Genomic DNA, 144,179 nt, shown 5'->3' with positions numbered 1-144,179 from the left:
CACAATTTGTGGTGGTTGAATCTTCGTTCAAATATATTTTAAGTTATTGAGAAGGCAGTTTATTTAAGGTAAGATGTCAAGTTCCTGGAAGCAATATTTATTCACTCAATTCCTCAAATAAAGACTAGTTGTACCATGTACGAGGTTCAGGGATATATAGTAAGGAAAACGAATCCTACCACATGGATTTTATAGTTTACCCGGGGAGCAGCCAACAAAAAAACTTATAAATAAGGTTATTACTGATCAACAAATTGAGATATGCTGAACATGAACACAGTGATAAAATAGCAAGCAACTGGTAGATGCCTCTGTCTCTTTAGTTGTATGATTAAGGGACAAAAAGAATAAAACTGGCCTAGACATTCAAAGAGTTAGAAGCAAATAATTTTAACCAGGTTTCTCTTGCTGCTTAACACATCATTAGTACAAATTTAGTATCTTAATAAAACACCCATATATTAGCTCAAAGTTCTGTTGGTTGGAGGTCTGACGTGCTCAACTGCTTTCTCTGCTTAGGTGTCACAAGTTCCGTGTCAAGGGGTTGGCTGGCTGGACTTTTATCTGGAGCCAGGAAGAATCAGCTTTCAAGTTCATTCAGGTCGTTGGCAGAAATATAGGTCCTTATGGCTGTAGGTCTGAGGTCTCCTATTCTTTGCTGGAAAAGGCTTCAGCTACTCTCAGCTTCCAGTGGTCACCTGCATTCCCTCCGATGTGGCCCCACCATCTCAACTTATCAACTGTGCATTGAATCCTACTAATGTTTCAGATGTCTTTGACTTCTTTCATGCTTTCCCATGACAGAGAAAGCTCTCTGCATTTACAAGCTCATGTGAGGAGATATATCTGGATAGTCTCTGTTTTGTAAGGTCAACTGTACCATATCTCATAATGTGTTCCTGCGAGTGTTATCATCATATTCGTAGGTTCTGAGGATTTGGAGGCTTGAAATATTTGGGGTACTTTTATAATCATACATTGAACAAAAATTCTAGACACTAATGGCCACACCTAAAAACTGAGTTTGGTTTGCTTTTATGTTTTATTAAATCTGTCTTTTGCGATTCTGGAGAAAGGGAGTCACTGTATGTTTATGAAGCCATGCTATCAAAGGGAAACAGTGACTCCTAGGAATTTGTGGTGTAGGCTGACTTTTTCTAGTTATAGAAAAAGAAATTTAAGGCTCCTGGGTAGCTGAGCAGTTGAATCTTCTTTGTACATGACATAAAAGGAGCCAACTTCAACTCACTATACTGTGGATATGTCTGTTTGCCCATTTTCTGAGCCTTAGGAACAGAATTATATCTGCCTCATAGAACATGGGTTAACATATGTGTGTATGCCTCACGTTATGCCTGACACAGTTTGTATTCCAGATTAAAAGTCCTTTCTTTTTTCCTTCTATGAACCCAAGGTTGCCTTAACTTTAGCAAAATAGAAAGAAACCACTGTTCCTAGTCCCTCTTTATAAGGCATTGTGTAAGATTTAATGGTTTTACTATTAAATTTTATTTGAAGGTTCCCTGGCTGGTGTAGCTCAGTGGATGGAGCGCTGTCCTGTGAACCAAAGGCTCATGGTTCAGTTCCCGGCCAGGGCACATGCCTAGGCTGTGGGCCAGTTCCCAGTGGGGGTCGTTCGAGAGGCAACCACACATTGATGTTTCTCTCCTCTTCCTCTTTCTCTGAAGAATAAATAAACAAAATCCTTAAAAAAAAATAAAGTTTATTTGAAGGTACATCTTGACAATTCCAGGTTGTAGTTCATTTTGCTATGATGTTTTTTCCATTTAAAGCATTCCAGGTTGAAGTTTATAATCTATCACATGGCCATTTGAATACCTCCAGTCAAAAATTCTGCAGAGAAAACTCATTATGAAACAAGTTCTTTCAATGTTGGGTGGGAACTAAAGTGACAATTCATATGGAATAAAATAGAAAATGGTAAAATGCAATTTGTACATTGTTTTTCCTAAGCTTAATGCCATATTGGGACTAAAATGGTTAAAATGCAGCCACAAACCAGGAAACGTGTTTAACCATTTTGCACATGAAGTGTGATTGTATGCAGTTACTCATCTGAATTCACACTGGAAGCTACTCTGTCCACAAGCACAGACACAATGTGAGTTTAGGTCCAATCACAGCAGTTCAGCAGGGAATCTTAACAGCTGGCCAGAGCAACCGCAACCTCAGAACAGGACTTCTGTCCTCAGTGTCTTCCTCAACACACCACAAAGATGAAGACAGTTCCAGAACGTTGCTGTTATGAGACATCAACCATATTTATCATGAAACAGACTGCATGAACTGAAGGCAAACTTTAACATAAAGCATGAAACATGAAAACATCTTATTTATGTGTATTTATCTTCATCAAATATTTTTATTTAATCCTAAAGCTCTCTCACTTTCTCTCAGTAGGAACAGCCCATGTAATAGTCTATAGAAATGGGAAATTGCCTGGTGAGGGAATGAAGACAGGAAAAATAAAATTTTGGAATTTATAAACTTGTAATTGTATATTTTATTTTTTGTTTTTAATGTATTTTATTGATTATGCTATTACAATTGTCCTGGTTTTTTCTCCCCTTTATTCCTCTCTGCCGTGTACTTGCCTTCCCACCAGCATCCCCACCCCTTACTTCATGTCCATGGGTGGTACATATAAGTTCTTTGGTTCCTCCATTTTCCGTACAATTCTTAACTCCCCCAGTCTATTTCGTACCTACCAATTATGCTTCTTATTCCCTGTACCTTTTCCCCCATTCTCCCCCCTCCCTCTCCTCACTGATAACCCCCTCCATGTGATCTCTATTTCTGTGATTCTGTTTCTGTTCTAGTTGTTTGCTTAGTTTGTTTTTGTTTTTGTTTTAGGTTCAGTTGTTGGTAGTTGTGAGTTTGTTGTCATTTTGCTGTTCATATTCTAAAGCAAAATTGCAAATATTCTCAGCTTTCCTGAACTATGATCACCTTAAGTAATCCTGGATTCTGATGAAGTGGGAAGAAATGGAGCAAGTTCTGTCCCTTGGCCCATAACATGTACAAGGAAATGCTGTGACTAAGGAAAATAGTATGGACTTTCCTAAAAAAAAGTGGAACTGCCTATGACACAGCAATTTCGCTTCTGGGGATTTATCTGAAGAAATCCAAAACACTAATTCAAAAGAATATATGCACCCCTATGTTCATTGCAAGGTTATTTACAATAGCCAAGATATGGAAGTAGCCCAAGTGCCCATCAACAGAGTGGATAAAAAACCTGTGGTATATCTATACAATGGAATATAACTCAGCCCAAGAAAAGAATGAAATCTTACCATTTGTGACAACATGGATGAACCTGGAGGATATTATGCTCAGTGAAATAAGTCAGTCAGAAACGGACAAGTAACATGTGATTTCACTTATATGAAAACCTGAAGAACAAAATAAGTGAACAAACAGAATTGAAGCAAACTCAGAGACACAGAGAGCAGACCAGTGGTTGCCAGAAGGAAGGAGTTGGTAGTTGGAGAACTGGAGAAAGAGGTGAAGAGATTAGGAAGGACAAATGGGTAGTTACGGAATAGTCACAGGGGTGTAAAATAAGGAACAGGGAATATAGTAAATAATATTGTGATAATTTGTGTGGTGCCAGGTGGGTACTGGAAATATCGAGGGTAACACTATGTAAAGTATATGATTGTCTAACCACTAGGCTGTGCACCTGAAACTGATTCAAAATAATCTTAAAAGTAAACTGTAATTTAATTTTTTAATTAAAAAATTTAAATGCTATGGTAAGTCTATTATTAAAAAGGCTTGGTTCCAAATAGTGCAGAGTTTTAAAAGTCACAATAGAGGGAAAGTGTCCTCAAAAAGGACAAGGATACTCTTAACACACAAGTGAGCAGCAATCCCAGAGATGTTACTCTCTAACATTGGTCATGAGACCCTGATACCCAGCAGCAAATTATCTCGGGTAAGAATGAAACAAGCAGCCAGAGAACGTTGGAGAGCTAAGAAACTGAGACAAGCAAAACCCTGACATCACCAAGGCAAAGTTAATTCTCCAGCTGTATTTGAATTTAGGCCTTGGACAAGGAGACACGGAAACTTTTCGAAATGTGTAAATGTGTTTATTCACAATCCTGGAGAAGTTGCCATTCCTTCAAAATCTTTTTTATGAACAAAATGCCAAAAATTTTACAATAGTAGCTGATGCCACACCAAAAACATGTATCTGATAAATTTCTACAAGTTAAAATATAACTAAATTCTTTAAATTGCCTATCACTTGCTACTTGATATGTCACCTTCCAACCCCTCTCACACCCATCCCCTCCCACCTCCCCCCCACACACCTTCCTAGTCTTATCTTTCACTATTTTCCCTCTCACACAATCTCCTCTCGCCTGGTGAGTTCTCACCCTACTGATTTGTCCTGCTTTGTTTTTCCCCACAGTATTGCATGATCCACACTCTGATATAGTACATATTTAATTCTGCATTTGTTGACTGTTCATCCAACTAAAACAATAATACCATGAGAACTGAGGTTTTTATCGTGGTCTGCAGTACCTAGAAGAATACCTTGCAAACAGTAGAACTTTAATAATTATTTAGTGCATGACCTAATCTTAAAAATGGTGACAGCCTGCCCTGGCTGGCATAGCTCAGTGGATTGAGCACGAGCCTGCAAACCAAAAGATCGCGGTTCAATTCCCAGTCAGGGCATATGCCTGGGTTGCAGGCCATTTCCCAGCAGGGGGCGCATGAGAGGAAGACATACATTGATATTTCTCTCCCTCTCTCCTTCTCTTCCCCTGTAAAGATAAATAAATAAAATCCTTTAAAAATTTTGATTTAAAAAATGGTAACAGCCTAATCATTCTAAATTGATCCTTCTCTCTCACTTTATGAAATAAACAGCTCCAGAAAGTGTTCTAGAAAGAAAGCTAGACTATTCGGACCTCAACTATCTGTAGAATCAAGGTCATAGTTCCCTCAGCAAGGAAACCACCCAGAGCACATCCCTGCCTTAGGCAGCCCCGCTGCCCCTGGGGTGTCTTTCCAGGACAGTTGCTTAGCCACAGACGTATTCTAATAGATTTCTACCATGCTTGTATTACCTTTGGGCTATTGTTCTTAATGACATCATTTTTAAAAGCTTTGATAAAAATTATATACATAAATTATTGTACATAATTTTAATTTATAAATTTCTGGTTGTAAACAATCCTCTGTGGAAACATAATGGAAAGTTCAAGGGCGTGGGTATATGACCAAGAAATAAAATGGAATGAAATGGATTCGTCTTTCTATCACTATTAAACTATTATTTATTTGTTTCAGTCCTCTGCTGCAACCATTCAATATATCAATCTTGCCGACTATGGATGATTTATAGGTGCCACATAATATGTACCTTAAAATTGATTATTGTGAAGAGGGCTCAGTACACAGGATTTTATGTGCAAATTCAAAAGTGTTTAGTGTTTCATTTAGCTCTTTAAGGTTACAGGAATGAGGAGACCCTGGGTTACATTATGAAAGAAGGTAGAGAATGTAGACAGCATGAACATCAAATCATAGCTTCACAATACTCTGGCTCCGAAATCCTGAAATATATAATAGATCAATAATTTAATATTATTTGAGATTTGGCTTAAATGACTAGACTTGCTCAGAGATTGTTTTTTTCTGTGAGAAAAACTATGATAGGGAGCACCCAGAGTTGGACAGTGCTTCATGCCACACCTGTTCAGAGATGCTTAGCTTCCCTTATTGCACATGATTGCATTTAGCTCAAACTCACATTATCATTTCAATAATCTGAAACCAAAGTAGCTGTACTGGACTGACTATATGATTAAGTATCTATAGAATGAAATATATTGCAATATCGTGTAAAAATTACTTCTTATGTTTTCTTTCTCAAAAGTAGCCGACAGGTATTTTATGATCTGCCTTGTAGGTTGAGAAAATTTTCAGTAACTTTGGATGAGTAAGTACAATGAATGTGACTATCAGTCACTCATGAATGAGGGGAATGAGGAAAGGCTCCATCATGAAGGAGCGAAATTGTCAAAACAGCATTGTCTGCTCTGGTCACTGTCAATTTTTCCTTTATTTCTATGTCTCTGGTTATGCTTTGCTCACTTGTTTGTTGAGGGGAAAGGGGAGGGGATAATGAGGGAGAGAAGGGGGAGGGCCAATTCAAGAAACGTGTCATAGACCCATGGATAAAGACAATGCAGGGGATTGAATGTGGAAGGTGAGGAGGTGGGTAGGGTAGGGGAGAGGAATGGGGGAAATGGGGACAACTATAATTGAGCAACAATAAAAAGTAAACAACAGCATTCTCTAAAAAGTTCTTACTTGATTTGCTTGCAGAGAGAACTATAAACATGTATTCATATTCAGCTGAGGGTCTCTTTGTTCTATCTTTTTATCTAGGATATTGTGGGGCTCTTGTTTACCTCATAACACTGACAAAAATATTTTTAAAAAGAGAAAAATTAATTTAGAATGATTGAGCCCACACTCTGCTATGACTCACTCATGCAATAAATATCTGTTGAGGGCCTTGTTTGCCCACCTGGGGCAAATGCTCTCAGTATTCATATATAATCATGGGAAATGACTTTCTGGCCTACAGCTGTGACTTTTCAAAGAGTTATGCCTCCCAAATATGGAGATGGAAAGGAGAATCTCCTTTTCTTAAAAAAAGTTTACCATGTTTTTTGCATTAAAAATGGGCATATTACCAGAAAGAGACTTAGGAGAATCCACCCTAAAACCAGGCACTCAGAGCAAATAGTCATCTCTCCAATTCCTCAGAAAAACACATCACTATTAATACAAAAGTGTGCATCTGTTTTTTTTCTTCTAGTCCAGTATTATACAGCAAAAGCTTACCAGTTCCGGGGTAAATGGATACATCTTTCACAGCATGTATGAAGATATTGGTATGAATCTTCTGATTTACAGGCAACAATTCAGCATAAGTTTTTGCTCATAGCAATTAAGAATGATGAAGTTTAGATCAGCCTTCGAACTAGCCTTAAGTAAGAGAAGGTGATTGCCATTACCCTTCCATGGTTGAGCTATTGAAAAAGGAAAGCTGACCACTCCTACTTCTACACTGAGTTACCTAAAATTGGCCAAGGTTGTCCATGCCTCAGCTACACTGAATTTGCAAGTCTAATCATAAATGCACTCACATGTAACATAGCCAATGAAATGAGCACTATGGAAGGTTTAAAAAGTCCTAGGGATGTAGGTTTATATTTGGTGAATGGGTAACAACTCTTCTAATATATCACAAAAACACCACCAAATATACTTAATAAGAAAATACAAAACATCACAAACAGATAGAAGAATAGCAAGAGAGAGTATAGCAATTATAAAAATAGTCATGAGAATATAAAGTATAGGGAATATACTCAGTAATATTGTACTAACTATGTATGGTGCCAGATGGATACTAGTCTTAATTGAGTTGATCGCTTTGTAAGTCATAAAAATAATAAAATTTAAAAAATAAATATTTAATTTAAAAAGACAGCATGGCAGAATCTTGGCATAATTGCAGGAACTGTGTGAGAGAGGTAGAATTAGAATGTGAAAAGTCTATGTACTCTTCAGCCTTTCTCTGGCTAACCTGTGTGAAAAACCACTTTTAAAAAACAGACTTCCTTCAGTGTAGAATTTGCTACAAATTCTTCACTTTCCCTACATATTCCTCATCACCAAAACACCTCTTTATTTGAACTTGAGTGAGTTTTGGCACTTTACAATCCAAATCCATAACTAAAGCATACTCTTGCTCTTTTTTTTTTTTACTGTCTTTAATAGCCCTCACCTAATGGTATAAAAATGTGAGTTTCATAACTCTGTGTTATGTGTACACAATTACACACAGCACTCACGGTGGCAAGGCTGCAGAAGCAGCTCTAACGCCCTGCCCTGACTCACCCTGGGCTTCCACAGTTCAGAGAGAAGATATCTGGCCAGTCCACCAAGGTGAACTTGCACGGGAGAATTGAACACATTACAAAGCCCTCTCACCCATCCTCTTCACTTGTCAGACAGCTTTTTATTCTTCATGACTCACCTCAGGTATCATATTTTTGGGGGTAGGCTGCTCTGACAGCCTCTCAGACACCCCACCCCACAAACACCTGAGTTATGGTAGCTGCTCTGTGTTTGCACCATAAAAATCACAATGGTAGTATCAAGATCAATAGCTAACAAATTTGAGTGCCTAACATGTGCCAAGCAGTGTGCTGTGCTTTACACATATTGCCTCACTCAGCCTTTATCCAAACTCCATGAAGTTAGATTATCTCACAGATGAGAAAACTCAGGTTTCAAGCACTGTCCTCAGCACTTTACATTTATTGCTCCATTTTATCATCATGGTGATAGTTTGGAGCTACTACGATCCCTACTTTGATGATGAGAAAATGAATGTTCATAGGACTTAATTGTCTAATTTCTTGCTTCATCTCCATTATATCTATTACACAATGCATTCAAATGGAAATGATCTGTTTATGTGTCCGTCTCTCTGGTGACACAATAAGTTCAAGGATAAGGGCTGTACCTTTATTTTGAATTCCAAATTACGTGCTCAATAAATATCCCCTTGTAAGTGTGGGCACTTCCTTGATATTAGCCCTAAGAGCTTTAAATTTTAAATGTGTTTAAGTAGCCAAATTAACACAACCATTCTTCCTCTTGTGTTTCTATTTTGTTACCACGTTGCTGTCTTCCCTGCAAATGATCCCCAGAGGATTCTCTTCTGGTGGATCCAGCCAAAGTCAGGGTTGACTGCTGTTGATGCCCCTGTAGGTCTTGGAGCAGAAACTGTTCTTCTGGAGCTCAATGCATCAGTCTTTGTTGCTCCTCTGAAACCATGGCCACTAATGCTGGTTGTCCCAACAATCCGTGCAGTTCTGCGCTGCTGCAGGTAAAGCTGTGATACTGGGAAAGTAGCAAAAGCTGGAGCTACTGATTATTCTAGGCCTGCCTCTGAGGGGCTAGAGGAAGCTCACTCCATGCAGTGCACCTCTGCAGGCTTCAACAGCCCTGGCCTTAAGCCCTCTCCTCCAATAACACAGAGAGAAAAGGAATTCCTAAAGCATGCCTTCAGTGTCCTCAGATTAGTACCTTGGCAGCATGGTGAAGAGCCGGACCATCATCTCTCTTCCAGGCAAATAAGTATGTGATGAACACTGACCCCAAAGAGGAATAAAAAAATTAATATAATTCCAAATTCTTCCATTTTATCACCACTCATCTTGTCACAGTCATATAGTAGTGGTGGAGGTGAAGGGAAAATGACCATACCTAAAAGCATATAATGAAAGTTAATGTGGAGAACGTGTTGACAGACTACTAACTACATGGTTGTCACGAAGCGAAGCCCTTTTCCTGTAAAGCACAATGTGGGTGATAAACCACCAGGGCACACTCCCATGCTGGGAGTGATTAAATTTTGTCACTGGTGCCAGGCAGCATTAATCCTACCGCTTCAGTGGCAGAAAACATGTCATCAAAATGTCGGCGTGTCACTGAATTTTTCTGAAGTACTTTTCTTTCCCATCTAGATTGGACATCTAAATCTTTTTTCTACATGATAAACAAAAATGAATGGATGAAAAATGGCTTTAAATCTCTTTCCGGTAACCATGGGCATTTTAATCTTATGAATGAAGCTAGGCCTCTCATGCACTCAGAGTCTATAGGGACTGACTTATAAATTAAGTGGTAATGCATTGATCTTTGCTCATCACCTTTTCAATAAATCTCTTCTGGTGAGTTATCTGCACACTAACCTCAGAAAGGCACCTTTTTCATGTCTGAAGTCTGGCTCTCTCCACAGTGTGGCAGTCAACACGCCCCTGGGTAATAATAGATTACTATGGACCTTTCTGTGTAATAGATTACTATGGACCCTGTTGTCCTTCCAACAAATAATCCTTAAACCCCTTCACACATGTGTCCGATTATTTCTAGGTCACCTGTAGATAGTTTCGACAACATGAAAAAACTAATATATTTTATATACATATTTAGTCAATGTATTTTTACATTATAATAGACTTTGGATTTAAAGAATTCACATCCCTTCAACAATTCCTATTTTTATCTTCTCAGCCAAGTCATTTTATTTCCAAAGTAAACTGTGTAGGAGTCTTTAAACACATTTAAAATTCAAGGCACTACTGCTTTATAATTATACAAATAAAAGATTGAAGAAGATGGATGCTCAAATTGAGGCTAGGAAATGTTAGGAGGGAAATTTTCCTTCTTCCTTTTATCGTCTGGGAAGGAGAAGAGGAACTTGGTGGTTTTTTCTTTGTTTCCTTCTTTTTAAAAAATTTGCATTAGGTTGCTCTGACGTGACATTTGACATGAACACAAAGAGCTAGCTGTTCATCTTGTCTTCCAGCAATTGAATGGAGGAGTGTAGGGACTGGTAAAGGTCTTGGTAAAGTCCTTTATAATAATGGTTTGTTTTTTGTTCCCAAATGTATACTTTTTGCCCAGTGTTCTTATCCTTTGCTGTAGGAACTTTATTTTGCACTCATGCAGATTTTGTTACATTTGTTTTACCTAATGAACTAATATTATTGCTTTTTTTAAAGGATTGAGAGAATAGTCGTAATATTATAGGTGGCTTAATGTCATTGTGTTACTTTTTCATTCAAAGATTCTAATGGAGTCTGTCTCATCACTGAGCCCAGTGTGGTTCATGTGACTCTGAATCAATAATTTTAGGAAGATAGATAAGGGGAGCATAAAGTTAATGTCAGCACAGAATATACTCAGCAACACCTCCAAGGAGAGGCAGCAGCTTGAAGAATTGCATCTGTTTTCTCTCCTTCTCTGCATTTCTCATCTGGCAGACACAGCAAACATGGCTTAGCAAATGAAAGAGTGATGAAAATATGTAAGAATGGGAATTCAAAGTTTAAAAAAAATCACAAAATTGAAAGTCGGTTGTAAATATTCTTGTTATAAACTGAGGCCATCTCAGGTTGACATAAAATTATAATGAAAGAAACCGAAGACCTTGGAATTTTCATTTTATTTTGATGGATGTGCATTTATTCAATCTCATAGATCATCTAAGTGAGAGAGCCTGAGATGTGATTTAGTGCATTTTCCAGGTTTGGGGAAAGAGATAAGGGAGTAGAGAGAGTCCCTTAGTTGTATATAGTATGTTAGAGATAGGTACTGGAGTCTGGGGCACAAAATTCTACTTAATGTAATATTAATTTGCTTTTTAATCTCATATATTTGTTACCCTTATGAAATCTACCAAAGAAAAGATGACCACAGTCTGAGACAAAAAAAAGGGATATTGGCCCCCAGTTCTTAGAGCTGAGATTCTTTAGGCCACAATTCCAGGGACAGAAAAAGACAAATGGACCATTTGTATCCGTTCATTCAGTCCACAGTGACTCATTGGGGCTCACTCTGTAAAGGAGACAGATTTAGGTACTAAAGACACATGCAGAATCAAAAGGAGACATGGTCTCTGCTCTTTTGTGCTGCTCTTCACCAACCTTTTCCTAAATGGAAACTCCAATGGCTTTCATCTAACCATCCTAGCCATACCACTCTTACCATTATTCCTCACCCTTAAACAGGGTGTCAAGTTTGGAATGAGAAGTAAAGAAAAAAAATCAAAGAACTTCTTCAACACCCACTAGAGCCCACTTCTAAATGATTAAGAGGAAAAAGAGCAAAGATAGGGTCATCGCAAGGAGCCAGGCATAGTATTGACAACAACAAATGCAGAGAGGTTATGCTCCTTTTCTAAATATCCTTTCTTACTTGAGGCAGACGGCTATAAACAAACAACAGAATCACAGTAGGCTAACTGGAACCCTAAATATAAGATGGGCACACAGTCAAAAAATGCCAACTATTTCAGACAAGTCATCAAGAAAGAATGGTATCTAGATTGAAAATCAATAACAAGAATAACAACTGAGGAAACATGTAGGTTAAGTGACCAGGCAAACGAAGACTTGAACATAAGTATAATTGTTAAAAATACTCAGAATTACAAGAGAGCACAGAATACCCACCACACAAGAAAAAATTATTTTAGGAAGTACAAATTAGAGATCTTGGCAATGAAAATGTATGATTACTGAAGTATTGTTGAAATAAACAGAAAAGTTGGAGTAAATAGTTGAATGTATGCATTTGAGAACAAATTGGTAAATTGAAAAGATAAGGCTAAGGAATTCTCCACAAATGTGAAATCAGAAAAAAGGTATGAGGGAAAATAAAATTTAAGGGACATTGAGGATAGCTTCAGAAGTTCCAAAAGACAAAACAGAGAATGATAGGCAAGGAAATACAGGGAAAAATATAGTGAAAGGAAGCTTCTCAAAGGTTAAAAAATGCAAGATATTTCCTATGGAAAGAGCCACTTAGTGTCATAAAAAAAACAGAAGAAAAAATATATATCTTAACCTAAAGAAAGTATGGAAAATTTCAAAATAACAAGATAATGAAAAATGATAAAAAGCTTTTATAGTCTGCATAATCAGACTAGAATCACTCTTTACAGCCTTAGTATTTGTGGCAAGAGAATATTGAATGGAGTAATATCTTTTATAATATGCACAGAAGTGATTTTGAAACTAGAATTCTTCTATACCTATTTACGCAATCATTCGAGTAATGAGTCTAAATAACATGTTTGGAACTGCCATCACTCAAACATCCCACAGAATATTATGTGCTAGGCTAGGACTGGAATCATCCACAGAAAACGCCTGATTTCTAATTCAAGTAAAACACCTGGACTGTGCTGCACAAATTCAGCAAAGGGACAGCTTCTGGCAAGGCTAGCAAAGGAAACATCTTAATGCCCAGAAAAAGCAGACATTCTTTCTGGCTGATGTGAATATTCTGTGAGTTTGGGGATTATTGTGTAATATGGCTTTCTCAGTGAGAAACTGTGTTTGATTTCTGGTAACAGATATCTCAAAATAGTACCTTAAACAAATTAGTCTGTGTGTGTGTGTGTGTGTGTGTGTGTGTGTGTCTTCTTGGATCTATCAATCATCTATCTACCTACCTACCTATCACATATCTGTAGAGAGAGATATTGCCCTCCCTTCTTTTCTCCCTCCTTTCTCCCTCCTTCCTCTCTTTCTTCTCTGTCCTCCTTTTTCTCCCTCTTCTCACCCTCTCCCAAAACATCTTCTCTTACACAAAATAAATCTGTGGATACTTGTAGCTTCCCAATGTGCTGTTCTTAGGTTGTAACTCCTGACCTGCCCTTCTGATGCTTCCATGATGCCTAAAAAAATGTCCAGGGCAGAAAGGAATACGACAGCTGAGTCAAACTCTAATAAAGAGAATGGATATTGGGTGTCCCAAAATAGTGTGGTGTTGGTGGTATAATGGTGAGCATAGCTACCTGCCTTCCAAAATAGTAGTAATGTTGTTTTGGGTGTTGGTGATTTTCAATGTTAAAAAAAGCAAGGAACCCACAGTTCTACACTTTTTCTGCCTGGAGCACATTTCAGTCCACAGGGACTGTCAAGACCACTGGATTTGGGAGAGGCCTATATTAAATGCGAAGGAAAAAATGGGGTGCTGCGTCCATCAACTTAAACTCATATTTGCATTCTCTTCCCTGCCTGTTCGCTGTGCCAGTGTGAAGCGAAGTGCAAACAGCCCCGAATGCTCCAAGTCTTTTCACTGAACCTGGAGCCTAAGCTCCATTTTCTAACTCAGCTCTTCCTCTCTAAAAGAATTTCCTAGTATGAACTTCAACTTAATAAAAAGAACAAGAGTAGTGGATACAAGAAGCATTAGTAGAAAACAAAAACCTAGTGAAAATCAAGTATGTCTAAATACATGCTCATTATTTAAAATCTATTGTGGGGGAAAAAAAACAAACACCTGGAACTAAAAACATAGACCTAAATGATATAGAACAAACTTATGGTAAGTGGTTGCTCCTGGAGATGAAAGTAGAGAAATGGAATTTAGGAGGGAAAAATTCAATGTTATATATAAGAAATTAAGCCAGGCAGTGAAAGACAAATACCATATGATCTCACCTTCAGCAGGAACCTAAACAACAAAACAAACAAGCAAGTAAAATATAACCACAGACACTGAAATAGAGAACAGGGGGACAGTGACCAGAGAGGAGAGGGGAGGGAATTCCAGGGGAAAAAGGGGAAGGATTTACAGGAACTAGTATAAATGACACATGTACAACAACTAAGGGGGGTAGAAATAGGAGGGAGGTGGGGAGCACTGGGGGGGTGGGCTGGGATGGGTGTAAAACTGTACAGAAAGTACAGAAAACTGTACTTGAACAACAATTAAATTTAAAAAATTAAAAAAGAAATTATCTCATATACACACAGATATAACTGTACAACTATAACCAAAATTAAAAAATCATTAACATAGGTATATTCTCATCTTATGAATATTGTCATAGTACTCTCTAGGTACACTGATTCTTTAGAATATTTTAACAACAAATAAAAAATGAAAAGCTTCATAGGTAATTTAAAATGCAAAGTAAACATTGCGATTCTATTTTGCTTTTTTCTATCATGTTGGCAAAAGATGTAAGCAGGGATTCAGAATTTAGGTCGTGTAGACTCAGAGGAAGCGAGCGTGTCTGGTGCATTTGATATAGCCTTTTTTGAAGTTAATACAAAAATATTTATTCAAAGACTTAGTAATGTACACATGTTTTAATCTAGAAAATCCACTTCTGGGAATTTATCCTAATCAAATAATGAGAAAGCATAGAAATGTTTATCAAAATGTTAATTCTATCCAGAAAAAAAAAACAACACCCAAGGAAATGCCCTAAATGCACAAAGAAAGGCAAAAAATTAACCACGGCTCGCTGACTCAGTGTAATACACTGTAATCTTTAACAGCAAAGTGGTAGAAGTTTTCATTCTCACTGAAACTCTTATCTGAAAAGGATGCAGAAAATATTAATGAAGATTATCCTCAGATGGTGGAATTTCAAATCATTAATTTATCATTCTAGGGTTTGGGATTTTTTTGTATTTCCTAAACTCTACCAATAATTCTGCACTGCTTTAGTTGTATGAAAAATAAATTTATTACCAAAAATTAACCTTTTAGAATTAAACTACATTTGGAATAATGCAGTCATTTCAATAAGTTTTACTTGTGCAAAAGTTCACAGCCAACAAAAGTTAATCTAAATGTAAATACTTCATTTGAATAATTCTCTTTTGAACAATTTTATGTTTATGGTGTTTAAATTCTATTTAAATAAATGACCATTTATTTAAACTTTGAGTAGTATATATTTTTTAGTCTGGCCTGATAAAAATAGACTTGATCCAGTGATACTATATTAACTTTTCTACATTGTCATTAAATGTACAATTTTTATCCCATTTGTAAATTGAAATATCATCTATCTAATATTCAAAGTCCTATCTACCCCATTATTAAATCACATAAGCCCAAATTAAATAATGCTTGCATATGTCAGTATTTTCTATTATATAACTGAGAAGTATTTGCCAGCAGGTACTAAATTCTACCTCTTAAGAATTCTAGAGAGCTCCATAAATGTGTGCAAATTTTCTGTATGTATATTTTAAATGCAAATTTCTGTGACCATTTTATGAACATCTGTAGAGTTCAAAAGAAGTGCATTTTCTAATTCATACAATCTATATGCAAAGTCACGGAAAATATCAGATGTGATATGCTATAGCTTGTTTCAGTAGAATATGACCATTTATATTTATAGAGCACAGCACCCCCTTTCCGAAGCACTTCTTAAACCCAAAGATAAAAGTTAGTTAGCCTGCCATTACAAAAGAACCATCTTCAGGATGAAATAGTGACTTTCCCTCAAACATAAAGCAATAAGCTGCTTCAAATTGCAAGAGAGAACTTATGTCTGATGCACTGCAAGAATTTTTAAAAGGCTGAAATGAGTATAAATTTCACTGAAGAACCAATGGCTGTGTTTCTGAATGAGTACCAGACTGGAAGGAAAATCTCACTATGTGGTTGCCCCAGCTCCAAAAGCAGGAATCCAAGTGGCCATGAGCAAGCCACTTACCTTTGTTAAGTCTCTCCCTCAAGAAGAAAAGAAAACATAAAATAAAGAAAGGAAACTAATCAGTTTCTAAAATCCAGTCCAATTCTGCATTCTATGATATAAGTAAACGCTTCTGGTACCTAAGCTGGCCTTAGCCACAGGCATCACATATTGACCCCAAGGGAACAAAATAAAGGAAATGGCAAAGATGGAGACAGAACAATGTTCTTTTCTTCTTTCAAACTAATGACATGACAGGAAGAAAATAATAGAGAAGAAAGACACTTTATTGTAAAGAAAAATGTATTGAGCACACATGTCCCAGGTTTTGTTTTTCTAGATACCTTTCATTCCATTTTAAAAGTATTTAATAGATAAATGTCTACCAAATACACATTTAATACATAAAGTACTTATTAAGTGTGTATTAGGCTGCTATAGGTCACAGTAGGTTTCTTCTGAAATAGGATCTGCTGCCATGCATAGTGTTAATAGGGGCAGCTGGACAGTGTGGGCACTAAATAAAGCTACTGAACTCACCTCGCTCCAGAGGCACACTCTTGTACACGGCCTGCTGTAACGCTGGGAAAGAAACTAAAGCTAGACAAGTTCATACAAAAAGTATATAAATGTGGTTGATAGTGTGGTGCAAATACCCTCAATCTTTCTTGTTTCACAGTCCTTAGTGTCTCACCAATTGCTTCCTGGAAACCTTAGGACAACAATGCACCTGCAATTCTATGTGGTAAGAAATGGGTTAAAACAACTTAACTCGTGTCTTAGCAACTTAATAGCTATTTAAAAATATTATACACAAATTGAAAGAAAATTGGCATACATTGAAAAAAATAATATTTTATTGAACTTTTATATAACCATGGTTACCTACTGACAGGAAGTGTGCATCTAATGGGCACTGCACAGTTTCTTAAATCCCAGAATCACATTGAACAGTCCCATCCTGGTTTCCTCTTGTATGTTGATTTTCTCACAGTGTTTGCTTTTAATTGCTGTATTCACAAAAACAAACAAAAAACCACAAACAGCAAGAACTTAAAAAAAACTTCACAAAGGTGTGATGCCATTGAAAGAAATAGAGCACAATATAGCATTGAAATTGGTAACTATTTCAATCTAGTAGTTCCTGTTTCCTGTGCTGTTTGACATGTGGCAAGGATTTTGTGTTGCCCTCTGTATTGCCTGCGAGATTTCCTGTGGGGCCTGGAGTGCCTTGGTACACGTATGGGGAACTGAGAGTTCAATGAAATTTTATTGCTAAACGTGTTTAGCATATAATCCTCCTTGCCTTTGGGGGTTATCAAATCCTTTCTTGTATCACATTGGTCTTTTCCTCTCTAAACTAAAATGATTTAGTATCCACACACTGTAAGACTTAAAAAATGAAAAATAGTTTCCCCTTTGCCCTCTTAGTTCATCTAGCTGGTTAAATAATTAAAATAACATGAGGAAATAACCAAATTTTGTTGTGCATGTTCATATGAGGGTTCCATAAGAATATGGACAGGAGGACAAATCAAATCTGACAGTTAAGGATGATATGCCATCTTGAGCTAAGATGAAAGGGAGGCTGTGATTTGGAAATTTGAAGGCCAGGAAGGCAATTTACATGGAAACAGAAAAATGTTTGATGGCCCATCATTAAATGATGGGACACAGAGAGCACTTTGACCAAAAGTACTTTGCTAGCATATTCCGTGTCCATAGATTGGAAGAATTAACATCATTAAAATGTCTATGATACCCAAAGCGATCTATAGATTCAATGCAATTCCTATTAAAACACCAATGGCATATTTCACTGATCTAGAACAAATATTTAAAAAATTTGTAGGGAACCAAAAAAGTCCCCAAATAGCCTCAGCAAACTTGAGAAAGAACAAAGTAGGAGGGATCACAATACCCATTATCAAACTATATTATAAGGCCACTGTAATTAAAACAGCCTGGTACTGGCATAAGAATAGACATATACATCCACAGAATGGAAGAGAAAGTCCAGAAATAAACCCAAGTCTCCACAATGAACTAATATTTGACAAAAGGGACAGAAGCATAAAATGAAGTAAAAATAGCCTCTTCGATAAATGGCATTGGGAGAACTGGACTGGCACATGTAAAAAAATGAAACTAGATGACCGACTTCCACCATATACCAGAATAAACTCAAAATAGATAAAATACTTAAATATGTCATGACACCATAAAAGTCCTATTTTGCCACCAAATTTTAGATATTCCATATAGCAATACTTTTGCTGATATATTTCCTAGGGTAAGAAAAATAAAAGAAAAAATAAACAAATGGGACTACATCAAATTAAAAAGCTTCTATATGGCTAAAGAAACCACCATCAAAGTGAAAAGAAAACTTGACCCATATGAGTAAACATATTTGCCTTGTCTTATACTTCAGACAAGGGTCTGATCTCCAAAATGCATAAAGAACTCACACAACTCCATTCCAGGAAGACAAACAATCCAATTTTAAAAAAATGGGCAAAGAACTTGAATAGATACTTCTCTAAAGAGGACATACAGATGGCCCATAGACATATGAAAAGATGCTCAACATCACTACCCATCAGAGATACAAATTAAAACCACAGTGAGATATCATCTCACACTGTCCAAAATGGCCATAATTAATAAATCAACAAGTGCTGGGGAGGATGCAGAGGAAAGGGAACACTAGTGTCATGTTGGTGGGAGTGCAGACTGGTGCAGCCACTGTGGAAAACAGTATGAAATTTCCTAAAAAAAAATAAAAATGGAACTGCCTTTTGACCCAGCAGCTCCACTGTTGCAATCATACCCTAAGATTCCCAAATCATGAATTCAAAAGAACTTACACACTCCTATGTTCTTAGCAGCCCTATTTACAATAGCCAAGTGCTAGAAACTGCCAAAGTCCCATCAGTAAATGGGTGGATCAAAAAACTGTGGTATAAAGGACACATGGACAACAATTAAGGGGGAGTGGAAATGGCAGGGAGGTGGAGAGCACTAGGGGGTGGGCTGGGATGGGAGTAAAAGACAGAAAACTGTACTTGCACAATAATTAAATAAAAATTTTTAAAAAACAGTGGTATATTTACATAATGCAATACTACATAGCAAGAAGAAAGAAGGGACTCCTACTTTTTGCAACAGCATGGAAGGAATTGGAGAATATTATGCTCAGTGAAATAAGCCAGGTCGTGAAAGACAAATACCATATCATCTCACTTATAACGGGAATCTAATGAAGAAGATAAACTAATGAACCAAATAGAACCACAGGCACAGAAACATGAAACAAACTGACAGTGACCGGGGGAAGGGGAGAATGGTGGAAAGAAGGGGAAGGGACTAATCAAAGAACATGTATGGATGAACCATGGACAATAGTGTGGGAACCGACCGTGGGATTGGGAGGTGGAATGGGTGGAGGAAGGTGGAGATGGTTTGAAATTAGAGAAACTATCAAAGAATACCAATTTTTAAAAAATGATTTAAAAAGATCAAATTGCTTCAATTCTTTTAAAAAGTGCTCTGTTATTTTACTCCCTGCCTATCAACACATTAGTTCATATTAAACTATAGTCATCTATGATGATAGCACCGTTTCTGGAGTTGGTCCTCTATCTAAATTCTTTTAGGTAGTTGGGCGTGGGGGGTCTAAGTTGCATCCTGAGTTCTGTGTTTCTTAAAAATAACCAGCTTACAACAATATCACCAAGAGGCATATTTTGAGGTGAGAATCTCACCTCCCCTTTAAAAACCACTGCTTAGAGTATCACAATTCTCAGATAAGAGTTGCAACAGATTTTCAAAGATCAGAAACTGAACAGGATCCACATCAGAAAAAAGGAAAAAGGAAGTAAATTGACTAGGTAGACAGGCCGACTAGGAAGTAGTAGGGAAGCAATAGCCCTTGGTAAGAGAGGGGACAATGGTCTTCTAGCCAGTAGCATTCTCTTCATCACCCAGAAATACACCCACACCTGCAAGCAGTTCATTATTCAGAGAGTAGTCTGGGGGCGACTACTTCGCAAGCCCCCCCCAGTGCCACGGACACGCGTGAATGAGTAAATATGGCCGAGACATGCTGGATCTGTTTGGGGATGGAGAAGTGGGCTGTGGCCAGTTTCTCTGGGGAGACAAAGGCCAGTAGCGGCCAGTTTCTCCAAGGAGAAAAAAGCCCTGAGCGCCCTCTTCCATAGCCTTTTATTGGGTTGTAATACACAGGAATACAGGGCAGCAACAATCAAACAGTAGATAACATTTCAAAGAGATCTGAGGGCTTCAGAGTCTGAGTCAGTGTCTGTCAGGAAGAGAGTTGCAGGAACTTTGGGAGACATACTCATTTCCTCTCGGACCCTTATCATATGAATGAAAGCACTCTTAGCAGAGCAGATTTCACAGGTTTATCAGGAAGTCTTTGTGATGCCAGATTTTCCCTCAGGACACACTCTAGCAAAGCAAGGAACTGCACCCCTCCCCATCTGGTGTTCAGGTTTAAGGGGATTCAAATCAGGAAGTGCTTCTCCCAGAGGACTTGGAGCTTTGGGCTTTGACAAAGCCTGGGGGTGGGGCGAGAGTCCATTGCTCTTTGTTGCAGCCCCCCAAGTCCTTCCATGAAGGCCTCCCAAGTGATCGAGTCTGGCTTAGGTTGTCCCCCACTGTGAGGGGTCTTACTTGTCATTGACTTCCGACCAAGCTCTGGGGGCAGGGAGAGGAACTGAGGCAGCGTTTGCTACCAGAGACAGGCTTTGTCTCCTGTGGCTGGTATTCCAAAGGTCGTCTCTCACCCTTAGCCACAAGGGGTAGAGATACAAGTCCTAAAACTAGGCAGAGCAGTCTACTACAGTGTAGATGGTGGGATCAAAAAATAAATAAAAGTAAAAAAGCTTTACCCCTTGCCTAAATTGGGACTGAATCTAATTACCAGAGATAGGTCTCTGAACCAAGAGAGCAATGAATACAACACCTTGCTTACATCCATTTCTTAATTTGATGGCTGGGGTGGAGGGTGCATAATTTGTTGTGGAGAACATAATGCTCATGTCACTTCTCTGGCATATGATTTCTCCAAGTAACTTGGTATCTAAAAGCTGAAATTAATCATTGCATTGTTACTTGTACAGTTAAGGGGAGAAAGGCAGGAAGTTGGGCTACTCATGAGAGATACATGCATTCTGGGCCATCAAACTTCTTGACTCACTGCAAATTTTATCTCCGTGAAAAGTTGGCAAATATTTGGTTGATGTACCACTTCTCCCCAAACTTGGCAGTGTCACTAATCAATCAATCAGGGCATGATTTCTCATTGAGCCTAGAAGGAGCTTTGCAATCAATCATTCCCAATACCCTATGCCAGACACTGCATCTCAACATGTAACTTAGAAATTATCTCTACTTTTCAGCACAGACCAACAATGATGGGATTGCTCCTATCCGTGAAATTCAGCTCCTTTACGTCAGTACAACTTTGGGTACTCCGGGGTTGTTTTCTTCGAATCCCTTTTTTGTTGCTGTTCTCATCCTCTTCTGTATGACAATCTTTCTTTATATGAATTAAAATCACAAGTTATGGTAAAAGCAAGTTGGCATGCTAGTGGTTTCTGAATACATAGGGGTGCTCCTACATATTTGGCATTGAATCAGTCAGTGTAACACTGATAAAATGACCTGACTGTTACATTCTGGAATGACAACATAGCGGCACCACTTTGCTGGCTGCATCTTAGTGACCAGAAGAGGTTTAAGTTTGTAGTTAACTCTGGGTCCAGGAACTGATTCTACCCTCCTCAATTCTGGAAACTCAATACTCAGAAAAATTAATTAACTGTGACAAATTGATGTGGAATTGTCAGACTCTGACTACCTTTGTTCATAATAAGAAATATAATAACCTTGTAGAATATTAGTCTGTCAGTCTGTCTTCTTTCCCATTGGAAAGCCTCCCTTAGGAATTTAAGGAAAGACTGTAAGATCACTCAGAAAGGATTTGGAAAAAGAGCAACTGATGTAGCAAACAAGCATTATCTAGTCCAAATCAACCAGATGCTATCTTTGGCTGTTCTCTTTTTTTCTTGCCAGGCAGTGCAATACTAGAAAACTTCTCAAGTTGCCATCTCACATCTTTTGGCTTCTTGGTAGGATCCTAATCTCTTCAAAAAGAAAGCTTCTGTAGACAGTAATCTCAAGCACATCTTGACTCCAGAGCCATTTGCCTACCACAAGCATTAGGACAATCAGAAAATGAAGATATTTTAAATAGACCTGAGATGATGTACCTTCTGCTCCTCAAAGCTGCTGCATTCCCATGAATTATTTGCAAATATTACTTGCATTAAATACAGCTGGAACTACGGTTTGTGTTCTGGTCCGTGTTTACATGACACATTTGGTCACACAACTTCAAGACACACTGTCCATTGTTATATGCACAAGACCCAATAGAAATGTTTTGTTTTATTAAAATTAAATTTAAAGCCCTGGCTGGTGTAGCTCAGTGGATTGAGCGAGGGCCTGCAAACCAGACAATCGCGGTTCGATTCCCAGTCAGGGCACATGCCAGGGTTGCAGGCAGGTTCCCTGCAGGCCATTTCCCAGCAGGGGATGCACCAAAGGCAACCATACATTGATGTTTCTCTCCCTCTCTCCTTCCCTTCCCCTCTAAAGATAAATAAATAAAATCTTTAAAAAAGATAAAAATAAATAAATTTAAGCTCAGTCTTTTCAACTTCAAACGTATGAAACTTTCACCATCAATGGAGTTAATTTTCTCCATTTTAAAGGTAATTACCCAAGGAATCACATATATAATTGTCTTACATATAAGCAAAAAAATATGTTCATTTTCTGAAATGTAATCACCATAGGTAGTCACAACATTTTAGTTTATATAAGGGATTCACAAACACTTCCTATAAAGGGTCACATTGTAAATACTGTAGGCTTTGAAGTCTGTACAATTTCTGTCTCAACAAGACAGAAAACTTTGTCATTGCAGCACAAAAGCAGCTGAAGATAATACAGAAATAAGTAGGCATAGTTGTTCCCGGAAAAGTTTATTTTCAAACAGGTGATTATCTGGATAAATAAATATATTACATTTTTTATTCATTCACCCATCAAAGGTCACTCATTTTTACTCCACATATTAGCCATTGTGAATAATGCTAAAAGGAGCATGAGAATGTAAATGTCACTTCAATATAATAATTTTGTTTCCTTTGGAGACATACCCAGATGTAGAATTGCTGGATCATATGGGAGTGTTTTTTTAATTTTTGAGGGACACCCGTGCTGTTTTCCATAATGGCTGTACTAACTTGAATTCCTACCAGGAGAGTACAAATGTTTCCTTTCTCCACATCTTTGCCAAAACTTTTATCTTTCATCCTTTGATAATAACCATCCTAACTAGCATGAAATGATATTGCATTGTGATTTTGATTTGTATTTCCCTGATCATTAACAATGTTGAGCATCTTTTTATTTAATTGTTGGATATTTGTATATTTTGTGTTGAGAAATGTCTATTTTCTATGCAAATGCTTTTATGTTTTTTATTCAAGCCATTTACTTTCTATATGGAGTTTAAGTTCTTTATAAATTTTATGTATTAACCTCTTACCAGGCACACAATTTGTAAATATTTTCTCCCATTTCATAAATTGTCTCTTTAATCTGTTGATTATTTGCTTTGCAGGAGCTTTTTGGTTTGATAAAATCCCATTTGCCCATTTTTGTGTTTGTTCTCTGTACTTTTGGGGACATATTTAAGAAATTATTGCCAAGATAAATGTCAAGGAGCTCTTCATCTATGTGTTATTGTAGGAGATTTATGCTTTGAGGTTTTACGTTACAGTCTTGAATCCATTTGAGTTGATTTTTGTGGAGTGAGATGAGGGTCCAACTTCATTCCTTTGCACATAGATAACCAGTTTTCCCAGAGACTGTCCTTTCCCCACTGCGTCCTTTCTCTACCAATCTGTCAAAGATCTGTTTAGCATAAAGGCATGGATTTATTTCCAGGATCTTTACTCTGTTGCATTGGTATATAAGTCTTTTTTTTTCTTTATATCATGCATCTTCAATTACTATGTCTTTGTCATATATTTTGAAATCAGGTAGTGTATGCTCCCAATTTTATTCTCTTTGCTAAAAATTACTTTGACTATTCGTGGTCTTTTTTTTTTTTTTAGTTCCGTGTGAATTTTAGTGTCTTTTTGTTTATGTGAAGAGTACCATTAGAATTTTTATAGAGATTGCATCGAATCTGTAGATCACTTTGGGTAATATAGATGTTTTAACAATATTAATAATTCCGAAACATGAACATAGGATACCTTTCCATTTATTTGTGCATTTTTCAATTTGAGATCATATGTTTCTTACAGCTATCTTCCCCAGGATATGAGCAGTTTTCTCTAATCCTACAATGTTCTCTAATCCTACAGTGTTCTGCAATCTTTTTCACATCATGCCATACATAGAAATCACCATATCCATGGCATACTGGGGTAAAGTCTGAAACCCCTTGTGACCAGCTACTTAAAACCCAGCCTAGTGTGTTGGGTGATCAATATGTCAGGCCACCAGTAAATCCATCATGACCCACCAGAGCTCCACAGCATACTGGTTAGAGAAGTCTGCTCCAAGGTTATGGGAGAGATTAGGAGAGAAATTATTACAACTAGTAGAATAAAATATGAATTATCTTATTATCAGATATGAAGCAAATACTTTTTCCAGGATTGTGATATGTCTTGTTTTACTTTGCACATTTTATCAGTTCCCATATGGAAATTTTATTTTAATGTTAGAAAACCTATTAATCTTTCTCTTTATAGGTTAACAGCTAAGAATCTTTCATTATTCATCTAAATATATTTTAGTACATTTGTTTTTATTATGTGTTTAGATATACATTAAATTTCAAACATATTTAGGAGTAATAGAAAAAATAGTATCTAAGTGTGATTGCCCCCTCAAAAAATACCACACCAACAGTCTTGTCACCATTCATTGAATAATTCATTTCAACCACTAATTTTAAATGTCATCTACTTTACACAGATGTGAACATGCTTTCTGTGTTTTTATTTGTAACTCGGGTTCACTGATCTACCTATTTACTTGCACATGCCAATAGCATACATGTATATTTACTTTGGTTTTATAACATATTTTTTATCTTATAAAGCTAATCTCTACCCAGTTTGATTTCTTTTTCAAATATTTTCTGATAATTCTTATGTATTTAGAAATATACATTTTTTTATAGTGATGCAGGGTAAATTCCCTAAAATTACTCAACTGTTTATAAAAATATGAGTCACTTAAAAGGGACTAAGAGCTTTCTATAGTGAGTAATCCAGTAAAAATACAAAAAATTATCTCTTCATTTACACAATTCTTATTTTATATCTCTTAGTAAAGTGGTGTGGTTTCATAAAGTACTGTGGTTTAGTTCATTGTTTGTTACTATACATTTTATATGTTGATGGATTATCCAGCTATAGACAGAGATGGACTATTTAGCTATTGTGGTTTGTGGTTTTATTATTATTGTTAGGCTTGGACTTAAGTTCTATGCTATCTCCTGTAAAAAAAAATTGGGCAAATTCTTTCTTCTTATATTTTGTGTCACACAATTTATCTGCACAGAGGTGAGAATGTGAGTGGCAAGGATGCTGCTGAGTACCAACCGGGGTTGTGCTGAGCACGGAGAAGTCCTACTCAGGTGCTACACTCGACTGTACAATTTTATGTGGATAGGCATTCGTGGGCCTGCATCTAAAACCAGCAAACATAAAAACACAGCAGAGCCACACATTAACTAGCCAAGGGCACATTTTCATCAATTCCCATTTATATGTGGAGATTGCAAGAAAACTTCCTTTTGTAGTATGTACATGTCATTAATTTCTTTTTTACTTGCTTATTTAAAAACATCTAAGAAAAAAGAAGAAAACTTTTGTTCTGGGTTTTTCATAAAACCAGGATCAAACAGCCACACTGGTAAGCAGACTGCTTAACTCCAATGTGCCAAAATAATGGCCAGTGATGCATCTGAGTGTATTTATTTTAAAATTACAGAGTGTCAAAAATATTAAAAAGAAACGTGATCCAATAATCACAATGTTTTCTCCCTAATTGTCTGATATAATAACAGGCTTAATGATGCTTGCTGTCAGGTGGGATTTTTAAGAATGCCTTCCACACCTGTATCTTCAAAGGCAGGTTTTAAATCCCAGGCAGTGCATGTTTAACTCCATAACTGGTGTTTGTGTGCTTTTGGCACATCAGCCAAAAGCTGCAGACACCTGCAGGGCCCCACCTGTATCCTTAAGATTCCCTGTGCTCTGGTCAACTCCGGACGGCCAGGGTCTACCTCTCACTGCCTGGAAATCTTGTTTCTCTGCATCTTAGAAAAGCCCCTTTGCCTTCAGGGATAGAGCAAAACGAGTGGTTCTCAGGGGGCTAAGTATCCTATCTCCCTCATCCTGGCAGTGATTCTAACACATACATTCTACATATCTCCCAGAGATTCCCCACAGGACTTGTTTTAGGCATAATGTTATATACCCTTTTAGGTCTGCCTTACCCTCCAAGTACATCACTTGTTCATTCCTCCATAAGAGTTTCCTGAACTTCTCAAAAAATTGTTAGTGCCAAATAATTTTCTTGAAAAAATTTGAAGACAATTTATTCTACTGTTATGATTGCAGCAGTGTTGTCAAAATAAATAGCTGTCCTTTTTCTCCTTTCTGGCAGATTTTTTTTGGATTTTACTAAATTTGTTTAGGGTTCTGTTGATTTTTCTGCCTTTGATAATCATATATACATATATATGCATATATATCAATCCTCATCAAGTATATGCTTATTGATTTTAGAGAGAGAGGAAGGGAGAGAGAAAAAGAGAGGGAGAAAGAGAGCAACACTGATGTGAGGGAGAAACATCAATCACTTGCCTTCCATACGTGTAACTCAGGTATTTGCCCTGACTGGGGATCAAACGCATAACCTTTTGGTGTATGGGACAAGCGCCAACAAACTGAGCCACCCTGGCCAGGGCAATAATCATATATTTTAAATTTCTAAAAATTTTCTTCTTCTTCTCATATTGTCCCCATTCAATTAGTATCCACATTTTTTAAGGTCATATCTTCTTGCTTATCTCTGAAGATACTAGATTTTTTAAAGTATTTTCTAATGTGTGACTTGCCCACTTCTCCAGGATCTGCATTGTGCTTGCTCATTTTGGCTTCTTCTCTTCTGCATTTTCTTTTCCTTCAGTTGTTACTGCTCATTGGCTGTGAATGAAGGCCTAGATTGATTAAATTCTGGAAGAATTTCTTTTTTTCAGATGTGAGAGTTCTTTCCAACCATCTTTATAAGATCTCAAGGATCCATATAGATTTTCATGTCCGCTGATTGAGCATGTCACAGGGGAGGTGCTAAGTACATCTTCTGGCTGGGTCAGTTAGAGTTTTCTGTGTACATTAGTTGAGTATGTCATGCAGTAGGGTTCTCTGTACACCACTTGGGCTTGTTATATTGCAGGGCTCTATGTACCTTGTACACTCACTGAACATGTCCTATGATACATGGCTTGGATATATTATAAGGATATGTCCCCTGGTTGTCAACATCATGTTAGAGCTTCTGTGCATGCTGGTTAGGGATGTCACATGGAGGTTTCCAAATATATTAATTGTGTGTGTCACATGTAGTTTATTTATAGGTCATCACTGGAAAAAAACAAGCTGGCCAAAAGTAAGGACAAATTTAATCTGCTGTGTTGACACCCAAACCTAAAGCTCTTGCCATTCATAGATTAAATCATTAAATTCCTTAAAAATGACAGTGCTTGGTATTAAAATTAAATATTAAATATTATTAAATAATATTAAATATTAATTCCGACAGTCACTCATTCTTTCTTTCTGTGGAAATAATTTGAGGAGAATAGAATAAGGGCCTTGCTAACACATCTGAATCTATAGCCTTCAAATTATGTGAAGCTGGGAACTTCTTGGAGACACAGCTTCCATCTGTGCCACTGCTGGTCCCTTGTGTATCTTCTCAGCCACTGTCTCCTGCATTTTTTTCCCTGACATTAAAATTGAACTCAATTTTTGCCTTCTTATCAGAATATCTAATCTATTGATGGTCTCCCCACTTCATTGTCCACATGATTATGGTTCTATTTCCTTTTCTTAGAAAGACACTATATTATGGTGGTTAATATTGTGGCTTTAAAACCAACAGGCGGTAGTATCAAGGGTGGGAAGTGGGGATGGTTGGGTGGGGGGAGTTGTAAGGAGAAAATGGAGACAACTGTACTTGAAAAACAATAAAAAGAGTTAAAAGAAAAGATTGTGGCTTTAAATTTAAACTCAGACTCTGACATTTATTCCTGCGTGACCTCAAAAAAGTTACTTGAATTTTATATGCCTTAGTTTTTCCATTTGTGCATGATAGAAAATAAACTAAAGGGTACTAGTAATGCCCATCTCAGAGAGATAATAGGCATACTTACCTCAGTAATTTAGAACTCATTAAATACTTAAAATATTCCCTGGCACATAGTAGATACTGGATAAATGTTAGCTATTGTTATTCTGTATTACTTAAATTATGTGATTTAAATAGAATTTTGAGAAGCAAGTTTGCTAAACCACCAGTAGCATGCACCACAAAACAATGAGGTAATATTAAGTTCAAAAATATTCTTTTAAATGAATATTTTTAAAAGTGTAATTCAGATCTGAACATAAAACAAGTGCACATTCATGGCAGTGTGTGAGTCTGGATTGTTAATCAAACAACTAAATATATATCGAGTTGCTTCTTAGAGTTACCCACCTTACTACACCAAGGCTGAAATAATGAAATTCCAAGATTTTGTAATGAAATTCCAAGAGGATTGTTTAACAGCTTCTCATTCTAATTGGATAAAAAAAGTTTACTAATTTCCCAGTTCTGACACTGAGTCTTCACATTGAGATTCTGGTAGTTCTGAACAAACAGATCTAATTTTATTTATATTAAGTTGGTTAAATTTTTACACTTGAAAAATTCTAAGCTCTTTATTTGTCACTCAACTTGTAACATACAATAGGATTTTGTTATTGCAAGCCCTATAGCCTTACAACATTACATTGGCATATACGTTTGTTTTCTGAAATATTCATAAAGTATGAATTTTTATTTTTTCTACTGAACACATTTAAATATAATTAGACCACAGAAAAATAAACTTTAGCATATGTTTTTATTTATATTTTTACAAATACATATTTAAATATTTTTCTTATTCCACAACATTCATAATGTTGCCCTTCCAAAAGGGTGACAATGCTCAAGTGACACACATTTATAATTACATTATTTTAAATAATTAGATATTTTTTCTAATCTGCCTGGTGTTTTAATTCAACAAATCTAGGAAAGTAACCATTCTCCTCAATGTAACATCATTCAAACCAAGAAATATTTTCCTAAAGAGTAAAAACAAGAAAAACATAAAGAAAATGTTATAATCTTTTTCAATAGGAGCTATTCTAAGCAAAAGTTGTTCTATATGTTGTTTAAATCTTTTATCTTAAACCCAAGATTCTAATACTACAACAAAAATTGCCATAACATTTAGAAAGCCAAAAGCATCTACATTGGAATAAAATCAAAGAGAAAGAGAAAAGAACGAAATGAGCAGAACACTGTCATCATTTTAGTCCAGGTTTTTAAAGAACAGTTTCATTGCATCAGTCCCTTTCTCTTTAAATAATGACAGCAGCATCATAGGCTTTTGACTCAGCATGAAATGAGCATGATTTCCAGGTGGCCTTCATCAATGGAATAGCATTGAATAAAAATTTAAATTTGCCAGGAAGTATAGCATTTATCAAATAAGTAGCCTATACAATTGACATGCTCCCAAGGAAATAAGAAGGGAAGATATTAAAATGACACATAACCAGCGTCACCATCATCAAGTATTCCAACATTTTTAAATGAGCAAACTTAATGATAATAGATTTTACCAAGTCATCTTGGGAGAGGGAGATTTATTTTATAAACTTTTGCTATTAACGGCTAGAATATTCCGCAACTATTTACAACCAAGAGATAAGCACAAGGAGAAAAGGTAGGTTTTAACATACAGCAGAGAATGTGGAAATAAAGCCCCCGATACAACAGAGTCCCAGTATCATGGCATTAGCAATCGTTGACTTTACAGTTCAGGTTACAGCTCAATTTCATATTCCTGTCTCATTTGCTCATAAAAACTTGGTAGAAAGTTCTTCAACATTAAAACTTTTCCTTCTTGGTTCCAAGTAAATCTGAATGATAAACACGAATGTTTTCCAGTTTTAATAAGTATTTTTTTTCCTTTCCTCAAGGACAATTCTCCAACACAGGCACTCAGACAAATAAAGTGAACAATGAGGAATTTAAAATTCACAAATCCCCTAAGTTTATATTTATTATAGAACATTTTCTTTTAAACAGCACCTGAAGTTTAGGAAATTTAAATTTTTTATGGCAAGACACTCTCTAGGTTCTAAAACAAATATTGTAACCATCTGAAACCTACTCATATCTTATCTCATACTCATATCTCATACTCATATCTCATACTCATACTCGTACTCATATCTGAAACACAACTAGAAAGGAGCTGATAATGTGATTGTGGAGTTTAACAGACACAGGTCACAGTCTGCACACCACTCAAGTCACACAAAATCATATACTTCCTAACAGACCTGTCCTAGAAATTTCCCTTCTGTCCAGACTTCATGCAAAGATGCTTTGTCAGGGAGGCATTGTTGAGTTTTATCAATAAAACACACCCTTAATATTTGACAATATTACTTTCCATTTCTTTCTATCAAATGACCTGCTTCAAAATTTATTTGATATTCCAGGAAATATATATCTGTACTCCAATTATAATATGAAATTGTTTTCTAAAAACTGATGATACCACTCAAGACCTTTTCCTAACTTGAAGGATTGATTAACCAGGAGTCAGAGCCCATCCACCCAAGGGGGTTTTTGGAAATATATGGAGATGTTAACTTGGGGAGTGGGGCAGAAAGGGTATAGCTTGTTTTTGTTTTATTTTAAATCCTCACCTGAGGATATGTTTTTTGATTTGAAAAAGAGAGAGAAACATCAATTAATTGTCAGCCTCCTGAATGCGTCATGACCAGGGATCAAATCCTCAACCTTTTGGTGTACAGGATGACACTCCAACCAACTGAGCCAGCTGGCCAGGGTGTTTGCTTTAATAAGTAGGAATCAAGGATCTTAATTATCTGGCAACATTCTGCAGTCACTCAAAATGAATTGTACTGTCCAAAATGTTAACAGCATCTTCTTGAGAAATAACAATCTACATAGTTTTTAACAAGAACTTGGTAATCTGTTATTCATGTTAGACCAGCCCATCTAGACCAATCCTAGATGCCTTAGCAAACTAGAGTTGTGAAAACATATTGTACAACTTGTAACTGAAAATGGCAATATAGCTGTGGATATCAAAACAGTATCAAAGAAATGCTCTGAAATAGTTATCTGATACTTATATTCTGTTCCCTAAAAACTTTGGGCATTCATAAATAATGTATATATCATATACACATATTATGAATAAAATGAAATTTACATATTACAAATTTTGTTTTATGATATATTATAATATAAATGAAGTGTATATATTATAAACATATAAAACAAAATACATATTATAACTAAAATAAAAAATTTACATATTATAAATATAATGTACATAATATATAAAATGAGTTGAGTAATATATGTACTTATTTATTTATTATTTGACATATATATGCACCCCATGTTCACTGCAACATTATTATACTAGCCAAGATATGGAAATAAATTCAATGTTCACTGATAGATGAATGGATAAAGATGTTTTATATATGCACACACACACATCCCCACACACACACACCTCCCCACACACAATGGAATATTACGCAGCAATGAAAAAGAAAGAACCTTGCTACTAGCAACAACATTGGTGGATTTAAAGGGCATTATGCTAAGTGAAAAAGTCATACCAAGAAAGACAAATGCCATATGGTTTCACTTATTTGTAGAATCTAAAAACAAAGCAAGCAAACAAGGCAAAGACAGACTCATAGAAACAGAGACCAAAGGGATGTTTATCAGAAGAGTAAGGATGGGAAACTGGGCAAAAAGGGGAAAGAGAACATAGTCAATAATAGTGTGATAAGTTTACACAGTGAGAAATGGTTACTAGAATTAGGGGGGTAATCACAATGTAAGGCATAAAAATATCAAATTACCACATTGTACACTGAAACTAAGATAACCAATATAAGATTATATACCAACTACTTACACAAAAACATATATAAGAGAACTCTAGTGCACTGTTGGTGGGAATGCAGACTGGCTCAACGATTGCAGAAAACAGTATGGGATTTCTTCAGAAAACTGAAAATAGAATTATCTTTTGACCCAGAAATTCCACCTCTGGGTATTATATCCTAAGAACCCTGAAACACCAATCCAAAAGAACCTATGTACCCCAATGTTTGTAGCACAATTTATAATAGCCAAGTGCTAGAAGCAACCTAAGTGCCCATCAGTAAATGAGTGGATCAAAGAATGATGGTACATTTACATGATGGAATACTATGCAGCAGAGAGAAAGGAGCTCCTACCCTTTTCAACAGCGTGGATGGAACTGGAGAACACTATGCTAAGTGAAATCAGCCAGGCAGTGAGGGACGAATACCATATGATCTCACCTCTAAGTGGAACTTAATCAACAAAACAAACAAGCACGCAAAATACAAGCCAGAGACATTGAAATTAAGAACAAACTGACAGTACTTAGAGGGGAGGTTGGAGGGGATAATGAGGGGGAAAGGAGGAAGGGTTTTCAGGAACATCTATAAAGGACACATGGACGAAATCAAGAGGGGCCAGGATCAGGGGTGGGAGGTGGTAGTGGTTGGGGAGGGGGAAGTTGTGGGGGAACATGGAGATAAATATACTTGAATAACAGTTAAAACAAGTGTATTTTAATTAAAATACATTTGAAAAAACTTGGGGCATTCATAAATAAGAGGAGGGCAGGTACATAAAAATGCTCACAGCAACTTTCCACTGGTGTTACTAACAGAGCATGAAGGTGGTAAGGAAGAGGGGGAGGGGCTGCAGGCACTGCAGTGGTCTGGAAAAAAGAAAACATCACTATCCACATGTCAAAGGTGAGAGGGCTGATAAAGAGACTATTCTTTTAAAGTACGGACTTTGCTGCCTGGCATTCCCACGTCCAAGTTCCCTGTTCTGTTGTGGAATATAAATGACATGGAGCAACTAATTCTATGAGATGGAACTTGTAATAGATAACAATATAGGAGAAAATATGGGAAGGATGAACTACAGTCTAGCTGCTGCGGACCCTGAATCCTGAGAAAAGTGGTGATATTAGGAAATAATAATAGGTAATGCTTACTGGGTGCTTACTCTGTGCAAAGTGCTAACACATTCATTATTACATTTAATTCTCTCAACTTTGAGTTTTGTGAGGCTTTTAGACACAGGGGTCATGAAAGGTAGAGTGGAGAGATAACTTGATCAAGGTCACAGGATCCAGTACATGACAGAGCTGATTTGGACCCAGGTCTATTTTGACTGAAACCAGAAGTTCCCAGATGCTACTCTAGCCTTCCTTCTTGGAAGGCTATGGAGATTATGACAAACTGTCACTGAAAGATGCAGGATTATGGTCATGAGGAAACAAATCCACCCCAAGTCACAAAGAGAGCCTTCCCTGGCTCTCTTTGGGGCTCCATTTTGCTGGGGACAACAAGTAGCATTTGAAGGGAGTAGAACTGCCTAGGTCCACCCTCAGCTGTACCAGACAGAAAGCCAGCAGGGGGTGACAGCTTGTCATTGGCACTGCACTCTGCAAAGAAGGAACTTGGACAAGATATCTGTGACAGCCATGGAAATGTGCCGGTCAGCTCTCCTCTGTGTGAGCATAATTGACCGAAAGCCCCAGGAGCTGCCTTTCCGAATCAACATTACATTCGGAGACATGAACTATTCCCAGCCAATGACTGAGCGCCAAAGGAATACCAATGCGGGTCCATTTTTGTGAGACAGGGGAGGACTTCGCCGTCAGACTACTATGGCTTGAGGACTGCTGATTGGCCTGACCATATATTTCTGATCACTTAGAAATATATGGCAGTTTGAGAGCTTTTCTTCTGCCTGTCTGTCTGGCAATAGGATCAGACCTGCACTGAGATTGTGCTTTGAAAATTTTCTCCAACTTCTCCAGCACCGGTTCCATTTCTCCTTCACAGAGGTTTCCCCTAATAAATATCTTACATATCTAATTCCATCCTGGTGTTTGCTTCCCAGAGGACATGAGGTAGCAGTTGCAGATGATCCAGAACCTCTAGTGAGATGGCTTTTCCAATCTCAGGGAAGAAAGAGTGAAGACATGATTTCCTTCCCTAGGACTGTCAGTGACGCTGCCTTCTCCAAAACTCACTTATCTTGGGCATCTGAAGTGTTGATGGAATAGGGCAACTATGAAAAGGAAGTAAAATTAGAGATCAATAAGGTAAAGATTACAGAGGAAGTCAAAAGACATAGAACTAAAATTAAGGTTTTGATTGGCGAAGGGTATAATTGATGTCACAGAAATGATTGTACAATATGCAGGAGCTACTGAAGCATTCTCCCCAGGGGACAGAGATGAAAACTATGAAAGAGCAATCATATCATAAAAGAGAAGGACCAAAGAGCCAACATGTGAAGTGACATGTGATCACGAGGAAAAGACCTGAACTAATAAATAACAAAGTAGAGCAAGACATCCCTGAGCTGAGGAAAGAACTAGTAGTAGAGATGAAAGGGTTCGACCAAGCTTCAAGTTAAATTTATAAAAGGGGCACCTCATCTGTTCTAATTTTTCAGTCTAGTCCTTATCTTTCAAGCAACAGACTCTTTTCACATTTCTGGAGGCTTTTCTCCATTCAATCACTCTTGCATTTTCAAAGTGGGGGTTCAGACAGGTTTTGTCCAGCACTGTGTGAATTATAGGGAAAGCAGCCTCCTGACTCTTTGTAGATTCATTCTTTGTCCATGTCGGGAGAGGCAAATTGATGTTAATTGCCAAACTTTTCTCTCCTTCCCATCAATATCCCAAATGATCTTTAAAACCAGGTAAAATCATTCATTTATCAAGTACAACATTTGGCAACTGAAGATGAGTGTAATAGCCAGGCTCAGTACGTAGGCATTAGTTATTGCTGAAGCTCTTCATGGGATTTATATTTGCTGCTTGCTGACTACCTCCTAATCAAGCCCTTACTTTTGCCTACAGTCAGGATTGAAATATGCTTGGGAGCATTGGCATCAGGTTCAATGTCCAGGTGTGAAGAGTAGGTGGGTAGATAGAGGAAGGAACACGACAACCAATGGGGATGTACTCCTGTCCTGAGAGGGTGAGGAGTTTCTCATTTACTTTTGTTTGTTTGCTTATTTCTATTGTTTTGTTTGTTTGTTTTTACTATTTAGGGAAGCTGAAATTATCTGCACCAGTTTTCTATTTAGATGACAACTGTTCATTTAAAAGGCCCACTACCACAAGATTCCACCTTAAATGACATACTTTATCTTTATTCAGCCATCCATCATATGGGATTTCATGAGATTTGAAAGGTGTCAGGTTGTGAGTGTAACAAGCAGGAATTTTTATTTCAAACTTATAGACCAGAGCTGACTGATTAAGCAGAACAGTCGTTGAGATGTGTGAGAAGTTGACATAATAGTTGGGAGGCCAAGAGAATCAAGCTTAATAGTAGGCTTCCAGTTTTCAACCATCAGTTCCCATAAAGGCCACCAGAAGAATTCATTAGAAGTACAGCAGCAAGAGAAAAGACAACCTTGGAAAAAAATTAATGGTATCTCAGAAGGACAGAGTCAGGGGCAGATATTTGTTGGATACCTTTAATACAAGTGCTTCAGTAACTGGAATTGCTTAAAATTGGGTAAGGCTTATGGCACAATAACTTCTGATAGACAGGCGCTGTAAGGCAAGATGAGTCTTGAAGAGGGGTAACCTTTTAGTCTTAATGGAGTGTGCTGTTTTCATTGGTTTTATCTTATTTTTCAGCAACTATTTCTTGGAGCAAGTATCCAGGTTATTTTTGTGAGTTCTCAGTATCAATTAACAAAGGGACAAGAAGAAATGCCTGTTTAACAAAAAGGAGAAAAATGTGTCTGGCCCCAATACTGATTAATCAGGGATGGAAATTTATGTTGGTTTCCATTCTCATGGTATTTATGGCACCAGAAGCATGCTTCCAAATTGTCCTGATAGGAATATATGACTCTTCTTCCATTTCACGAAGCAATGGAATAAACCCAATGCAATTGCCTCACTGAAAATATACTATGAAAATTTTTCTATACTAGAAACTCTGGAATGCAGGAAATCACTGTTACTACCAAAAGCCAAATATATGTGCCTCTTGCAAAAATACAAATTAAACTAAACTAAAATAAAATCTCCCTTAGAGTTGTTTACTATTTGACAAAATCAGAGGTTAGCTCTCAAATTTCTGTCTGAGAGAGATAAGTCCAAGAGGCAAAATGTTTAGTTGTTCTGGACTTTATTGGGAGGATTTGAACATAAGAGATTACACATTTGGTAAATATAGCAAGCATATTCAAAATATATGATAGCCAAAAAGCATGACAAACAATTTCATTAGGATTCATCCCCTGGATGCCCAACAACAACCAACACTCTTTCTCCATGCTTAAAAAAATTAATGATAACATGTATTACAAAAACAGAAATTAATCCTCTCTAGTATTATTCAGCTATCTCATAATAATGGAAAGGGTACATTTTACTTTGTGAATGGAGAAAGATTCAAATCACATCAGCTATTGTATCCAAATCTAAGTCTGAATGAATCTCTGGATGATAACTACTTCTCCTTCTGCTGTCCCCTCAGGTCTTAATTTTCTTTCCCACTTCGCAAACTTTAAAGTGAATGGCACCAACACAGTCTATACAAATGAGTTGGGGAAATGGGTGAAAAACAGGACTGTGAGCTAACATGCATAAATATGTATATAATACATAAAGAAAAAAATACAAACATTTCTTTCTGCATGACTTCTCCCTGCTACTACCTTTCCACATTCCTTCTGCCCTAAACATTCCTTCTGCCCTCTTTGCCTAAAGAGTTGTATTAGTAAGGGTAAAAATAGGCTCCCGTAACAAAAAGATCCAACAATAAGTCATGGACGCAAAGATATTAAAAATCTCTCTTTGTGAACAAACAGTAGAGTGTTCATTGAAGGTGATCATCTGGCAACACGTGGCTTCCAAGAATATCCAGTCACTCCCATTTCTGGCCAGCAGGGAGCGAAAAGTGGGGAGTTCATGGTATAGGATTTCCTTTTGATCCAGTGACTCCATCACTTTACTCACATTACATTGGTGAGAACTATGGTTGGGAAATAATTATTCTAAATGCATAACCGTTCATCCAGGACAAAGGAAAAAAATGGCTTCAGGGAGATAACTTACTGCTTCCACTACATAAAATGACTCAGATCTCCATTCCCTCAGGGGTCTGTGCCCTTTGTGATTCTGTCTGCATTTGCAGCAATTTTCTATTCCCATTGATCACAAGACAAAACTGAACTAGAAAGTCTCCCCGGCACAGCTCTCAGGCTCAAGATGTACTATTTCCCGACCTCATTGTACAGCATTATTGCTTTTGCCCATTGATAATCAGGCTCATTCAAACATGCCACTCATCATACTTAACTCCTTTTCACTTGTTCATCAGGTGGAGCAAGAAGCTCAGAGAACTCAGGAGGCAAGCTCATTCTTCCAATTAAATTGAATCATTGCTGTGTCCTATAATGAAAACTGCCCTCTCATAGGGACTGAAGCAACTAAGCCAGCACTGCCCAAAGGTGCAGAAATTAGAAATAAAAATTTTGTGAGTTACTCAATATAATAATTAAAGGAAACACTCCCACTCTCGGTTTAATTTACTATTCACTGCTTCTTCCGTACTCTTGATTAGTACAGGAAAGTAATTTTTAAAAAAATCAAACATATGCCTGGCCTCACTGAAAAAGTCTTTCATAAAGTGTTATGAATGAGTCTGTGGTCCCATCTTTTTCTCCTTCCCCTCCTCCTTGAGCTTGAGAGACAGCAACTCAGGTAAGTGATTTTTCTATCAAAAATCAAACTTTCCTCTATGAGGCTGTTTCACCTCCTAGACTAGTCAGTGTACAAGGAGTTAGGATGCCTATGGTTTGGCTCTTACTACACAATGTGTTTAGCCAAACTGTGCTTATCAACCATAATGATATTTGCTGCTCCATCTGCACTTATTCTTCCATGTGCCCAGTGGGATCTACTTTAGGTTATACCATCCAGTCAAAGCCACCATCATGTCTTTTCTAGATTATCAGAAAGCCTCTTGCCTTCTCCATCCACTGCTCGCTCCCTTGAATCCATTCTTCACACACAGCCACGGTGATCCTTTAAACATAAGTTAGATCATGTACTGCTATTTTCAGCCTTACCCACAGATAGACTGGTGGCTATTCCCCCTGCTTCCTTCAAGTCTTTCCTTGATGATACCTGAGCAGTGGACCTTCCTCTGACCAAATGCTATAAACTAATACCTCTCCCAACTCATCTAAGTATTTTGAACTTTAAAATATTTTTTTAAATGTACTATGTTAAAATTGAAATTTTATAAGGCTCAAAAAAAGATATGCAGAAGACAAAGAAGGTAATTTTTATGTAAATATTCTATAAAGATTTGTTTTCTTCTATTTGATTACTTAAAAATTTTGGCTGTTATAAAAACAAGAATTATATATATATGTGTGTGTATATATACATGTGTGTATCTACATACATACACACACATATATAATCTCCTACACACTCATCTTATTTTAGTATTTACTTTCAAATAAATAGGGCTTATGTTTGTGTCTGCATCTCAGTATGCATATACCCCCTCCTAGGAGAACAATTTTAATTTTATAAAGAATGTATCTTAGCAGAGGGTTAGATGACATCTCCCGGCCAGAGTTAGTGGTATAATTAAAAAGTGTACGAGGCAGATAGATGGCAATTGACTCCCTGTGGTTCCCTCTAATATAGATTCTCTAAATCACAGGCCTCGGTTATGACTACAGCGGTGTGTTGCCTTCTCCCTAACTACCTTCTTTACAATTGCATGCTCCGTGCAGGGGATGAATTTCCCCTTATTAGCTGCAGGAAAGCAAGATGCAGTACTAGGCCTGAGTTCCATTTTGCACATTTTCTATAATCGGAGGACATATAATAAGATAAAAATTTTAAATTCAGTGAAGAAAACAATTGTTATGCATTTTCTGTGAAGTTGGCTTTAGAAAGTAAAATGGCAGAGTCTTTCAAATAAGCTAAAGGTACTCATTTAGCAAAGCAAATGTTTGAATATTACAACTTAATGGAATGTTGCCCAAACTGAGCTGTGGCAGTGAGAACTATCAATTCATAGCAGAAGAAGACAGAATTTGAATGCTGGTGTTGAACATGAGAGCTAGAAAGCCCAAGTCACAAAGGCAGAGCACCAACGCTTAGATCTTAGGAGAAAACCTTGGGGAAATGATCAAGAAAAAAGTGTGTCAGTATTCACTACAGTTGTACAAACACATGACATAGGACTAAGAATATATAATCTCACATATATAAATAATAGATATGCTGTTAAAAGCAATAGTATTCTAAAACACTGAAAACAAATGTGCAGCCATAGACAAGAGAGAAATAGTGGTGTGTTCGTGCAATAAAATGATATATAGCAGTTAAAGTCCATGAATTAGAGCTATACACAATAACATAAATGAATCTCACAAACAATGGTAAAGAAAATTAATCAGGCACAAAAGAATTTGTACTGTGTGGTTCCATTCACAGAAAGTGGAAAAACAGGCAAACCTGCAATATTGGAAGGTTGGACAGTGTTTGCCTTTAGGGTGGATGTGGTACAAGTTGGTATCTATTTCTTGACTTGGGTGACATTTATATGGGTGTCCTCTTCAGTATAGTCAAATAACTATACATTTTTCTTTAGTTTATGATTCTTTATTTGTATTAAACTTTAACAAAGGAAGGTGTCAAAAATGACATGCATAAATCTCTTTGAAAGGACAAAGGAGTAAAGTCCTAGCTAACAGAGATTTTATGGTGGCCCTATTTAACCTAAATTGTTGCTAATCACAAGCTACAATAAATGATAGACAGATAGATAGATGATAGATAGATAGATAGATAGATAGATAGATAGATAGATAGATAGATAAAGTACTCTCGTAAAGCTGCATTAACATTAAATCACAGAGGGAAGAATTACTTTGTGGCTAGAGTCACTTTTGCCTGCTAAGATATTAAAAATTCTTCTCCAGGAAAGGTATCTCAGAGTTGAGGGGAAAATTAGCTGTTTTGAAAGCAGAAAGTAAGACCAGCCCCGGGTGTAGAGTGGAAAGAGGCGGCAAGAGCAAGCTGATTGCTCTGCCTGGAAAAAATATTTGAAATGGAAATGGGGGAGTTTAAAATCTGACAGGTGGTAGAGGCAGGTGAAGTGAGAGATATACCCAGGGTCTTTGTCTCCTTATTGGGAACCGCTCTGCCTGGTTTCAGGAGTTGTAACTGCCCCCCATGGATGAGGCTGAGTGAGCAAACTTCAGATCGTGAGCCACTAAGGAGACAAAGCTCATCTCCTTGGCTGGAATGCTGCTTCTATTTCATCCATCTCTGGCCCCAATGCCTGGTCAGTTATTCAATGACGGGTATGACCCCTCAGAGGGCGGGCAACCTAAGCCAGACACGATCACTTGGGAGGCCCTCAAGGAAGGACTTGGAGGGCTGCAGCAAAGAGGAAGTGATGGACCCTCACCCACCTGGATATTCTGACATAGCCTGAGTCCCCATTTCCATCTGGGAGAAGTACTTCCTGGCTCTAATCCACTTAAGCCTAAAAACCTATGACTGGGATGGTGGTGCAGCCCTTTGCCAGCTAGAGTGGGTTCGGGGGTGATCAGGCCCCCAAAAGAGTTCCTGAAGTCCTGTGAATCCTGCTTTGCTAAGAGTGCTTTTATTCATATGATAAGGGTCTGAGCAGGAAATGAGTATGTCTCCCAAAGTTTTTGCAACCCCCTTACCTGACAGACACTGACTCAGATTAAGCCCTCAGATTTCTTTGAAATGTTATCTATTGTTTGATCCTTGCCACCTGACATTTATTGATGAGCTTTACCTATATTTCTGTGTATTACAACCTAATAAAAGCCCTTGAGGAAGGGGTTTTTGGTCCTTCTTCTGTGAGAGATTGACCACCTTTCCTCCCCAAGCAGATCATGTCTTGATAGTGTTATTTTCATCCATGGCAGATGGGGGGGATTGGGGGCAAAGTTTCCACATCTCCTTAGTAAATGTTTATGCATACAATTTGGACTGTGTTCCCACCTAGTTTTACATAGGTCAAAGAAAAAGAAACAGCAATGAGAAGTATGGGATGGTCAATACTAAAAAAACTTTAAAAGTACAAAGGGGAATAATAGAGTGCCAAAAGTAACTAAGAGCAACATAAGCCTTATCAAAACAACAACAACAAATAAATCCTTGCACCACTAGGAAGTGAGTGGCTTTTCTAATGTGAAACAAGGTTTGGGCCATTTTATTTAAATTTTACAACACAGGGTAATTCTAGCAAGCTGGAAGATTGTAGGGAACATGTGCGTTACCTAAACATTTGCGTAGTGTCTCTGCAAACATAACACTTTTTACATTTCATACTGTAAGGCAATTATTATAAACCTTATTTTATATCTAAGGATATTGAGACTCAGGCCAGCTAAGAAAGTCAGCCTTGCACATGCAGCTAATATGTGATAGAACACAGATCACAAATCCCTATAGGCTGCTCAGTACCTCCCCTCATCTCAAGAAGATCAACCGTTTCCTAAGACTAATTTCATGTGAATTATATTTAGTTTTCTTTAATCTATGAATACTTTATCTTATTCTTTAGTTGGGTTTAGGTATGGTACAAATTCCATTTCATTCTAGCTTTTTTTGATAATGTCTTAAGTTGGATGTACAAAAAAACAGAAAATAATTTTTTAAAAGAAAATTTTAAATTATTCTCAGAGATTTATAAAGATATGAAAAGACAGACTAGTCTGTCTATCAATCTAGGTCTCATCTTCCACAGTACTGTTCTAAGAGAGCAAGAAAAAATCCCCACTGTTTCACTAGGTCACTCTTTCACTACTGAGATCACATGTTAGTGGGAACATCAATCCTTTTCATTAAATGTTCAATTGTTTAAGCACCCAGACCTCTTTGGAAGTGCTAACAGATTCAGCAAGTGATGAGCGACCCAAGTGTTTACTAGGAACATAGCACAAGGTCCAGTCCTTGAAGTGAAACAGACTTGGGTTAGAAGACTGGCTAGAAAACCAGTCCTGACATTTACTATATTACTGGCAGCAAATTAACTTCTTAAAGGTTTGGTTCCTTTGTTCCTTAACTATAAAAGGAGGATAAAAATGTTAACTTAGAGAGATGTCATGAAAATTCTAGTTTATCTAGTAAAGTGCTCTAACATAATACCTGGTACGTGAGAGGTCCTCAATAAATAGCATCTATAATAAAATCATGATGGTTCTAGGGTTCTCCAGGAAGGTGAACTACAGCTTGTGGAAGAATGTGGCTCACCTCCTGCTTTGTAATGACAAACCCAAATCCATCATTTAGGTGCTGTCTGTGGCCACTTTCCCACTACACCTGCAGAGCTGGGCAGTTGTGACAGAGACAATGTGGCCCACAAACTGAAAATATGTACTATCTGGCTTTTTACCAAAAAAAAAGTTTATTTCTAAGTTATCAGTAGAGAACCTTGGCAAGTGAGTTGTGAAAATACCAGCCTTTGATGTTAGAATTTTGTTTAGAAAAGAGACATTACCACAGAACAGATAAATTTATACTGTCCTAATTTTAAAACATTATTGAAGTTAGAAATAATAATTATTACTCTATAATAATGGCCAGAGATCTTAAAAATTTTGGCATTAGCATAATACCAGCCAGACAGTAGTTTGAATGATCAAGCATAACCATTATTACCACTGAAAAAACCCAAATGTACTGAAAATGTAAAAATAATAATGCAGGCTTTTCTTTCTATAAAAATAATGAGCTTTGTGATTATACTCTCTGATCATTATTAGCAAAAAATGTATCATGAAAATAAAGATTATCTACAATTTTTTGCTTAATACATTAAAATGTTATAATATTTGTTAGAATCAAATTTTATTTTTACTGTTTAAAAGCAACAATAATATTAATAACAAAAATTCATTAAGCGCTTACTACTAGTCGGTCTCAGAGTTATGTAGTAGACAAAGTCTTCACTTCAAATTCAAGAGGAGCAGAGTTTGCCTCCACAAAATATGCCTTTTAAGGGATATTGACATTTTAAGCTGGTCATTTTTAAGAAACAAAGTCTGAGGAAGAAACATTGAACTTCCCCCTAATTGTTTAAAAAAAGTGTGTAGAGGATCTGCCCCAGGAAGGGAGCCATCATCATCATCATCATCATTGATAACTATAGTTTAATGTGAACTGGGTGTAACAAGGAGGAACCTAGCAAGGCTTCTTTAATGAAAGCCCTCTTTGTGTCCCATTGTTAGGTGCCCCAGCTAACATTTATGTACCAACCTTTGCTTTCCTACCTTCACGTGAATTGCCTTCCTGACCTTTGAAGTTCGAACAACTCTCTTTTCTCCTTAGTTCAAGATGGCACATAAACCTTACCTGCCAGACATGTCATTGGGTCCCACATTCTAATGGAAGCCACCTATGTTTGTACACAAATAAATTTTCTTTCTCTGTTAATCTGTCACATGTCAATTTAATACTTAAGCCAGCCAGAACTGAAAAGGGGAAAGAAGGAAAATATTCCCCTCCTTCACAACATCATCAATAGGTCCTGTAATATTAAGTAAAACATTGTATATGGAAACCAGATTTACCATAGACTGATAAAAACAGAAGTTAAGGTCTTACAACATCTCACCAATGCTATCACAAAACAACATGGAATGAAATAATCTTATATGAGGACCTTCTGTGATCTCTTAATTTAACAGACCATTATTCTATCTGATAGATGGAATACTAATATTTATTTTTATGTTTTTTATGTTTCTTGGGTATTTTACAGTGGTCTACTGTGTGTTATAATTAAAAATGAACTAAAACACATTTTATAAGTGGGAAGAAAGACCAGACTGGCTATCTAAAGTTGTGTATCTTACACCTGCCACCACCTTGGTCATTAAGATACTTCAGGGAAAATGCTAAAGACTGTCAAAGGCAACAATGAAGGAGAAAGAATGCCAATGGTAGAGTTACTAGTGATAAAACAGCAAAAGACAGGAATAAAAATAAACAGCCTAAGGAAGCAGAAAGTAATAAGTTAATAGTAGTAGTAACAATAATGATGATGACAATGACAATAATAATGTTAATAAAGTTAAGAAGATTCCATGTGATAAAAAGAAATTGGAAGTTATACACTATCTCAAGGGCAATAACCAAGTAGAAAAGGGAAGGAAATTAAAATAGAATTTGTATAAATCACAGTGAGTTTTAGAAAGAGACCCATGAATTTTTTGACTTCATCAATAGGTACAGCAAGACGCTAAATGAAGGTAGAAGAAAAAAATTTCAGAAATCACTTTAGTAAGGACATGATTAATGAAACCAATTTGAATTTGGAAGGGAAACACATTATATTTTATGCTTATATTCCACTGAGATCTGTCATATGGCTAGAAGAATGGAATATGAGATGTGTAAACTATAATTGAGAGTAACTTTTATATTCTACAAGTATAAGAGAAAAGAAAGGTGGACAAGTTTCATACAGCATCATCAAATATTTTTCCATTCTAAAGAAAATCAAGCAAACGGAATAAAAACAAAGACACTGAAATAGAGAACAAGTGGGCAGTGACCAGAGGGGAGAGGGAAGGGAATTTAAGGGGAAAAATGGGGAGGGATTTTGAGGAACAAGTATGAAAGACACAGGGATGAGGACTGGGGGGGGGGGGGGGAATGGGAGGGAGGTGGGGAGATGGGGCAGGGGGGCTGGGATGGGAGAAATAGGCAAAAAACTGTACTTGAAAAATAACTAAATAAAATTTAAAAAATAAATTAAAAAGAAAAGAAAATCTAAAGTGGTTTCTTTGAAGGTGGCAAAGAGGAGAAATGAGAAACAGGTTTTCATTAGCCAATAGCTAAAGGGGTAAAATTATCAAATTTGCATTGAGGAACCAAAAAACAGAAGTAAAAACTAAAGTGGAGCATTGTCATGGCTACAGCACTAAGAATCCCCTAAACCCCTCACTTTGGGGCAAATCCTTGGTAGTCTGGTCCTATCAGAAGAACTGAGAAAGGACAATAACTACCAATACCCATATTTAGTCTTAGTAAAGAGATCCACTCAGCATATCATCTGCTCATTAGTAGAGATCACAACTCACAAAGCCCCTGACCTAATGTCCAAACATGCATATCAAAAACACTTTCTACTGCACAAAAGCAAGAGGGCTAGAGATCCCTCGAGAATCTCTTGCCCACAGTAACCTGGGTGAGAAAAGGCAATTGACTGGAAGAATTAGTAATTAAACCAAAAAAGATAATATAATCAGAATCAAAATATGAATCGGGTCAGCCCGGCTTTAGAAGTATGTGTGCTTAATTCCTCTGCTGTACTGTAAACAGAAGCAACAACGAAAAGGTACATGTTAAAAACACACCTTTTAACTCGGTCACTAAACCGAGTTTTAGGGAAAAGAAACAAGAAAGAACTTTTCTCTGAGGTGCCTTAGACTTTTTATAAAGTATTATTATCTATGATACTTAGTGATTTATTTTTTAAATGGTAAAATGAGAGACTTTTAGTGTTTTATTTTGTAAGAAGTAGAACTCATAACTTGTCAGAGAATGTGAAAATCATATTGTTTAAAAATATTGAAGGCATTTGAGAATTTAAAGTGTTCTAATTTAATAGATATGCCAGGCACACACACACATGCACGCACATACACACACAGAGGTCTGTCCGGAAAAAGTCTAGCCAGTTTTAATATAACGAGAACAGTTTGCGCGGCATCAATGTAACCTGGCAGCCAAGGATGGTGGACTGGAATGAGCATGTGTGAAAAGTGACCACTTCACTGTACGAGTCAGTGGGGGCGGTGAAGTGAGCATGTGTACTGTGTGGCCTTCGCATGCAAATGACTAAGTGAGTAGAGCAATGAAATGACATCGAATTTTGCATTAAGCTTAAACGTTCCTCCATGGAAAGTATTCAGATGATCCAGAAGGCCATAGTGATGGGCAACTGGTGATTAGCCATTTTGTCATGACAATGAACCCATTTATGCTTCACGTCTCACAAAGGGTTTTTTGGTGAAATATCAAGTGACACAGGTGACTCAGCCTGCTACATCCCAGATTTGGTGCCCTGTGACTTCTGGTTTTCTCAAAACTAAAATTACCATTGAAAGGGAAGAGCTTTCAGACCATTTTATGGGATACAGAGGGACAGCTGATGGCAATTTGGAGAAGTGTGTGAGGTCCCAAGGTGCCTACATTGAAGGAGACTGAGACACCATTGTCTGAGACACATGGTTCTTGTATCTTGTATCTTCTTCAGTAAATGTCTCTATTTTCATCTTACATAGCTGGTTACCTTTTAGACAGACTATTCTATTCTAGAAGTTAACCTTCTAGACTATTCTAAAAGTTTCTGTTTCCTTCATTCTATTTCCTTCATTCAGGAAAGATTGACTACCTGACTAATGTTATAAAACAGGCCCATTTATGTTTTCAGTAAAGCAGAATCTTCAGTGGTATATTGACCACAGTAAGTAAATGAACACATGAAAGTTGTTTTTTCCTGGGACAAACATCTCAAAACCTAGTCAAAAATAAAACATACTTGAAGAAAACCTGAAGAGCAATTTTAAATCAACAACATATGAAAAATACAAATCAGAACATATCCTATAGTCAACACACTATCTGAAAAAATCCTTTGAAAATAATTACGGTATAGTTACCAGACCATTGTGAAATACTGCATGTATGATATTCTAGTGGTCACCCACAGTCAATGATCTGACACTGACTAATTGATGTTTTGTTTCAAGCATAACAAATCCTAGAACTGAACACACTGCATGAGGAGAATTAGTGATTTACATTCTAAAGAGGAAATCAGCTTGATTTTGTCATATTAAAGCTCAACTGCTTACTTCACCATATCCTTGTAAAGCACTCATCCAACCTCCAACTCACTTCATCGTCACTCTGTATTTGTGCCTAATTCTCATGAATGCATTTCTATAAATGGTTAAATTATTTCCCCGAGAAAGCTTCACTCTCTAAAGCTTAATAAAACTCAACCTGACTTTCCCATTACTAGAACTTTGAGAGGTGTAATGAGGATTCTGAATAAAATCAATTGTGTGCTGGCTGTGCAATTATTGGGATCTTTAGCATATATGCAATAAGTAAACAAGAGTGAAGAGTCTTGCTGGGAAAGGATTCAAAATAAAATAAGTGAGAGAACAATTCGGGAAGCAGGTTATTTCTCACCAGGTGTTGTGGAACTATGGAAGCACATTGTAGAGTTTTTTTTTTCATTTTTATTGCTTATTCTCTGAAACAATTTGAAAATGCCCCAGGAATGACATTAAAACAAATAATTTATGCCAGACACAAATCATTAAACCATAAGCAACTTCATTAAGTAGCTTCCCATTGGTAGCCTGAACTAAAACAGCTGGCCTGTTGGTTGGAGAGTGAAGAAAAAAACAAAAATTTCTTTTTGTGACCCAACCTTCTCTATCTGATCTATAATGAGTTCTTTTATTTAAAGTTACCTGAGGAAAACAAACCAGCTTAATTCATGCTGATAATCAGGGTCTGAGAAAATTCCAATCAGATGTTTGTTTTAAAAAGGTCCTGGATGCTTTATGGTAATAATAATTATTATTATAGCTAGTATTTACTGAGTGCTTATAAAATACCAAACTCTATTCTCAATGTTTTATTTCTATTAACTTACATAATCATCGCAAAAATTCTGTAAATATTATCAGGGTTGGCTATGTAATTTAAGGGGTCCAGTGTTAAACAGAAACGCGGAATCCTTTGTTTGAGAGCATGCAAAAAATGTGGATTTTTTTCTTCATTAGTCTCTCTCTTGATGTGTCATGGACTTTCTTATTGCTCTTTAATTCTGCACTCCCTCACATATGGGCAGTCAACCCTAAATAGTACTATCCTCCCTTTAAAGACAAGACAACTGAGTAGAAGATACATAAAACATTCATATGGACATGATAGCTGATGCAGAGAGGCCACACAACACAATCAGAGCCAATGAAATGTGATGAGACTTTGTAGGGAACCTGGGAAGAAGAATCCCTTTCTCACTGGACTTGAACATGGGAGGACAGGAGGTCTGGAAGCTGTTGCCACTACCATCCTGTCACCACCAAAAGAAGGTAGCAAAAACTGGATCTGTGAGATAGTTTGAATTCCTGCTTAAGACACATCTTTCTTTGGATTTCTTGGTTACATTAGCCCATAAATTCCATCTGTGGTTGATTCTAGCAAGCTTCAGTTGAATCTTAGGTCTTCTATAGGCAGAAAAATGTTCCCTTCCCTCATAAAAAAATGTCCGATTCCTAATCCCCAGAACCAGTGGATATGTGTTTTTACATGTCGAAGGGACTTTCCAGATGTAATTAAGATAAAGATCTAACATCAGAAAATTATCCTGAGTGATCTGGTGGACCCTACATAATCATGAGAGGGTCCTTATTGTAGGGAAGGTGGTCGGTTAGGTTCAGGGAAGATGTTATGAGAAAAGTAGAGGTTGGAGTAAGGAGATCAATTTTCCTCTGGAGCTTCCAAAAGACCCTACTAAATTAATAAGTTTCTATTGGTTTTAGACACTAAGTTTGTAGTAATTTGTTATAGTAAGAATAGAAAACTAACACAGCATCCCTTGCAGAAGGAGTCCTGACACATATTTATACCAGGATACAGGGTACAGGATTTAAACATTTATTTTTATTTAAATATAAAATATTAAATCTGGAGAACTTTCTGTCAGCAACACAAACATAAATGTGTTCTTTCTTTTTTCATGTCCTTCTATCAAGATAAACTTCCATAAGGTGGTTATCTTTATTTGCCATTTCACTATTAGTATTAGATTATAATTTTGCTCACTACTCAAGGTTTTTTTTCTGTTCTAAAATATTGTCTGTACTCTTAGACCAAGTTCTGATACCCAGTGATGAAGTCACTCAGAGATTCTAAAGTTTCAGGAACTGACCCATTAGAACAGGTGGTCTCAACGTTCTTCTGCTTCCTGTGCTCCTGAGAAATGATGCACACGCCAGAAACAATAAATTTTAAGCACGTGGGCCTGCTCCCTTCTGGTCCTATTGTGAAAATAATCATTAGCAATAACTGCTCTCTACTTGGCTACAGAAGAAAAATTCAGGATGAGTTTGTACTTGGGCTCTTATCTTGAGTATTAACTAAATCCATGCTGGTAGTATCTGAAAGACTGTTGCTAGAATCTCTGCTGAAATATATTTTCATGAAGATGCAGAAAATTTCCAATAAAAAGAAAAAGTCATCCTCAAGGAAGCACTCTCTATGAGTTGCTCAAGTAGTGAAACAGTTCTGATGACAGCATGGAATGTGTCTTTGGGATTTGTGCTCTGGTCCAGGCCCAGGGGTCCCAAGGGATAGGATCCAGTTCTGCTGAGGAAAGTACAACTCTAAAGAAGAGTGCAATGACATGGGTGCCTTCAGAAGAAATAAACATGAGGAAGTACACATGTAAACCAAAGCACTGGTACTTACACTAGAGATTCAGTCTACAGCAGAGAGTCTTAAAGTCCTCAGCTTTGCCATGCTGATGGCTGAGGTGCTTCAGCTCTACCATGATGGAACCAGGTTCTGGGAGGAAGGGGTGCCCGGTGTACATGGATCCATGAGCAGAAGCCAAGGTAAGACAGTGAAAGTAAAGAAGCCAAGTTCTTTCTAGAGAAGACTGGGTGGGGGGTAGTAGGGGAGTTGAAAGGTTTCAGCAGTATTTGATGGAAAAAAGAGCTAGAAAAATATAGCTCACAAAGGAGAACTGCTTACAAATAGCAGCAGCAACATAAGAGTGAAGTGTGATTACCAAGGAAGAGAACTGCTTTGTCTACTCCCAGGGTAAGAATGGATAAAGATTTCTGATACCAAGGGAGAAGAATTTATTCAGACTCAATTAGAAACATTGCATATTTCAGGAAAGAGGGTGAAATGAGTAGGTGTGTATTGCTGAAGCCTAGCTGGTGGTCATGAGATAAAAAGGGTGGAAAAACATTAGTAAAGGATTTTCTTAACAAGTGTGTAAAGCAAATTTGTTATTATCAGCAATAGTGAGTTAACACCCTTGTAGGTCACAGATCCCAGAGAAGCACACACTGGGACCCTAGAGCCATGTCTACTAGAAGCAAAGAGATATCTTACCAGACAGTGAAGCAGAACAGAAATCCCAGAGCCAATGATGTCTGAGGACCAAACCATGGTGTTTGTTCCTCTCTGGTTTGTTAGCAAAAGTTTCCTTTTCTACCTCATGGATACTTAAGGTACTTTTCCAATTAAAAAGAAACTGGAGTTGCTGGGTCATAAGACATTTCTATTTTTAAATTTTTTAGGTATCTCCAAGCTGCTTTCCACAATTGCTGCACCAGCTGGTGCATTTTGTACCATTGGTACCTTCCCACCAACAGTACAAAAGGGTTCCCTTTTCTCCACATCCTTGCCAACATTTATTTGTTGATTTATTGATGATGGCCATTATGACTGGTATGAGGTGATAACTCATTACAGTTTTAAATTTCTCTGACAGCTAGTGATGTTGAGCATCTTTTCATATGTCTATTGGCCATCTGTGTGTCCTCTTTGGAGAACTGTCTATTTAGGTCCCTTGCCCATTTTTTAATTGGATTGTATGTTTAAGAAGAAATTTTTACATTCTTTGATAGCATGGATTAACCTGGAGAATATTATGCTAGGTGAAATAAACCAGTCAGAGAAAGACAAATACCATATGATTTTACTCATATGTGGAATCTAATGAACGAACTAAACTAACAAGCAAAATGGAGGCAGACTCGTAGAGAAGCAGGTTGACTGCTCTGGGTCAGGGTGTGGCTTGGAGGTAGAGGATCAAGTACAAAGGAAGGACTAATGAACATGGACAATGTGGTGACAATGAGGGGAGGGGTCTATAAGGGGGATAAATGGTAATGGAAAAATACAATGAAAATAAAAATACAATAAATAAAATAAATTTTAAAAAGAAAGAAAAAAGAAGAAAGGAATGAAGGGAGGGAAGAAACCAAGATGATCTTGAAGTTCCCCTCAGTTAGAAAACTTTAAACAGGCTCTCCTGATGATAGGCCCCTGATTTCCCTTTTCTTAGAGGATTTACTTTAGAAAACTTGTCATTGTAAATATGCTGTTTTGCCCATTTGAGATATAAAGCTTCTCTGATCCAGATAATGTCTTCCTCAAGGTCCTAGTGGCCATCCCTTTGCAATATAATTATCAAGAAGGATAGGGCCTCTGTCTCTCAGCTTCTGAGGGAGGGTGGGAGCTGAAACTCAATGAGGGACAATTAGCAAAATGGATGGTCTAACAATATTGACCAACCTATCCATTAACTTACCCCTGTATTTTTCCATGAGCTCATCCCAATATTTAAATTTTCTTGCACCTTTTCTTTGTGCAGCATTAGGTTAAATTTTTCTCCCCTGCTGAAATAGTCTTGACCCCTATTAGTCTGGAGTAAAACCTTTTTTGCTTTTTAACTGGTCTGGTGTGAAGAAACAATTCTACTTTATAATTTGAAGAAATGGGGTCACATTTTCCAGAACTTTCACTGTGTCCTTAGTTCCCTGTATTTACTCTGTCCTTATCTAGTTGAAATAGTGCCTGGGTTTGCCCTACCTGTTTCTCTTAAATGCATCTTCAAAATGATTATAATAAATAGAATTAGACTCAGGCCACATTTTCACCAGGCAGAGCCCTTAGGCCTCTCTTTGGTTCGACCTTTTCCCAGGTTGTCTGCTTGGCCAGACATTCATTTCTTCAGCAATTATTTATTGAGCACTGGTTCTATGGTGTGTGCTCTCAGAAACCTCAGGTATTGTTTACCAAACCCCAAATAAATTCAAACTAAAGTACATACTTTTCAAGATTAGATTCCATACTATTCCATAACTTCTCACAGACATATGTGATTTTACAAAATAATTTTTTTAATTTATCATTTTTCAGTTAGAGTTGTCTGACTTTTTCCCCATTGCCCACCCCTACCCCACCTACCTACACACAATCTTCACCCATTGTCCATGCCCAGGAGTCCTGTATTCGGGTGCCTTTGCTTGCCCCTTCCTCCATTATTTCCTTCCCTGACCCCTCTTGTTACTGTCAGTTTGTTCTTTATTTCCAAGTCTCTGGTTCTGTTTTGCTCATTTGTTTGTTTTGTTGATTATATTCCACTTATAGGTGAGATTATATGGTATTTGTCTTTCACAGCTTGGCTTATTTCACTTAGCATAATGCTTACCAGTTCCATTCATGCTGTCCCAAGGGTAGAAGCTCCTTCTTTCTTTCTACTGTGTAGCATTCCATTGTGTAAATGTACCAGAGTTTTTGGATCCATTAATTTACTGTTGGTCACTTAGGCTGTTTTCAGCACTTGGCTATTATAAATAACACTGCTATGAACATCAGGGCACATTGGTTTTTTTGAATCAGTGATTCAGGATGTTTAGCGTATAGTCCCAGCAGTGGGATCACGGGATTGAAAGGCAGGTCATCTTTATTTGCTTGAGGAAATTCCATACTGTTTTCCACAGTGGCTGTACCAGTCTGCAATCTCACCAACAGTGCACTAGGGTCCCCTTTTCTCCACAATCTCATCAGCACCTGTTTGTTGGTTTATTAATGATGACCATTCTGACCTGTATGAAATGGTATCTCATCATGTTTTTTTATTTGCATGTCTCAAATGGCTAGCGATGTTGAGCCTTTTTTCATGTGCCTCTGGGCCCTCTGTATGTCCTGCTTGGAGAAGTGTCTGGTCACATGGACGTATCTGGAGAGCATTTTGCTAAGTGAAATTCAAAGCCAGGTGGTGAAAGACAAGTACCTATGAGTGAAACCTAATCAACAAAACAAATGAGCAAGCAAAACTTAATCAGAGACACTGAAATGAAGAACAAACTGATAGTAACCAAAGAAGACATGGGAGGGGTAAATGAGGGGAAAAGGGGGAGGGTTTTCAGGAACATGTATAGGGAAGGCATGGACAAAGCCAATGGCAGGTGGGATCAAGGGTGGGAAATGGGGATGGCTGGGGTGGTGGGAGTGGAGGGGGAAAAATGGAGACGACTGTACTTGAAAAACAATACAAAAATTATGGGGAGAAAAGAGAAGTGTTTGTTCAGGTCCTTTGCCCATTTTTTTAAATTGGGTTGTTTGTCTTTCTCATGTGGAGTCATGTGAGTTCTTTATATATTTTGGAGATAAAACCCTTGTCTGAGGTTTCATTGGCAAATCTGTTCTCTCATATGGTTAGTTTTCTTTTCATTTTGCTGATGTTTTCTTTAGCCATGAAGAGGTTTTTTTGAATTTGATGTAGTCCCATTTGTTTATTCTTTCCTTTGTAGCCCTTGCTCTAGGAATGTATTGGTGAAAACATCACTGCGTGGGACATCTGAAATTTTCCTGCCTATGTCCTCTTCTAGGACTTTCATGGTGTCACAATTTATATTTAAGTCTTTTATCCATCTTGAGTTTATTTTGGTGTTTGGTGTAAGTCAGTGGTCTAGTTTCTTTTTTTTTTTTTTGCACGTACGTGTTCAGATCTCCCAATACCATTTATTGAAGAAGCTATTTTTACTCCATTTTATATTCCTGTCCTCTTGGTCAAATATTAAGTGACCGTATTAACATGGGTTTATTTGTGGGCCCTCAATTCTTTTTAAAAACTTGTTCACTGAAACATGATTGATTTTAAAAAGCAACACATATTTAACGAATACAACTCAGTGCATTTGGGAATATGTGTACACCCATGAAACCATCACCATGACCATGGCCATGAACATACCCCCATCTGAGAAAGTTTCCTTCCATTCACTCTCTTATGAGTCTCACTTATTTCTGGGTGTGTCATTAGAGCAGTTAATGTGAAGTATGGCTTCTTAACAAATGCTAAGTATGCAACACAGTATTGTTAGTTAAAGACACTGTGATGTACAGTAGATCTCCAGAATTTATCTTACGTGACTGAATCTTTAACCTTTTATTGTAACCTCTCCATTTTTCCCTCCCTGGCAACCACTATTATACTCTCTGCTTTTGTATTGGACTATTTTAGATTTCACATATACATTAGATCACATGGTATTTGTCTTTCTGTGCTGGCTTACTTTACTAGGATAATGTTCTCCAGACCCATCCATGTTCTCATAAAGAGCAGCATATCCTTCTTGTTTGCAGGCTGAATAATATTTTATTGTATGTATGAGCATTTGCCACATTCTCTTTATCTATTTATCCCTTGATGAAGTGGGCATTTGGGTTGCTACCATATCTTGGCTATTGTGAATAATGCCGTAATGAATATAAAAATGCAAATACTACTTCAAGAACTCAATTTCATATTTTAAAGTAATAAATCCTTAATCTAGAGGAATGCATATGCAGCTTGTATAATTATAACAAGCCAAGGGTCAGAGAAATATTTGAGAGACATGGTGCATAAAATACCTACCTAGAAAGCATTAAGCACACAGCCATGTGCTTGATCCTGCCCACTAACTGGAGATAGTATTATACATTATTAAAAATGTCTACATTACTGGAAAAAGGTCTGGAACTATTTTCCAATAATTCACCATGCTTTTTAATTTATTCCTCTTATTTTCTATAACAAGAAAATGAAGGTGGTTATTAGCTTGACATGTTGCTAATGAAATCAGGTTTCCACAGTAATGCAAGTCAAAAATATTTTCTCAAAAGGAAACCTTTAACAGCCTATCATTCATGTTTAAGGACTGAAATAAAGAAGAGAAAAAAATAAAATGCCATTTTATAAGGGGAAGATAAAATTCTGTTGTGTTCAAGTATTTCAAGCATAAAACCTTCTGAAATCCAGTGTTATCTAATAGCTGTGTTCCATAGGAGTAAACTGTTTTCTGTTTGAAAAGCAATTAACTCTTTGAGACCTCAAAGAAGGGGGCAATGTTATTTATCACTCAACTTCTGGATTAGGCCTGAGGTGTTTATGACTATAATACATCCAATCATCCCTCTTTGGGGTTATATCCTACCTTTAGAAGGATTTTGAAGTTTTATGACAATATTTTATCCAAGGAAAAGAAAAAATAAATTGTAAATATTTGGGTGTTTCACACTGATAGTATCTCTGTGGTTTCAGCAAACAGCCCTGGCAAGCTTCCCCACATAATGACTGTACTCTAACACAAATCCTAATCCCACAGTACCAAGGGCAGTGGAGCAAAACTTTTTAGTCACATAATGAACCTGATCTATTGCCATTCTTTTAGAGGCTTAAACAAGACAATTTTTCACTGTTTATGTCATTATTATAATCCATTGCAGCATGAATAAAAATTAGTTGAGAAAGAATTTTGGTATGATAATTAAGATCACGGAATTTGAAAGGCGTAAGTACTAGAAAACACATCCCAGCTTCATCACTTAACCTTTGCATGACCTTGTGAGCAGTGTTAGTGGACAAAGGACCTGGTCCTGAGCAGGCCTGCCTGGGGGCAGCCTGTAACACATAGATCCTTGACTTCATGCAGGAAAAACTTCACAACACAAGACCAGGTAATTATGAGGTACATTTATTAAAGCTGGAGACAGTGAAACAAAGAAGGGCTTAGCACAGAAGAAGCAACAGGAGAGCCTAAGTGGGGCTGCTTTGGCTCTCTGGAAATGATATAGGAAAGAAATGAGCTTTGGCAGGACTGCTTTAGCTCACTAAGTCAGAGAGAAGGAGGCCTTGGGGACAGGTTTAAGGAAGTAGCCCAGGGGAGCTGCTGCTGCCCATTGCTCCCTGGTTGCAAGTCTTGAGGGGTCTCTTATAGGTTAGGAGATGTATGCCTGTGGGGGAGGAAGAAGAGAAAGGAGAGGAAGTAGGGAACGGCTTGGGTTGTTACCAGAGGGAGAACATGTGCTGGGTCCTTTGTCTTAAGGCTTTTCTCTCTCTCTTGCAGGGGGGAATTATAGGCAAGGGTTTCAGCAGAATATTCGTTAATTTTCCAGGTGTGATCTTCCAAGATCATAGTTTCTACTGATAGGTCAGCACCAGGGGAGGGAGTCATTAGTCATTGCAGTTGATCCTGGTGTTGCCCACATGTTTTTTCTGCCTTGATGGGTCTAGAGCTGAAATATATCCAAGGCCTAGATGTTTTCTCTAAGGAAGTGACCTTATATATCTGGCTGTAAATTGCTTGGGCAGTTTATTCAGCTATCTGCCTCAGTTTCCCTATTCCACTTGCCAAGAAATTTACTTAGCTTCTTACTATGCTGCGTCAGGTAGGTTACACTCTAAGGCTGTTTTATTGTCTACAAAAGATAGCTTTTAACACCTACCTCAACATATTTAGGGAACTGGATGAATATCTAGAGCAATATAGGTTTTATATAATTATGAAATTGCCAGTTCTTATTGTTATGTTGAGCAGGTAAGGTCAATATGAGGTTGCCATCCCATCATAAGAGAAACACAAGGTTGGAAAATAAGGCAGGCCATTTTCCTATTAGTAAAAATACTGAACTTCACAGGTAATCTCTTTTGAGCTTTGCTTCTGTTAAATGAAGTAGAATAGGCTCAAGAATTCAGTTTTCTCATGAAACCAATGCTGTCATTAAGAAAGTTAAGGGATCGATTGGTCTAATTTAATAATAATGAAAACACATGACTGATCTTGAAAAAATATACTCACTTCAAGGTAATATGAAATCTATGACTTAGGATCATTAACAAAAAAGCCAGACTAAACATGAGTTACGAGAGAAAATAATTAAATCAGTAATATTCAATTTAAGCAATGTCTTCTCTGTCTTGGCAACATGAACATGATGAAATGTTTGAGGACAGATTGAACATATAATACAGTGTTCGATAGAATAATAGCATAGCTGCGTTTTGTGGGTGACAGATAAAGCGACTAGGACAGTCAAGTCTGCCAACGTCTCAAAAGAAAGTTTCTATTGCTATACTTCCAACCAAAGGGCAGGGTCCCTTTAAGACCAAAAAGTCTTGATCCATTCCTTTATCAAAGCACATGTTAGTGGAACTCATCTCAGAAATTCTAATTAAAGGTTTTGTATAGCAGTTAGGGCACCGGCCCTGTTACTAAACAGGGTGAGACGTTGCTTAGGTCTGGTCCTCACTCAACCACTTACAGGACACAGGTTTCTTATCTTCTTATCTTCTCTGACTCAGTTTTTTTTTATTTTTAAATATGAGGAATTTAAAAGCAGAAACACCAATCTCAAGTGGCTGCTTTGTGTACTGGAGTTAATATAAGAGAACTCTTAGCACAGTACCCGACACATAGTAAGTGCTTTTGTCAGTTGAGCTATTTTTACCTTTTGGGTTTTCTTTCTTGTCTTAGCTGCCCTCGTCAACATCTTCCTGGAATCCCCGGCTGCCAAGCAACTACGACTCCTGGCCACACTGCCTCCTCTCTCTTGTTACCCAAAACAAAGAACAACTCAGATCTCTTCCAAAGCCTCCAATAATTTTCAAAGAAGTCCACGGCCATTTTTGTCTTTGGTTTATGTCCCGTCCATGCCTGTGTTTATTTTGAAAGTATTAAATTTGGAATAGCCAATCACCTAACTAGTCCATCCATGAGCTCAAACCACATCCATCTCTCATCTTGAACTACCAAGTCTATACCTAGTTTTCACTACGAGCCCATTTGACCAAACTGCAGTTATCCTCAGCCCAACATATCTGAACACTTATTAAATCAGGAAGGAGACTAGATGCTTGAAAATCAGAGTAGAATTAGCCTTCAGGTAACTACATAAGAAGGTAGGCAGCTGAAATTAGCTCTTTACACAGACAGGTATTTGAACTGTACAGATCAGCTTCAGAAAACTTTCAGAGCTACATGTCTGTGTATAGTGAGACTGCCTGGTTCAAAACTCTTGTTTCTTAGGATGTCTCATTTTTCATAGCATGACTTTGTATCCTTGGGCAGATTGTGATTGTCCAGAGATGATCTGGCTCCAGGACAGCCAATGCACAGTCTCATGGAAGGAAGAAAGGAAGGAAGGAAGGAAGGAAGGAAGGAAGGAAGGAAGGAAGGAAGGAAGGAAGGGAGGGAGGGAGGGAGGGAGGGAGGGAGGGAGGGAGGGAGGGAGGGAGGGAGGGAGGGGAAAGAAGGAAAGAAAGAAAATAACGATCTGTGAAATATAAGAAAAAAAGAAATGATTTGGGCCAATCAGTCTCCCTTGTAAACCTGAACCACGAGTATTTGCATTCATTAGTGATAGGAGGTAAAGTGGAGGATGCTGTGAGAGAGAGTTGTATGCCATGGCAAGCTGTGTTAATTACACATTAATCACCTTAAGTGTTTAATTGCTGAAAGGCCTCACTGGACTCAAAGAGTTTATACTCATTCAACAGCTTTATTATAGGCAAAAAGTGCAGATCAGCAGCACAAAGTGAAAAGTATGCCTTGAGAGGGGCTGGCAAAGCTTGGAAAAGCACCCTTCTTTGTTTGGATTGGGCCAAACACAAAACTCATTCCATCTCCGGGTCTGCAATCATCACTGGTATACATGCAAAGTGCCTCAGCACCAAGAAGCCCAAAGAAATCTCTTAGAATGTGCTTGTGACCAGATTTTACCATTGAAATGCTTCTGACCCAAATCACAAATCAAATTATTAGAACTAAACAATGCTGACAGGTTGGCATATCCTTTTCCATGATACATGATCACAGCTGATCATATAGTTTTAGTTACAATATTCCATAGTGTTAGCCAAGGATCTGGAGATAAGCATGTAATCAATCAGCCCAATTGAGATTTACCCTTAGTATGCACACTTGTAAATTATAATTGAGTAGGAAATATGAGTAAACGTAGAAAGCTGTTCAATAAAAAGAATAGCATAGAGAGTGTAGAAGTTAAAAATAAAGAAGAGTGAGCAAGAAGTATGGTGTGAGAAATATTTTTTAGGGCTTTTTCCATCTTTTATGACATTGCAGATCTCATTTCATTTTCTCTTTATTTCAAATAAGTGAGGTAAGTACCCGTTCTTTATTTTTAAAAAATGGCAAAAACAAATCTCTACTTAGGCTTCTCTAGAAATGGCAACTATAACATCTTTGATCTGGATTTCTGAGCCAATTGTTAAGGTTTAATAAAGGCTAAATAAGTCATGCCCCTTTCATGATAAGTTCTTAAGTAATATAGAAATTCACAGACATGAGAGAAATAAAAATATTGATATTAGTGTATGTGGTGGATCCTGGCTGGTGAGATCCATGCATGTTGCGGCTGCTCATGAAAAAAATACACACGGACAACAGAAGTCCTGTGGAGAAAAAGGGATGGTATGGCCCCTCTCTGAGAGAGAGAGAGAGGGCAGGAGGGCCAGAGTATGTGGTCCCTGCCTGAGCAGGCTTTTATTGCTTTTCTGGGTATATTACATGGAGGGTAGTCCTCATTTACTATGCACAGGTTCACTGCAGGGGATTACCTTTTACAGATAACAAAGGAAAGAATGTTGCTAATTACTTCAAAGAGAAGGATGTTGCAGACCAAGGGGAACAGTGGTTAAACCAGTCACACTCAATACTTGAGAGGTTTAGCTCAGATTTTAGGAAGTTTAGGTAAACCCTTGCTGCCTCAATTCCAGGTGAGGGAGTTTTAGCAAAAGCCAAGTCTCATAGCAGTCTGGGTACAATGCAGGCCTGATTTCCTACAGGAAAACCTCTCCATGGGTGTGGTCCTATGTGCCACTCACTCCCCACTGGTTTTCCCTGTGGAGGCTGAGCTACAATTCCACACCATGGAAAGCAGTTCCCTATAAGTTTACTACAAGGAAACAGGGAAGTAGAACAGAATAGAATGTGTACTTTCCGAAGACAACGGTTTCAAAAGGAAAAATCCAGAAACATTTGAATTAAGCCTTTGTCAGTCTCAGCAATCAAATAACTCAATTACTCTTCCTTAGTAAATCATGAGTTAGAAATTAAAAAAAAGACTCAAAGCATTGTAGTAACTGAAATCACTCCTCCTTAATAAAACATGAGTTAGAAATGAAGAAAAAGGCTCAAAGCATTGTGGTAACTGAAATGTGGTGTATGAGAGAACAGAGGTTAAGGTTTCCACAACAGAGGAATATAATTGGCATGGTAGAAAATATTGGTGATCTCTTAAGGTATCACAGACAGGACCTTTACCTATAATTGAAGTTCTCTGTTTTTCTCTTCCCTGAAAACTGCCACACACTTATGGAGTTTCCCCAAATTCATTCACATAAGAGTCCAGTCTAAGAGAAGGGCAGAGAGCATTGTAATCCACCCTGAGTAATTTACCTTATGTAGCAAATCACTGAAAGTGAAATTTTGGTTAATGAGGATGGCACCAAAATTCTTATGGCAGCTAAAAGTTCTTTGAGTGTAGAGTGCAGCAAGCATTTTCTCACAAAAAGCGGCTTGCAACTCTATTTTTGTAGCAAACACAAAACTAGTTCCAAACTCAATTCACTGAATGTTTAAGAATAAATCAGCTTTCCTTCACATTACTCCCCCATTTATCTCTGTGCTTCCAAGATTCTTTCTGACACCACAATTAGGGAAGGTGGAACACTGAAATAAAAGCATCTACTATAGTCATTTCTCTTCAGTTAGGAATACAGATTATTAGGAGAAATCTAGAAGATTGCCCACAGAGACGTTTCTTCCAGTCCCGTGTTACAGCCTCTTTTCACAGACAAATCCAAGGGCACTACTTGGCTCCCCCAGTGTGCCCACCCTACACCACGCCAGAATTATTTTGGTTGATGTCCATGTTAAGAAGCAAAAAAATAAAGTTGTGATTTTGAAAGTGAATGTACATGTTAAAGAATATTCACAAAAGAAAATGTATGCAATGTAAAACTGAATCGTTTACGAACACTGATCTAATACTGAATTCCCAGTTTAAGAAATATCTAGAATCAAGATAGGAGGTTAAAGAAATAGGATAGTGCTAAAGTCTTCCTTGCAAATAGATATAATTTCAAAAATTCTATTGCATTATTACAATTAGTAATGTTACACAAATAGTTTAAGTTGTTTTATTTCAATATAACTATAACTTAAATTTAAAATAAAATATGTAACTTTCTAAAATTTATAAAGACAAACATAATATTATACTTTATGCAACAAATTAAAGAAAACAAAAGAAACAGCAGACCTGATTTTACTGACCCACTGCTTTGTGGTGGCGGCTAGAGTCTGGGTGACCAGCAAGGATGGAAGTCTCCCACCTACATCAGCACACTCTCCATTCCCTTGCAGAATCCAGCCTGGGGCCCTTCTGTGACCCTAAATCCAGCTTGCTGAGCCCATGAACAAACAGTAAAGGCACTTAGACATCTGAAGTTCCCATATCCCACTGCTATAAACTCTCAACTTGCCTTTCTTATCTATAATAATTTTTTAAATTTCTCGTCTGGTTTAGAAATACTTAACTTTGCTAGGCACTTTGCAGTTTATTATAGTTTGATTCTTCACAAAGGATTTTTTATCAGTTTTTTCTTTAATCCAGCCATAAGCTTTCTCATTAGTCCAAAGCTCATGAGATTTCCATAATCACCTATTTTACTCTGCACTAGACCAACCCACCAACTTTAGAGTCACTCACCTTTTCTTTAGGGAGTGTGAAAATGTTAACATATCACACTAAATAACCCCCCTTTGTTTTGTTGTCATTAATTCTACTAAATTGCAATAGTGCTGATGTTTCTCTTCCCCTCTCCACATTTCTGTTCCCATTTTGTTTATATACACCATTCTAATTGATGTTATACATAATATAATAATTGTTATAACTCTCTTCTCGGTATTTCCAGTAATTTATTAAGACCTATAAAATTTTGCCCTATCCGTGCTGTGTTTTCGATATGTACAGTGGAACGTATGCTTGAACAAAATTAGACACAGGCAGGATACAAAACTAGATATATGAAGTACTGAGTTTTGAGATAAAAATAGAACATACATATATAAATACAGAAAATAGACTAAAAAAACATAGTTAAACATAGTCTTGTTGCTATTATGGTAGTAAGATTACCAATTCTTTAAAGTCTTGTTCTTTGCCTTATAATAGTTCCAGATTTTTCAAAGGTATTATTACTTCTACAATATAAAATATTATATAATATCTAGATATAACATCTAGATATAATATGTAAATAGATACAATATTTAAATAAATGCAAAATGTAAATAGCTGTATATTTCTGAATAAGTCCTGAAATATATTACTATAAAACATTACACAAAAGTTATTGTATCATACCAGAAATAGAGTGAGCACATCCTCTAGAATGATCCAGACATATAGTGCTTTAAAATTTAGATCAAAGTCATTCCTATATTTCTTCTTTGAACATTCCTTTTTTCCTGACTTTCAACATCCACAGAAGAATAAATATACTCAGACTTGTTTTTCTTGTCTGCCAAAATGTTAGGTGCATGAATTCTAACTTTTATGAATATCATAAAGCATGCCAAAATTAAAATACATTCAAATTAGTATCATTTCAGGCAAAAAAAAGAAAAAAGAAAAGCACTCCTAAAGGCCAGTCTTAACTGAAAAGCCTTTTGAATGTGGGAATGTCATTAACTGATGTACCACAACAAATTCCTGAATTATTGGCTACTCTCTAGCCTAAAGAAAGACATTCTGTATTGTGATTTATAATTTTAAGTGGACTAAGCAGTCACCCCTCCCAGGAGATTTGAAATCAAATCCATCACAGACAGTTAACGTAACCCATCAATGCTTCTAAGAAAAATACAATTCCCCAAAGTAGGTCGAAATAACTTAAGGACATACACCTAAATAAAATATGATCATACCTTCTTCTCATTTTGTGGAGACACAAATTTAAATTATCATTGTCACAAAATACTTTATTGCCTAAATGCAAAGAATAAGCAACCTGTAAAAAGCAATTCTTCTTCTCTACCGAGAAGTCTACTTTTGCATTTTAATAAAGAGCATTAAGATTAAGATCTGGGTTGCACATATCAGCTTCTTTTTGATGTCAAAGATAAATTACCATTCCAAAGGGACAATAGGTCTGAGTTACACCACTGAAGAAGAAAGAAAAATAAAAGTTTTTAGAGGCATCATTTATCCATGTGGAAGTGATATTCAAGTTAAGATTTCATGGCATTTCTTAAGGGACTGAAAACAAGTCTCATGAGGTTAAGAGAAATAGTCACAGAAAAATACTTCTCAGAGTCAGAACCCGTTCTACCACCAGCCCAGTTCTCTTAATGAACTTGAAGGTCACCACTGCCCCCTGAGATTTGGTCCATTCATCTCATTCACCCTTCTCCACCTATTTAAATCTTAATCATCTTTCAAGACAAAAGTTAAGACAATTCTTCCCTGAAGCCATTCTCTACAAGAACCCACAGAGATCTTTGCCCTCTCTACCTCCTTATGAACCTCTTGTTGGAGCCCAGCAGTCTGTGCAGATGGAGAAATCTTTGGTTTCTATGTATACTCTAAGCTTTGTACACTTCTCTAAGGCAAACATTCTTTGTATTTCCATGAGTCCCATGTTATGAAATAGACTGTTTCTGACCATGTGGTAGCTTCCAGCTATATCTGTATCTCCCTTTCTACTCATCTGTTCTCACTCAATCTTCCCATTATTACCAACTGGCCACCATGTCTCAGTGTCTCCCGAGACATCAGGAAATGTCAAGAAACAAGAGAACTGAAATCACAGTTCAACAACGGTACATGGGTCTCAGCCTCATTCAAGAGGTTTTTCTCTAAAGCAAGTGAGTGTGATTGGGAAACACATTTCTGGAGCACCTAATTAACACTGGGAAAACAAGAAAAGCTTTCTGGTGGAAGTTTTAGATTTTTCTCTGCAAACAGATGAGTAAGGAAGAGTGTTCAAAAGAAATGTCAAAAGATAAAGACAGATAAGAGAGAACTCTGCAACTCTTGCAGGGAAGTGAAAAAAGTTCACTGACATGGTCACCAGCCCTCAGTGTCTGCAGTGTTATGGATGAGAAAGAAGACATTTACATGGACTACCAAGTCCTGCAGAGGAAAAGGGACAGCATGGCTACTCCCTCAAGGGGAGCGCCCCAACCCTTGCCCAGACAGGCTTTTATTGGGTTCAATTAGCACAGCAATACAAGTAAAGTTCATTAATTATTGTCAGGCAGTAAAGATCAAATAATAGATAGCATATAAAGAACTATGAGGGCCTATTCTGAGTCAGGGTCTGTTAGCTAAAGGGTTACAAAACTTTGGGAAATAAACTCATTTCCTGCTTGGACCCTTATCATTTAATTGAAAACATTCTTAGCAAAGAAGGTTTCACAGGACTTTATATATTCTTTCTTAGGCCTGATTAGCCAGGGAACCCACCCTTTCCAGCACAGGCCTGCACCACCCTCTGTCATTGTTTCAGGCTTAAGTCAGGCAAGGGAAGTAAGGCAGCCAAGAGATTAGGAGACTTCTTGCAGACAGAATGAGGACTCAGGCTATGTCAAAGGTATGGGGTGAGGGTTCATCACCCCCTTTTGCTGTAGCCTCCAAGTTCTTCCCTGGGGCCTCCCAGTGATCATTCCTGTCTTAGGTTGTTCCCCTATTGGGGAATCTTACCCATCATTGGCTAACTGATCAAGCATTGGAGGTCGGTTATGGATGAAGGAGCAGAAGTGGCACTCCTGCCAGGGAGAAAAGCTTTGTCTCCTTAGTGGCTTATGGTCTGAAGGTCGCTCACTCAGCCCTAGCCATGGGGGGGTTACAGCTTCTGAAACCAGCTTGGCAGTTCCCAATGGTTCACCATTGTTCATTACAAAGTACAAGAAGGGAAATGGCAGAGACAAGTCTTGGACAGGTCCCTAGTGTTGGGTCATGAGAGAGCTTATGTGGTCTTAGGATTTTGAACTTCATACTAAGGGAAATATAAAACCATCATTCCAGCCACCTTCTGAAAAATGCACTGAAGGGCAGTAAGGAACAACTGGAAGGGTGTTGAGTGAAATAATTCAAGAAAAGTATACAAATTGTCAACAGAAGGGTATCTTGGGGAACCATTAACAATAATGCCAGAAATCAGAGATTAGAAGAAAAAATAAGGATCTAAAAAAGATTTAGAAAGAAGTAATCAGCTCTGGCCAGGTAGTTCAGTTAGTTGGAGCATCGTTTCATATACCAAAAATGGCTGTTGGTTTGATTCCTGGCCAAAGAACATGCCTGAGTTGTGGGTTGAATCCCCAGTCAGGGCAGGGCATGGCCTGGTTGAAGTCAGGGCATGATAGAGAGGCAATTATCAGTGTTTTTCTCTCACATCCATGTTTTACTCTTTCTCTGTCTGTCTCTCTCTCCCCTTTCCTCTGTCTCTAAAATTAGTAAACATATCCTTGGGTGAAAATTTAAAAAATAATAATAAAATAAAGAAAGAAGCAGGCAGAGAGGCAGGAGAAAAAAAGAAACTATATTGTCACAGAAACTGAGGACTATGTTTTATACAGAGCAGTAATGAGCAACCTAAAGCCCAGATCTTGTTTTATTATTTTTTTAAACACATTGATGAGAGCATGTCAACAGTATAGGAGGAAACAAAGATCTCCCAATGGCCAAGAGGGTAAATTTTGAATAAGAAAATAAATACTTTTGGATTAAAAGTCATAGTATGAAATATATATCCATGAATTTGTAATGATAAAAATAAATGATTTAATAATTAAATGACAAAAAAGTAGGCTTGCTTTTAGGTGTCAGCTGAAGATAGTGACTTCCTGTCAAAGATGATGGTCTGAAAGAGAGAAAATAGTTTGTTTACACTAGAGGAATCTTACACACAGCACCCAACCCAGGTGATTGAGGTCAATGTGAACAGTGATACGTCATAAAGATAGCATGTACCTCGATGTCATGTGATGAAATTGCACTTTACCTCTGGGATCCTCTTTCCAAAGGCCCATAACTCCAGTCTAATCATGAAAAATCCAAATTGATAGACATTTTATAAAACACTTGAACTAAGATTTTCAAAACTGTCCCCCGAAACCAGGGAAGTCTGGGAGACTGTCAAAGCCAAGAGAAGTCTGAGGAAACATGATGACTAAGTAAAATGCAATATCCTGGATAGGATCCTAGAACAGAGACATACATTAAGGAACAACTAAAAAATATCTGAATTGAGTTTGGACTTTAGTTAATAATAATACATCAATGTTGGCTCAATAATTATAACAAATATTTCATACCACTGTAACATAATAACAGGGAAAGCTGGGTATGAGTTTTATACCATCTTCACAAGAATTCTGTGAATCTAAAACTGTTCTAAATAAAAGTTTATTTTAAAAGATAAAGTGTATTCAACCATGTCAAATCAGCCAAAATAAAAGGAAGATACAGACCTGATAAACATCCCAAGTCCTTTTTTTTTAACACCCTATGTCTTTCCTGTCTTTGGTGATCTTGCGAAGAGTCATTCCAAGGTAGTGAGGAATAATGTTGAAGCACAAAATAAGAAGAAAGACAAGGGGCATATAAAAAATCATTTCCAGATGCCTAACCCTGAAGGAATGGAAGAGTAGAAGCAGCACAAAAAAAGTGAGATCAAGAGAAAATAACTTTAAAGAGACAACAATAGAGAAGTAAGTTTTTCAAACATTGACCCTTAATAAAAAAGTACATGAAGGCTAAGAAGCAGTAACTTCCCAAAATACTTTTAATGTTGAGACTGTTGCACCCCCTCAATTTAAATCAGCCATTTTGCACACTTGGACCATGGGTTATTCTCCAGGCATAAGACTCTGAGCCTGAGAATAGCGTGCAGGAAATTTGAACTCAGGATCAGTATATGCAAGGAAGGCAGAGGGAGAACTTAGACTATGGGAAAGATACAACAGGGACTCAATGAACCCTTCAGGGAGCTCTAAAACTCAGATAAAGCCTCAAAGATGTCCCACATTGCAATATCAGAAGCAGATCTTTATACTTCTTTGTATCCCAGTCACTGAATTCCAGCTAACATAAGGAAGGATATGATGTTAAATGAGGCAGCCAACTCTGGTCAAGGGCTGGCTACAGAAGACTCATGGCAAAAAGCAGTAGCTCAGAAGTTGGGACACAGCCTTTAACAGGAATGAAAGTGTACTGAAAACATGTTTCTGTGGGGAAAAAAAAGAGTTGGGACACAAAGCACTTTCAGTTTTAAAAGGGGATCTCTGCAGCATGTCACAGCTTCTACTATACAATCAGGTGTCATTCTCACTACCCCTGTCTGATTTTTCTGACTTTGCCTGTCCTGCCTTATATAACAATGTTCATGGAGGCTGCAGATGTCACCTACTTTGTTTAAATTTTCAATTTTGCCTGTCATACTTCTCTGTGCTTTGAGGTGACTTCTGAGGAGGCTTTGTGGAGAGGGAGCTACTGTGTTTGCACCAGAGTCGGGGGTTAGTAACTGTTCAGCCAAAGGACTTGATACTTATGCCAGAGAGTAGGCAGCAGGCCCCAGTCACTTTACTGTGAAAAATTGTGTAGCTTTAACTTTAGAAGTTATTACCACTGCATCCTACACAAGCCAAATTCCCCCAGAAAAGACTTATTTCAGATAAACTGTTAACTCAATGTCCATAAGGACACAGTGTGCCAAATGAAGGCAATTAAAACAATGGCTTGAGGTCCACTCATGGGCACCACGGGCTCCATTAGTTGCACTGAAGTAGTAATTTTCTAAAAGATACCACAGAGGCTCTTAGAAGTCTACTGACCTTCAAAAATGAGCCTCTCCCCTCCATTCACTTGCATATCAGATATAATGTAATGCATTTTGGCTTATGCTGCAAGAATAACAGCGGATCTGCACTTAAGAAATAGCTTAAATGAGTAAACAGATGATTAAAAAATAAACAAAAGTGTCCCTCCATCACGATTTGTCTCCCTTTTACCCTCTTCTACTGCCTTCACCCCTCTTTCCCTCTGTAACTTCTATAGTGTTGCCTGTGTCTATGAGGTTTGGGGTTTTGGGGGGGCTTAATTCCTTCACCTTTATCAGCCGGCCCCTCTGACAGCTGTCAGTCTGTTCTTGGTATCTATGAATCTGTTTCTGTTTTGTTTGTCAGTTTATTTTGTTCATTAGATTTCCATATAGGTGAAATCATATGGTACTTATCTTTCTCTGACTGGCTTATTTTGCTTAGCATAATACTCTTCAGGTCCATCCACGCTGAAGGTAAGATTTCCTTTTTTTTATGGCTGAGAAGTATTCCACCGTGTGAAGGTACCAAAGCTTTTTTATCCACTCATCTACCGATGGGCACTTGGGCTGCTTTCAAATCTTGGCTATTACAAATAACACTGCAATAAACATAAGGGTGCGTATATTCTTCCAAATTAGTGTTTCATGTTTCTTCAGCTAGATTCCCAGAGTAGAACTGCTGGGTCATAAGGCAGTTTCATTTTTAATTTTTTGAGATAACTTCATGCAGATGTTGTGTTACAGAATAATACATCTGAAACCTGTGTAATTTTATTAAACAATATGACCATGATAAATTCAATTAAAATAAACAAAAAATTTAAAAATAATAAAGGTGTAAGCTAACCACTAGATTACACATCATGGAAAAAATATTTCTTTTAATGTTAGCAAAATTAGTGCTTTAGTCAATATTGCTGCTTAGGTGAATAAAGGACTTAAGACTAACTCGTAATACAGATAATGGTTAATGAGAGGCCAGTGGCACATGGACCAGAAGGTGCATAAAGTTTAACTTTCAGGGCCCCCACTGTCATCCTACCCAGGTCCCTCCCAAGGCCCTGCGATTTGTTTCAAGGTTTTGTACTCTTTCTCACAAAGAGGGCCCTTAAAGTTGTATTACCTTAACTACAAACCTGATACTGCCCTTGATAAAGACTCACAGACATACAAAAACCTAGTATTATTTGAAAAGTTAAGGGATATATGTGGCTCGTGGTGGTTTCCATCTCTCCAATCTACAATATTTAGAGGTCCTGAAATAAAAAGTCACAAAATATGCACCTGTCTTATGAAACAACTAACTGGACACTTAGAAATGTCATCAAGGCAGGCAAGCCTTTCACGCAGGTTAGGAATTGAAAATATGCAAAAATTATTTAAGAAAAGCAAAAGTAATTTTTAAACTATTACTTTCTGTTTAAGTAATATTTAACTGAGCACATACTATGGTCCAGGTACAGTATTGGCCTTCAACAAATAAACTTTAAAGGACCAGCAGAGCTCAAATGGAAGGAAGCATTTTATGCTTGAAGTAGCAATAACCAATATGCAAAACTACTGCTTCAACAGTTGAGCCTGTAGTGTCTGTGAATTTGAAGAGACTAAAGATTAAAAGGTTTCTAAAGAATCATCTATTTGCCACTGGATTTGTTTTTTATGCAATCATAGAAGTTTAGGACTCCACAACAACAGTTTTTATATCTTTGAGCTCTTTGGCCTTACATACCTATCAGCTGCACTCCTTGTTGAGGCTTAATTACTTTCCAGGTACTATTCCATAGGGAGAATGTGCCAAAGGCAATGGAAAGAAAGTGGAGTAATAACAAGTGAAACGTTCATTCATTCAACAAATGTGCCTTGAACATGGCATCTATCATGTGCTAGGCTCTTGTCTTAGTCCTTTCAGGCTAAAATCAGTGTACTAGTAAGGCTGATTCTGGCGAAGAATAGATCGCAGACTGCTGCCTTCTCTCTCTGTCCTCACATGATGGTAGAGGTTGTGGACCTAAAGCCCTTCTTATAAGAATTTTGTTCATGATGGCACGCTTATAATTGAGGCACTTCCTAAACACCTCACTTCCTAATACCATTACATTTGGGTGTTAGGGTTTCAAAAAATAAATTTGTATTGACTCATACATTCAGACCAAAGAGTGCTGGACATGCACCAGTGTGTAGGACATAGCCCCTGCCCTTCTGGTCATGTCTGGGAGCTAGACAATAAGAAATGATTGCAATCCATTGGACTGAGTTTCATAAAGGGATGTACAGGATATCCGGAAAGCACATGAGAGGAGAATGCAGCCCAGGGTTAACAGTGTAAGTCCACTGAAGACTTCCCAGGAAAAAAAAGGATCTAATTTGGACCCTAAAAAGGTGAAAGAGAACAAAACTCTTTCTAGGAACTAAAAAATAATCAAAATATTCAGAAGCTAGAACAGGGTGGAAGAGGGTAGAGGACTGGAATAAAAATACAAGCCAGGGCCCTGGCTGGTGTAGCTCAGTGGATTGAGCATGGACCTGTGAACCAAAAGATCGCGGTCTGATTCCCCCTCAGGGCACATGCCTGGGTTGCAGGCCAGTTCCCAGCAGGGGATGCACGAGAAGCAACCATACATTGATATTTCTCTCCCTCTCTCCTTCCCCTTCACCTCTAAAGATAAATAAATAAAAGTTAAAAAATACAAGCCAGGACATCAAAGTCATACCTTTCCCAGGAGATTGAAAGTGAACTAGGATACGAAGAAGAAAGATTTCATGGTCTGTATATGAAAGTGGCCCTGATTGTACATCTTACTTCCAATAAAAATTAGGTGATGTGAGCTGTGGAGTATTATTTAACTTGCCAGAGACTTCGTTTTTTCATCTGTAATGGATGAATAATAACTTATTAAACAATGTTGTGTGAAACAAATAAGATAATAGATGGGAAAGCACTGTGGGAAAAAAATGTATAGACATGCTCTACAACTCTAAGGTGCCATTACTGCATAAATGATTGCAAAGTGCGCTTAGGAAATGACATGAACACCAAAGACAAAGTGCAGCAATATCCAAAGGCTACTCAACCAAGAGGATCGATGCTTTCTCCGGAGCAGCTGATGTATAGTCCAGAACGAGATCTGACAGCCCAGCCAGCGCAGTCAGCACTTCCCTCAGCTGCGGACACAGCATGGCAGTGCAGCTGGGGCTCTTTACAATTCCCACAAGGCCCAAGGATACGCAGAAGGACTCTGATTGCTGAATACACACACTTTGCTTCACATCCACACACACTGGAAAGGTTCTACATGGAAACGTGAAGGGTTCCTTTCTGAACCAAAAGGATAAGCCTGATGGCCACATTAGGAAACAACGATTATAACAGAAAATTGAAGGATCGTCATTTTGAGGGCTTTCTGTGTGTCAGGAACACTCATGCAAACACAAACACTTACACTCTTGGTGATCCTATAAGGTTGAAATGAATATTAGTTCCATTTGGGGAATCTAAGGCTTAGACAAGTAACTTGCCCAAGATGATACTACCAATAAGTGTTAGATTTGGTGTTTGAATCCATTATTCATCAGACTCCTGTACTGTGGAGAAGCTTATTATATAATAAGATATCATACCATAAAAAATATAGAGATTTATACTTATAGATCTAAAGTCCCAAATGGCTACGGTGTCCCACCCACTGGCTACGGTGTCACAAATGTAGCCAGTCCCAAATTATCATTGTCACATCAATGAAGATAAGAAACAAATGTTTAAAACTCTCAATACCATCAAAAACTAAGATGCATAGATATGATAGTGCTAGAACCTAGGAAGAATATTCATTCAGTAGAAGATTATCTAGCTCCTGATGTGAAAAAATTGACCCAAGCTGTGCCCTATAGTATTTAATGACTTACAGAATTGAGTTTGAATCAATCCAAGTTCAGCCAGGCCTTACTGCTCTGAACCTCTTTTGAGGTCTAAAACCCACACCCCAAACTTGTATCTTATTTTAATAGATAACAGTACTTATAAAATAATTCTGTAAACATACAGCATTTGGATTTTAGGTAGACATCAGATAAGCTTTTCATTTAGCCTTATGGATAAATTGAAGAAACATGAGCTCGTAACATTAAAGTGTAATCAATTCAAAAATAAACTTAGTGAAAAACTTTTAATGAATTAATAGTCATGTGCAGTCAGTCTGAATCACAGTGCCTGGTGTCAGTTAAGATCTTGGAAAATAAAATGTTTGTCAAACCACAGAATGGTATCTAGTGAGGAATAAGAGCTTACTAGTTCGATAGCAGAATCAGTATCTTCCAATAGTAGATGATATGAAATATTAATAGGGACAAATGAGATTTTCTGCTCTGAGATCGGAAATCTAAGCACAACAGCACAGAATCATTGACAGTCAATTATCCATATCAAGGGCTCCACTTCAGAGAACACAGCTGACAGGAAGCCAATAGGCCTCAACAGGTCACAGGGTAGAGATATCAAAGTCGACAATGACAATTCAGTTACCTCAATGGCTTGACAGTATCTATGACCTGGTAGCAAAAAGCTCACTCTCACATGCAACAGTGTGCCTTGATCAGTGTTCCACCTCAACAACACCACTGAAAAATTAGTCATAAGAGAACAGGTTGATCAAGGACTGAAGACCAAGTACATGATTAGAATGTCAAGATTCTAGTGAGGAGGAAAGCTCTTTAACACTCTAAGCACCAAGAGACTCTCCTGCTCCTTTTGCTAATAAATATGTCTACTAATCATGGATAAAAGATGTTTTGTAACATTGCAGAGGGAGCAGAAATTGGGAGGACTTGAAGAAGGCATTTAATAATGAGTGAGCACCTATGTAAAAGTCCTGGCACTCCTCCTCCAGACAAGCTTTGGGACCTCGCACTGACTGCTCTCATGAGGCTCACAGGTTCCAGGGGCTGCGTGAAGGCTTCTAAGTCACACAGCTGTCTCCACTTTCTACATTACCTGGAAACCCTAAAAGATGTTGCACATAACAGCAAAGTTTCATAACACAAGGCATTCAATAAATACCTGATAATAAATGAATGAAAGTTCTTCATTCTTCAAGGGAAGGGGGACAGAAATGTTCTTATAAGACTACAACTGTAACAGCATAATCAATAAAAAAATTTAAAAAAAATAAGACTGTCTTAAACAGAGACATTAAGGTGCTAATGAAACCCTGGTTGACTATAATAAAAATGAAATTGATACAATAGGAAAAAGGTGAGGCTAGAATAACTTTTTCTATTCTGAGATTCTTGAACATCACAACTCTCCCTAATGACTCTGAAGGAAGTTCTGAAGAACGGCACACACACAAACATCCTCCCACCTACTGAGCCAATAATAACTATAGGGGGCTTCAGGATGCCTCCATGCTTGCCAGAAAATCTCCTCTCTACACAAAATCTCAGCCCAGGTCTCTAGACTCCCCTTTACGATTTTCTCATTCTTTCCCTATTTCCAAGTGTGTAACCGGTGCGTCACATTTTAAGGTAACCTTCAATACGAGAGATTTCCCTCTGAAAACATGTTGAAAGATTAGATGCTTCAGGAGATGTATTAAAGTTCTCCAGGGAAACACAAGTAATAGGGTGTATGTGTGTGAAGGGGAGAGATTTAGTTTAAGAAATTGGTTCCTGTGATTATGGAGGCTGACAAGTGACAAGTCCCCAGATCTGAAGTCAGTTATAGGTGACCTGGAGACCCTGCGGAACTAACTGATGGTGTTGTTCTAGCCCAAATGTGAAGGTCTGAGAACCAGGAGAGCTGATGGTATAAGCTCCAGTTCTAAAACCAGTAGGTTTGAGAACCAGAAGAGCCAATATATTCAAACCTCATTTTTCAAAAGTCTTGGTTCTTGAACAATTCATTTCTGGACCAAGTTGTTCATGGAAAAAATGTGTCAGTTGTGTTAACAAACTTTGGGTCTTGATTCTCTAACTGACAACCCTTCCATGCTGATACCTGTATGATCGGTCACATGTCTCTCAGGCGACAAACAAAGGACATCATGTTGTCAAACAAATTACTTCTTAAACAATTTTCTGGAACAAATTAAGTTTGAGAACCAAGGTTCCACTGTATTTTAGCTGGAGTCCAAACTGGGGGGAAAATCATGTCTCATTTCAAAAGCAGTCAGGTGGGAGGTGTTCCCTCTGGTCTGCCAGAGGACCAGCCTTTGTTCTATTCAGGCCTTCAGCTGATTGGATGAGGCCCACCCAGATTAGAGAGGGCAGTCTTCCATGGGGCGCTCTGCCTATCTTCCTTTCACAGTCCACAATTATCCCATTTGAAATACACCCTTGGGCCACAGCTGGTGTGGCTCAGTGGATTTGAGCCCTGGCCTGCAAATCAAAGGTTCACTAGTTTGATTCCCAATCTAGGGCATGTGCCTAGGTTGCAGGCCAGGTCCCCACTAGGGGGCACATGAGAGGCAACCACACATTGATGTTTCTCATCCTCTCCTCCCTCCCTTCCCATCTCTAAAATAAATAAATACAATCTTTAAAACAAGAAAAGAAAATATACCCTCTGGTCAGAAAATGCATTACTACTGATAGCTCATTTTGATTTGCAGTCTTTGGTTTTCCTTAGTCTTTGGTGGACAAATGCTAATGCCCAACTTTCCTTATAAAAAAAATACAGGGTTTGTGTGATAGGGGAGGGGAAGAGCATATTGCCTTAAAGGCATTTCAAACATTAGTAGAATTTGTTTTATGAGGAAAATGGTTCTTTTTCTTCATCCTCTCAGCAAGGCCTGATGCCCATGCTACCTGTCAGAGCCTGTCTGTGGATTATTTAGTAGCTTCAAATTGTATACTACCTCAAAAAGTTCCCATTAATCTCTTATATTCCATGTCCACCACTATTTTATTATTTCTCTTTGTGGCAGAAATCTCTCAGCGTATACTTGGTGGCAAGATTGAGACCAAAACTGACATTTGATACCAAACATATGGGCTAAACCTTTCCCCCGAGTTATTAGATCAGAAGAATAGTCAGCCTCAAAAAAACTCAAAGCTTCCATAAAAGCCTTCCAACCTTAAGGTCTTTCTTTCAAGCTAGTTCTAGAGGGATTCATGCTTGCAAGTTTTATCTCTCTGAATAAAAATAACTGCAAAGTAAGCAGTATCTAAACAGGGCACACAGAATTGAAAAGAAAAAAATAGAAATTAGAAAAACTAAGAAATGAGACTTTCAGGGGAGAGGCTAAGAACATACGTTATTCAAAGGGAAAAGAGCAGTTGCTATGCCTCAGAAGGAAACCTCATCAGGAATATGAAAGTCATGCCTACAACAGCATCAAGGAAAGTAAAGCATGGCTCATAGATGTCCTTGATGCTTATTAAAGTAAATATTATCTTCCTTGTTCAATTGTAAGAAGAGAATTTATTTAATTTTAGTTAAGGTGTTTTTTAATTCAATTTCATGACACACGGCGTTTGAATTTATGTAATATAAAATGCTATTAGGATAGCATATTTGGCTGATTATCAGTAATGTTCCCAAACATCATTTATTACTGAAAGGTGGATTTCCTAAGCAATTAGGCAATGGAGCATTCTAATTAAAAAATTAAATCAGTGTTCAAATAAGCATAACCAAATAATAACTGTAATCCTCTAAAACACATTAACAGCTAGAAGAAAATCCGGTTTTATCATATCTTTAAAAATCTCATCATTTCTAGTGAAACTACTCTGAAAATACATTCAGAAATCACCTGTTGGGAGACTTTCTGAGTAAGAACTTTGAATTAGTGGTTCTGGGTGTGCCTTTGACTTCTCCTTGGTGAAAGACAAAAATGACCATGGTGGTGCACCTGTCCAGCATGGGAATGAAGGGGCTCCCAGGAGTGCAAGTGCAGTCAGGGTAGGGCTGGAGAAGAGGATTTCTGAAGTCCCCTGAAACAGTGATTTTAACAACTCCAAAACAGTTCGTAATCTACCTCATCATTACCAAAGCAAAGGTGTGTTAAGTGAGACTGGGTAGAACAATCATTGAGGGCATGGAAGACTCTAGAATCAGACTGTCTGGCTCCTGATTCCACCACTTATTAACTGTATGACTTTAGATAAGTTATTTTGCCTTCTTGTAACTCAGTTACCTTATGGGTAAAATGGGAATAATACTACCACTACTTCAAGGGTTATCATAGAGATTAAACAAGCTAATACATGTAAAGCTCCAGAATGGTACCTGACACGTGGTAAGTGTTCAACAGATCGAATTTGTTAATTGAATGGGAAGATGGCATACAGTAAAGAACTACGTAGGGTCAGAGTGACAATCCTGGGCTTGCTACTTAATCCTGTGTGACTTTGGGCATGTTATTTAACTTCTCTGATCCTCTATCTTCTAGTCTTCAAGTAAGGTTGACTCCAGTATGTACATCACAGGTTGTTAAGAGGACTGAATGAGATCATGAGGGCTGACCTCCCTCCCAACTAAGGAGTCAAGTTAAATGTGAGCTCCCCCAGGAAGGGACAGACACATTCCCAAATGTGCCCCTAGGCCCTGTGCTGTCTGCTCTGCAATTAAGAGTGACCTTTAATGATATACTGCCTCTTGGCCCTTTTGTTTATGGGAAATAGTCAAGGAAATTTTATTCACCCTTCTTTTCTTTCTCATGAACTTAAAAGTAAAATGCAGCGCTTCCAAAGACCCCCCCAGTAATATGTGCTGGTTTGTCACATACTAAAGCTTTCGGCTGATTATACTCAGGCACGAAAGGCAAAGGGCCATGTGTGTTCATCTCATTTTCTTGGCTGAGTAACTTTAGAGTTGATAAAATGTAGTCAACTGCAAATGAATTAATTGCCTGTGCCTCATGGAAAAGAAATGCTAAGGGTTATGCCATCTCTGCTTACCCTCTCCCAGTACACTCTTTAAGAAGGTGACATCGCTTGGAACCAGGCCCACCATCTGCCATATATGCGATATGGCACCAACTGAAATGGCACGCTGCTACCCTTCTAAAGACCACTGTGTGTCAAACCAGACTGACCCAGAAAATGCTAGGACGAGTTCTGACCTGGGCATGAGGTGAGGCTTTGGTTTGCCTGATCTCACTGCTAGTGAGTGTAATTCTGAGTCCTCTCTCTGTCATTTGGACACTTTCTCTGCAGAGGAAACACTGCCAGACCTTCCCTCACAGGCCAAATCTTGGTCAGCAAAGGTGGAAGGATTTCAACTATGACCAAGTCAGGCAAGGTTCAAACCGGAAACCCATTTTGGGATTGGGAAGAAGCCCCCAGTCTCTGCAGTCTACCTCAGGGCTTCCTCAGTCTCTGCTTCCCTTTGATGTTTTCAGGCAACTTAAACAGGCGAAGGGAGGGGGTAGTTTTATCCAGAGAATGTGCGTATCAGCTAGCTATGGCAGAGAACAGGATTTGGCAAATTCTGCTTCCTTCATCTGCAAATGTGAAGGCAGTGTCTCTTGTCCCTGGCTCTGCCTGAATCACTGGCTCTTCACCTGGATGAAGTCTTTTAAGGAGGACCTCCAGCCATGCCTGCCCTCCCATCTAAGTTACATCTTATGTCCATATACTACTCACTATAGATGATAGAATTCTAAGATGTCCCCCAAGATTCTCACCCTTTTGTAGATGTTACATATAACCGCAGGGATCTTTGAATTTGATGAGGTTCTCTCTCTTCCGTGATGAAGTTGTGTTCTGTGGCACATTTCACTTTAAGACAGGGAGATTATCTTGAGTGGGCGTGACCTAATTAGGAGAGCTCTTAGAAGGGACTGGGCTCTTCCTGAAGAAAGAGAGCCAAAGCAGGTGAGGCACTCAACATGGGAGAGTATCCACTGCTGGCTTTGAAGACGGAAGAGCCAAGTGGCATGAAACGTATGAGAGTGGCCTCAGTTTGCAGCCAGCAAAAAAACTGACCTCATTCCTCCAGCTGAAAAGCATTGAATCAACAACCACTTAAGCTTGGAAAAGAATCCTGAATTCAGATGAGAAGGCAGCCCAGTGATGCCTCGATTTTGCCTTACAGACCCTGAGCAGAAAACCTAGTTATGCTATGTCTGGATTTCTGACCTACAACACTGTGGCCAAATAAATGGTTGTTGTTTTAAGCTGCTTGAATTTGTGGTAAGTATGCAGCAATACAGAACTAATACACTCCCATAGAACTCTATGCTTACCTTTCAGAAACTTATCTGAGCTCCATGAATGTAGGAGCTGTATCTTTTATTCGTTCTTCTGTCCCCAAGGCCCAGAATTCTGAGTGACCAGAATTCTATAAGTGCTCAATAAATGTTTGTTTGAATAATTACATATATTAATCCATCCTTTTAAATCACATTATGCTCAATTAGATAAATCAAAGTATTTCAAGAAGTTAGAGAGGAATGCTGTTGTCACTTACATTAAAGCATATTATTCCCATTTTCATCCTTTATTCATGATCTAACAGGTTTGATTGATCTATTAATTTAAACAAGACTGAGGCTGCTGATTGTAGAGGTGAGGCACGGCCATCATCTGTGGAGCGGGCCCTGCCCACTCCTTGTGTTTGCTCCAGCCCTTAAGCTCTGACTTCAAGTTTCCGACAGTGAAGTGAGTGCATATCGGTGGTCCAGACCCCTGCAGCGAAAATGATGTATGATGTTCCCTTGGGGAAACCTTCTGTTTTCTTCTCCTTCTCCTCCTCCCCCAGCATCCCTTTTTCATCTGCCTTATGATTGTTAACTCAGTCCCACAAAGGTATGTTTGCGCAGACCTTCGACCCTGCTGTTGCCCAAGCTGCCCCCCATTGTCTTTGCACATGGGATGGTCCTGTGTGTTGTTCACTGCATGAGCAATGTCGTCTCACTTATCAAGATCCACATCAAATGCCAACTCACTTGACAACTCCCCTAGGTCTTCCCTCATAATTATTTTACATAAAGCACTTTTGTTTAAGTGATGCCTGTCCTATAAGAGAGCTATGTGTTTACACACATTGGAAATGCCTTCTGGGCTATGAGTTCTTTGGGGTCAGGAACATGCCCTGTACCTAGGACAGTTCCAGTTCCAAGTAAGTGTTTATGTATTCATCTATCATTTTATCTCTGCTTATAGTTGGAATAATTTAAGGCTAAACCTTCAAAGAGCATTGATGTGTTAAATGGGAAACCTTGCAAGCAGTAAGCCTTACTCTCCGGTTTAAAGGGAAAGGTCTTGGTGACACTGAGACTCTGCTAACCCACCGTCGAAGGAGGCAAATGAATAGACATTAGAACGGACGTTACAGAATCTTGTCAGACGTCATTCACGGGATTGGGTCCCCTCGTAACTTCGAACAAAAATTTATCAGCCTTAGAAATCTATTTTAAAGGTAAAAAAGTCCCTTTTCACAAGAGGATAACCAAATTGCAACATCATTATATTATATACCTGTGGGAATCAGGCAGTGAAAAAAAGACCAGGGAGATAAACAACTTGATAGAGATTGATGTTAATATATTTAGGCATACAATGTGGAACAAAGGTCTCATTTTACATTTTGTAAATAGACCAAAGCAATTTCATGAAATAACAAAAATATGTAACTTTTATTAAGAAAGTACTATGTGTCAAATGCTTCACAGGCTTTACTTAATTTAATCTTCATGGAACCTCTGAGGTAGGTAAATAATATTATTTCTTATTTCCATTTTATAGGTTAGGGCAATGAAGCTTAGAAAGTTATACTTAGCCCAAGGTTACATGGCCAGTGACTGTTGGAGCCAGCACTGAAATGCAGAGTGACTATGCTATGTACTCATGGAAGGGAAAAAAGAAGTGATTCTATACCAATACAGGGGATGCCCTGGGTGCATCAGACCCAAGAAAAAGGACAAAGGGTAACAGAACTTGGACTTGAGTGCCACCTATGGAATCAGATGTTTGGTATATTATACCCTTTACCTTCTGAAGAAAATGGGACTAGCCTCTCTGGGCTAAAAATGGTCAGAGATTTTCATTTTCCTTCCATTTTCCTCTCATTTTTTCTTCCATTGTCCTGTGCTGGGGTTTCTCGGCTTTGGCACTGTTTACATTTTGTTGTGGGAAACTGTCTTGTGTACTGCACTAAGCTGGCATTCAGCATCTGTTGCCTCTACCTACTAGAAGCTACTAGCACATCCCAACTAGTTGTGACAACCAAAATGTCTCCAGATATTTTGAAATATTACAGGCAGGGGTGGAATAGGGGTGGCAAAGTTACCTGAGTTTGAGAACCACTGTCCTAGTCAAGTATTAAGACAAGAATCCAAGGTTCTGGGCCCAAGTTCTGCGAATCACACAATCTTTCGTTTTCTCATCTGAGAAAATATCGGTACATGTTCTAACTAGGTTATAGGATTCCTATAAAAGCAAAAATGCAAACTTAAAATTAGATCATGTGTATTAAAACAGCAGCAGTAGGAAAGGAAGTATTAGCTTCCTCTATGAATTGTGCAGAATTTAGATAGAGTGACAATGTGGGAGAAGCACAATAATGGGCATTGAAAAAGCTGAGTCCTATTCCTGGATCTGCCTCTAGCTACATGTTTCTCTGAGCAGGTCACTTCAGGTTAGCCTTCTGAGGCAACTCTGAACATTTGCATTATAATTAACATGATTGTTGTTATTATTATTAATTTGCCTTGAAATTTTCCCACTTTACACAGTAATGCCCTATTTCTGTTGGAAAATTATCTTTGCCTTACTAGGTAAGTGAATGGGAGGTAAACCCAGGTGCTGCCTCTTACCATAGACGCCCATGGGTAGCTCCCTCCTCTCATCGCCTCTGCACAGCATGTGCCCCAAGCCTAGTCCATGTGCAGCTCTTGCCCAGAGCTTTGACCCTGATCAAGGGAGACCTAGCTGGAAGCATTGCTTCAGTACATTGCACCCTTCCTAAGAGAGACTTCCTGTGGCTTTGCCCTTTGGCCTTCCAGAGTTGCCTTTAGTTGTGCCTGGGTTTCTACTTTGCCTCCACGAACATTCTTCTGTGTAAGAGCCTGCTGATCATGCCTTGTAGGATAAGTGGAGGCAGACTGGCTTCCTCACCCAAGTGTCTGGGGAACTAAGGGGAGCAGTGGTCCCATAGCCTTAGAGGGGCCTGATAACCAGTGTTCTCACAGCCTTGAGACTGGGTCTGATAAACCGTTCCCATGACATGGTGCAGGTTCACATGCGCAGAATTATGTTATGCTATGTAATGTTCTGGCAGTTTTCCAAGTTTGTTCCCCTCTAGTATCTAAACAGGTAGGGACTCCCTGCTGGGGGCAATGATGATGAGAGTCTTGCAAGGGGAGAGGTGCCACAATGGGTGCCACCCTGGGGAGCAAGGGCCAGAACATGAGACATGCAGATAGACACACAGCCTGCAGCATGCGTGGCTCACCCACCCGTGAATAAAGACATGCCAGACATTCCAACAGCTCCGTGAATATTTTTCCATCTGCACAAACACCATGAACCTGCCTGGTCTTGAAGGATGGCAATACATTCGTAAATATACATTCTCCCCTTCTTACATAGTAATAGCACTGAATTTCTTATTTATCACATCACTATTAGGAATCAAACGTATTTCTCATGTTCTTTAGGCAGCTAGGTCGGGTTATATAAGTTCTGGCGGATGGGGTGTGTAAGCAGAATGATATATGCAAATCCCAAAAAGTCTCCTCAAGAGGAAAAGGCACGCCTGTCCCCCCACCCTGTTCTTTTTCCTGCTGTTTGGAAGGTAGATGTGGCTGGAGTTACAACAAGCATCTTGGACCAGAAGGTAATCTTGGAAATGTGAGCGTTTTGCATGATAGAAGGATCTTGGTTCCCTGTCCAGAGCACAATGCCAGGCTTGGATTGATTATTTGTAAAATTCTAAAACTTCAGAAGAAGATAAACTTCCATCTTGATTACTAGGATTGGTATTTCTGTTCTTTGCACGGATCCTAACAAATTCACCCTTTGCTTCAGTTAGTCCTGGTTACCGTCTATTGCTAATGCCTCTTTCTGATGAAGGTGACAGAAAATTCAATTCAAACTGGCTTACACAATAAGAAAAAATATTGGCTTAGAAAACTGAAAAGTCCTAAGGTAGCCCAGGCTCCAAGCAAAATTCAATCAACATTTCAAATAATGTCAATCACCAGAGATCAAGTTTCTCTCCCATCCTGCCTTCCACAATTTCAACTGCACTTTCAATTTCCATATGTTGATTCCTTACCAATTCCAGCAACTCTTTATAAACCACAGAGAAAGGCTGAAGAAGTTTGAAACCTCACATTTTATTTTTACACCTGAGAAAGAGAAAAGGTCCTCTACAATAACCCCAAAGAAAAGAGCCCTCTTGTCTTCCGACTTCCTTCTTCCATTACCCTTCCTCCCTTCTCAATCTCAAAACAACAACAACAATAACAAACCCTTAGAAAATATACCTCTACATTTTATTGGCTCTCACCAGCTTACCCTCCTGTCCCTGAGCCAATCACTGTTGAGAACAGGTTATCACTGTTCTCCTGAGAATCACCGCAGGGGTCCCCCCACCCCCACCACCTCTGCAGCCACGGCCACAGTGGGTAGACCATTAGGAAACAGGCAACACAGCAGGAAGTGACTGGTAGGTGAAAAGCCAAACTTCCTCTGTATTTACAGCAGATCCCCCTCACTCTCATCACTGCCTGAGTTCCACTTCCTGTGAGATCAGCTGCAGCATCACATTCTCATAGAGGGGCAAACCCTTCTGCCAACTGCACATTCTAGGGATATAGTTGCGTGCTCCTTGTGAGAATCTAATGCCTGATGATCTGCAGTGGACCTGAGGTGGTGATGTTAGTGCCGGGGAGCGGCTGCAAATACAGATTATCACTAGCAGAGAGGTTTGGCTGCACAGAGACCATAATAAATCGATTGCTTGCAGACTCATATCAAAATCCTATCAGCGAATGGCAAGTGACGATTAAGATGCATCTGGTGGTAGGTTATAAAGCCAGAAAAAATGTCTTCCACGAATCTAGTTTCTGATGCCAAAAAGGTTGGGGACCCCTGGATTAGCTATATTCATTGACTTCTCTTAATCAAGCCCCACTCCTGAGACTGGAAAGTGAATCATTCCCACACAAACCATATAGCTTAAAATAGGTAATGTGGTTTCCCTAAGCAAAAGGTGGATGTATTTATCTATAAAATAGAAATAGCAATATTTATCTTGCTTACCTGGAAATGTTGCTATGATGATTAAATCCAATATTTCAAGTGAAGGTGTTTTGAAAATAATGAATTTCTACATATATATATATGAGATACTATTATTGGTATTAGAATGCATTTCTCTCATATTTTGAGTTTTTCCCATTAAAATTTCTCAGAGTTTGTGCCACTACTTTAAGAGTAATACCAGCCTACAATTTTATAGACTTCCCCACTTTTTGAAGGGAAACATTTATGATATTATAATGTAATCCTTTGAACTACAATTGAAAATATCTCTTCCATTTCCTCTTATTGGAGGTTTGTAATACGCCTGTGGCATGGTCTTTATTCCCCTTTGAAGTTTTAGATATACCTAACTAAATCAAACTTTTTGAAATGTGAATATAAGCAGAGAATAGTGAGAATGTGGTACTGTCCTCTACTCTTCTTCAGCCTGGGCTATTCAGTTAAAATACAATTAAAAGCATATTACAGCCCTGGCTGGTGTAGCTCAGTGGATTGAGTGTGGGCCTGTGAACCAAAAGATGGCAGTTCAATTCCCAGCCAGGGCACATGCCTGGGTTGCAGGCCAGTTCCCAGCAGGGGACGCATGGGAGACAACCATACATTGATATTTCTCTCCTTCTCTCCTTCCCTCCCCCTCTAAAGATAATAAATAAATAATCCTTTAAAAAATACTACACATGGAATTAAAATTCTTTGATGACTTTCCAAACACTGGGTGGTTAATCCACACATAGTTTATGTGAGCCTGTGTCATGGGGCCCTGTCTACCCTCCACATCCATCTTCCATCTCTTTCCCCTCTCCTGTGAGGTCATATTGAGCTCCCCCGGGCTCCTCATTGTGCCAGAGTCCCTCCTGGGGCAGAGATTAATGTTCCCTTTGCCCATAGATAACAGCCATGCCAACTCCAGTGCACCTGCAGCACTTCCAACACTTCCACCAGTTTATTACTTCTCAGAGTTCTGGACCGAGCTGGGGTACCATTTTCTCAGGGTAACCTCCCTTCTGAAAGCATGAGAAAACTAAGTGTGTTCCCCATTATCTGTCTCATTAGCATAATATGCTTCTATTTTCACAATCCTAATAGTCACTTGTTATTATCTGTTTCCTATAATTTCACCAAAACCCTGAATTCAGGGAGTATGTCTTTTTCAGCACTGTATCCTCAAAGCTCAGCACAATATCTGAAATATAATGACATTAAATAAATATGTATTGAGCAAATCAGTTGATCAATGGATCAACATAGACCCACCCAATTTTATGCCTAGAAATAAAATGGTGGAATATACATAAGAAAATCTAATATTGTGTAGCAACCGTTAGAAAAACTTTTGATAAAGGTTTCAGAGTATGAAGATATTTGAGTACTAAGTTATATTCCCAACATCTTCAATTTGATGTGCTATGTTTACATCTGGGATGCTCACCTTTTAAAATCTGAACATACTACAGTTTGTTTGGTTGCATAATGGTTTCATCTTTAAAAATAACTTATTCTAATATAAGGGATTAAAAATTTTTTTCTTTTGATAACATTGATCAGCATTCCCTGAGATAACCGATAACTCCCAGGGCTCAAAAGTTTAGTGCTGATAGTCATTTAGGAAAATCTTAAGATATCTACAATCCAGCAAAGGAAATCCAGCCCTGAGAGGTGGGATTTGTGTCTTCGTTCTTCTGTCTGAGGCCCCGATGGGAGAGCACGGCAGGGAGATAAATGTGGGAAGGTAGGAACAGGCAGTGCAGAACAGATCGTAAAAGAAGTCTGGGGTGTTAACAGATTTTGAAGCTGTCATCAATTTCAGTTCAAAAGGAGATATTTTTTCTTTGTCAAAGTTCTGCCTCTATAATGGGGCATAAGAGGTTTCTAACCCTAGGACAGGAATCAACCATGATGGATGGATGTTCTTGAAAAACCATAAAGAGACAATGTGAATAGTAAAGTTGACTCTGAGCCTGATCTTTCAAGAGTCTCTTGTGACCCTTTAAATCTACTTTATAAGAGGAGCATTTTAGGTTGATTTAGTGAGATGGCTAAAACTTAATTAGTTATCAAATAATTGCCTAATGGACCCTTCTTGAGATATTAAGGTTGAGCCACAGCTCTAGCTGCAATGCAATTAATTTTAAATTTTATAAGCCATAAAGGTAATAACAGCCCTGCAATCAACTAAGGCAGGAAGATAATATTTAGATGATGCACTGACACCAAGACACCTAAAATAGGTTAATTGGCTGGCAATTAGTAAGGAGAGTGCCAATTAACATTCCGGTCTTATATTATGCAAATGAAATTAAATTTCAATTAACAGTTAAGAAATCAAACAATTCAAAATGTGTGGGTAATAATAGCAACTGGCATTTTTCACAGAAGCAGAAAAAATACTCTCCTAAAGGGGAGATCTTGATCTTGCTCTCAATTCAGTAAGGTTGTGATTACATTCCCATTTCTGTGCATGAATTTAAAAGTGCAGCCCAATATTTTAGAATGGGTGCCTGCAATAGCAAATGAAAATTATAACAGTATATGCTAGATTATACATGAAAAAAGAAACTCATGGTTTATTTAGTTCTTTCTCTCCTTTAGTACTGGAAGAAACTAGGACTGAGAAAGACTAAACAACTTGGTTATATACAAATAGTTAATTAGAGAAAATATAGATTAAAACTTCAGAATATAATCCCAAGACACTTTCTACTATATGATTGATTGCCAATGGTAAAACATTGTTTACCATCAATTGAAGAGCACACATTTTAACAGTCTGGTATTTGGGGTATTGGGAGTTGTATCAATCTGGATCTTTCAATTATTAGCTATGGTGACTTTGGCCACATTACTTAACTTCCCTAAGCTTATATTGCCTAAGTTGTAAAATGAAATAAAAGACCCACATCATCATTCTCTTGGAGGTATTTATTGAAATAAGCTATTTAGAGTTTGTCTCAGTAGCTAACACATAATAGCAAGCAGCCTCAAATCATTAGCTACTGTTATTAGTACTAGTCTCATAAGAAAATAAATTGGTATAATTTAAGTGGCTCAGTAAAGTAATTCCCTACCCTCCAGTCAGATCACTTAAAATGTTCTCATTACCTATTTTTTTATTTTTTATTGTTGTTTAAATGTAAATGCCACTGAAAACAATATCGCTTTATCTCATTGTCAGCTAACACCTTAGCAAGGATTAAAGTTCTAACGGTAACTGAAAACAGAGTGTCCAGTGACTTCAGACTTTTTGGATGGAATGTGTGAGTAACGCAGAAGTAAAGAAAAATGGGGCTCAGGGATGTTGAAAAGAAAAATAGAAGGGCAGGAAATGTTACTGTCATTATCATTTTCCCAAGGATATCCTACTGGGAAAATTTAGATCGAAAGCTTGTCTCTAGGGGTATAACCATTGACATAGGAATTATTGAGTTTGGTGGTTTTGCTTTCAAGCTGTATAAGTACACACAAAGATAAATAACAATTTTGGTTATTTTGACCAGTATAAATTGCTTAGCTAAAATCATCCACAGTTGAGACAAAGAGTGTTGAGGCTGGTCATGCTTCTGTTTTTGCCTGAATTATCAGTGTAAATATTGTTTCCACTGCTGGCGGGGGTCTGATGCATTATAAATAACTTTGCCCATAAATGAAAGTGACAGGGGAGAAATGAGCAGCTGAGGCTTTGCAGTGTTTTCTCTGCAAATGTGGGAAACAGAGCATTTAAAAATCTTGTAAAAACCATGACTTACATGATTGTAACAATGGATCAGGTTCAAGAAAGGAAAGAGGTAAGTTAGAACAAGGCCTACTTAAAGAGAGCAGGACATTAGGAAAAATGCATGTGTAACTGCATTTTCACCTGACATGTAGGTTGTTCAAGCTGAAGCAAACTGAATGTTTTAAATAAATGTGGTATTAAGGTTTGTTTGTTTCCCAAAAATTGCACCAAAGTAAAGCAGAGCTTTTGTCGAGTCGACTGACAGTGGTAAGAGGGGAGGCCAGAGGTGAGCCCGGAGGTGAGACTGTCTTAAAGAAGGCGAAGGGATTAGCCAGTGAACACATATGAGGGACCCATGGACATGGACAATGGTGTGGTGATTGACTGTGGAAGTGGGGGGGGAAGGGGAAAATTTGGGACAACTGTAATAGCATAAACAACAAAACATTAAAATGAAATATGTGTGTGTGGTATTAATAAGAATTTTTTGTGGTAGCTTACTTTATTTTTTCAGCTTTCTTCAAATCCCTACTTTCACCCTGAGGTATTCTAAAGTGTGTCCCATGACACTTCTCTGGAAGTGCACTGTATCAGACACTCTGAGCAACATTCCTGATTTGAGCAACTGAAAGACATTAAGATGGCAGCCACCGTGGTTTCTGCTTCCTGATACTTCTATAGTTGTGTAATCTCTTCACCTTTAGTGTCGACAGAATCTGTGAGCTGCTTCTCACCAACAGAATATGGCAAAAGCAACTTCCGTGATTATGCTGCATAAGATTGTAAGATGGATTTGGAGTGGACGTTTTCCCTTGCTGGCTTGGATGAAGTAAGTGACCATGTCGTGGATATCTGTGAGGCAACAAACTGAGGGCACTCTCCAGACAATGACCAGCTAGGAAGTGAGAGCAGTCTGCTACTGACAACCAGCAGAAATTGAAGCCCTTCGATTGATGTCACTCAAGGACCTGACTCCTGCTACTAAACACAGGAGCAGAACCAGAGGTCCTGCCTCAGTTGAGCCTTCAGATGAGAACTTGGGGTACTTGTAACTGCGAGTGCGGCTTTGCAGAGGACCCACTAAGCTGTTTCCCACTGAAACTGTGCGGTAATAAATATGTGTTGTTTCAGTCCACTAAGTTTGTGATAATATTGTTATATAACCATAGGTAACTAGTATAGTGATATACTAGTGAATTGTTTGATTTGTCACAAACTAGGGAACCCACAGATCCCTAATGGAAATTGAAAATAAGAACCTTAGGAAATAAACTAACCTTTAAGCTGGATTTCAATATGCAGATTTTTTAATATAGCCTGGAAATGTTGACTTTCACTTTGATATTGCATGGGACGTCATGAGGAAAAAAAGAAGTCTAGGGCTTTGCTAGATAGGTAAATATAATAGGATAGCTTTGGGGAAAAAAGCTAGCTACATGTACTTTATAAGGAATCATAAGAAGTATACAGGAAAAAAAGTAAAATAAGATAAATTGCTTTTCTCAAACTCAGCACTTCATGAAATAAAAACAGAAAAAAACTCCCCTTAAAATGTATAAATGCAAGCCAGTATCATGTGGGTTTTTGATCCAAATTTATCTGAAAAATCTCAGGTGAACAATTAAGTTTAAAGTAATCAAAACAGTGAGTAAGTCAGAAGGTTATCAGATTAAATGTCAAACTTATTAAGTAAATCTAGAATGAACGTAGGCATTAAGGAATTCTAATAGATAAAATTCCAAGGAAAACAAGCAGTACAAAATTTAAAAATTACAAAAATACACAAGGAAATCAAGTGCAATGAGAGAGAACCAGCAGAAACCATGCAGTGTAAACAGAAACACAAAAACTACAGATGTGAATATTTTCAATTATGGAATATTAAATAATGATGTTTAATATTTTAAATAATGTAAAACCTTAAAATTATAAGCAGATAAAAAAGTAAATGAGCATATCTGAGAATGACAAAATAAATTTTCTAGAAATAAATCACATTCAACACATTAAATGAAGAGAGAATTTGTGAACTAGAAAACAGGTCAGAAGAAATATGAAGTCTGTCCAGAAACATGAAGTCTGTTCAGACATGTAATAAGAAAAATAGAGACATTACCAACGAAGATACAAGAAACATTGTACATAGGACAATGATGCCTCAGACCTTTTCAGAGTAGGCACCTTGAGACCTCATACAGTTCTCCCAGTCACCATCAGCTGCCCTTTCATTTTTTTCCCTGAATTTCATCAATGGTCTTCCCTTTCAAAGGTGAGTTTATCTTTGGAAAAAGCCAGAAGTTTCAGGGCACTAAACCTACACTATAGGGGGCCTGAGTCACCTGGGTGATTTGATGTGTCACAAATAAGCTGCACCAGATGTGATGCATGAGGGGACAAGTGGATGGAAGGAAGCTGCCAACCACCAGTTGCCCATAGCTGCGGCCTTCTGTATCACCCAAATACTTCAGCAAGAAATGTTCAAGCTTAATACACAATTTGATGCAAATTAGTTATCGTACTTACTCAGTCATTTTGAATGTGATGGCCACACAGAACCCATGGTCACTCAGTGGTGCCTACTGCCACCACTGACTAGTAGAGTGAAGTTGTCATCATTCACACATGCACATTCCAGTCCACTCTTCTTGGCTGCCAGGTTCCACTGATGATTCTCAAACTGTTCTCATTATATTAACAATGGCTGGACTTTTTCTGGACAGACTTCCTATTCACCATGCAACCCAGTGAAGAGAGGTTACTGACATAGAAAATAGAGTTAGATTAACATTATCACCATATTATACAATAAAAATATTTGTATGAAATTAAAGCAGTACTTTAAAAAACTATATGGCCTTACATTCTTAAATTATAAAAGAAAAACTTCAAAATTTATGAACTGAGCATTCACCATATGAAGTTATAGAAATTACTTCAAATAAATCCAAAGAAAATAGAAAGTTCAAAGTCAAAAATTGATGAAATAAAAATAAATATTATAGAAAGGCTCAATAAACTCAAAAGTAGATTCCTTTTGAGACATAAAAAGCTTGATAAAAAAATATTCGTTGGAATTGATCAAGTAAAAAGAACAAATAGTAAGAATAAGAAAGGCACATAACTATAAAGGTTGCTGGTGTTAAACATTTAAAGAATATAAAACTCCCACATTTTTGCAGGTGATAGAAATAAAGGAAATGCTCCTCTCTTCACTGTATGAGGCCAGAATAACTTTTATACTAAAACCAAACAAGAGCAGAACAAAGAAAATTTTAAGTCAGACTGTCTCATGAACAAAGTTGGAAAATTCCTCTGGATGTCGTTGCCATATTAGGCTGATTTCAGTAATCTAGGGATGATTTAACATTAGAACACTGGAAAGGCTACTTCAACATATTAATATATTAAAGGAGAAAAATATGTAATTATCTCAGGTGGTATGAATAAAAAGAATAGTTACAAAAAATTAATCTCTACTTGTGACAGAATTATTCAAAGTTGGATGGAAGATCATTTCTTTAATCAGACAGAGAACACTTATAAGAACATGCACACAAACAGAGCTTCAGCCAACCAGATAAGGAATGTCCACTGTGCCTCTTCAATTCAATATTACAAGGGTGACCTTTCAATGCAGTAAAGAAAAGCAAAACAAGAATAAAAAGGAAAGATACTGGAAAGAAAAAACAAAAACAAGAAGTAGCCATTTGAAAGTGATTTAATTGTCTACATAGAAAATCCAAAGTAAGCCAGAGATAAATTATGAAAATTTCTAAGTGAATTGTGTGAAATTGCTGCATTTGTGGTTAATAGATCAAAAATGTATCACACTTCTACAAACCAGAAGCAGTCAGTTGTATTACATATACGTATGATATGTGGGTATGAATGTGTGATATATACATCATAGTTATGAGTCAAACAAAAATGTTCTAGTCATTTATATGAAAATATAAAACTTCAAACATTTAAGGAGACCTAAGTAAGTACATACAATAGATCAATGTCCAAGTGTAGCAAGTATAAATAATACAATAACGTCAATTCAACTCAATCGGGAATAGAGGGCAAAGGCATTCCGCAAGAAGGGAAATACATATAGTTAATAAAAATGTAAAAGTTTTGAATGTCATTAAAAAACAAATAGTCATTCATAGCAAACACATGACAATTAGACACACTTTAAACCAAATAGGCTGGCAAAAATTACAAAATCTATAACCCAAGTATTAGCATAGATGGCAAGAAATGAGAAAACATGTTACTGAAAAATGTACAAATTATTATAACCATTCTAGAAAACATTTTGATATTACCAACTGATGTTGAATATTTTCATGCTGTAAAAACCAGTAACTCTACTCAGACACATTTCTGAAGAAAAAACTATTGTATTTCATAGGTATACAGCTTAGGAAAAATTTTCATTGTGAATTAGGTAACCTATATAAGAATGTCCATAACAACAGTGTCCATGAGAACAAGACAACTTAAAATAATTTAAATGACCACCAATAATGGAATGAATACTTTGAGAATATACCCAATGAAAAAAATGAATAGACGGTCTGTATGTACATTAACTTGGTTTAATCTTAAAAGACATTTATATATATGTTTTAAACAATGTTTAGAAAAACAAGCATATCTCACTGCAATAGTAAGAATTTTTTCAAAAAAGCAAAAATAAAGCCAAGTCAAACAACATATTGTTTAGGAATGCATATATGTGTGTTAAAACCTGTAAAAAAAAGACTGTGAAAATGGTGGTCACGGAATTCATGACTGAAATCAAGACCAGGAAATGGAGTGGGGGAAATATATAGGAAACTTTAAGATACAAATAATGATTGATTTCTGAATCTGAATAGTCACAACTACACGGTCATTTCATAAATAGCTTCAAAATAATAAAGACATATTTCAACTTCTTGTACATCTAACATATTTAAAAATTTTAGAAAGTTGTTCTAAACATCTATGTACTACCACCTAAGGGAGGGTGCATCCTTCCTTCTGATTCTGTCTCTTGGGTAGTGTGTGTTTCAAAGTGCTCAGCATATAGTTGAGCCTATAATCCTGACAGAGGTGAGCTGGCTGTCTCTGGCCATTGCTGCCATCTCCCAGACACTGCAAATGTGTGAGAGGATGAGCACCAGAGCTGCCCTGTAGACCCTGAAGTCCTCCTCACCCCGCACCAATGGTATGCTCTGAAAAAAATTTAGAGAGTATCTCCCCACCCTCTACTTACCTATACTCTGTCCCTCCAGAAATCCAAGTGTTACTTGGCCCAATGTCTCAATGAGTTTTAGTGAAAATAGCCAGAGTTTTACACTAGCATTTCATCCCTACAGTTTAACCCCCAAACTAAGGGTTGCCCCAGGGGAAAAATTTGAATCCAAAGAAATGAATTTATTCTGATCCCCCTTGACATATCTGAAACATTTATCTCTACTGTACCAGCCACTTTGCTACACTCCCTTTCCCCTTGACATTCCTATTTTTCTAGGGGACTTCAGGTTCCTCTGACGAGCATGCTCTCCTTCCAGGAAAGATGCTCAGAGCTTTCTAAATGTTGCAGAACAAGTGTTTTGTCAAAAATAGACACTCGAAAGATATCCATTATTTTAAGTAATAAAAACATCAAAAATATTCCAATCTTTAAAGAATAGACAATTAGTCATACTAGTATAATATATTCACATAATAGAATTCTTCCTCATGAATATTATGTAGAAGGATTTAAATAAAATAAAGGAGGTCAATCATACAAATTTAAATATAAATGCAAGTTAAACAGTATGAAATCCTATTTGTAAGGTTGTGTGGGTGTTATGTGTGCACCTGAGTGTGAGTGCATGTTTGGAATAATGTACAGAAAGATATATTCTTTAATTTAAAAATATGTTTATTGGTTTGAGAGAGAGAGGAAAAGGCAGAAAGAGAGACAGAGAGAAATATCGATTGGTTGCCTCCCACATACACCCCAACTGGGGATTGAACCCACAACTTAAATATGTGCACTGATCAAAACTGAAACCCTCGACTTTTTGATGTGTGGGACAATGCTCCAACCATTTGAGTCACACTGGCCAGGCCTATACACATAGACATTAACAGTGGTTATTTCTGAGTAGTGAGGTTATGGGTGGTACTTTCTATATAGTTAGTTTTTTTCTAATTTATTTTTAAATTTTAATTGTTGTTCAAGTACAGTTATCTGTCTTTTACTCCCATCCCAGCCCACCCACTCAGCCCTCCCTCCCATTTCCACCCCCCCACCCCAGTTTTTGTCCATGTGTCCTTTATACTTGTTCCTGTAAACCCTTCCTCTTTCCCTCCCCTCTGGACACTGTCAGCTTGTTCTCTATTTCAGCGTCTTTGGTTATATTTTGCTTGTTTGTCCGTTTTGTTGTTTAGGTTCCTGTTAAAGGTGAGATCCTGTGGTGTTTGTCTTTCAACACCTGGCTTATTTTGCTTAGCATAATGCATTCCAGTTCCACCCACGCTGTTGCAAAGGGTAGGAACTCCTTTTTTTTCTGCTGCATAGCATTCCATTGTGTAAATGTCCCATAGTTTTTTGATCCATTCATTTACTGATGAGCACCTAGGTTGCTTTCAGCACTTGACTATTGTAAATTGTGCTGCTATAAACATTGGGGTGCACAGTTTCCTTTGGATTGATGTTTTAGGGTTCTTAGGGTATAATCCTAGCAGTGGTATTGCCAGGTCAAAAGACAAATCCATTTTTAGTTTTCTGAGAAAGTTACATACTGTTTTCCATAGTGGTTGTACCAGTCTGCAATCCCACCAACAGAGCACTAGAGTTCCCTTTTCTCCACAATCTCTCCAACACTTGTTGTTTGTTGCTTTGTTTATGATGGCCATTCTGACCCATGTGAAGTGGTATCTCACTGTGGTTTTAATTTGCATCTCTCTGGTAGCTAGCGATATTGAGCATCTTTTAATGCGTCTCTGGATCCTCTGTATGTCCTCTTTAGAGAAGTGTCTGTTCAAGTCCTTTGTCCACTTTTTAATTGGGTTCCTTGTCTTCTTAGAGTGGGGTTGTATAAGTTCTTTATATATTTTGGAGATTAAATCCTTGTCTGCTGTATCATTGGCAAGTATGTTTTCCTATATAATTAGTTCTCTTTTTATTTTAATACTGTTTTCTTTAGCCATGCAGAAGCTTTTTATTTTGACGAGATCCCATTTGTTTATTCTTTCCTTTATGTCCCTTGTTCTAGGGGACATATCAGTAAAAATGTTACTGCGTGAAATATCTGAGATTTTCCTGCCTATGTTCTCCTCTAGGACTTTAATGGTGTCACCACTTATATTTAAGTCTTTTATCCTCCTTGAATTTATTTTTGTGTATGGTGTAAGTTGGTGCTCGAGTTTCATTTTTTTGCACGTAGTGGTCCAGTTCTCCCAGCACCATTTGTTGAAGAGACTATCTTTACTCCATCTTATGTTGCTGCCCCCTTTGTCTAATATTAATTGGCCATAGAGACTTGATTTTCTTTCTGGGCTATATTCTGTTCCACTGGTCCATGTGTCTGTTTTTATGCCAGTACCAGGCTGTTTTGATTATAGTGGTCTTGTAATACAGTTTGGTATCAAGTATTGTGATCCCTCCTACTTTTCTCTTCTTTCTCAAAATTGCAGCTGCTATTCAGGGTCATTTATGGTTTGATATAAATTTTTGAAGTGTTTGTTCTATGCCTGTGAAATATGCCATTGGTACTTTAATAGGTATTGCATTGAATCTGTAAAATGCTTTGGGTAGTATGGACATTTTGATGATGTTAATTATTCCAATCCATGAACATGGTATATGTTTCCATTTGTTTGTGTCTTCCTTGATTTCTTTCTTCAGTGTTGTATAGTTTTCTGCATACAGGTCTTTTACTCCCTTGGTTAGGTTTATTCATACATATTTTACTTTTCTTTCTGCAATATCAAATGGGATTTTTTAAAATTCTGCTTCTGCTGTTCTATTATTGGTATACAAAAATGCCTTTGATTTCTGGATATTGACTTTGTATCCTAATGTTTTGCCAAATTCATCTATTAGGTCAGGCTGTTTTTGGGTAGAGTCTATAGGATTTTCTATGTATACTGTCATGTCATCTGCAAACAGTGACAGTTTCGTTTCCTCCTTTTTGATTTGTTAACCTTTTATTTTCTTTTCTTACCTGATTGCTGTGGCTAAGACTTCCAATGCTATATTGAATAGAAGTGGTGAAAGTGGACAACCTTGTCTTATTCCTGATTTTAGTGGGAAAGCTTTTAGTTTTTGCCCATTGAGTATGATGTTGGCTGTAGGTCTCTCATATATGACCTTTATTATGTTGAGGAATGCTTCCTCTGTTCCCACTTTGAGGAGTGTTTTTATCATAAATGGGTGCTATACCTTATCAAATGCTTTTTCTGCATCTATTGATGTGATCATGTGTTTTTTTGTCTTTGCTTTTATTTATGTTGTGTATTACATTTACTGATTTGCCAACATTGAACCATCCTTGCATCCCTGGGATGAATCCCTCTTGGTCATGGTATATGATCTTCTTAATGTATTATTGGATGTGGTTTGCCAATATTTTGTTGAGGATTTTAGCATCTACGTTTATCAGTGATATTGGCCTGAAGTTTTCTTTCTCTGTTGTGCCTTTATCTGGTTTTGGGATTAGGATGATGTTGGCTTCATAAAAAGAGTTTGGGGGTGTTCTATCATTTTGGATTTGGGGGAATAGTATATGAAGGATAAGGGTTGCTCTTCCTTAAATGCTTTGTAGAATTCTCCTGTGAAACCATCTGGTCCAGAGCTTTTGTGTGTCAGGAGTTTTTTTTTTTCATCACTGCTTCAATTTCTCCTGCTGTTATTAGTCTGTTCAGACTTTCTGCTTCTTTTTCATTAAGTTTTGGAAGGTTATATTTTTCTAGAAATTTGTCCATTTCACCTAACTTTTCAAATATCTTGGCGCACAGTTCTTCATAGTAATTTCCTACAGTCCTTTGTATTTCTGTGGTGTCAGTTGTAATCTCTCCTCTTTCATTTCTGATTGTGTTTATTTGGGTCCTTTCTCTTTTTTTTTTTTTTTTTTTGATTAAAAGCTTGTCAATTTCGTTTATCTTTTCAACGAACCAGCTCCTGGATTCATTGATCCTTAGCATTGTGCTTTTCATCTCTATGTCATTTAATTCTGCTCTGATCTTGGTTACTTTATTCCTTCTACTAGCTCTGGGCTAGTAGTCTTTGTTGTTCCTTGAGCTTTTGTAAGCATAAGGTTAGGTTATTTATTTTAAATCTTTCTATCGTTTTTAGATAGGCCTGTATTGCTATGAACATCCCTCTCAGGACTGCCTTCACTGTGTTCCATGAAATTTTAGTTGTGAGTTCATTTTCATTTGTTTCCAGAAACTTTTCGATTTCTTCCCTAATTTCATTCTTGACCCATTCATTGTTTAATAGCATGCTATTTAATCTCCATGATTTTGAGTGTTTGGAGTTTTTTCCCTTGTGGTTGGTTTCTAGTTTCAGTCCCTTGTGGTTGGAGAAAATGCTTGGCATGATTTCAATTTTCTTGAATTTGTTGAGGCTTGTTTTGTGTCCTATCATGTGGTCTATCTTTGAAAATGTTCCATGTGCATTTGAAAGGAATGTGTATTCAGCTTCTTTGGGATGAAAGTCTCTATATACATCAGTTAAGTCCATTTCATCTAGGATGTTGTTTAATGCTGCAATATCTTTGTTGATATTTTGTTTGGAAGATCTGTCCATTTTTGATAGTGGGTGTTAAAATCCCCTACTATAATTGTGTTGCTGTCTATATCTTTCTTGAAGTCCTCTAAGGTTTTCTTTATGTATTCGGGTGCTTCTACATTGGGTGCATATATATTTACAATGTTTATGTCTTCTTGGTGGATTCTTCCCTTGATTATTATGAAGTGACCTTCTGGGTCTCTTTTTATGGCCCTTTTTTGAAGTCTATTTTGTCTGATAAGAGTATTGCTACTCCTGCTTTTTTTTTCCTGTCCATTTGTCTGGAAAATTTGTCTCCAGCCTTTTTCTTTCAATCTGTGTAGGCCTTTTGTCCTGAAGTGGGTCTCTTGTAGGCAGCATATGTGAGGGTCATGCTTTCTTATCCATTCGGCTATTCTGTCTTTTTATTGTAGAATTTAATCCATTTATGTTTAAGGTTATTATTGACAGGTACTTATTCATTGTCATTTTTGTACTTGTGCTCCTCTCTCTCTCTCTCTCTCTCTTTCTCTCTCTCTTTTCCTCCCTTTTCTTAAAGCAGTCCCTTTAGCATGTCTTGCAGAGCTAGTTTGGTGGAGGTGTATTCTTTTAGACTTCTTTTGTCTGGAAAGCTCCTTATTTGGCCTTCTGTCTTGATTGAGAGCCTTGCTGGGTAAAGTAGCTCTGGTTGCAGGCCTCTGGTTCTCATTACTTGGAATATTTCTTGCCATCCTCTTCTTGCTTGGAGTGTTTCCATTGAAAAGTCAGCAGCTAACTTTATTGGGGCTCCCTTGTATGTACTTCCTGTTTCTCCCTTGTTGTCTGTAAGATTCTCTCTTTGTCTTGGAATTTTGCCGTTTTAATGATGAAGTGTCTTGAAGTGGGCCTCTTTGGGTTCCTCTTGATTGGAACTCTCTGTGTTTCCTGGATTTGTGTGACTTTTTCTCTCAAAAATTAGGAAATTTTTCCATCATTACTTTTTCAAATAGGTTTTCTATCCCTTGCTCTTCTTCTTCTCTTTCTGGTATCCCTATTATTCAGAAATTATTACATTTCATATTGTCTTGCATTTCTCTTAATCCCTCTTCATTCTTTCTGAGCCTTTTTTTCTTTTCTTGCTCTTTGTGTGTGTTTTTTCTATTTTGTCTTCCAGCTCGCCCATCAGATCTTCTGCTTCATTTATTCTGCTTTTGATTCCTTTCACTGTGTTCTTCAGTTCGGATATTGTATTCTTCATTTCCCCTTGGCCCTTGCTGATAGTTTTTGTTTTCTTTTTCATGTTGATATAGTTCCCAGTGAGTTCCCTGTAGATTCCCTATAGTTTCTGGTAATTCTCTGTGAGCTCATGGAGCTTCCTGATAACCATTGCTTTGAACTCAATATTTCATAGTTGAGTTGCCTCTATTTCATTTAGCATTCTTTTTGAGGTTTTCTCCTTTCCTTTCATTTGGGGATTGTTTCTTTGTCTTCCCATTACTTGTGAGATTCTTCTTGTTAGCCTCAGGTTCTTAAATTGATCTGTTCTGACTCTCTGAGTTTATGGTGTGAACTTCTGTGGTAGAATACCTGTGAGATTCAGTGGTGCAGTCTCCTTTGGGTATCCTGGTGTTCCCTGCTTCCACGTACTCTTTTTTGTGATAGGTTGGTGGGTTAAGGCAAAATGGTTTAAGACAGCAAGAGAGTTTTCTATGCTATTTACAGTAGTAGCTGGTAAGGAAGAAATAGGAGATCCTTTGGCTATGTGTAGTGTTAACCATGATATTCCATCCAACCAGCCACTTTTTAGAAAGAATGGAAAGAAGATAAGACTCTTGTTAGGGAGGGAAGGATTGTGAGTTGCATCTAGAAAGCAGTGAGGTTGTGGGAGGTCAGATTCTGAGGTAAGGTGAGAATAAAGGATAATAAATAGGTGTAGTGTGTGAGAGAATAGAGTTAACCACTACGGTAATAGAGTTCAGGAAACTGTGAAGTGGGCTAAGATCTGGGAGGGGCGTTGTGTACAATAGTATGGAATAGCTGTTATTTACAATAATATTAGAGCAACAATCATATGACAGAATCTATGAGATCTAGATAACAAGAATAGGGAGTACTGGACCTTCAGTGGTGTGCTAATGGAACAGAGGTGGAGTGAAGGACAGTAAATTAGCAATGCACTATGAATGAGAGGCCAGGGGAAACCTGTCATATGGTACGATATAACCAACCAAGCAAAGAAGACCAACAGAAAAAAGAGAAATACAAAAATGTTATTCAAATAAAAGATGTAAGAATAGTGAAAAGTAATAATACAAATATGCAATATTTTTCAGGTTCTCTGTGATGGCAAAGTGAAATTTGTCCCTCTGTCTCAGCTGTTGGGATGCCCCCTCTTTGGATCCAAGTCTTGTCTTTTCACAGTTCTGGGGGTTTTTGTATCATTTGTCGGTATTTAAAAAAAGCAGACTAAAGAGGGTAGGAGAGATAAAATTGGAAAGAAAGGAAGAAAAGAGAAGCAAAAGAAATGGAGAGATAAAACATAATAAAATTTTAAAAAATAAAAAATTACTTAAAAATCAAACAAACAAAACACACACACACACACACACACAACCTCTTGCTGGTTTCAAACTGGCCAAACCAGTTTCTCTGTTCTTTCTGGCTGCAGCAGGCTGAGGGGCAGGTTTACGGTTGTGGGCTCCGGGTCTCCTGAGGTACACATGCTCTCTCCGGGTCCTCGGCTGTGGTCCTCCGGTGTTCCACAAAGCTCTCTCTCCCAGGGTTGTGGGTGCCTGCACCTGGCCAGGCTGCCTCTGGTCACAGGGGCTCAGGTGCACACTCTTCTCGGGGCTGTGCATGGATGCTCATAGCCCCAGTGTGTTTGCCACTCAGTCCTTACTCCCCTGTCTGCAACTTCAAGCAACCAGGTCTCTCCCAGTGCTCCTTAAACGCTGTCTGGCTGGGGAGAAAGGCCCACCCAGCTCTCTCCCAAGAGCCCTGTGACCAGCCCAATGGGCCCAGAGTGTGGGACTGAAGACTCCCTGGTCCCTGTGCTGATGCCTGGGCCCTTCTTGTCCTGAAGCACTCTCCCTATCATCTGGTTTTTCAATGTCTGTTATAATTTTTCATCTCCTGTTTTCGTGTATGCTGTGGCACTGTTGGCTGTTTGGTCTGTTCCTCCGTAGATCAGCCAGGTTTCTCTCCTGTGTGTAGGGGTAAGTAGAATCTGCTCCCTCTTACCTAGACATCTTCTCTCTGATTTTTAATTTTCTCTATAACAGTAATATTTCTTAAAGGTAGTAAAAGTCCACTTCCAATTCCTACAGTCTGATTTGTATATTTGGCTTCAATAAACACATAAAAATTAATGCTGGTTTATTTAAGTATTGTTTCTATATCTGACCATTTTTATTACGGGAATTAAATATGTTGAAAGAAAATTTGATAGTATAAAATTATAAACTGTCAATCATATTTACCCAAAGGCTTAAAAAGAACATATAATTTTACTGTTGCTCAACATAAGAAAGATATTTTTATTATTTAATTAAAAGGCAACCTCAACTGAGATTAAACTGGCAGCATCATTTCTGTCTTTTCTTACTTTATAAAGAAGTGATTGATAGCACAAAAAATATTCTATTGAATGTGTTAACATTGATAATTAAATACTTTTGCTATTATCAAATATACAAAAAACTAGTAAATTAGAATTAAGCAAACCTGAATATCAGCCTTGCCTAAACAAGATAATTTATATTATTATTGCTTTTTTGTTTTTCCTTTATTTTCCTATTTTTTGTTTTATTCTAGCAAGATCTTAATCAACTCAAATATAGAAGACAAAAAATACTAAAGCAAATGACAATTGCAAACTCACACTCAACTACGACATCATTCTGAGGCCCAGTGGATCTAAGGAGAAACTGAAAAACTTTGAGTTATTCACAGACACTTCTGCCATTGAGCAAGAATGGAAGGTACCATGTGAAAATAGAAAGAGAGAATAAAAAATACAAATAACCTGGGATTCTAGATCTTTGCTCATTGATGTGCATTCAAGTAAATAGCCGCATTTTGGAGTAGTATATTAGATGTGTCCCATGATACACAGCAAATCCTGCCAGAATTTCCTATTTGCCTGTCCGTCATCACAGCCTAGCTGTCAGAAAGGACAAAGCTGAGGATTTATTTCCTAATTTGTTATTCCCCAAAACCACAGTGGTACACAATGTGCCTTCAAACCTGAGTGTCTGGTAATTGTTATTAAAAATGGCCTGATTTGTCAATTTGCAAACATATCGGAGAAACACACACAGTTAGAAAAATAAAACTTGCTTCGCTTGCTTAAATGCATCAACATTAAGATATAAATTAACAGAAATAAATAATGCTGTTCTGTGTCTCCTGACAGCTACAAATCACAAACTAAAATTAATTTAAGTATAGGATAGGCACTTCTTTTACAGATTTAATATCCCTTTTTCTAATAAAAAGATGTTTTAAAAGGAAAACAAGCTGTAGGATGGATCTTCAATTTGGCTCATTAGTCAGTCCTTGTACAGAGAAGTCATCTCATATCCACTAAGGCACTCAACAAAGTCTTCTTAGTGTCGGGCGTTGTGCTATGTAATAGTTACGCAGTGATGAGGAAAATGGAGAGGGTCCTTGCCCTCAGGTGTAGTGGAGAAGGCAGACTATTTTCAAATAAACAGATTGAAGACTGTAGTAAGTATATAGCAGGATGGGATCTTTTCTCCCATGACTATTTCCTTTCTTTTACATTCCATCTTTACTGCTCCCATACTCAGTCATTATTTTCGTTTGTTCATGAGAAAGTATATTTTATAAGAAAAAAAAAGAACATGAAGAAAAAGTTACAAGAAACATAGTGCTATCACTAGGCAGAGAAACATTGTTGCAATGATTCCCTCTGAGCACTCTGAAAGAACCAGCATCCCCTCCTACAGTGAAACCAAGGAGCTGCTGCATCCTACCTCCTTGGGGTTAGGGCCACAGAGCAGGACAGGGGTGTAAAAAGGGTGGTATTTTCATGGGACAGAAGCAAAATAAGACAGACTTTAGAATGGGACCAAGATATACCCTCTTCAGATATGGGCAACACAGTGATAATCAATTGGTGCATCCTGCGGTTTCCATGCAATATTTTTTTCTGGTTAAGGTAAAAAATTGCAGGCATACTTTAAAGACATCAGATGCCTAATCAGGAAGTAAATATCTAAGATTGATATTAATGGGGGACAGCCAGAGAAATCAGGAAGATTCCTTTGAGAAAGGGGTGTTTCAGCTGAAACCTAAAAGATGAGAAGATTCCAATAGGCAAATAGCACAGAGTGTTCTTTGGCAAAAGTTAGAAGTGAAACAAAGACAAGTTTAGAAACTAAAAATGCAAGAAGTTGGGGAGAGAGGCACAAGATGAGGTCACTAAATGAGGCAGACCATACAGTGCCTTGAGGACTTTATTCTTCATGCTGGGAGCAATGGATTTGCTCTGGGAGATTTTCAGAGTGTAAAAAGAGATATGACATGATCATTGAGACAATATTTCAATATAATCATTCCACTGAAAATGAAGAGCACTACAGGGGGGCTGTGAATAGAAAAGTAGGTAGGCAAAGTAGAATACTACATAGCATTGTGCAAGAGAGGTAAGAGCCACTTTCACTAAAGATGTAGAGATGGGGAAAGATAGATTCAAGAGATATTTGGGCCCTGGCTGGTGTAGCTCAGTGGATTGAGTGCAGGCCTGCGAACCAGAGGATTGAGGTTTGATTCCCAGTCAGGGCACATGCCTGGGTTGCAGGCCAGTTCCTCAGCAGGGGATGTAGGACAGGCAACCATACACTGATGTTTATCTACCTTCCCCCTTCCCTTCCCTTCCTTTCTAAAGATAAATAAATCAAATCTTTAAAAAAGAGAGAGATTTGGAGGTTAGTTTGACCTAAATGAGTCATGACTTGGGAGAGTATGTAAGAGAAAGGGAGGGCATGAAGATGGTTCATTGCTCCTTGCATGTGAATTTAGATGAATGCTGGTGCCAGTAGATAAGTGGGGAAAATGAGGCCAGAATAAGTTTGACAGGGAGATTTTCTCTGCAATCTTAGACACATTGAGTTGAGACGCCTTTGACAATAGATATTCAAATTGAAATATTGACTCTGCAAGAGAATATTCAGGTCAAGGTGTTTCAGTACAAATAAAGGGTGGAAATAGTTGAATTGGAAAAGGTTTGAAATCTGGGACATGGCTACTGTCCAGGCAGCAATTTCATACCCAGTGCTTTGTAACAAGTAAAGAGGTCAAAAGGGGAAAAATCCAAGAGTTGCAACATAGGTTCTGTTTCCTCCTGTTAACTTTCCTGCCTCCTTACAACTTCCAGAAGATCCTGGCCAGTCATTAAGGACTACTCACGCAGTGGGTTTCCTGAGACTCCAAAAGCACTACTTTAAAAAATCGTCAGTTAATTCACCTGAAATTAGAGGCAGGACATGTTTGCTGAATACAATAAAAAAATGAACTGAGTATGTGCAAGAAACTCAGTTCCTAAACTGAGTCCTACTGTAAGTAGTTAAAAATATGGAATAATAGCAAATATTTGGTGAGTTCTTCCTTAGTGAGGCATACTATTTCTGAATATTTTATATGTATTAACTCATTTAATTCTCCAAACAACCCCATGAGGTAAGTGAAATTGTTCTTTCCATTTTACAGAAGAGAAAATGAAGAGAGTGACTCTGTAACTTTCCCAACTGTTAAGTAGCAGATTTGGGGTGTGAAATCATGTAGATTGGCTTTAGAACCAATCATTTTAATCACTACATTATCTTGCAAAGTAAGACCCGATAGGTCTTATAAGAAATAAAAACATATATCAAAAAAAACGTAAAATGTATGATAAAATTTCAAAGCATCCAGTTCCTTAGATGTAAGGAACTTAGATCTTAGTTCCTAAGAACTAAGCTTAAAAGATTCATCACATACACTGCATTTTAAATTGTTAAATGAACTAAGTGACAATCAACTCCAAAATATCAGTCACTTAAAGCAAATGTTTACTGAGTATTAACACCGCATCTCCAACAAGCGTATCCAGGGGAGCTCTGCTCATTGTTGTCACCCAGGCTGACAGCGGCTTCCACAGTTTCTCAGAAGGGTGATAAAAAGCAGGAAATCAAGCACAGGCTTTCAAAACATCCACCCAGAACACACAAACACCACTATAAATTCTGATCACATTTCATTGCCTGAAGCCAGTTTAAATGACCACACCTGACTTTAAGGGGATGGGGACATAAAAGCAATTTATTTGTCAAAATTTCTACAGACTCCAAGACTGAATTCATGATAACCTTTCATGATAGTGTCTCCCATTGCTAGACTAGCTGAAGGAGAAGATGACTCCCATGTAGACTACCCCCTTCTCTGGAACTCACTTCCAGGCACAGCTCTTGAACAGAGGGTCTCAGAAAACATCACCTGGTTGGGGCCACTGGAGGTCAGGAACCTTCAGTGCAAAAGAAAGAAGTACTCTAACTCAAGGTATAGTACTGAACAGCGATTCAAAGACAAGGAAAAAAGATGGATGGAAGCAACAATGAATATATAAAAATGCAGAAAACAGCCCTAGCCGTGTACCAGGCAGCTCAGTTGGTTACAGCAGCTTCCAACACTCCAAGATTGCAGGTTCAATCCCCAGGCAGCACATACAAGACTCAACCAATGAATGAATGGCTAAGTGGAACAACAAATTAATGTTTCTCTCTCTCTAAAATCAGTCAATAAAAAAGTTAAAATGCGGAAAGCAATCACCAATGTATCTAAAAGGCCTTTCTCATTGCCAGCGACAAGACAAATGTTACTCTCGCTGTGGTCCTTAGAAAGTCCCGGAGTAGATTTATCAGGAGAAATTCAGCCTGGCTGATACCAAACTTTATGAGGGAATAGGCTCATTTTACTACACCACCTCTCTACACTTTGAAAATCAGGGATATTTGAATGAAAGAGCCCTCACAATTTATTATTTGGGGGTCCTCAGGGTCCCTGGGGGCATAGGGTCAGAGCCTTCCTGAACATTGTGGCCTGTCGTCCTTCTCCACCCAGGACCAAGGGGTCAGCAAACAAACAGCAACAAGGTGATACAAAGGCCATTCTGCGACTAAGAGAAAGATTGCATAAGACTAAGCAAGTGCAGGTTATAATTTAAAAACTTTTGTTTTTACTTCTCACCCCAATTTTAAGTAAAAGGACAAACGAATACCTCATATAAAACTTCCTATTGAAAAGGCTAACTAAATATTTAGTTGTAATAACAAGAGTGATGTAAATATACTCCCAACAATTCTAAATAAAAATATAAAATTAAGAAAGTAAGCATAAGATTTCTGGTTTCTGATTCCATATTTAAGGAGCCAAACCTAATAGATCAAGGTGTGCCTATTTATCAGAGAACTCTGTCCTCCCTAACAAGACCTGCCTTCAGGAGACACTAAGTAACCAGAGCCTAACGGACTGGTTTTGTATCAGGGCCTACTGACCTGGGGTAAGGGCAATACCTAACTGCATCCAGTCTAGCAGCTAAGGGGAGGAGAGAAGGCACTTGAGAAGCTCACAGTGCAGAGGCACAGAATCAATAAAGGTTTCAAACTTAATCATAAGACAATAAAATGTTCCCCCCACACCCACAGCTTACCACACATCACTGAAAGTCTATTTATAACAGTTCATTTTGCCTAGTACAAGTCTGGCTATCAATAAAATGCTAAAAGACATATAAAGGCAAAAAAAAAAAAGACAGTTTGAAGAGACAGAGCAATGAATAAAGTAGTCAGCAAGCAAGAAGAGATAGCAATGTAAGCAGAGCAAATGAAAACCCTAAAAAAAAAACCTAAAAAGAAATACCAGACATCAAAAATACTGTAACAGAAATAAAGAACACATTTGATGGGCTTATTAGGAAACTGAATATAAGCTGAGGGAAGAACCTCTGAGTTTGGGTATATCTCAGTAGAACTTTCCAAAATAGAAAAAGAAAAAGAATAAAACTGACATTTAAAAAAAGAATATCCAAAGACAAAAGGTATGACCCATATATAATAAAGTACCAGAAGAAGCAGAATGAAAAAATATCAGGAGTATTTTAATATCACAATATATTTACTATATACAATTGACATCTATAGACTATTCAATGCAACATCAGAATATTCTTCTCAAGCTCATATAAAATATTCACCAAGAGAGACCACATAAAATAAAATACACAAAATACATCTTAACAATTTAGAAAGTAGAAATAAAATAATAATAATGAATAGTAACAACAATAATAATACAATGTCTACTCTCAGACCACAATGGAGTTAAAGTAAAAGTCAATAACAAAAAAAATAACTGGAAAGTCCCAAAATACATGGAGATTAAAAATACACTTTAAAATAACATACGGGTTGAAACAAATCTCAGGGGAACCAACTGACATGAAATAAACTAAATGAAAATGAGAACATTAATCAAAATTTGTAGAACCCAGCAAAAGCAGTGCTTGGAGGAGATTTTAGTGTTGAATGCATATGTTATAAAAAGGATCTAAAATTAGTTATCTAGTTTTGCACCTGAGGAAAGATGAGGAAAACTAGATGAGGAAACTAGAAAAAAATTACAAATGAAAGCCAAAGTAAATAAAAATCATTAAAAATTAATGAAATCAATGAAATTGAAAACAAAAAAAAAAAAGAGAGAAAAAATCAATGAAACCAAAAGCATTTTCATAGAAAAGATATACATTTGAGCCCTGGCTGGTGTGGCTCAGTGGATTGAGTGCCAACCTATGAACCAAAGAGTCACTGGTTCAATTCCCAGTCAGGGTACCTGCCTGGATTGGGGGTCAGGTCCCCAGTTCAGGGCATGCAAGAGGCAACCACACATCGATGTTCCTCTCCCTCTTTCTTCCTCCCTTCTCCTCTCTCTAAAAATAAATAAATAAAATCAATTAAAAAAATAAAAGATATAAATTTGATAACCCTTGAGCCGGGCTAAGTAAGAAAAACAGAGTACAAAACTACTCATATGAGAAATAAAATGGGGAATATCACTACAGATCTCAGGGACATTTAGAGACGAACAAAGGAATGCTATGAACACTCTAAACTCATGAATTTGATGAAATGGACCAATTTCATAAAAAAACGCAATTGGCAAAACTCATGAAAGAATAAATAGACAACTGAATAGGTATATACCTGTTAGAGAAACTGAATCAATAATTAATAACATAGCAAAACAGAAAGTAGCAGACCCAGGTGAGTTCCATCATGAATTCCATCTACTATTTATGAGATAATACCAATTCTATAAAATATTTTTCAATTTATTTTCAGAAGACAGAAGTACGGGAATCCTTTTACATTTGTTTTTTGAGGCCAGCACCATTCTAGTCCCAATATCAGGTAAACACATTTCAGGAAAGACAACTATAGACTCATAAATGCTCTCATAAACTCTAACGGTATCAGGTAAATATATTTCAAGAAAGATAACTATAGATCATTATCTCTCGTAAACTTTGATGCAAAATTCATCAATAAATATAAGGTGGGACCCCCCCAAAACTGGAATTACCTTATGGAGGGTGGGCCACTTGTAGCACAGGCTTCCCCCACTAGGTGGGTGTTCTACAAACCCACCTGTATCGGTGTACCAGCAGGCATTGTTGTGAGAGGCTGTGTTTGGCATCAGTGAATTTTTCTTTGAAGACTCTTTCAGCGTGTTTGCCCATTTCATAAGGGTGATATATGAGTGCACCTGCCCACACCACACTGAGTGTTCTGCAGTTTTTGACCAACAATACCATGACTCACATGCCCCGCCCCCTTCACCCAATTCTGCCTGAGCAACTTTTCTTTTGTTTTCCTAGATGAAAAAAGTCCTCAAAGGGCAATGTTTTGCTGATGTGGAAGAGGTGAAACAAAAACTGCAGAAGTACTCAAAGGCATTAAAATTGACAGGTTCAAAAACTGCTTTGAGCAGTGAAAAAAAATGTGTCAGTAGGTGTATTGCATCAAATGGAGAGTATCTTGAAGTTGACTAAAATTTAAATTAACAAGTAAGAATAAATATATATACAAAATTTTAATAAATAAATTCAGAATGGGGTGGATCCCCCTTGTATTATCAAATCCAATGATGTAAAAAAAATAAAAACAAGAAGAAGAATCATACAACATAACCAAGTGGGATTTGTTTACAGTGTTCAAGACTGGTTCAAAACTTAAAAATTAATTAATGTGTCCATCAATAAACAGGGTTAAAAATCCTACAGCTAACAATATTCTTAATGCTGAGCAACTAGAAGCTTTCCAAATAAGATTGGGAACAAGGCAAAAATGTCTTCTAGTCTACTCCTAGAAAGTGGACTAGAATTTCTACTTATTGCAATCAGATAAGAAAGAAAAGAAAAGGTATACAAATTTGGAAGAAAGAAATGAAATTGTCTTTGTTCAGAGATGATGTGATATTGTATATATAAAATCCAAAAGAATTAATGAAGAAATCTCTGGACCTAATAAACAATTATATTAAGGTTGAAAGATACAAGGGTAATATAGATTTCTAAGTAAAAGCAATGAACAAATGAAATTTGATATCAAAATGGGATATTCTTTATATTAGCACCCAAATGCAAAACTTAGGTATAACTTTAAAAAATATGTTCAAGATATATTTGAAGAAAACAAAAGCTATGGTAAAAAATCAAATAACTAAACAAATAGAGAATTATTCCAATATCCTGTATAAAATGTATCAATACTGTCGAGATATTAGTTCTCACCAAACTGACCTATAGATTAAATGCAATTGCAATCAAAATCCTAGCAACTCATTTTGATACTAAAGTATATCAGGATAGGCACAAGACCCAGAATAGCCAACACGATATTAACTGGGAAAAACAAAGTTGGAAGATCGACACTACTTACAGTTAGGTACTATAATCAAGAAAGTGTGGTATGGGTAAAATAATACAAAAATAGATTAACTTCGAGAACTTAGAAATAAACCCACACAAATACAGCCAACTGGACTTAACTTTGACAAAGGAGCAAAAGAAATGCAATGGAGCAAAGACAGTTTTCAACAAATAGCTGAACATCCAAATTTTTAAAAAATGTCGACACAGACCTTACATCTTTTACAAACTAACTCAGAATGTAAAACACAAAACAACAAAACTCCTAGAAGATAATATAGCATACTACTAACTGACTTTTCCTATGGTAATGACTTTTTAGATACAGTACCAAGGAAATGATCAATGAGAAAAAATAATTTATAAACTAGCCCATTAATATTAAAAATGTCTGCTTTTCAAAAAACAAGGTCAAGAGAATGAGAAGAGAAACCAGACATACTATAGGACAAAGGACTGCCATGAAAAGCATAGAAAAAACACTTAAAACCCAACAATAAAAAAACAAACAATCTGTTTCTAAAATGGGCCAAAGACCTTAACAGATAACTCACCAAAGAAGATGTAATTATGACAATATGCACAGATGAGATATTCCACATTATATGACACTAGGGAAATTAAAATTATAACAAGAATAATATACCATCACACATTTATTAGATTAACCAAAATCCGGAACACGGACTACAACAAATGCTATTGAGGATACAGAGCAACAAAAAGGATCATGTGTTGCTGATGGGAATGGAAAATGGCACAATCACTGTGGAAGACAAATGTGGCAGTTTCTTACAAAGCTAAGTGTACAATTGCTATATGATCAGGCAATCAATCATGCTCCTTGGAATTTAATCAAAAGAGTTGAAATGTTATGTCTATGTGAAACCTCACAAAGATATTTCCAGCAACTTTATTTATAATTGCAAAAAGTTGGAAGCATCCATGATGTGCTTCAAAGGATGAATGGATAAATAAAATGTGGCACACCTTGACTAGGATATATTATTCAGCACTAAAAAAAAAGAAAAGAAAGAGCTAACAAGCTATAAAAAATGAAAGAAACTTACATGCATATTACTAAGTGATAAAAGCCAGTCTGAAAAGATTATATACTATATGAGTCTGACATGTGAAGTTCTGGAAAAGGCAAAACTATCTATGCAAAAACCGGTGCTTGCCAAGAGTTAGGGGGTAGGAGGTGGAGCAATTGCTTTTTATGTTACTATAAGGAGGATTCACGTCATTATAAACACACAAAATGTATAACACAAGGAATAAACCCTAATGTAAACAATTGTCATCGATGATAACAAGGTATCAGTGTAGGTGTATCAATTGTAATAAATACACCACTCTGATAGGGACTGTTGATAATGGAGGAAGCTACGCTTGTGGGGGCAGGAAGTATGTGGAAAATCTGTACCTTCTGCTCCACTTTGCTACAAACCTAAAATTGCTGCGACAAATGAAGTCTGTCTAAAGAAAAAAAAACTTTAAGATGACACAAGGAAGAGTTCACACAGCAAGATAGTGGGATACAAAGCCCTAAATCCTCATTTCCCTGTGCAGACACTGGCATAACAATGATACATGAACCAAATACCTCTGTAAGAAATACAAAGACAGGTTTAAAGATTCTGTACACTCTACTAAGCATAAATGTTATTGCATAAAAATATATTTGGAAAAAATGGTCACTATCTCTAGTCAGAAACACACCCACTTCCCTGTATGATGTAACCTAATGGTGGGAGGGGACTTCTAATTCACATCTTCTCCCCAGGATGGAAAAGAAGTAGAATGTCCAGCATTTAGACTTGCAGGGAAGCCTTCCTGAGGGACAAGTCTACGCCTTCCCTACATATTATACACGTACTGACAGGAAGTGGGAGGTGTATTGGGGGACTCAGAACAAAGGCAATTAAAGTGTACCAGATTATGCAGTACCGTGGAAAGACAAGAGGTGAAGCTTCAGTACTGTGGATTATTACACCACCAGAGGGGCCGCGATAAGGCAGAGTCACCAAGGGGAGAGCCAGGAGAGAAACCAGCAAACCTCATCAGTTAGGACTTTACAACAGAAACCCAGAGTCCACAACTCCCCAGAATAAGGCTTGAGAGGCCTTTTTTCTAGTAGGACTGAGTAGAAAAAGACCGCTCTCTATGAAACCAAATCACAAAGTGTGGGAGAGGTGGCAAAGTTCTTAAATATCTAAATCTTTTTTAAAAAATTTATTTAGTTATTTTTCAAGTAAAGAAACAGGGAAGCATAGCAAATTTTTTTAAAAAATTATATCTCTGGAAACTGACTCTATAGAAAAAAAAGATGTATGAATTGCCAGACAAAATGTTCAAAATTATCATCTGAAGAATACTCACTGAATCCCTTACTAGCCTGGCTCAGCTGGTTGGAATGTCGTTCCATAAAGTAAAAAAGGTGAGGGTTTTATTTCCAGTCAGGGCACATACCTAGGTTGTGGGTTTGATTCCTTGTCAGAACATATATGAGAGGCAACAAACCAATTTTTGTCTCTCATATTGATCTCTCTCTCTCTCTCTCTCTCTCTCTCTCTCAGCAATGAAAAAAATGTTCAGGGGAGAATTACATAAATAAATAAATACTCATTGAATTAAAAGAAAACAGATAAATAATTAAACTAGATCAGAGAAACAACACACCTATATGAGAACACCAACAATGAGATAGATCTGTGAAGATGAACCAAATGGAAATTCTACAACTGAAGACTATAACTTGACTGTCTGGACCACAGGGGGCAGACACAAGGCCCGAGGGCCAAATCCAGCCCTCCACTTTGTTTTTTCAGGCCTGGCACTTTCTTTCTACCCGGTGGCAGCGCTGACCTCCTTGCACCTAGTTAAGGAGCAGTTACTTTTATACAGTTCTAAAATTACATTTGGCCCTTTGAAAGCAACTGCAAGTCTGATGTGGCCCCTGGAAAAATGGGTTTGACACTCCTGGCCTGGGCTATCTGGGCAGAAGAAAGAATCAGTGAACTCGAAAAGGTACTTTCTAAATGACTGGTTCAAAGGAAAAAAAATGAAGAAAAGTATGAGAATTTAAGGGACTTGTGTGATAACATCAAGCAGAACAACATATGCATCTCGGGAAACCCAGGAAAAGAAGAAACAGAGAAAGGGGCAGAGAATCTATTTGAACAAATAATGTCTGAACATTTCCCAAATCTGCCGAGACATGAGGACCTACAAATTTAATAAGCTTAAAAAAACTCCAACTAGGATAAATCTGAAAAAAATCTTCACAGAAATACATTATAATCAAACTGTCAACAGTCACAAAGAAGAAATTTTGAAAGAAGCAAGAAAAGTAATTTGTCATATACAAAAAAGTTCCTATTAGAATTTTGGCATACTTACCAACATAGGCCAGAAGGGAGTTGTATGATATATTTAAAAGTACTAAAAGAAAAAAACTGCCAGCCAAAAATACTATACCTAGCAAAACTGTCCAAAAGTAAAGAAAAATTTACACTTTCCCAAATAAAAGTTCAGGTAGTTCATTGTCACTATATCTACCCTATAACAAATAGTGAAGGGAGTTCTTCAAGTTGAAAAGAAAGGAAGATAAACAGCAACACAAATCCATATGAAAATATATACTCCCTGATAAAGGTAAATATATGGACAAACATAGAAACCTGCAGGATTGTAATATAGACATGTAAAAATTTTTAGATCTGTCATAAACTTAAAAAACCAAAAGATAAAAGAAAATACAATGCTAATGTGTTTGCAATCAAAAAGTGACAATTTGTACCATCAGTAACATAAAGTGGGATGTGGCAAGTGTAAAGAAGTATGGTTTTAACATGGGAATGAAGTTATTAATTTGAAATAAATTGCTATAACTTTACATATACTTTGCTATTCTTTGTCTTAAAGAATAGCAAAGGTAACCACAAAGAAAATATCTATAGAATATACAAAAAGGAAAGAAAGAAAGGAATCAAAACACATCACAATGAAACACAAAGGGAAAAGAGAAATGACAAAAACGCTACCGGGCATACAGAAATCAATTAACAAGAGGTCAATGGGAAGTTCTTCCTTTCAGTAATTACTGATGTAAATGGATTAAATGCACCAATTAAAAAAAATGTTGACTGAATGGGTTAAAAAAAAAACAAAGTCTAACTGTGTGCTCTCTGTAGGAAACTCCCTTTAGATCTAAGAGCACACATGGGCTAAAAATGAAAGGGTGAAAAAAGATATTCCATGCAAATAGGAGCCTAAAGAGAACAGTAGTGGCTGCAGTTATATCAGACAAAGTAGACATTCAGACAAAAACTGCCACAAAGACCAAGAAGGACATTATAGTCAGTGCCCATCAGCAGAGAGATACAAATTAAAATCACAATGAGGTATCACCTCAAACCTTCCAGAATACTATCATCAATGAATCAACAAACAACAAGTGCTGATGTGGATGAGGAGAAAAGGGAACTCTTAGTGCACTGTTGGTGAGAATGCAGATTGGTGCAGCCACTGTGGAAAACAGTACGGTGTTTTCTCAAAAAACTAAAAATGGAACTGCCTTTTGATCCAGCAATCCCACTTCTGGGAATATATCCTAAGAATCCTGAAACACTAATCAGAAAGAATTTATGCAGCCTTATGTTCATAGCAGCATTATTTACAATAGCCAAGGTCTGGAAACAGCCCAAGTGCCCATCAGCAGATGAGTGGATTTAAAAAGCTGTGATATAATACATTTACACAATGGAATACCATGCAGCCATAAAAAATTTAAAAGTTAAACAAGAACTTTTCCCTTTTGTGATAGCATGGATGGACCTGGAGATTATTATGCTAAGTGAAATAAGCCAGTCAATGAAAGACAAGAACCATATTATCTTATTGTGGAATCTAACAAACAGAATAGAAACAGTGGCATGGGTACATGGAACAGCCTGACAGCTGTCAGAAAGGAGATGGGAAAGGAGGACAGGATGACAGGATTAGCCAAAGAATATATATGTAAAACTCATGAGCACAGACAACAGCATGGTGATAACCAGAGGGGAGGGAAGAGAGGCGGGAGATTGGTGGAGGTGGGCAAAGGGGGGAGGTAGAATAGAAACATCTGTAATAGTGTCAGTAATAAAAATAAAGAAAAAAGACATTACATAGTGATAAAAATGTCAATTCACCAGGAAGATAAAATAATTACCAATATGTATGGGTCTATCATTAAAGCTCCCAGATATATGAAGTAAACATTTACAGAACTGAAGGGAGAAGTAGACAACAACATAATAATAAAAGGCAGCTTCAACACTCTGCTTTCTGTTGTGAGTAGAAAAACCAGACAGAAGACCTGAACAACCCTGTAGACCAACTGGACCTGGGAAGTATGCAGAACACCCAACAACAGCGGAATGTGAATTCTTCTCAAGCATACGTAGAACATTATCCCAAACAGATCACATGTTAGTCCACAAAATAAATGTTATCACATTTAAAAACACTGAATTCATGCAAACAATCTTCTCTGACCACAAGATAAAGTTAGAAATCCATAACAGAAAGAATACAAGAAATTCCACAAATATGTGGAAATTAATGTTCTCAAACAACCAACTGATAAAATAAATCACAAGAACATTTAGAAGACACTTGGAGAAAATGCAAACAAAAGCATAACATACCAAAATTTGTGGGATGCTTTGAAATGAATATTAATAAGAAGTTTATAGCAGTAAACACTTGGATTTTAAAAAACAAAGCTTTCCAATCAAGAAATGAACCATAGACTTCAAGACACTATAAAATGAAAATAAACTAAACCCAAAGTTAGCAGAAAGAAGTATATAATAATTACAGCAGAGATGAAATAAACAGAGAATATAAAAACAATAGAAAAAAATTTAAACTAAGAAAATATCTTAACAAAGATCAACAGAATTGAAAAATCCTCAGTAGGGGTGAGCAATGGGGAAAAAGGCGGTTCAACTGTAACTGAACAACAATAAATGAAAAAAAGAACATCCTCAGCTAGACTAACTTAAGAAATAAAGAGTTAGCAAATGCCACCCACATTAATTTAATTAATAAATCATTGGTTCATAAACACAAAAAAATGGAGAGAATTAACATAAATAAACACAAAGTAAAATGGGACATAATAAATGTAACAGAAATACAAACAATTATAAGACTCCTCTGACAAAAAATATGGCAATAAACTGTGTAATTTAGAAGAAACAGATAAATTCTTAGAAACACAAACTTATCAACTGAATAACATAGGAATAAAAATCTGAACAGACTTATTACTAGAGTGGATATGGAATCCGGGTGGTGGGTGGAAATGTCCTAAGAAAGAAAAGTAAACCCAGGACCAAATGGCCTCTTTGGAGAATTTTACCAACATTTAGGCAGTAACAATTAATACCAATCCCTTCAAACTTCTAAAAATTGGAGAGAAAGAAATACACCCAAACTCTTTGAGGCCAGAATTACCTTAATATAAAAACCAGAAAAAGACTCAAGGAAAATAAAACCTATAGACCAATACCCCTGATGAATTTTGATGCAAAATCTTAAATGAAATATAGCCACGCCAAATTCAACAGCACATTGAAATGATCACACAACCATAACTAGGCGGGATTTAGGCTTGGAATGTGAGGGCAACTCAAAATATGAAAATCTATCAATGTAATACATTATATTATCAGAACGAAGGAAAAAGTCACGTAGTCATCTCAATGCAGAAAAAGCATTTGGCAAAATTTAAATAATGTCATGAAAATACTCAACAAATTGGGGATATAGGAAATATGCTTCTATATAATAAAGGCCTTATATGACAATCACAAAATTCACATCATACACAACAATGAAAACAGAAGTTCTTCTTTTAAGATCAGGAACAAGACAAGAATGCATGCTGTGAGTACTTCTATTCAAGATTGTATTGGAAGTCCTAGCCACAACAATTAGTCCCAGCCAGAACAGTTAGACAAGAAATAAAAGTCACCCAAATTGAGGCCAAGTAGAATGACATATATACTCATGAAACAGAGCTCAGAGATAAAGCTTCACATATACAGTAAAAACAGCGCTCAACAGAGGTGCCAGGACTACAGGACAGGGGAGGGACAGTCTCTCCAACATCTGGTGTTGGGGAAATTGGATATCTGCATGCCAGATAAAGACAGTGGGCCCTTCCATTACCCTATATACAAAATTTAACTCAAAATGGATTTAAGACCTAAAACTATAAAGCTCATAGAAGAAAACATAGGGAAAAATCTTCAGGATATTGGGTTTAACAATGGTTTCTAAGATATAACACTAACAGCACACACCATAAAAAATATATTAAAAATGATATCAAACAAAAAATTCTAAATATCAAAAGGGAGCGACAACAGAGAGAAGGACAGCATACAGAATAGGAGAAAATAACAGCAACTCTTAGAGGAGATGAAGGATTATTCTGCAGGACATATGAGGAATTTCTACAACTCAACAGTAACCAGATTAAAAAGGAGCCAAAGGACTTAAATATACAAATGGCCAATAAGCACATGGGAAATGTTTGACATCACTAATGATTAGGGGAATCTAATTAAAAACTACAATGATTTATTGCCTCCCATCCATCAGGCAGCCACTATCAAAAGCATAGAAAATAATGAGTCTTTTTTTTAACCAGTCTTGGCAAGGCTGTTGAGGAGTTGGGTTTCTAAAAAAACTGCTGATGGGAATGTAAAATGGTGAAGTAATTATAAAAAACAACATAGCAGTTTCTCAAAAAATTAAAAATAGGATCACCATATGATTCAACCATTCATTTCAGGCACTTATCCAATATAATTCACAGCAGGACATCAAAGAGATATTTACACATTCATGTTCATCACACTACACACAATAGCCAAGAGGTCTGAGCAGCCCAAATGTCCACTCATAGATGAAGGGAATTAGAAAATATGATGTAAACATACAATGGAATACTATGCAGCATTGAAATGAAGAATATTCTGATAATACTATAACATGTATAAACCTTTTAGATATTATGCTAAGTGAAATAAACCAGTTACAAAAGAACAAATACTACATGATTTTACTTATAAAATACAGGGGTGGACAAAAGTAGGTTTACAATTGTTTGTATGCAAAATACAATAATCAATAAATAACATAAGAATAAACTCTGTGTACTTACAATTGTAAACCTACTTTTGCGCACCCCTGTATTTCAAGTCAAAACTATAAAAACAGAAAGTAGAAAGGCCTGAGAGAAGAGGGTATCAGTGTTCAGTTGGAGTAGAGTTTTATTGTTGCAAGATAAGAAGTTCTAGATATCTGTTGCACAATAATGTAAATATACTTAACACTACTGAGCTGTACACTTAAAAATGGTTAAGATGGAAAACTTAATATAATCTTTTTCACTACAATAAAAAACAATGGTAGAAAAGAGATAAAAATGTAATAGACATACTACAAAAAGTTCAACAAAAGTTTGAAAAGAATGATTTAAAGATTTTCATACATATGCATATTTATATATACGCATATAAGGTGTTAAAATAGACTCAAAAGAGCTAGACAGTGTGAAATAATTACCTGAAAAGATACTGAAAAATTATTTTTTAAATATATAAAAGAAAATTCACTCCTAGAAAGAGTTGAAAGCACAAATGATTAAATGAGAAATTGTTCTTAAATAGTCATTGACCAAAGAATTCCCGTCATACATAAATTTATCCTCAGCACAAAAAGAAATAAAGCTTTTTGATTCATTTACTCAAGCTATCTTAATAAACCTGTTGCAAAGCACAATGAAAGAAAATTGTATACAAATCTCACATCCCAAAGTAGGAATTCTATTTAGCACACCAGTAAATCAAATCTAGAAGAATATTAATAGAAAAATACACATATTAAATCCATAGAGCTGATTTTGAAAAGAATATTTTAACACAAGGAAATGTGTTGATATAATTCACATAATGTGATTTCAGATCTCCAAATCTAGATTTAAACCAATTGGCCTTCCACCTCCAGCTTCACCAATTACTGACTATGTGACCGTGGGAAAATTACCTAGTCATTCTGTGCCTCTGTTTTCTCATAGAGCAACGGAGATAAGATATTATGTGTCTCACAGGTTTGTTGTAAGGATTAAATGAGATAAGGTATGTAAAGTACCTAGCCTGGAAATTCATCATTAGCTATTATTTACTATTGGATAGATAGAAAGTAATCTTTGAAAAGCATTTGATAAAATTTAGTATCCATTCCTGATTTTTTAATAATAAACTAGGAATAAAAGAATAATATCAAAGTCCTGACTGGTGTGACTCAGTGCATCGGCTATCGTCCAGCAAACTGAAAAGGTCACTGGTCCTAATCCCAGTCAGAATACATGCCTGGGTTGCAGGCCAGGTCCCCTGTTGGGGGTGTGTGAGAGACAACTGATCAGTGTTTCTCTCACAGATACATTTCTCTTCCTCTCTCCTTCCCTTCCCCTCTCTCTAAAAATAAATAAATAAAATCATCTTTAAAAATAAAAATAACTATCAGGACAACATAAAGATCGTGTATGTTTGAAACCCTAGTGATTATATTTAGCAATAAAAAACAAAAAATTCTACTATACTCAGGAATAAAACAGGTGACCTTTATTACCCAGAGTTTTAGCCAAACCACCATGTTAAAGACACAATGCTCAAGATTTGCCAAGTTGGCCAAAGACATCTAACGGCACCTGCAAGGAGTTTGGGTCCAGCTCCAGAGTTTTCAGAAGAAGTCCACTTATACTCCCCCTCACTTCTGACACTAACTGCTACTTCAGAAGATTCCTTAAGTACAATTTACTAGAAAGATTCACAAAACTCACTGGAAAGTATTATATACGTGATTATGGTTGATTTCAGGGATAGTAAATACATTAATACCAGCCAAAAAATAAAAGTTAAACAGTCTCATAGGGCAGATTCTGGAGAGTGGTAAGTGGGAGGGTTTGTTATGCTCCGGATGATTACCAGTTCCACATCTGTGTGTGATGATACTACTCAGGGAGAGCTCCCAGTCCAGGAAGCTCATCTAAACTTGGTGGCCAGTTTTATCGGGGCTTCATTATCTGGGTACGATTAATCAACTAACTGACCATGTTGTAAAGCTCAGTCTTTACCTCCCACCTCAAAGGTCCGACTGATGTCATAGGAGTAGACCAATGGGCCTACTCCTCTCACTCAGGAAACTCTAAGGATTTAAAATACCTCCCAGAAATCAAAGACAAAAGTCAGATCTCTTTAGACAAGGCCACATTCTTCACCACAGATCTATTTTTGCTGTCAGTTTTGTTCTAGACATTCCAATCAATATTATAATTATGGAGGTATAGATTAAAATATCCACTGTTGCTAATTAATTAATTAATTAATTAGCTATTCATTCGTGACACCATTTTCTACCTTGATGCCCTAATAGAGTCAATAGTAAAATTTAATCTATTTTTTTATCTTCACCTCCCAAAAGAAGTTATGATAAGTAAATAGGCTCAAAACAAAAAAGAAAAATCAAACAAACAAACAAAAAAACTCCTCAAGGTTATTTTACCATTCTCAATAAACACACCTATTAAGCAGGGGAGAGCTGACATCATATGTATTCTCTGTTACTTTACTTCATTGGTGCTCACACACACAGTGGTTTTACATGCTCAGGGTCTATTTCTTTCTTGATTTACAATGTATTTTTGGTGATTCATCAAATGATTAGTTTCATTTGTAATTATTAAATTTTTAATACATTTTCAGTATGATTTACCTTTAGATGGTTTGGAAGGAGAAAAACTTTCATAGCTATAACATGCCTTTTATTGTTTTCCTCTGTCTGCTTTAAAGATTTTTCTCTGTTTTCCTTATTTTATTATGTTTTTTATGTTTCTGAGATTCATCTACATGGTTGTACATATCAGTTATTCATTGCTTTATTTTTTTAATCATTTTATTGTCATTCTATTACAGTAACCCCAAGTACTTCCCCTTTGCCCATCCCACCCCCCACCTCACCCCCACAGTTATTGCAGAGAGAGTGAGGAAAAAAGAGAGTGACACTAATGTGGGAGAAACATTGACCAGTGGCCTCTTGCACATATGACAACGGGGGACAAACTCACAACCTAGGCACATGCCTGGACTGGAATCAAACCTGTGACCCTTTGGTGTACAGAAGGACGCTCCAACCAACTGAGCTACGCCTGCCTGGTCTCTTTATCCCTTGTTTTAAACAGTTCCTTATGTGATCTGGTGTAGCTTTGTTCATTTTGTTTATACTTGGGATTCATTAAGCTTCTTGGATATGCATATTTTGAGTTATTTTGTCAAACTGGAAATTGTATTGAAATACTTCTGCTCTCTGTTTTTTTCCCCCTTCAGAGATTTCAATTATGTGTTTATTAGGTTGTCTAAAGTTGTCTTGGAGCTAGCTGAAGCTCTGTTCATTTTATTTTCCAGTATTTTTCTGTGGGTTTTATTTTGGATAGTTTCTTTTGCATGTCTTAAAGTTCACTGAACAATCTTCTGAAGTATATAATCTGTTATTCATCACAGACATAATTTTCATCTTCAGAGGACCAATTTTGGCCTCTTTTATATCTTCAATTTTTCTACTAAATGTATTCAAAGTTGCCTATATATTTTTATGTATTTTGTCCACTTTTCTACTCATGTCATACAAGAAAAAAAATACAGCCCTTGTTACTGCATCTTCTCCAGGAGTTGAAGTCCTGTATAATCAATTTTCTTTTTTTTTCTTAAAAAATATGTAAATCTCTGTTTAGAAGTGCAACTTGGCTATAACCTGTTGCTACTCATATTCATGTTAATATCATTAAGTCAATTAAAAAACTTTACATTGTTTAATGTTCTAGAACAGTGAAAAAAGTATTAGAAGAACATAAGTCCTCCTTAAATCAAAACATCATTACATTACAAGATGGTGTTAGAGGAAGTTTTAACAAAATTATCCAAAATTTATTTGCAAAAAATGAATAAAATACAAAAATACCGAATGTAAAAAAATGAGAAGTTACCAACAAAATTAAAGATCAGTGACATAGAACAGAAGGCCCAGAGACATTCTCTAATAAGGCAAGAGCTGAACACAGTAAACGAATGATATATCATAAGTAAGTGAAAGAGAGTTTATTTCATAAGTGGCACTGAAGTGAATAGTTAATAATAATAAACTATTATTGATCTACCTCATACCACTAATCCAAACAAATTCCAGAATAAATTATGTAGTTAAATTAACAAATAAAATATAAATAAACTGGTTAGTTAGAAACTCGAACATTAGTATAATGGAGAATAAATCTGAAACTATAAATTTAAGACTTGCAAACAAGAGAGTGTTCATATATTGATATTTGAAAACATTAAATAATATTTCTTCGTTCTAGAAAAATACATAAAAAATTAAAAGACAAACTGGAAAAATTACAATAGATGGAAAAATAAATTTCTATGAAAAATACAACTCATAAATCAATAATAAAGTTATCAAAACTCAATATAAAAAGTGAACAATGTGCATTTTCTAAATGCATAGAATGCATAAAAATGATTAATAAACATAATTAACATATTGCATTAGTAATGCAAAATCAAAATGATGGGTTAGAAAGCACATTATTATCTCAAAATTTGTAAGTCTTAAAAGATATTTTCAGAGCGGTGAAGGTAGTAGAAAAATACATTGCTATGATGCTGGTAAAGGTGAAGTTTTTAAAATTTGTGGTAGTAGCTTGGTCATATATTTACTAAAATCCTTTAAAATGTCATATCATTAAGCAAATTAAAATATTATTCTTAAAACCATTTGAGAAGTACAGCATATGTATAATATAGTTTAAAAAGGCAATTAAAAATTTATGTATTATCTGATACACCAATTTAATAAGAAAATATGCCCAGTGGCTCTCTCCAGATTGCGGAAGTACCACTGACTTTTCAGAAAACTATGTTACTTTTATCATCATAAAATAATTCAACACATGCTACTCATTAATCTGTTATTTTTTCTTATTCCAGTGTAGATCCTCCTCTGAAGCAGTGCTGGGGGCTCTTTTCTGTAAGACACTGGGATAAAGTAGTCACCCCCCAGAATGCTGGCTCCCATTTAGAAACGGCAAAGCTCTCTAAAGAACTCTGAGGCCAAAATCATTTCTCTTTCTCTGAGTCTGTCACTGTGAAGTTTAATCCTCTGCTGACAGTCAGGCAATTTCAGGACTAACTTTTTGAAGCTGGACAGATGCTGGGGATAGAATTATTTTCTCTGGACAAAGGTTCCTCATTATGTCAGTCCCTTCAAAGCTACTGCTTCAGGATGACCTTGAAAGGAAACACCCTGAAGAGCCAAGAGTTTAGCTGTTTCACCAGAGCAGAGTGTTGTGGTGTTCGCTGTGTAAGAAGGCACTTTATTTCTCAGACAGGGTGCGGTACCATCTCTGCACTGTAAAATGAGTAGAGATGCTTATAAGGGATAAGCCTTTAAAGAATTCTCACTACTGCAGAAAAGCATATCCACTCCAGGTGGTTCTCAAAAGTACATAGGTTAAATACTCAAAAAATAACCTTTAAGTGCCCAATTAATAGCTGTTAATGAATAAATGGAGAATGAATGAAGTACTGCAATCTCCTGTGCCTGATATCTATGTCAGAGGTTCTTTTACCCTCATTTCCTTCAGCACCACTTGGGAGATTTTTAAAAATACAGTTTTCCAGATTCGTCCCCAGAAATATCACTGTGACTGGTCACAGAGGGACCTGCCACGCCTCTGCAGACAGTCGCATAGGCTGCTCACGTTCAAGGGTGCTCAAGCATAGAGGCAAGTGCAGCTAAAAGTTCAGCCTGGGCTCCAGAAATAGGATAACTCTGCCCAGAGGAGGGTTCCTCTATTCCTAATCCACACATAGGTGTGCCTGATGGCCAAGCCACCAGGGACCAGGGATGCATCTACTCAGAGACAATGCCTTTTCTATTTACCCAAAGGTACACTATAAACTTCTATATCTCTGGGTCCAGGCATCAGCATTTTGTTGAAAGTTTCCCAGGTAAAACTAAGAAGCAATAATGGTTAAAAACAAAGGGAAAGCAGATCAACAGTTGCTAGAACTGAACTCAAATTCCTTCCTGCAGAATCTTGTTCCTAATATTCCCCTGCTTTCCATTGTTCCCCTCAGTAATTTTTGAGCCTCTCCTACATCTGCACTCCTCCCCTCACTGTCACATACATTGCATCCCTCCACATTCTTCCTATGAACTATAGTTCAATAGTTTTTACATAGCAGTCAAGTAGAGCATTTTGAATAATATATCTCATAGTACAGCTTGCAGGAGACTAGAATGCAAGTTTCATGTAAGTCGAGATCGGGAGAGCTGCGAATTCCCTCCAGCACTGCATTTATTATTTGGGGATGCTAGTTAGCCTAGGAAGGGTAATGAATGAAGAATCTGTGGTCGTGCGGCTTTGCAAAAATATTTCATATTTGCCCATAAAACTTAGATATGACTCTGTTTAGTCTAACTAAATATAACATATTTTGAAAGTCTTCTATGCGTTAGTAAATCTGAATAGTAAAAATAAGATAAGATATAGGTCTTACCACCCAAATTCACACCACCTAGAGGTGCTACAGTGGCATTAAAGGACATGAGAGATCCCCTTTAGAAGCTGCATTCAGTTGCTCATCACCATACCTGGGAAGGCTCAGAAAAGAGAGGGAGAGAGAGATCAAAAGCTGGGAGAAATATGCACCACGTGTAAGATATATACATAAAAGGAATTCCTCACCGAAAACAATCCAGAAAGAGGGAGGAAATACAGACAAACATTGTCATTGGAATGTCTCGACAGGTGAAGCACTGCAGAAAAGCATAGAAAGAGGAGTGTTGTGGTGGTGTGTGTATTGGTCACAGGAGATTTCCAAAGCTCACTTTAATAAGAGTGAAGGAAAGAGAGAAAAATAATGACTTTATCCTTTCACTAGGTATGAGCAGGCCAAATGTGTTTTTTCCAACACTGGAACTTGAACTAAAAGCTGTGCATGTCTGCCTCAGGGCACATATCTCTAAGGGAGATCCCACGTGTATCCATGTATGCTTGAAGATGTCTTGTGTTTACCTGGAAAATTCAGCAATTTTGTTTTTTGTCCAGGGAAAAGGAGGTGATCTAGAAGAACTTGTTTTTAAAAAACGTGCTCACGTTCTGAGATTTTGTTTGAAATTATGTAAAAAAAAAAAAAAATTCCCAAACTGGAAGTAAACAAAAGTAAGAACTGAACACATTACTTCTGAATTCAGGATAAGAATATGAAAGTTTAAAAATAAATCAAAACACAGAAAAACATACATATGGCTATTTTAAAAAATAGTATGAACCAGAGAAAGGAAACATTATCCTATAGTCAAAAGGAAAATAATACCTCTGAATAAATTTGACACAGGAAGCAGGAGAAAACAACTACAATGAGATACATTGCACACTTATCAAAATGACTAAAATTAAAAAGAGTGACAAAACCAAGTGTTGATAAGAGTGTGTGTGGACAACCAGAACACTCATACAATACTGAGGACAGTGTAAAATAGTGCAGCCACTTTGTCAAACAATCTGGCAGAAAAATGAGATTATATTTTTGCAAAATGTTTGCCCAAGATTGTTGATGGCGATTCCTTCATAATGGCCCCAAACTGAAAACAACCCAAATATCTATCAATAGGTTGATAGATTTTTTAAAAATTGTGGTGTAGTTATACATTGGGACATTACTCAACAAAAATAGAAGCAAACTTCTAGAAAAAAATCACTAGTGAATGACTCTGTCAGACAGTGCACTGGAACCTTACAATAACAGCTTATGCTCCGTGGCTCAATTTGTATTAATTTCTCTATCGGTAAAACTAGACTGTGCTGAAAAAATGAGAGTAAAGTTTATGTGTGGGACTACACAGAAACTGACTAAGAAAAGATATGAAGGAACAATTTTAGCTGATAATAGGGCCTCAATAAAAATTCAATGAATGGCTGATTTAAGCTTTGTGCATTTTGTTGTGTGTCAATTTAGCTTCAGAAACGCAGGAAACAACCCCACAAGCCACTCTGAAAAGCCATCTTTGCATCGTCCTCGTGTCCTGCTCTCCAATAGCCATCTCCCTACCGCAGCCTCCTGCAACTCTTTCGCTGGAGTCTGCAAACTCTCACTTAAACAAAAATCCACTGCCCTGTATCACCGGTGTGCCCCACCGTGTCAGATGTGGCCATGAAGAACCAGCTCCGAGGTCACCGCCAAGGACTTAAGGGAGAAGGAAGCTGTGGAAGAGGAGGAGAATGGAAGAGATGCACCTACAAATGGGAACCCTAATGAGAAAACCGGGAAGCGGCTGACAATGGGATCGATGAAGAAGAGGAAGAAGGAGGAGGATGTGGGCGTGATGAGGATGGAGACGCAGATGAGGCGGCTGAGGCAGGTGTGGGCATACAGGCAGCTGAAAATGACTGAGGATGACAGTGTGAACATCAGGAAACAGAAGATCAATGAGGATGATTAGACAGCAAAAAAGGAAAAGTTAAATTAAAAAATAAAAAAAGGCTGCTGTGACCTTTCATCCTCCACTTCCCGCTGAGAATCTAAACACAGTCACCTTCCAGTCGAGTCCGCCGGCCAGAGCACCGTGGGCAGCCGGCACGCAGATGATACACGCTCCCCTCCACCCAACCAAAACCGCAACGTGAGCTTGCAACAGAGCAGGGGGAAAAACCCAAAACCTCCAAGGCCCTGCTTTTTTCCTTAAAAATACATTAAAAAGAAAAATGCATTTGCGTTTTTTTATTTACATTTCGTTTTTAAGATTTTATTTATTTTTTAGAGCGAGAGGAAGGGATGGAGAGAGAAGCGCTGCTGTGTGTGAGAGACATGGATAGACCAGTTGCCTCCCCCACGCCCCCACCCAGGACCCGCCTGCAGCCCAGGCGCGCGCCCTGGCAGGGAACCAAGGGGCAGCGCTTTGCGGTGTGAAGCCCGACCAACTGAGACACACTGGTCAATTTGAATTTTATACTTTTGTACATATTTTAGGGGTAGCCATTTTTAATGATCTTAGGTGATCAAACCAGCCTTCTGACTATGCTTATGGTGTGACCATGTTCATTATAACTCAAAGGGAAAAAAAATTCCTAGTAAAAAGAGGCAGAAACAACAACAAAAAAAAACAGTCATAGTCCAAGCATTCCAGTAACTTCTTTTGTGTATGTACGATATTTAGCTATACTATAAGCAGTTGGTTTGTATGAGCTGGTTAGATGGCAAAAGATAGTTTCTTTTTTTCCTTTTTTTGTCTATTAAGTTGCTGTTTATTTATTTACTTATTTATTTGGCCTCTTTGCTGTATGTGTGAAACAATGTTGCTCAAAAATAAATCAGAATTTTATTTTGCTCAGTTGTTCTAACAAAAAAAAGGAAGAGGAAGAGGAAACAAGAAATAAATCTTGAATTCTACTTAATTTTCTAGCTAGTTTTATGCATGCTATAGTGTTTAAGGATGAAGTGGCATACCTATCTATTCCTCTGTAACAAATTACCCCAAAATGTGGTGCCTTAAAAATATATATTATATTCCAGTTTTTATAGGTGAAGAATTCGAGAGCATCTTAGTCAGGTGGTTCTGGTGCAGGTTCTTTCGGGAAGTTGCAATCAAAATAATAGGAGAACTTATAGTCACCTGAAGGCTTGACTGACACTGGAGAATCTGCTTATGAGCTATTCACATGGCTGCTGGCCAGAGGCCTCACTCAGTTCCATCAAGACTCTCTACAGCACTACTCATGACATGCGAGCTGGCTTCCCCTAAAATGAATCATCTAGGGAAGACTGAAGGGTGTAGGGCTTGGTGCATAATCTAGCCTTCGAAGTCACGCACTATCATTCTGCTGTACTCTTTTCTGTCAATCACGTTTGACCAAACCTAATAAAATGTAGGCAGGAACTGTACAAGGGTGAGAATATCAGGAGGTAAGGATCATCTCAGAGCTTGGCTATCACAAGATCAGCGATGCCTATATTTTACATTTAATCTTTAAATGTACCCAAAACAAATAAATCGATCAACGGATAAGTAGTTGGATAAAAATCCTGATGGACATAATAGAAAACATATATAGTAAAACACTAACAACTGCGAAATCTGTGTTGTAGGTGTATATGTGATGACTGTACAACTCTTTCAATATTTCTATATGTTTGAAAAATTTTAGGATAAAGTAAAATTGGGGGGGAATCACTTTATACCAAGGAAATATGAGGAGATGGGGTTTCCTCTAAATAGAAACGGGAATCTATGAGAAGTGTTCAGTGTAATTTGAAGGTGGGGCTGACGGTTGATACAAGACACAGATGCTGGTAAGGGGGCTGAATTGGGAGAAATGTTTCCGCGGAATAACTGGGCCGAGAGAGTTTCAGAGTGGACACCTCCATCTGTCCCCAAAGCTCATGGGGGAAACCAAGGCACCGCTCATGTGTGCAGGTGGACACAGACCCCAGCAGAATAAAAGCTGCTTTGGGATCAGGATGCAAGAGAAGACGGCAGCCGTCTGCGTCACCGAAACTGACATCTCAAGACCAGATGGGAACAAGGACATTTTGGTAGAAGCTGGTATAGATTACTGACAAACACCTAAACTAGATACAAACCCACACTCTCTCCTGGATGCAGGCACAATCCAAAGGAGAAAAGGGTTGGAGGTGATGATGGTGACGGAAGTGACAAAGAATAGCTAGAAACACGGAAGCTCCTAACTTCTGGTGAGTGGTTTTCTCTGGGCATTGGGATGTTAAATACTTTTATGAGTCTTTCGACTTTCAAAAGGGATAGGGAGTATTTTTGTATAACTGGCATTGACAATAATATCATTTTTAAGGTTATGATAGAAAAAAAGATGCACAGAGAGGGAAACACTGTCAGCATTAATACAAATATAGTTCTTTTTTAAAGGTAATATGACTTTTCCTCAAAAGATACATTTCAAATGATTTTCTTAGTACATAAAACACAACGAACCATCAAGTGCAACCCCAAGGTCTATATCTGACTAGGAGTGCCTATTATTAAAAAAAGTGGTGTGAATTATTCCATATGACTATCACTCAGATTGATAGAGACAAACTGAGGCTCAAATGCGTGTGTACCCACACAGTCTCAGAGACTGAAAAGGGAGGGGAAGCAAGCCCAGGATCACTCAGAAATGGGAAGCAACAGACAGACACAAGCTGCAGACAGTGCTTGGGCTTTTGCTGTAGTTGTGTATACCCTCCCCTCACAGCCTCCGCACGGAGTCTGGCGGAGGGAGACACCTTGGCAGCAGGCAGCAGAAAGAACCACATGCACACAGAACAGTTCAGAACAATACATACAGGACAATGTGGATGCTTTCACTGTTCCTTCCCTCTGATTGTTAGCCATTTCTATGACACGTCACGGATCTGGGGTGATGATGGTTGCTGGAGAGAGGGATGGGGCTCAGGCTACTTCTACGAGGCCCAGTCCAAACAGAAGCTTCCTTCTCACTCCTCAAGGGAGTCAGAAGGACTTGGTTACCTTGACCCAGTACATTTCTGGGAAAGGGTAAATATCCAATGAAAAGCAACCATTGAGTTTGTGTTAAGGCTTGTTTACTTTTTTAATTCTGTTTATAAAATATTATTTTACTTTTCATTTTCACTTTTCTCTGTCAAGGCTCGAGCATCATCTCTTTCTGAGCATGCGATGGAGCCTCAGGGGTGATGCCTTCCCTACATGACCTTTGATAAAGTGCAGAGCAAGGCGGGAAGGAGACGGTCACCTGCGCTGACCAGAGGGCAATATGCCCATGCAGCTGAGAGAATGCTCAGTGTTCTCCGACTGCATGTGTCCTTGTGCTTTTTCCTGGGTGCGGCAGGATTTCCCGGAGCCCAATGGGCACGCCCCTGGAGTTGCTGAGAGAAAAATATGTCCTCACCAAGTAGATTATCCAATAAAAACAAAAATATATGCATTATTTTAGAATCTCAATTTTTAAAAGGAGATTCTTTTTGTAACGTAATCTGCACATTCTGGCTTTCAGGTGCTGGTGTTAGAGTAGGCAGTAAGTTAGACACTAACAAAAGGGGAGAATGGGACCAGGTATCTGCATAAGCCTGATTAAGTAGGAAAAAAACAGCTTTACAGCCACCGCATGCACAGAATAACAGACATCCTTCCACCAAATGGAGCAAAACATCCAACTAGGCCGTAAGGCCAGCATTTCCAGACTAAGGGTACGTGCAGCCCAACCCAAATGGTGACCATAAAAGGCGGAAGGCAAAGCCTGGGAAAATCTGGGGGGAGATCAGATAGGAGGAAGGCACTGGCCCTGGAAAGTCCAGGAAAGAGACTGAATAGGGGGAGGGCACAAGCACAGCCCCGGAAAAGCCAGGAAAAAAATCCGGGATAGTTAGAAAGAAAGCCTGCTCTTTTCCAAAACCAAGGAAATGTGAGGAAGCTCAACAAAGACCTCGGGACAGCTGCTGGCCTCGATCTTCCCCCTCTCCTCCTCTGTGAGAGTGCACTACCTTTCTTCGCTTTAATAAATCTTGCCACTATCTCTTAAAACAGCTCCAGTGTGAGTGTCTCTGAAATCCTTTTTCCACAGCACTGCGGAGGAGCATGTTTCCTCCCGTAACACTAACACTCCCTAAGGCAGGGCCCGCCTGTTGTGAAGGTTGCCTGTTGCTCCAGACGCATCCCACCTTCTCACATCCAGACGAGAACAAGATCTCCTAAGAAGCACCCAGCCACAAACTCCAGCGTCTAAGGACACATTGAGGCAGCTGTCTGTCTGTTCAGAAGATGAACAATAAAATATTTTACAAAGGCACTCAGTTAAATTTCCAATTAAAGTGATTTAGTACCTTCACTTTTTAGGTTTTCCCAAGGTTTGCAGATGACTAAAATTAGGTAATGAAGCTTTCAAGGTGAATTAATCTCTGCACCTTTATAATCACCCAGAAAGATAAAAGATACAATGAAAAGGATCAGATTAATGTCTGAGCAGATTAACCTGTAAGAGGCCAGTCTCTTGCAGCCTTGGTGATTTAAAGTGCACCAGGCCACCCGGGAGGTGGCAGGGTCACGAGCGGTCTCTCCTAGAGCAACTGTGTCCAAACCAATTCTGCGATTCCTACCTTCCCTCCTGTGATGCCTGCCACATGCCAGACTGCTGGGAATCAAAGTACCAGGCAAGTGTGGGTGGGGGGAAGATGATCATTTTGGCACTGAGAAGTCCCAAAGGGCGGAGCTCTCAGAAACTGTGTTCAGTGAGGGATTTAAATGACTCTGAAAACTCTCTAAGCGAGGACCCAGGAAACCTCAATCTCCATGTTGAAATCATGCAGAGGTGAAGTGCAAAGCTACTGTTAGCTGGCCAAACAGGCCTAAGGAGCCAGAGAGGAATTTTAAGGCAAAAGCACATTCTATAGTTGTGACACAAAGCTGAGTTGTGCCCACAGGGAATGTTTGTTATCCCAGATTGGAGTTAACAAGGTCACAGATGTATTTGTCCAACTGTCACTCTTACTTACAACAGGTAAATGACTGGGCTCATTATTTACCTATTGTCACTCCGGTTCACGACCACCTAGTTGCTCTGGGACGCTGGGGCTGGCGCTTGCAGTCAGTATTTCTCAGATTCTCTTGCTGGAAACCACTGGATTCTGCTTCCGTTCTGCGAATGGAAGGCACTGAAGGGGAGTGAAACGGAAGCAGAGAAGTTCCTCTGCCTTTTCCAGTTCCTGCCAGCCGCATTCAAGAAGCAGGTGCAAGCTATTGAGACTGGTGGATTATTCCTGATAGCAGACAGAGCTGGGACTGAGACCTGGTTCTCTTTGACTGTAAATATGCTATGCTTTCCCTGACCCTACACTGCCTCTCCGGTGGGGAAACAGAGAGAGAGCAACATCAGAAAACCCCGAGAAGGATGAAGAAAGTGGCTAGCGGCACTCGGTGCAGAGAGAGTAAGGGCTGAGAAGGGGCTGCTGGCCATGGCAATTAGGAGGCCACCAATGGTCCCTACGACAATAGATTAGGTAGAGTGACTGGGGCCTGGGAGAGGCAGCATCGTGTGATTGCTCCCAAGATCTTTGCCCCATAGTGTCACACCTGTGATTGCTGGTTAGAACCTGTAATTTGTTTGTGGCCAGTAGAATGTGGCAAAGGTGAAAAGATTTTGCAGATGTAATGATAGCCTTAATCAGTTAGGTTTGAGATCATTGAGAAGGAGGTTATCCTGGGTGGGCTTGAACTGGTTAGACAGATGAGGCCTTGAAAAAGGAATGAAGCATCAGAGATAATCCCCTGCTGGCCCAGTGGAAGTAATTTGTTATGCAGCGATAGAAAACTCCTACAAGGACAGAAGCCACACTTTACGCAAACCCGCAAGCACATGGACATGCACTGTCCTTCCAGCCCCTTGCTGAGCAGAAAGAATCCTGACCCGAGCAGATCCGTCATTTGGAACCATGCTGTCCTTGCCCACCTGCCTAAGAGAGCTCACTGCCAAAGCCCAGCCAGCAGACCAGATCGCACTGTACAGGAATCATCCCAAAGCATACTGGGTTCACATGTCCTTTTAGAAGTCTGTGTTACGTTTCTGGTGATACCTTCTATGTTTCAGTCCCTTGTTCTTATCATTACGTCTTCAGAAAAAAAATAAGGCAGTGCCATCTGGGTATTTCTATTGCTGCTAGTTGTTTTTTTTCTACAGACAAGAAAAGACTAAGGTGCTCTTTAATTCATAAAGACTCTCACTAAATAACAACAAAATATTTAAAACCTGTAAAAGGAGAATCAGCAATAGCAATATGAGAAAAAAAGGTCATCGTTTTAATTATGAGGTCTCAGCAATTAAAATGGAAATTAGTGATGTTCATGAGGCTTTCCTACATGACTGGTTATTTTGTTTGGTCTGCCAGACAGTACTTCCCAAAGATAGACGAGATGACAAAAACATCCATGAAAAATTCACAAAGGAATACATAGGCGATACATAGTTACCTCTGTAGTAAACAAGCCAAAGCAGAAACTGGCATCATCATACACAGCTGAACGAAAACGCCCTAAGAAAGCCATCTGAATAACCTTGTCGCATCCATTCGCCACACCTTTCCTTTGGCAAGCGCTCCATGTCCCTGTGAAGCTTCATTTCCCCATTTATTGCCAAAGGCTACCATTTCATATCACACATCAAAGCATGAGAAATGTCAAGGTAATGAAAACTGACACCGTGGCAAAGAGAAGGTGAGTCTCAGCCATTGTGCGAAAAGTGAGGTCAAGGTCATTCTCGGTGTGCATCATCCTGGCTTTTCCACAGCTGTGCTCCCCCCAAGAGCTAGACTCCACCACACAAAATGCCTCTTAAATAGCAGCCACAGGACACCATTTGGGATTCAAAAATGAATTTAACGATAAGATAGACAAAACAGTTTCTATAATCCAAACCACAATCACTCTTGACCTTGAAAGGCTTATGCATCCGAAATATCCCTGGCTGAATAAACTGACTCCTGAGCCTTCATCCACAAACCTAGCCATATGCATTTAAATCCTTCTTAAAGAAAATTGTCCATTAAATTATTAATTCGGCTTACTAGCCACTCCTTGCCGAAACAGAGCCATATAATTAAAGACTCTGGGAGTCTGAAGGTTTGGTTGTACAGATCAAACTTGGGTCTTGGGCCAAGTCATGGAATTTTTTTCTTCAGTTTTCAATTTCAAAGAGTGAACTCTATTTCAGACCTTGAACTTATTTCTAGCTCTTCTTCCAGGGATTCTCTTTTGCAAAGAAAAATGTTGGGGTTAGGTCCAAAAGGACACCAGGACTAGTGATGTTTGAGGCAATCAGAAATGTTCATTTGGAACTGACTGGTTTCAACAGTGAATTCACCAGCTCTCAAAGCCACTGATTAGATATTATGTTTGCTCAGAGGCACAATAACCCTGAACAAAGGACAAGTTTGGGGTAACAAGTTTACATTCCTATCTAGGGTGAGGAATAGCTCCTGATTGAAAATTTAGAGGTTATATCTGGATAAAATAGTATGAAATAACAGTAGTGATGATAGAACACTAACCTGCCAAGGAGTGTGTACTTTTTAAAATCAGGTCGCATACCGACTTTTTCATTAGTCTTTTTTTTTTTTGCAGTGTTATTTGGTACTTTATTGGGATGGTAAATAGCACCAGGCTTCTTGTCCTTGGGTAAGTTGAACTTAACATCCCTGCATCCGTGGTACCGGGTGCAGAACAAGACTCTGAAAAGTGCCCTGTTCCCTGTCATCTATTGCAACGCACCATCCCTCAGTGTCCTGCCCACACATGGTCTATGACTTCACACTGCCATGTGGACAAGCTCATCGCATCCCTTCCAGTTCCGAATTAGTCCCTCTCACCAGACACCAGGTTCTTTGTTCCTAAACGAAGACATTTTATAGAGCAGTTTTAGGTTCACAACAAAATTCAGAACAAGGAACAGAGATTTCCCATAAACTTTCTGCCACCAGATGTGCTTAGCTTTATCCATTATCAACACCTCCCAGCAGAGTGGTACATTTGATGAAACTGCTGTACCTACAGTAATGCATCATTATCACCCAAAGCCTATAGTTGACATTGCAGTTCACTCTTGGTGTTGTGCACTTTATGGGTTTGGAGAAATGTATGATGGCACATGAATATCCTTAAGGTTTCCTACAGAGTATTTTACCACCCTAAACACATCCTGTGATCTTTTGCATATTCATCTTCCCCCAACAACCTCCAGCAATTGCTCACTGTCTACTGTGTCCATAGTTTTGCCTTTTCCAAAATGTCATATAGGTAGACTTATACCCTACATAGATTTTTATATTGGCTTTTTTTGTCTAATAATATGCATTTAAGGTTCTTCCACATCCTTTCATGGCTTGATAGTTCAGTTCTTTTCAGCACTGAATAATATTCTACTGTCCGGAGGTATCACAGTCTATTTATTCACTCACCTACTGAAGGACATCTTGACTGCTTCCAAGTTTTGGCAATTATGAATTAAGCTGCCATAAACATCCATGTGCAGGTTTCTGTGGACATCCATTTCATAATCCTTTGAGTAAATACCAGGAAGTGCAATTTCTGGGTCCTATGCTATGAGTGTGCTTCGTTTTGCAGGAAACTGCCAAACTGTCTTCCAAAGCATCTGTACCAGTTGGCATTTCCACCAGCAATGAGCAGGGGGGCTTCCTGCCGCTCCACACCCAGATCAGCATATCGAGAGACCTCTACAACCTCACTAAAATGGGTTCGTTTTTAAAAGATTATTGATATAAAGTGTTGGCAAAGATGTGGTGCAATGGGATCTCTCATACACTGTACCATCTCATAAATAAATGATGAACATGTAAATTACTACAAACACTTTGAAAAAGAGTTCAGTGGTTTCTTGTGAAGCTAAATATACACTTAACATATGACTCAGCAGTCTCTTTTCAAGGTATTTACCCAAGAGTAATGAAAATATAGATCAACACAAATACTTGAACACTTTCTTCATAACAGTAAAAAAATGAAATAATAAAAAATACTTTATCAACAGGTGAACAGACATACAAATGCAGCTGTATTCCTATATTGGAACATTATTCAGCAACAAAAATAGAACAAATTATAATATGCAAAACATGAATGATAGCCAAAATATTAGGCTAAATGAGAGGAAACAGATACATGAATACCTATGCTATGATTCCACTTATGGGAGTTTCTGGAACATGCTAAATTAACCTACAGTGACTTAAAAGAAGATCAGTAAGAAGATCAGTACCAGAGGCTCACAGTAAAGGTTAGACTGACTACAAAAAAGCAAAGGAAAAATATTTAGGGTAACAGAAATGTTCTCTTTCTTGACTGGAGTAGTGATTACATGTGTGGGTGATGGTTATACAGATGTCTATATTTGTCGAACTAATCAAACAGGTCACATAGAAAAGGTGTACTTTTTAAAATTTAGACCAGTTATTTATTAGTCAGAGTTATGCTTGAGCAGTTGTTTATGCTTGCAAACAGACACTTTTTAAATTGTGGTTTAAAAATGGGTAACATAGCCCTAACCAGATGGCTTAGTTGGTTGGAGCATTGTCCCATATGCAGCAAAGGTTGTGGGTTCAATTCCTGGTCAGGGCACATCCAAGAGGCAACTGATCATATTTTCTCTCTCTCTCTCTCTCTCTCTCTCTCTCTCTCTCTTTCTCTTCCTCTCTCTGTAGAAAGCAATAAACATATCCTTGGGTGAAGATTTTAAAAATACATGACATAGAGCTTACCATTTTAACTATTTGTAAGTGTCCAGTTTTGTGGCATTTAAGAGCATTGGCACTGTTGTAAAACCATCCTCACCACCATCTCCAATACCCTTCACCTCCCACAACTAAGGCTGTTTATCACTGAAGGAACCACAATGCTACCACTCTGAGGCTGCTTTGAAGGATATTGATTTTTAAGCTATTTGTTAAGAAACAAGAGATTCAAAAGAACTTTGACCTTCCCCTTTTTCCCCCACAAGAAATTCAGACAGAGAAATCTGCTTCAAGATGGAGTTCCTGGGTAGTTCCCCTTATCCTCAGTTAAATTCAGTTTGATGGATAAGAGGGCTTTACACAGGTATCTGTTAGCCAGATACCCCCTGGGTCCCACTGCTTCTGGTCATCGCCTAGCACGGACCTTCCTGTCCCGTGTGTTCAGCTCTTCCTCAAATACCTGTAAATCACCCATTCTCACTTCTCCAATATAATATATACCCATTCCTACCCTTTCCTCCATTGTTCAAAATGTCTTATACACCCAGTGTTGTCTCATTGTCTTTGGGATTTTCATGAATGTATCATGTCTCTGTGCATCCCCCATGCATGTATTAAACTTCAATTTTCTCCTATTAATCTGTCTCTGTTAACTTGGCTATTGGCCCAGCCAGAAGAACTTAGAAGGTGGGAGGAAAAGCACTGATATTTTTATCCCCACACCATTAAAGAATATCTTCCCTTTGCCGAATGCTCTCAGTTCCTGGAAAGCCCCATTCTGCTTTCTGTCCTTATGATTTTGAGGTCTGAGGTATCTCATATAAGTGTGGTCATATGACATTTGTCCTTTGGTGATTGGCTTATTTTGCTTAGCATATATCTTCAAGTTCCTTCCACGTTGTAGCATGATTCAGAATTTTCTTATGTTTTAAGTTGAATAATAGTCTAATATATATGTTATACATTAAAGTGACATACTAAAAGCTATACATACTAGATACTAGAATATATGCACAGTAAATTTTGCTTACCAGTTCATCTGTAGAGAAAACCATGGGTTGCTTCTATTTTTGGCCATTGCAAATAAAGCTGCTACAAAAATGGGTGCACAAACACTTGTCTGAATCCAAAATTTTATTTCTTGTGAGTGAACACTCAGAAGTGGAATTATTAAATTATACGGTAATTTGATTTTTTAAGTTTTCAAGTAATTGCCACACCATTTTCCACAGTGGCTTCATCGGAACAATGGATAAGTGTTCTTATTTTTCTGCATCTTTGACAACACTTGATTTTTCTGTTCTTGTTTTGTCTTGTTTTTTGATAACTTCCATTCTCATGGGTATGAGGTAATATCTTATTATGGTTTTAATTCGTATTTCACTAACGATTAGTGGTGTTGAGCATCTCTCGTGCTTACTGGCCATTTTTGTATATCTTCTTTAGAAGTATTTTGCTCATTTTTTATTGGGTTGTTTTGTAGTTGTTGCTGTTATTAAACTAGAAAAGTTCTTTATACATTCTTAATATTAATCCTTTATTACAAGTATGATTAATCCTTTATCGTAAGTATGATTGAAAATTTTTTTTCCATTTGTTGCCTTTCCATTCTGATGATTGTGTCCTTTGTTGCACAAAAGTTTTTAGTTTTGATGAAATCAAATTTATCTGTTTTTTCTTTAGTTTCCTGTGGTTTTTGATATTATATCTAATAAATTATTAGTAAATGCGATCACATAAAGTTTTTCTCCTGTTTTCTTCTAAGAATCTTACTTTATTTTTTTTTAATTTTATGTATTTATTTTTAGAGAGAGGAGGAGAGAGAGAGAAAGAGGAGGAGAGAAACATTAATGTGTGCTTCTCTGTTGTCCACCCCCCACTTCGGACCTGGCCTGCAACCTAGACATGTGCCTTGACTGGGAATCAAACCAATGACTTTTTTGTCTATAGGCTGGACTCAATCCACTGAGCCACACCAACCAGGGCAAAAGAATTGTATAATTTTAGTTCTTATGATGAGGGCTTTGATTCATTTTATGTCAATTTTTGTTTAAGGTGTAAGGTAAGGGTCCAGCTTCCTTTTTCTGCATGTGGATACACAATTTTCCCAGCATCATTAGTTGAAAATATTGTTCTTTCTTCATTATATTGTCTCAGTACCCTTGTTAAAAATCAGTTGACTATATATTCAAGGGTTTATTTCTGTGCTTTCTATTTTATTTCTTTGGTATATATGTCTGTCTTTATGCCAGAACCTAACTGCTTTGAATACTATATCCTTGTAATAAGTAACATTGCTGACCTCCCTTATTAGTTTTAACAACTTTTACACAAAATCTTTATAGTTTACTACATATAACATCATGTCATTTGTAAACAGAAATAATGTTACCTCTTTCTTTCTAATTTTGATGTCTTTATTTTTTTTTCTTGCCTAATTGCTCTAGTTAGGACCTCTACTACCAGGTCCTATGTTGAATAAAATGTCTAAGTCTGACATCCTTGCATTGTTTCTTAGGGGAAAAGATTTTAGTCTTTCATTATTAAGTACAATGTTGACTATTGGTTTCTATACATAGTTTTTATTATAGTTTTTAATGTGTTGAGATACTTTCATTCTATTCCTAGTTTGACCATTAGTTTACCATGAAAAAGCATTGAATTTTGCCAAATGATTTATTTGCATCAATTTAGATGATCCTACAGAGTTTTTTCCTTCTTCTTTTTGCTAATGTAGTATATTATATTGATTTTTATAGGTTGAACAATTTTTGAACTCCAGGAATAAATTCTATTTGGTTAGAGTATATAAACCTTTTAATATGGTATTAAATTCAATTTATTAGTATTTTCTTGGAGATTCTCTTGCATCACTATTTATAAAAGATAGTGGCCTATAGTTTGCTTTAATTATACTGTCTTAGTTCGGCTTTGGTATTAGAGTACTGATCATTTTATAAAATAAGTTCAGAAGCATTCCTTCCTCTTCAATTGTTAGAAAAGTTTAAGAAAAATTAATTTTTTTTTAAATATTTGGAACAATTGGTCAATGAAGTCATTTGGTCCTGGGCTTCTTTCGTTGGGAGGTTCTGAAACACTGACTCGATTCTCCTCACCAGTTTTAGGTTGATTCAGACTTTTCTGTTTCTTCATATTCAGTGTCAATAGATTGCATTTCTCAAGAATTTGTCTATTTTGATTTTTAAGTAACATTTTTTTTCTGATATATCTCCTTGGGTAAGGAAAACAAAAGACAAAATAAATAAATGGAACTACATCAAACTAAAAAGTTTTTACACGGCAAAGTAAACCATCAACAAAATGAAAAGACAACCCAACAAGTGGGTTGGGAATGAAAGAACATATTTGCTAATGATACATCTGATAAGGGGTTAATATCCAAAATTATAAAGAACTCATACAACGCAACACTTAAAAAACAAACAATCCAATTAAAAACCAGATAGAGGACCTGAATAGACACTTCTCCAAAGAAGACAGACAGATGGCCAATAGATGTGAGAAGATGCTTAATGTCTCTAATCATCAGAGAAATGCAAATTAAAACCACAGTGAGATATCAACCAACATCTGTCAGAATAACTATCATCAATAAATCAATAAACCACAAGTGCTGGGGAGGATGTGAAGAAAATGGTACCCACATGCGCTGTTCGATTGGTGCAGCCACTGTGGAAAACAGTATGGAGTTACCTCAGAAAATTAAAAATGGTACTGCCTTATGACCCAGAGATCACACTTCTGTTTATATACCTGAAGAAACCAAAAACACTAGTTCAAAAGAATGTATGCACCTTTATTTTATTGCAGCAATATTTACAACAGACAAGCTATGGAAGCAAGTCAAGGGCCCATCAATAGACAAGTGCATAAAAATGTGGTACAGGTATACAACAAAACAAAAAAGGCCACAAAAAAGAGCAAAATGTTACCATTTGTGACAGCATAGCTAGATAAAAGGGTATTATTCTAAGTGAGGTCAGTCAGTCAGAGAAAGACAAACACCATATAATTTTATGTATCTGTGGAATCTAAAGAACAATGAGAATGAACAAACAAAACAAAAAGAAACTCATAGCTGCAGAGAACAAGCCGACAGTTGCCAAAGGGGAGGGGTAATTGGGGGATTGGGTGCAGAACGTGAAGGGGTTGAGAAATACAGATTGGTAGTTACTAAATAGTCATAGAAAATACAGTCAATAATACTGTAATAGCTATGTTTGGTACCAGGTAGGTCCTGGAAATATCATGGAGAACCAATGTAAAGTATATGGTTGTGTAATCACTATGCTACACACCTAAAATTAATACAAAATAATAATGAATGTAAATTACAATTTAAATATTAAATTAAGATCAAATAAATTGTCCATTCATCTATGTTGTCGAATTTGTTCATGTACAATTGTTCAGAGTACTCTCTTATAAGGCTTTTTATTTCTGTAAACTTGAGAGTAACATTTTTTTCCTTCATTTCTGATTTTAATTGAGTCTCCTCTTCTTTTCTTAGTTAATATAACTACAAGTCTGCCAATTTTACTCATCTTTTCAAAGAGCCAGCTATTGGTCTTAGTGATTTTCCCTATTGTTTTTTAGTCTCTATATAATTTAATCTCTGCTCTTAATTTTCAAAATAGGTTTATTTTAATGTATGAAATTGTGTCTCAATAAAGTTTATTTTAAAATTTAAAAAAATAACTCTACCTAGTTCAGATCTAGTAAAATATTTTTGAGAGTTAGCAAGTGAGTAAATGATAAGCAAAGGAGCAACTGGCTCGCATTTGAAACCAAGTCTTTGTCACTGGGTCCAGAGCATGGTTCTCCTGATAATAGGGAAACAGCCCTTACAATCCTGTCTTCAGGCAGGACTGGGGGCAGGGTGTCCACACGACAGAAAGTACGGAATTTAAGACACATTCATAACAAAGGCAAGGTTAACAGCTGTGCCTTCCTGAAAGGAAGATCTCAGTGCAGAACTGTGTATGACGTGACTGTGAGAATGTGCAGTAACTTCTGACATAGCCAGGGGGGCAGATGCCCTTGCATCACTGGAAACTCTTGCCCTAACTAAAGATGGCAGCCAAAAGAGGGGTCAAAGGGGAGCTGACAAGAATGGCAGAGCCTAACACACCATAGGAAGAGCCAGATATGCAGTCACATAGGAAGTTCTGAGTGGAGCATTTAAATTAGAGTAGGCTGGAGGTCAGCAGGGAAGCCATGAGGAGAAGAGGTCTGCCTGGAGAAGACAGAGACAGAACTGGCAGTGGTGCAGGGGACTTGTCTGGCCAAACACAGATACATGAGAGATGCTTGGGGCTGAACTACAACCAGGAACGCTGAGCTGCAGACTTCTGCCTCTCTGAAGAACATACCAAGAAGTCACTGTCTTGGTATGGGGACTCTTGTTATGGACTTTGCAGGTTGGTGTAAGTTCTTTCCCTCTGGGCTTTTGGTATTTGGGCATCTGGGCTTCTGGCCCCGCTCCCTGCATGAACAGGAGTGCTTGTGGGACCAGGAAATGCAGGGACCACCATGGGCTTAGACCTTGCAGAGGATGGGAGCTCACTCCTGGGGGCAGGGTCCCAGGCTTGGGACAGTGTAACATGGCACATGGTTTTCTGAACCACTACGTGGAGGCTGAAAACAACACACCCCAGGTCCTGAAGGAGAGAGCAGCTGCAAGACAATGGCGACTCTGAAGTCTACAAGTGCACATGCCAGAGAGGATGGAGATCTGTTTGCAAGATAGGTTGATGGACAGACAGGATACGGGGAACTTCTAGGCATGGTTTTAGCTTGTAGCCTTTTTGGGGATCAAGGGAAGTGCTGGGTCTTTATTAATAGGGTTCCCCCAAGGTTGGAACACTGTTAAATAAAAACCTATTTTCTTCAACACAGATTGTTGGGTTATATGTAAAAGTGCCAAGTGTAAAAGCCCCAGTTTGCACATTACAGCTTTGCTTCTCTTCTCAATGTGACAAGAATTTTTAAGTGGTCCCTTCCCCACTGGTTGATATAACTCATTGTTTTTTATTCAGCAGCTGTTAAATGGCATATAATGTTCTAGATATTTTCCAAATATTGCTTCATTCCATTCTCTTTGAAACTGGTATTATTATCCTCACTTTGCTCACGGGCATAAAAAACAAGGCCTGCAATGATACACAAGCTCAAATGCCTGATGTATGTCAGAGGCAACTGTCCCGTTCACTTGAGTCTGACTCCAAATCTGTGGTCTTCTCCCTCTTATCCTTTCTGATTTTGGTGTTTTGGGAAATAAAATACCATACTACCAAGCTCTGTGACTCCATCTCAGAATTTAAAGACAGAGACAGAGACAGAAGAAGACAGATGGAGAGATATGAACCAGTAGTGAGGCAGGTTTATGGCAAGATGCTCAGAACTGTGGTGCAGCACCCAAATGTGACATCAGCAAGAAGATCCCCTAGATTCACTACCGACACAGGTTGGGAACTGGAAACCCTTCTAGTGTCACTCGGCACAAAAAAAAATGAGCCCAAATGGCCCATTTTATTTTATTTTGTTTTTTACCTAGTATGAATACTCCCTCAGAAAGAGATGTGTTAGCTGAGCTCAGTGATGGTGACTAGTCAACATGGAATTCCTTTCTGGGAGGAGTTAGCACTAAGCCCCACCATAGGTAGCTGAACTCTCACCCCAGGCGTCTGGCAGCCTGCACAACCTAAGTCCCTCTGACCACGCCATGCCAGGATTCCCCTCATGCACAAAACACACTGCGTAAATGAAAGCACTAGAGCCCAGGAAAACTGATAGCCACTCTGTCTCTCCAGCCGTGCCAAGTGACCCCCACAGACCAGGCTAGCCCGACCAGCACACGGGGTCACGAGCTCTCTGCTTCCAGAGGGCTGGTGGCAGTGACCCCTGTTCTTAGAGAGATTCTGAACAGAAAGAACTGGATAGTGTTGAAACTAAGAGTGTAGTATTAATATTCCCTTGAGAGATGTGTCCTATTTTTATAAGTTCCTACTAGCTACTTAAATATTTAACTCGTTACTCAAGTGCATACTATTGCTTTAATAAATTTACTGCGCTGTGCTTAAAAAAAAGATATTTAACTCATTAGTCCATCAAAATATTTAGTGAGCACCTACTGTCAGACTGGAAGAAAAAAAAATTTTACACATGAAGAGATAACTATTTCTCTCTCTTTGGTAACCACATCTTAAAAGTAATAATTGATACATGACTGATGAGCCCACCCACTATAAAGAATATATTTGTTCAGATTAAGTACTTAGTGTCCAAAGGAAGTTTTGGACTTCAGGATCCAAATATAGAAAACAGGACTCTGAGAAGCATCCCACGAAAGGTAGATTGCCATTTGCAAAGACGAAAGCTGAGTCTACTGACTATGATCTCTACTCATTCTTTTCGGCCCTCCTCCCTGACCAGTACTTAAGGACTCCTAAAAACCAACCCTGGCTTCTCTTTGTAGGGATTGGATGCAAATCTTGACCACTACTTACTAGTTGCATGACCTGGGGCAGGTCATTTAACCTCTCTGAGCTTCAGGTGATGAATTTACCAGTTGAAGGTAAGTAACATCAGCCAGCAGTTTGTTCGGGGGATTGAAAGACTACATGTGTACAAAAGGAACAAACACAGTGCCTCGAAGAGAAAAGCCAGTAAAAAAACCATTACTTGCTTTTTCCTGTTCAAAATTTTTCTTTACCTAATGTCAAGGCATTGCAAATGTAAGGGGAAAAGAGTAACTGAGTGGGGGAAAGGCCTGAGATCCATTCTCGGCTTTACCACGCAACCAGCTGTGTGGTCTGGGGTGAATAATTTTGGTTTGCTTTAGCCGGTTTCTCTGTGAAATGAGGAGGATGGCCGTGAACTCTAAAGTTCCTTCCAGCTCAGTAATTCAAGACTTTGTATTGCTGGCATCATCCAGAGACTGCTTTCTCATACAGAGCATTGGAGAAAGATGAGCAACACTGATTTATGCTCCTTCATCACCCTTTTCATTGCCCAAAGAGTGTCTGGAAAATACCATTTTTCTGGAGAGTACTTTAGACGGACATGGCTCTGACTCAGGCGTGGGACCAGAGGTCTCCCACAGGGTTTTCCAAATTGTCCCTGGGACGCAGCAAGGGCACCACACCTTACCAGAGGACAGGTGAGCTGGCAGGACGGTCCCCCACCCCAAAAGAAAAGGACTCTGGGAGTAGGTTCTTCACAGCCCTCTGCATCTGTGTGCAGAAAAAAACATGGATGGTGGATTTCCACCTTTCACAGTGCAAAGAAATATTTTGCTGTAACTTTTCGACCTGAAGTAGGACTTTTCCTAAAGGAGCACATCCCTCATGCGTGGGGAAACACTGCCACCTGCTGGTTCTCTACTTTTTTACACCAAGAACAATTTGAAAGCCAAAGCAATGGACTCACTATTTTATTGATATACCTGGCAGCCTATCTACGTATATCATAAAATATCAATAGTTTCGAATGTATCCATTCTGAATGTATAATGAAATCTTGAGAGCTTTATGGAATAAAAGTTCAAAATAATACCTCTGTCGATATTCAAAGACACACACCTAAAAAAGGTATTGAGTAAAATTAGTAGCCAAAGATATTTGAGGATTCCTTCAACAGTAACTTTATTATCTCATGTACGTATACAAGGCATTTTTAACA

The 144,179-nt window shown here is 37.7% G+C and overlaps 1 pseudogene; it reads left to right on the top strand.

Annotated features, from left to right (window-relative positions):
- Positions 1 to 77,399: 77,399 nt before the first annotated feature.
- LOC119045068 (prothymosin alpha-like) lies at positions 77,400 to 125,691 on the top strand (annotated as a pseudogene).
- The last annotated feature ends 18,488 nt before the right edge of the window (positions 125,692 to 144,179 follow it).

The sequence above is a fragment of the Artibeus jamaicensis genome, unplaced genomic scaffold (genome assembly GCF_021234435.1).
Source record: "Artibeus jamaicensis isolate MK-2021 breed Jamaican fruit bat unplaced genomic scaffold, CSHL_Jam_final contig_384, whole genome shotgun sequence".
Taxonomy (NCBI): domain Eukaryota; kingdom Metazoa; phylum Chordata; class Mammalia; order Chiroptera; family Phyllostomidae; genus Artibeus; species Artibeus jamaicensis.
This window is presented reverse-complemented; position numbering and strand designations above follow the sequence as displayed.